Source organism: Doryrhamphus excisus, linkage group LG12 (genome assembly GCF_037039965.1).
Source record: "Doryrhamphus excisus strain RoL-2023G ecotype Guam linkage group LG12, RoL_Dexc_Guam_v1.1, whole genome shotgun sequence".
NCBI lineage: Eukaryota > Metazoa > Chordata > Actinopteri > Syngnathiformes > Syngnathidae > Doryrhamphus > Doryrhamphus excisus.
This window is the reverse complement of record NC_136368.1, coordinates 12549121-12690830: the sequence shown is the minus strand read 5'-3', so window position 1 is coordinate 12690830 and position 141710 is coordinate 12549121. Positions and strand designations below refer to the sequence as shown.

Sequence of the window (141710 nt, the reverse complement as noted above, 5' to 3'; positions counted from 1 at the left end):
CAGTATCCTGACGACACTCTCATTCCTAATTAGCCACAGTGCGCCCCGCTACGTCCTTAATTGTGGTCAACCAGCATCCATATGAAATGACATCACTTGTGTGTGTGTGTGTGTGTGTGCTAGTAAACAGGGGAGGGAAGGGGAAGTTAGTTGGAAAAACAAAAAAATAAAAATAAAAAGTTCTCGAAATCTGTGATTGGCTGGCGACCAGTCCAGGGTGTACTGCGCCTCTCGCCCGAAGACAGCTGGGATAGGCTCCATCACCCCCGCGACCCTTGTGAGGAAAAAGCGGTAGAAAATGAATGAATGAATGAATGAATGAAAGTTCTCGAATTGACATATTCAGGCCTCAGTGACACGTTCAACCCTGACCATGTGTTTCCTTAAATTCTTCTATGACGTAATTTGGCATTTTTAATCAGGCTGTTATCATTTGAATATTAACTAAGCTTTTATACAGGCAGATATTTAACCTAAAGTTACTCCCTTGGATATATCATTCATTCATTCATTTTCTACCGCTTTTCCTCATGAGGGTCGCGGGGGGTGCTGGAGCCTATCCCAGCTGTCTTTGGGCGAGAGGCGGGGTACACCCTGGACTGGTCGCCAGCCAATCACAGGGCACATATAGACAAACAACCATTCACACTCACATTCATACCTATGGACAATTTGGAGTCGCCAATTAACCTAGCATGTTTTTGGAATGTGGGAGGAAACCGGAGTACCCGGAGAAAACCCACACATGCACGGGGAGAACATGCAAACTCCACACAGAGATGGCCGAGGGTGGAATTGAACCCTGGTCTCCTAGCTGTGAGGTCTGCGCGCTAACCACTCGACGGTCGAGTATCATGATGGATAATTAGTATTTCCAGATGCAAAGCTACATATTATTGTTCACTCCACAGCCAGTAATGTAATTTTAATAAACTTTTGTACATTAATTGTATAGATAGATAGATTATTGGCTCTAGTCGGGATGGAAATATGTCTGCTAAGAGTCTTTCCACTGTGTCCTTCCTATGGGCCTTCATTGGTTTTCTGCTGAATCAAAGCACCTGTTTCTTAAAGTGCTCATGACACTAAAACATGTTAATGTAGTTATTTTCACCATTAAAGACAACATTAAAAGGTGTTGGAATCTGAAATGTTGAAATATTTACCTTTTTTTAAAACATTTTTTTGTCACTGAAACCAGTCTCCAGAAAGAGGGGGAAGTGATATACGGCCAAGAAACCCACCCAGAAATAGAGTACACCTATCAACAAAAAATTGGAATTGACCTGCAGTGTGAATATAACTTGAGTTACATCGTATTGTACCTCTGTCCCAAAGTTGGTACCTAAAATCGTGTGACACCAAGTTTATGCCACATGCCTCAAATCCTTGGTTCCTAACAGTCTGGCCATCTCTGTTTCCAATATAACTTCCTCCTCTATGAAGGTTTCATTAGAGAATTGCATCGTGGCTATTGAGAATGTTGACAATGGTCTAATGATTGTAATCACCCAAAAGATTACAGAACGCCTCCCCAACTTGGAGGCCAATTGCCGATCACCATGAAGACTTGGAGGAGCTTGTTGACATGACAGCAACTCTTGGTGGAATGCTTAATGAGATCCATGGAGGGTGGTCAAGTCTTATAAATGTCTACTCGAATACTTCATAATTTGTATCGTGGAGATGAAGGGTAACATCAGGTACCTGGATGTGGATCAATGTGATCTTCATTCATTGTCAGAATCTTGTTTGCTTTGACACAGCCTGCTAGTCTTTTTCATCTGGGACTAACTTCATGGATGCTGAGTTCAATGGAACATATATAACTCTTGGTGGCTATGTAGGAGTGGACAAATACGGATATCTTTATTTTGTTATCTTGTTGGCATTATATCTCCTCATCCTCTGTACTAATTTAACCATCATATATGTCATCTGTATTCACAGGAACCTTCATGAGCCTATGTACATTTTCATTGCAGCTTTGTCGGTCAACTCTATTTTGTTTAGCACTACTATCTACCCCAAACTTTTCATTGATGTCTTATCCCAAAGACAGATCATTTCTCATTCAGCTTGTATGTTTCAGAGTTTTATGTTTTATTCTTTAACTGGTTCAGACTTCCTCTTGCTGTCAGCCATGGCTTATGACAGGTATGTGTCTATCTGCAAACCTCTGCAATATCCAACTATCATGGGAAGAATAACTGTTACTGTTCTCTTGGCCTTGGCCTGGTTTATACCTGCACTTGAGGTTGCCGTAGCGATTGCGATTAATTCTAAACAGAAACTCTGTGACTTTACAACAGATGGAATTTTTTGCAACAATAAATTGTTTAAGCTTTACTGTGTACAATCAACAGTTCTTAATGTTTACGGTTTGATTTTCATTGTCAATGCCGCTGTTATTCCTGTGATTTTCATCCTTTTTACCTATATCAAGATATTTATCATAACTTATCACAGTTGTGTAGAAGTCAGGAAAAAGGCGACAGAGACATGTTTACCTCATCTGATGGTTTTAATCTTCTGCCTTTTTTTGTCTGTATTTGATGCCATTTCAGCTCGATTGGACTCAGATCTTCTAAAAAGTGTCAATTTAATCATGAGTTTACAAATAGTTGTGTACGGTCCTCTGTTCAATCCAATCCTCTATGGAGTGAAAATGAAAGAAATCTCAAAGCACATCAAGAGATTGTTGTGTCAGACCATGACCAAAAGCATATGATCACACCTGATAGCAGTGGAAAAAGTCCTTTCCATATGGGGAGCATATGGGGTTTAGAAGGTATACGTACATGGAAGAAAAAAAAGAATGCTGAAAACCACACTGTCTGATATAATTTATCATTTATTTTTAAAATCTACAATCTAACAAGGTTTCTGTGACTTTCACTCTTGTTTTCTATAATCAGTTAATTGTAATTTATGTTTGTAATTAAATATTTTTTACATTGACTTACAATAGTGTGGAATAGTGTTTGCCCCCTTCCTGATTTCCTGTTGTTTTTTTGCATGTTTGCCACACTTTAATGTTCCAGATCATTCAGCACATTTAAATATGAGTCAATGACAACACAACTGAATACAAACTGCAGTTTTTTAATGAAATATTTTATTATTGAGTGAGAAAAAACATCCAAACCGACATGGTTCCCTGTGAAAAAGCGATTGTGGATAATGTTTCTCTCAAAGACCCAAGGTCATCTTAGGTTATGTTTTAATAGAGGGGCAATTGCTTTTTCACCCTGGGCCATGTTGCTTTGAATTTTTTTAAAAGTTTCATTTAAAAACTGTTTTTCAATTGTGAACACATACACACATATGTCACTGCATGTCAATGCATGTCATTTTTTAAATATTTTATGTTATTAAATAACATATCTTGTTAAATTGTTCACAAATAAGTTTATTAATAAAAAAAATATTTTCTTGTCCTATGTTTTGTGTTTAGAAAACAGTTTGTTTTGTGTTCTATCCCATCCTATCCCAGCTGTCTTCCGGCGAGAGGTGGGGTACACCCTGGACTGGTCGCCAGCCAATCACAGGGCACATATAGACAAACAACCATTCACACTCACATTCATACCTATGGACTATTTGGAGTCACCAGCATGTTTTTGGAATGTGGGAGGAAACCGGAGTACCCAGTCGTACGTTTAAGGGTTCATTTCAAAATTCTTTTATTTGCTTTTAAATCTCTCAACAGTCTTGCCCACCGTACCTCTCTGAGCTTTGCCATTTTTACACTCCGTCCCGGTCTCAGGTCAGCTGATCAGCTGCTCCTGAGAGAGCCTAAAACAAAGCGGAAGCTCAGGGGTGATCGTGTCTTTGCTGTTGCAGCCCCCAAACTTTGGACTAATCTGCCTCAGCATATCGGACAGGCCTCCTATCTGTCTGTTTTAATCCCATTTTAAGACCCACCTCTTCTCCTTGGCTTTTAACAGTCAGTAGGAGGCTGACTTCTTGAATGAATGAAACCCATGTCTTCCGTGTGTGTGTGTGTGTGTGTGTGTGTGTATGTATGCGTGTCTGTTCTTCTCTCTGCTCTCTCTGTGACACATGCTGGATGAAAAGAGGGTTCATCGGTGATGAGTGGGCTCTCATCTTGTTCAGCCTCTTTGTGGAGGCTACTAGCTACTGTAGCTACTAGCTACTAGTGACCGTAGCTACTGTAGCTACTAGCCTAGCTGCAGTTAGCCAACTCTGTGACTCTGTATTTTATTTTTTCTTGTGAATTTGTTATTGTGTTTTAAATATGTTTGTTCTCGATTAATTGAAAAAAGTCAGTAAAATACTGAATTACTAAAATATTTGATAGCTTCAAATGAAAGGAAAGGTATACAAAACTGTGGTGAGACCAGCCATGTTGTTTGGCCTAGAGACAGTGCCACTGAAGACAAGACAGGAAGCAGAACTGGAGGTAGCAGAGATGAGGATGCTGAGGTTCTCATTGGGAGTGACCAGGATGGATAGGATCAGGAAGGAGTACATCAGAAGGACATTACATGTTAGATAAAGTCAGAGAGGCCAGACTGAGATGGTTGGGACATGTCCAGATGAGATATGATGAATACATTGGTAGAAGGATGCTGCGTTTAGAGCTGCCAGGTAGGAGGCGTAGAGGAAGACCAAAGAGGAGGTTTATGGATGTAGTGAAGGAGGACATGAGGGTAGTTGGTATGAGAGAGACAGATGGAGAACAGAGGGTTGGATGGAGGATATTGATTAGCTGTGGTGACCCCTGAAGGGAAAAGCCCAAAGAGAAAGAAGAAGCGCTATCAACATCAAAGGGGCTTCCTGAAGAGCCCTGATGTAAACAGTGTTAAGTGAACCCCGCCTCTCACCTGAAGACAGCTGGGATAGGCTCCAGCATACTGGCGACCTTCATGAGGATTAGCAGTAGAAAATGAATGAATGAGACCCCCACAATCTCAGCCAAGAAAAAACCTGTGTGTTCAAGTCCCTGTTGAAGGCCCAGGTACATTATATTATTATACGAATTATATTTTGGCGGCGGAATGGAGGCACACTAATAACACTCAAGAACACATCATGAACAACACGTGATGTGTGATTGGCTTAAGATGCTACACTCAATTCCAGCTCAGTGTGTAGTTCAAGGTACCCTGTGAAACATTTAGTTTAGTTTAGCTTGGTGTTAATCTTAATGACTCTCCATGCTAACTCCATTACGGACACAAAAGTACAAGTACATACATAGAAGTTGTCAATGATGATTTATCCACTGTAATGTTCATGGTTTTATTTGTTTCAAACATGCTTCACAAAGTTACATTCAAGTACATCCCGTGTTTACAGTCACATAATATAAAAAAAGAGCTTATTTATTTCTACCTTTTCTCCATATCTCAGCAAGTACTGATAGTGTGTTCTCTTCCTGTGTTTAAATATTAATAATGTAAGTAAAATAATAATGATAATTATAATGCATTACAGGAATAACAATCACATGGAAATAAGTACAAAGTTTCAATAAATATAGGAGTAAAAAGTCACACAAATACAGTATAGTGAATAAATCAATGCAGGGTATACAATAAGCAACAATTCATTTAAAAATAGAGACAAATTCAATGCAGGATCAATTATATCAGACAGTACGGTTCTCAGCATATTTATGTACAGATATGCTGATGTAAATGACTTTTCCCAAGGATTACATGGAGAAATAAAGACTTCACTGCTAACAAGAGTAATTATATGTTTTTGGTCATGAGATGACGAAACAATCCCTTGATGTGTTTTGAGATTCCTTTCATTTTCACTCCATATATGATTGGATTGAACAAAGGATTATACACAAATATCAGCAACGTCATTACTGAATGTACACTTTTTGGAATATTTGACTCCAATCGCACTGTAATGATATCAAATATACTGAAACAAGAGAAGCACATTAAAACCATCAGATGAGGTAAACATGTCTCTGCGGCTTTTTTCTTAATGTCTACACAACTGCGATAGGTTATTACAAATATTTTTATGTAGGTAAAAAGGATGAAAATCACAGGAATGACAATCAAATTTAGCATGATAAACAAACCATAAACATTAAGAACAGCTGATTGTACACAGTGAAGCTTAAGTATTCTATTATTACAAAACATTCCTCTTATTGTGTAGTCACAGAGTTTTTGTTGAGAATTAATTACAGCTGCCGCTCCAAGCTGGCTTGCAGGCATAAACCAGGCCAAGGCCAAGAGAACAGTAACAGTTATTCTTCCCATGATAGTTGGATATTGCAGAGGTTTGCAGATAGACACATACCTGTCATAAGCCATGGCTGACAGCAGTAAGAAGTCTGAAATACCCATAGAATAACCCATAAAATATTGAAACATACAAGCTGAATGAGAAATGATCTGTCTTTGGGATAAGACATCAATGAAAAGTTTGGGGTAGATAGTAGTGCTAAACAAAATAGAGTTGACCGACAAAGCTGCAATGAAAATGTACATAGGCTCATGAAGGTTCCTGTGAATACAGATGACATATATGATGGTTAAATTAGTACAGAGGATGAGGAGATATAATGCCAACAAGATAACAAAATAAAGATATCCGTATTTGTCCACTCCTACATAGCCACCAAGAGTTATATATGTTCTATTGAACTCAGCATCCATGAAGTTAGTCCCAGATGAAAAAGACTAGCAGACTGTGTCAAAGCATGAAATGAAGATCTCACAAACAGCTGATGTGACTCTTCGTCTCCACAATGCAAACATTAGAGACTGGTTCATCCTCCGTGGATCTTGTTGAGTGTTCCACCAAGAGTTGCCGTCATTGTCATATGAGCAGTCAATGCTGAGAAGAGTAAGTAGCCATCCACCTTATAAGGATGGCTCACAGGATGGAGACTGTCTGCAATTGGCCTCCAAGTTGAGGAGGCGTTCTGTCATCTTTAGGGTGGTTACAATCATCAGACCATCCATTCTCAATGTCCACTAATGTAATTCCCTGCTGACTGTCATTTTAAAGAGGATGTCACAAAAGCTCTTCTTACAAAAACTCATCTTGATTCATGTTGATGTCTTAGCCAATGACAGACTAATATCCAACATTCTAAAGCATTCTTTGTGCAGCCTTACATGCTATTGTCATTAATAGAACCGCCTTAAACTGGTTGAAATCCAGTTTGTCAGATTGCTTCCAGGTTGCAAATCATTTGGCTGTGCATATTGTCATTCATGTAGGTCATTGTATTCGCAGGGCTATGAATTGATTGCAACTGGACTGTTGATATAGTTCCCTTAGGGGCCATCCATAATTTTCAACATTTTCACGAGCGTACAAACCGTACGAGGGGGGGAGGGGTTAAGACATCAACGTACGCTTTTTTGAAAACCAGAAAATGTCGATGTCTGTATGTTCGAACCGCGGGACGCAGTCAAATTTTAGCTCAAATAGACTGGTCCCCTGTCGTCGCATGCTCGCACGAGAGCGTACCAGTCCACGCAATACTCCACGTAGCTCTGCATGCTTCGCATTCCAACACAACAATCAGACAATGGCAGACCCCGGTGATTCCGATTACCTATTTTCGTTCATCAAAAAGAGAATTACTGCCATACAACAATACATCAATGTTTACTGCTTTGTGCATTCGGAAAGAAAGCGGAAGGACGCTGTAGCGGCTGGCCAGGCGGCTTGGAAAGGTTCCAAATCGAAGGAATCGAGCAGGGCGGATTTGTTCCGAAGTGCCGTTGCGAAAATGGAGAAGATCAAAACTAAACCGACCATCCTGAATCTATTCGCCAGCTCTGTGTTTATTTTCTACATTTGGGCATGGACCTGGCTGTGATTGCCATTTTCTGAATGACTCTGTGGTGGTGAATTTGACTTTGTGGACAGTGCAGTAACAATCAATGTGATTTTCACTTCCTGACTTGACTATAGGTGTGATTGTTAAGCCTTTTCAAAACAGTTGTGGCATCTTTATTGCATACTTCGCATTGAGTTGAGTTCAAGGGTTGTGTCCATCATTTCAAAGAAGATTTTATCTCCTCAGGCTTTTGGAAACCAGGGGCAACTCTTCTGCTCCTTGAGTAATCATGTGTGTATACAAGAAGTATTCCCTTGATTAAAAAATCCTGTGGAAAACAGTTGTTGCATCAGGACGTTTCTACATGTATCATTTGATAGAAAGAACAATACAAAAAGACCAAATTTGTAATACCTTTGTATTTTCTTGAAAGAAAAATACAGTAAACCTCGGATATATCGGATTCAATTGTTCCACTGGTTTTGTCCGATATAAGCGAAATCCGTTATATGCGTATACCGGAAAATGTCCGCCACATTCATTACACGGACGCGCAATGCCATGGGGGAACTTTCTTTGATCCATGTTCACAGCCAAAGCTGAAGATTATAACATCTTTGTATGAATTACAGACATGTACATGAGTATGTACAACGAAATAAAAAAAAATCTCAAATCTGTAGAAATGCCTTCTTGTTGCTATTAGGGAGGTTTAGAAACCAAACGATAAACGTAAACGCAAACGATAATGACGTCACATGCTATTGACAAGTCGGCAAGTTCCCATACATTTCAATAGCATGTGACGTCATTATCGTTTGCACTTACTCTATAAACAACAAGAAGGCATTTCTACAGATTTGAGATTTTTTTTTTTTCGTTGTACATTCTCATGTACAGTGCATCCGGAAAGTATTCACAGCGCTTCACTTTTTCTACATTTTGTCATGTTACAGCCTCATTCCAAACTGTATTAAATTAATCTCTTACCTCAAAATTCTACACAAAATACTCCATTATGACAATGTGAAAAAAGGTTTTTTTGACATGTTTTGAATTTATTAAAAATAGAAAACAAAAAAATCACATTTACATAAGTATTCACAGCCTTTGCTTAATACTTTGCTTAATATGATCCACCTTTGGCAGCAATTACAGCCTCAAGTCTTTTTGAATATGATCCCACAAGTTTAGCACACCTATCTTTAGGCAGTTTTGCCCATTCTTCTTTGCAATAAGTCTCAAGCTCCATCAGGTTGGATGGGAGACGTCTGTGCACAGCCATTTTCAGATCTCTCCAGAGATGTTCGATCGGATTCAAGTCTGGACTCTGGCTGGGCCACTCCAGGACATTCACGGAGTGGTTCTGAAGCCAATCTTTTGAGATCTTGGCTGTGTGCTAATGTCTACTGTCTATATGGTCAAGGTACATGACCAGTCTACTGAGGTCAAGAGCGCTCTGGAGCAGGTTTTCATCCAGGATATCTCTACGTATATATTGCTGCATTCATTTTCCTTCTATCCTGACTAGTCTGCCAGTTCCTGCTGCTGAAAAACATCCCCACAGCATGATGCTGCCACCACCATGCTTCACTGTAGGGATGGTATTGGCCTGGTGATGAGCAGTGCCTGGTTTCCTCCAAACATGGCGCCTGGCATTCACACCAAAGAGTTCAATCTTTGTCTCATCAGACCAGAGAATTTTGTTTCTCATGGTCTGAGAGTCATTCAGGTGCTTTTTGGCAAATTCCAGACGGGCTGCCATGTTCCTTTTACTAAGGAGTGGCTTTCGTCTGGCCACTCTACCATACAGGCCTGATTGGTGGATTGCTGCAGAGATGGTTGTCCTTCTGGAAGGCTCTCCTCTCTCCACAGAGGAACGCTGGAGCTCTGACAGAGTGACCATCGGGGCCTTGGTCACCTCCCTGACTAAGGCCCTTCTTCCCCGATCGCTCAGTTAGAAGGCCGGCCAGCTCTAGGAAGAGTCCTGGTGGTTCCAAACGTCTTCCATTTACGAATAATGGAGGCCACTGTGCTCATTGGGACCTTCAAAGCAGCAGAAATTTTTCTGTATCCTTCCCCAGATTTGTGCCTCAAGACAATCCTGTCTCGCAGGTCTACAGACAGTTCTTTTGACTTCATGCTTGGTGTTTGTGCTCTGACATGCACAGTCAACTGTGGGACCTTATATAGACAGTTATTATATTTCCAAATCATGTCCAATCAACTGAATTTACTGCAGGTGGACTCCAGTTAAGCTGTAGAAAGATCTCAAGGATGATCAGTGGAAAAAAGATGCACCTGAGCTCAATTTTGAGCTTCATGGCAAAGGCTGTGAATACTTATGTAAAGGTGATTTTTTTGTTTTCTATTTTTAATAAATTCAAAACATCTCAAAAAAACCTTTTTTCACATTGTCATAATGGAGTATTTTGTGTAGAATTTTGAGGTAAGAGATGAATTTAATTCAGTTTGGAATGAGGCTGTAACATGACAAAATGTAGAAAAAGTGAAGCGCTGTGAATACTTTCCGGATGCACTGTACATGTCTGTAATTCATACAAAGATGTTATAATCTTCAGCTTTGGCTGTGAACATGGATCAAAGATGGATCAAAGGCCACGATGCGGCCATCCGATATACTATGCGAGGGAAATTGGAACGGGACTGGAGATTTTGTCCGAAATGGGCGAAATCCGTTATAAAAAATCCGATATATGCAATGAATTTTATTGGAAATGCATTACAGAAAAATCGGTTCTTTTTTATCTGTCCGTTGTGAGCGAATTTCCGATATATCCGAGTCCGATATATCCAAGGTTTACTGTACAAAAAAGAGGCATTTGATATACAATGTTGATGGGTAGTGACTGATTGACCAGAGTCCCAAAATACAGCCAGAAAACACTATTGGATTGGATATGTTCGAATTTCCTGGCTGTATTGGGTCAGTTGGTCATGGACCTATCAACATTTTTCATTTGGGATTGTACTCTTTTTTTGGGGGGGGGGGGTTGCTCAAAAGAGTACGGTTTGTACGCTCGTGAAAATGTTGAAAATTATGGATGGCCCCTTAGGAAGTATCATTAGAATGACGTATTGTCTGAAATACCTATGGAACCATGTTTTCCAAGAATGTGTAAGTCCCCAAATTCATGTGTCCACAAGCAGCCAGAATGATAAACAACAGTCAGCAAGAAATGATTTTGTTGCTCGGGAGACCAAAGGATCCCTTTGGAAGGCCACACTGTTCACAGTCGTGGTTTCGAGGTCCGTGGCATTAAATTGGTGTCATGTTGTAACGTCATGTCCCCGTGCATGGGAGTGAAGGTACTTTGGACAATGGTATGACTAACTAAATGAATGACGAGCCTCAGACAGAAGAACCCCTTGTGGATGAAGATGTCTCAATACAGATTGCTTTTTTATGGATTGGAGATCTGAGGTTTGAGGCTGTGTTTTTGCAGCAGGTCGGAAAGTAAACAAAGCCATATCAGTGGTGTGGAAGTACTTTAATCCATCCATTTTCTATACTGCTTATCATCATTAGGGTCGCAAGGGTGCTGGAGCCTATCCCAGCTGTCTTCGGGCGAGAGGCGGGGTACACCCTGGACTGGTCGCCAGCCAATCACAGGGCACATATAGACAAACAACCATTCACACTCACATTCATACCTATGGACAATTTGGAGTCGCTAATTAACCTAGCATGTTTTTGGAATGTGGGAGGAAACCGGAGTACCTGGAGGTACGTTTTTGGATTCATTTCAAAATTCTTTTATTTGCTTTCAAATCCCTCAGCGGTCTTGCCTGCCGTACATCTCTGAGCTTCACCATTTTTACACTCCGTCCCGGTCTCAGGTCAGCTGATCAGCTGCTCCTGAGAGAGCCTAAAACAAAGCGGAAGCTCAAGGGGGATGGTGCCTTTGCTGTTGCAGCCCCCAAACTTTGGAATAATCTGCCTCAGCATATCATATCTGTCAAGTCACAGATATTACAATAAAAACACAAAAGTACATGTCAGGATAGTTTATTGAGGTGCAGAAGATGTCAACAATCACAACATTTTACTTTCCATATCCATGCATCATTGGTAATATTAATGCTTTTATTTGTTTCAAACATAATTACGCTATTTATATTACACTATTACACATACCCAAACAGGAGAAGGAATAAACAATGCTTATTTAATGCTACTCCTTTTCTATATCCTAACAATTACTACTGATTTGTTAACTTCCTATGTGTGAATATATTTCTAACAGGGAAAGAATAGAGAATGTGTGACAACACATAGATGACTTATGCAGCGATGAAGGGAGAAAAGAGTATGAAAGTACATACATAAATATAATATGAACATTGGTAATACATTCAAAGAGAAGTATAAATAAATAGAAACATTGTATATTGTAAAAGTAAATGCAAGAAAACAAAGCAATAACGTATTAAATGAAAATCGCTGAATACAATTCTCAGTTTTCTTGTAAACATCATATGCTAATATATTACCTTTCCTAAAAATTACATGGAAAAAAAAAAGATCATATGCTTTTGGTCGAGAGATGACACAACAATCTCTTGATGTGTTTTGAGATTTCTTTCATTTTCACTCCATATATGATTGGATTGAACAGAGGACCGTACACAACGACTTGTAAACTCATGATTACATGTACACTTTTTGGAAGATCTGACTCCAATCGAGCTGAAATGACATCAAATACACACAAAAAAAACCAGCACATTAAAACCATCAGATGAGGTAAACATGTCTCTGTAGCTTTTTTCCTGACTTCAAAACAACTGTGATAAGTTATGATAAATATCTTTATATATGTGAAAATAATCAAAATCGCAGGAACAGCAACAACATTTAGCATGGAAATCAAACCATAAAGATTAAGAAATGTTGATTGTACACAGTAGAGCCTATAAACCTTATTGTTGCAAAAAAATCCATCTGTTGTAAAGTCACAGAGTTTTTGTTTAGAATTCACTACAATCGCTACGGCAACCTTGACTGCAGGTATTAACCAGGCCACAGTCAAGAGAACAGTAACAGTTATTCTTCCCATGATAGTTGAATATTGCAGAGGTTTGCAGATAGACACATACCTGTCATAAGCCATGGCTGACAGCAGTAAGATATCTGACGTGCTTAAAGAATAGAACATAAAATATTGAAACATACAAGCTGAATGAGAAATGATCTGTCTTTGGGATAAGACATCAATGAAAAGTTTGGGGTAGATAGTAGTGCTAAACAAAACAGAGTTGACCGACAAAGCTGCAATGAAAATGTACATAGGCTCATGAAGGTTCCTGTGAATACAGATGACATATATGATGGTTAAATTAGTACAGAGGATGAGGAGATATAATGCCAACAAGATAACAAAATAAAGATATCCGTATTTGTCCACTCCTACATAGCCACCAAGAGTTATATATGTTCTATTGAACTCAGCATCCATGAAGTTAGTCCCAGATGAAAAAGACTAGCAGACTGTGTCAAAGCGTCTTACAGTTCATCTCCACAATACACAGACTAAGATGTTGGATTAAGACCACGTTTTTGACAAAACCACACTCCGTGCATCTCATTAAGTACTCCACCAAGAATTGCTGTCATGTCAGCAAGCCTATTCGAGTCTTCATGGTGATGTGGATGGAACTTTCTATGAGCAGTCAATGCTGAGAAGAGAAAGTAGCCATCCACCTTATAAGGATGGCTCACAGGTTGAAGATTGCCTGCAATTGGCCTTCAAGTTGAGGAGGCGTTCTGTGATCTTTTGGGTGGTTACAATCATCAGACCATTATGCCAAAAGGGAGGTGGGTCATTGGTCATTAATACTACTACTACTCTGGCATACGTTCATATTTAGATGGCTACCCCAAAGATAGACAGTGAGCTTTGCTTAAGTTTGAATCCACTGAGGGATGACACCACTATTTTGCGTAATAAACTCCTGATCAGCTAGGAGACGAGGGTTCAATTCCACCCTTGGCCATCTCTGTGTGGAGTTTGCATGTTCTCCCCGTGCATGCGTGGGTTTTCTCTGGATACTCCAGTTTCCTCCCACATTCCAAAAACATGCTAGGTTAATTGGTGACTCCAAATTGTCCATAGGTATGAATGTGAGTGTGAATGGTTGTTTGTCTATATGTGCCTTGTGATTGGTTGGCGACCAGTCCAGGGTGTACCCCGCCTCTCGCCCGAAGACAGCTGGGATAGGCTCCAGCACCCCCCGTGACCCTCGTGAGGATAAGCGGTAGAAAATGAATGAATGAAACTCCTGATCAAAATCTTAAGACCAGTTGAGAAATTCCATGAGATTCATGGGATGAGATAAGCTGATGAGAATACATACTTCGTATCAAACGCCATAGCTGTTTGGGGATGGCGGAAAATTGTAATCTCATTAGTTGGCATCATACTTTCACCTGCCGTCAGGTTGAGATCCCATTATGTGTTTTTGATCTGACATCAGATGTGGTGGGACAACCAATGCAAAAATGTACATGCTTGTTCATATGGTTACATTACATAGTGTTTGCTGGGATTGTTTATTGCATTAAAATGTGTCTGACACTCTGAAAAGTCAGGAATTTACCACTGCGCAGGGTGCGCTTTTCCTGCACCAAGAATAGACCAGGTTGGAGCTGGCGGTGCGCTGTTTTGTCGCAGAATTTTTACTTTGCCACGCTGTAAATTGGGACACCTGCCGCTGGTGCTTCGCCATGCCCATTTCGGCACAGCCCAGTCTACCAAATTACCAAATTGGCTGCTGGAAGAAATTACCATTGAGGTGTGCCACGCTTCGCAACCCTGCGCCACTTTGCACTGCGCCATGAAAATAGAACCCACGGTTAGTGGAGTCACCGCAGGAGAGACAAAGATTTTTTTCATCTGATGCATTCCACAGATGTGAGATGACCTCCTCCGAGTTGCATAGGAACCTCAGCAGGAGACGAGAAGTGGAGAAGATATCATCCCAGGCTGTCTGGGCATGGAGGTCATTGGAGGTCACACATATAGGTTGCGGTCGCTGACATGATTTTCAATCTGAACTCCCAAAACAATGAGGTCATTGAGGTGATCAGGAGTCCCCAGTGGGATCACATGATTTTGAATCAAGAAAAATTGAGAGTCCAGTAAGACTATCAGCGGCAAGTGTTTTAAATGTTATGCCATAGTCAAAACACACATTAAATGGATTAATCACATGATAAACGAAAGAGCATTTGCTCTGTGCATTGGTTCAGCACCAAGAGTCTTCTTGTCAGTCATATCATCGTTTTGTCTCTTAGGAGCCAGCAGGTTTGGTGCATACTATCTTAATGATTTTATTTGTTTTAATCATGCTTGATTTGCTTTTTCCTACTGCTTTTTAGACACATGCAATTGTGAATTATACTATGTGTATTCCAATGTAACCTGTATATAAATTTAACCATTACCGTAAACCACAAGGTTAGATTACATGTTTATAGCTGCACAGTGAAACATGTCCAAAGAAGAGAAAGAGGAAACATAGCTTCTTTAATCCAACTCTTTCTCCATAACTCAGCAAGTGCTGGCTGTTCACTTCTAATCGTGACAGAAAATAATATGCAATGATGAAGGGTTATATTACATACCTACATATATAAAAATAGATTGATAATATATACATTATATTATTATTACACTACATATATTGAAATTAAGAATCACAAAGAAATTAAGAGATTATATGTCAATATACATACATCTAAAATAAAATACATATAACTCAATACAGGAGTAAAAAGTGACAGAAACACTGTATATTGCATAAATAAATGCAGAAAAAATGAAGCAAAAAAATCAAGATGAATGATGATGGTTCTCAGTTTTGTTCTTCCAAATATACGCTGTAAACACCATATACGAATGTCAAGAAAGAAATACTTCCATGCTATCAATGGATCATATGTTTTTGTTTACACAACAATCTCATGATGTGTTTCTTAATTTCTTTCATTTTCACCCCATATAGGATTGGATTGAAAAGAGGATTATAAACAACTATTTGTAAACTCATGATTAAATGTACACTTTTTGGAAGATCTGTCTCTGACCGAGCTGTAATGACATCATATACACCTAAACAAGAGAAGCAGATTAAAACCATCAGATGAGGTAAACATGTCTCTGCAGCTTTTTTCCTGACTTCTACACAACTGTGATAAGTTATGATAAATATCTTAATGTACGTGAAAATGATAAAAATCACAGGAACGGCAACAGCATTTAGCATGATAAACAAACCATAAAAATTAAGAAATGTTGATTGTACACAGTAAAGCTTCAACATTTTATTGTTGCAAAAGATTCCTCCTATTGTAAAGTCGCACACCTTTTGTTTAGAATTAATTACAATTGCTATTGTAAGCTCAAATGCAGGTATAAACCAGGCCAAGGCCAAGAGAACAGTAACAGTTATTCTTCCCATGATAGTTGGATATTGCAGAGGTTTGCAGATAGACACATACCTGTCATAAGCCATGGCTGACAGCAGTAAGAAATCTGACGTGCCTAAAGAATAGAACATAAAATATTGAAACATACAAGCTGAATGAGAAATGATCTGTCTTTGGGATAAGACATCAATGAAAATTTTGGGGTAGATAGCGGTGCTGAACAAAATAGAGTTGACCGACAAAGCTGCAATGAAAATGTACATAGGCTCATGAAGGTTCCTGTGAATACAGATGACATATATGATGGTTAAATTAGTACAGAGGATGAGAAGATATAATGCCAACAAGATAACAAAATAAAGATATCCGTATTTGTCCACTCCTACATAGCCACCAAGAGTTATATATGTTCTATTGAACTCAGCATCCATGAAGTTAGTCCCAGATGAAAACAGACTAACAGACTGTCAAAGCGTCTGACAATAAAGATCACATTGATTCATGTACAGATAGCTGATCTTATTCGTCAGCTCCACAAGGCACGTAGTGAAGTATTGGAGTAGACCTTTATAAGATTTGATCACCCTCCATGGATCTCATTACGTGCTCCGCCAAGAGTTGCTGTCATGTCAACAAGCTCCTCCAAGTCTTCATGGTGATGTGGATGGAACTTTCTGTTTAAGTGTATGAAGTCATTAATCTTATGAGGATGACTCGTGAGATAAAGACCTCAATTTGTAGCAAAATGCTGCAAAGTCATGATAAATGTTCTGTAGTGAATGCTATTTGCTAACATTAATAACATTAAGTGTCAAGCTCTTAAAGCCCAGGCTTGAGAGGCCCATCCATCATTTTCTATATATAGAGGTGGGATACACCCTTGTCAAAAAGACATATCCAAAATAAATACAAATTTAAAGTTTTATGATAGTTACTGGGTACTAGTTAACAAAGCTGCTTATTCAGTGAGTTTTAGCAGTACTACTTGTACCGTTTGGAAAGGTTACATGTTAGCTTTGAAACAGTGTACAGTTTGTTGCATTAATTTTTTGTTTGTCCAGTTATGCAGATGTATAGCATGTGTATATCCATGCAAACACCGATTAGCAGTGAATATAGCACCACAAACACATCCATGCTGCCCCCTGTACTGGGGGCTGGAGGTTTGAAAAGATTGGCCAGCATTGGTCAGCATGTTAATGGTTGCCATGTCAATAGTCATCATGTAAATCGTCATTGTGTCAAGGCTCAACATATCAATGAGCAACATGTCAGTGGTCGTCATGTTAATATTAACATGGTCAATGTGTGAAATCTCACTATATTGTATATTATATTGTACTTTTTCCACTTTTTTGACCTATAAATGTAGTGAGAATGTTGTATTCTCGTGTTAAATGATGCCAAAGTTTCAGATAATGAGGTTTGCACATTTGGGAGTGAACCCTGAACGAAGTTTGGGATGGGTCAAAACCCTCGGTTTCAAAAGACGTGGTAAAACTGCCCCTTTGTGATGTCACAGAGGGGCGGACATCCTTATATGGGCGTGTCTGAAAGCCGGGAAAGCCCCTCAACCGCCTCAGAGCTCTGCTCCTCTGTTTACTTGCTAGCAAAACCACATTAGTTTACAATTCCTAAAGAGGCCACCATCAGGCACAAGTGGTTGGAGTTCCTGATTCCCTACCAGCCAAAGAAATCAATTTTGATCTGTCAACGGCATTTCACATGGGCCAGTATGCAGCTGGACTGGCCGACAAACCTTCCAACGTTACTTGGTTGTGCGGACTGAGCAAGCAGTAAGTAACAATTTATCAGTGTCCTAACTGTGTTTATTTTGTGTAAGTCATGTAGCAAAAGCGCTAATACCCGTTCCCCAAAAAACCTAATGCTAAAATGCTAAAGCTACTTACCATTGAGAGACGTCTTGAAGTAACTTCTTTTCTTGAGGAACTTTGGACTGTCCAGTCTCTACTTCCAGATCGGATTCAGGATCCAACACATATGGCTTCATGTCAAAAGCCGACATTTTAAAAAGAAACATGGCGATTTATTCAACTCCTATGAAATTAGCGGCACAAACCGGAAGTGTTTCTACGCAGGAAAGAGCGTGACCAACCACAGCGGAGTGGGTGTGCCTGGAGGCGGGCCGTGGGTGAAATACATTAAAACAGACCGTTTTTGCAGGAACCAGGAAATCAAGTCAAGTCAAGTCAAGTTTATTTATATAGCCCTTAATCACAAAAGAGCCTCAAAGGGCTTAACAAGCAGGCAACAGTAGATGATAGACGATAGACGACAAACGACATCCCCTGATCTGAACCCCCATCAGGGCAAGGAAAAACTCAAAACCCATTAGGGAAAAAGAAACCTTGAGAAGGGGCCGCAGATGGGGGAATCCCTCTTCTAGGATGACCAAGCTGCAATGGATGTCGAGAGGTTAACGTGTGACAGTTAAATATAAACAGAGAGTATAATAGTCCAGGTCCAAGATGTAATGCCATTAGGACAGTTTGGCAGCCGCGGGTCTTGAGATGGTCACCATCCCTCTGCTGCAGCGCCTCCACAAGGTAGGCCACGTCAGATGTCCAGTTCCGTCAAGGCAACTTCCAAACAGCCTCGGGGGGGTATGGGAAAAAGCTGTATGGGAGAGAGAAGGAGCGGCAGTCAAAACAGGCAGGGAATATTTTTAACTAAACGCTAAAGTATAGAAATGAGTCTTAAGTCGGGACTTGAACATTTCTACTGAGGTAGCAGCTCTAATATTAACAGGTAGAGCATTCCACAACGTTGGGGCCCGAATGGAAAAGGCTCTAGAGCCCGCATACTTCTTTCTGGCTCTCGGGATAGTCAAAAGACCGGCGTGTTGTGAGCGTAGGTTTCTAGACGGAGCATAGGGTACAATTAGGTCAACCAGATAAAAAGGTGCCAACCCATGTAATATTTTGTAAACCAGAAGCAGTACCTTAAAGTCACATCTTAAATGAACTGGGAGCCAGTGCTGGTTGGCTAGTATTGGAGAAATATGGTCACACTTACGTGTCCTTGTAAGAAGTCACGCTGCAGCATTTTGTACTAACTGCAAGCTTTTGAGACTCGCCATTGGAAGACCAGAAAGCAGTACATTACAGTAGTCAAGGCGAGACGTGACAAATGCATGGACTAGGGTCTAGAAATGGATAGAATAGGTCGTATCTTCGCAATATTGCAAAGATGAAAAAATGCTGTTTTAGTAACATTCTTAATGTGTTTATGAAAGGATAGAGTCGGGTCCAATATCAAAATCAAAAGAAATACATTTGAATAGGTGCAGATTCTGGAAGAACTATAAAGCTTTCTCTGCTGGTTATCGTGTGTAGCTGCTCTATAGGAGTCTACAACTCAATAGAAGGGCCAAAAATGATCATAATAGGTCCCCTTTAACCAGCTAAGTCACACTGCATTTTTATTTACAATTTATTTATTATTTATTATTTATTATTTATTATTTATTATTTATTATTTATTATTTATTATTTATTATTTATTATTTATTATTTATTATTTATTATTTATTATTTATTATTTATTATTTATTATTTATTATTTATTATTTATTTACAAATACTGAACACTGTTTCTTTTGAGGGCTGCACGGCGGTTGAGTGGTTAGCGCACAGACCTCACAGCTAGGAGACCCGAGTTCGATTCCATCCTCCGGCGTCTCTGTGTGGAGTTTGCATGTTCTCCCCGTGCATGCGTGGGTTTTCTCCGGGTACTCCGGTTTCCTCCCACATTCCAAAAACATGCTAGGTTAATTGGCGACTCCAAATTGTCCATAGGTATGAATGTGAGTGTGAATGGTTGTTTGTCTATATGTGCCCTGTGATTGGCTGGCGACCAGTCCAGGGTGTACCCTGCCTCATGAATATAGTAATAATAAGTCTTACAGATCACTTACACACATACACAGTACACATACTGTATAGTGGGATAATAATGAATATACCAACTTCTGATCAATCCATGTCAATTTCAGACTTAAAATAATGTACAAATGTAAGCCCCACACATTTCCGGTTTAACGACGGCCACTTCCTGTTTATGTCCCCATCACAAGCAACTCTGGGTGATAATGCTGTGACACTTGAAGTAGTATTCCCAAGTTCTATGACTTTAGAGGGCACATTTTACCCGATAATATTGGCTACATTCTAAAAACTTGATGCTATTCCTCTTTGATTCTAAGGTTATCAAACTAACCTGAGAAGCTCCTGTAATGACTTGAGGTGTGAAATACACTCAATAATATCTACTAAAGTGCCGTTTATGATCATCTCAGGCAAAAGTTCAAAAGAACTTGACAAACACAAATATTTGATTTGATTTGATATGAAATGTATATCAAGCAGTGGGACATATTGTGGTTAATTAGGAGTGAACGAGTGATGTCAGGACACTGTAAGATGAGGGGAATAACAAGGTCAGCCTCACGGGATCACACTAGAAGAACTAATTATGAGCCAGTGGTCATAGTGAGGTGGCCTAATGGGATGTTGTTTCTGATAAACAAGAATATTCTCTTGGCGACACAATCCCGTTTGCTGTGGTCGCTGCTATTAAACACATGCAACAACGCAAGTGTGCTGTCAACACAACAAACTTCAAGTTCATTTCATTTCATGACCTTATATATGCCGTTTCATTCATGTATAAATATAAATATAAATATAAAACACATTTCATTCAACCAAAGTTTCTTCAGATTTTCCTGAAAGGGGAGCTTTAACTTCAAGGGGCAAGATATAACATTCTTAGAAAAAGCCAGTGTAGCACTGATTTTGCTAGTTTTGATCCTACTTTTTTGATAGTTACTTGTTGAGTATGAAGTGTCTATTATCTGTCAGGAATCTGTCCATTGTGTCCCAAATCTAAAAGAACCACTGCCTTCTTCTTAATGCATAGTATCAGAAATACAAAATGACAATGATAAGGCCTCACAGTGACAGGTTTAATTGGGGATTAATTTGAACGCCAATATAAATTAAATCATGAAGATTATATACATTATACACAAAATAATCATTCAAACTTACTTACTTGTTGATATGATGCAGACAGACCAATGAAAACTGATGCTCTGGGGGAGGAGGCTGCCAAATCTGAGAGTTTTGGCCAAGAAGAGATGAATGCAGATTTACCATGTACACAACCTTTAGATATGAAGTATTGTATTACTATTGTATACCTGCTATATTGCTCTACTGGGATTCAGTATCATTTTAAAAGCCGTCGGAAATGAGCAGGATAGGGTCCCTTAAACACATGCAACTCCAGTAATTGTATTACCTTATGTGTAATGGATCCTTATTTAAAAGGTGAAAATGTGTTTTGTGAATATGGAAAAAGCATTATTGTGTCCCCGGGGGTGAGGAAATGAGAGGGATAGCGTAATTGTGATTACAGATCATTCATTGCCTGTACAAGCAAAACATTTCGATCCTCTTTGCTGGCAGTAAGTCATGATTCATTCATTCATTTATTTTCTACCGCTTTTCCTCACAAGGGTCGCAGGGGGTGCTGGAGCCTATCCCAGCTGTCTTCGGGCGAGAGGCGGGGTACACCCTGGACTGGTCGTAAGTCATGATGCTCAAGCTAAATATTTCTCAACATATGCTGGACAAGGAAGACCCATAAGGGCAAAAAATATTCATCTTGATATATTGATTATTGCACCATCTAGTGGGCAACCTTTATAAATGCATCTGCAGCAAAATGAACTCTACCATATAAAAAGTCCACATCCAATATGTGTCAAACGCAATGTGGTGTGCAATTTTTTTTAAATAATTAGCTATGGTTAATAGTTACCCATAATAATGTCACTGGATTAGTAACAGAATTGCTCCTTTATAAATGCAATTACTTAACAGGGAAATGAATTCACTTTTTTTCCTTTTCTTAAACAAGATCCTTATGTAAACAAAACAATATGTAAACAAATCGACTGAAGTAACATCTAGTAAAACAATGTAATTCCAGTAATTCGATTACAAATTATTTTATACTGTGATCACATTAACAAATGCTAGGTCTTATACAGAAATATCACGTGACCGAGCGTTTTGGATTATTTCAAAACAGGGGCCGGGCAGTGGATAAGTGGTTAGCATCACTGTGTGGAGTTTGCATGTTCTCCCTGTCTGTGTGTGGGTTTTCGCTGCGGACTCCGGTTTCCTCCCACATTCCAAAAACATGCTAGGTTAATTAGCAACTCCAAATTGTCCATAGGTATGAATGTGAGTGTGAATGGTTGTTTGTCTATATGTGTCCTGTGATTGGCTGGCGACCAGTCCAGGGTGTACCCCGAGTCAGCTGGGCTAGGCTCCAGCGTACCCTTGCGAGGATAAACAGCATAGAAAATGTTGTTTTGTAGTTTATTTCAATGATCAATAAGGTTACTATGAATAACCAGCAAGTGACCTCAAGTTCAATCATTCAATGTTTTATTGAAATTGTGAGTAAACTTCATGTCAACACAAAGTCGACAGCAAAACAGAAGCGGAAGCGTGGCAGTCATCGACAGCCGCATTCATCCACCACCATGTCCTGGTAGTGACGCAGGACCACGTTGTCGTTGTTGTCGTAATATAACATAGAGACAGGTGAGAAGCGAATGGGGACACAGCATGGCTGCGGTGTACCATGTGGGTCTAGTGAGTGGACCAAGGTCTGCAGGATAGCGTGGTTGGTTCCGTTGAGGCTCTCGCTGAGTGGGAAGGGGCACTCTCCATGACAGTAGTTGGCCAAGTAGCCCTGAGGGGCAATGATCCAGTCCTGCCAGCCCACGTCCTTGAAGTCAATGTAAAGGCGGCGCGGTTTGCATACATTGCTAGGCGACACCAGGGTATGGGTGGCACTTCTTCGCTGCCGAGACCGGCACTGGTGCGGGTTGAGCGATACCGCCACCAGTGAGGCCCGGACAAGAGGTGTGGGCGAGGATGACTCCACCGGAGGAAGAGGCTTCTGCGGATCGGCCCTGAAAGGACGCAGCTCCAGCAGCAGACCATAGTTGCGGGCAGGGCGGCGCCACCAGTCCGCCAACGAGGTGACGTCCAAGGTGATGGAGACCGGTTCTGAAAGCAGCTGGACCGACTGAGACAGCAGCAGCCGACGGTTAGCCCGAGGATCAGCTCCTTTCAGCGTGGCCCTGACCACCTTGTAGAGAGCGGCACTGACTGTGGGAGGAGCTTGTAGCAGCGCTGCTGGACTGCCGGACCTCCAGAGGAAGTGCATGTGCAACCGGGCCAGAGACAACACCTCCACTGATTCCAGAATGGACATGTTGAAGAACAGACGCTGGTCCACACAGGCCTCACATGTTCCCCCTGTAGACACCAGCTTCCCTGTTGTTCACACACATATGAGATGGTTGTTTCCGGAAATTATTTTGGAATTTCATTCATTCATTTTCAACCGCTTATCCTCATGAGGGTCGCGGGGGTGCTGGAGCCTATCCCAGCTGTCTTCAGGCGAGAGGTAGGGTACACCCTGGACTGGTGGCCAGCCAATCACAGGGCACATATAGACAAACAACCATTCACACTCACATTCATACCTATGGACAATTTGGAGTCACCAATTAACCTAGCATGTTTTTGGAATGTGGGAGGAAACCAGAGTACCCGGAGAAAACCCACACATGCACGGGGAACATGCAAACTCCACACAGAGATGGCCAAGGTGGAATTGAACCCTGGTCTCCTAGCTGTGAGGTCTGCGCGCTGACCACTCGTCCGCCGTGCCGCCCTGATTTTGGAATTTCAATCATTCATTAATTTTCCACCACTTATCCTCACAAGGGTCGCGGGGGTGCTGGAGCCTATCCCAGCTGTCTTCAGGCGAGAGGCGGGGTACACCCTGGACTGGTGGCCAGCCAATCACAGGGCACATATAGACAAACAACCATTAACACTGGTGGATTTTGGAATTTGTTTACCTTAAATCTAATGGTTTTATGGGTTTTTTTTAGCAACAGTAAAACTTTATTTATAACTTGAACCATTCCACTGACTATACTAATACTGTATTTACTAGTTTCAATGATCAAGTGGGCTTACCTTGGTCTTGCACGTATCGGATGATGTTGCCGCGGACACCATACTCCGACACCGTGCATGGGTCGCTCTCATGGGCCTGGACGTGGTCCGACTTCCGGAACATCTTCCAAAGCGCGGGGGGAACGTGGCGCCGGGCACGAGGGCCGTCGGCGGTTAGGGGCCGCTCGGAGAGGCCCATGGCAGCGAGGAGGAGCCGCTCCTGACTATTTGTGTCCTCCACGCGTGGAAGAGCGCACACGCCGAGGACGGACGCCAGCAAGCCGAGGACACCAATCATGGTGACTCTGGCCCTTCACGACTTGACTAGACTCAGCTGTGCGAGTCTCGAGCCGTCACTGCTAGTAGTGGTGGGCGGATCGATCCAAATATCGATAGGAACACTACGATGCTTCGAATTAATACTAGAATGGGCTTCGGGGCAAAAAGGTGAAGATTTTCAATGAGAGCCAATGGTAGTTTTGCTTATGAGTTATTCTCAAACTATTATTACGTATGTTGTAAAACTGAACAATTGTATTGTTTAATTGATATCGATACATTGCTCACACGGATCATATTTTAAATTTAAATTTACATTTTTGTTCTAGGGTTTATTCTAATTATAATCATGATCTACAAATTAAAATCACTGATTAATGAGCTTTAAAATTTTGAACTAAAAAGTATCGGAATTGGCAAACATTATAGGATGGATACCAAAAATGCAGTATCACCTAACCATTGTTGGATTTAAGTGTCAGGGACCCCCAAGTGTGCATGATAAGATAATTTTTTTTCTCATTAAGATTATCTTATTTGCTTTAGAGCTTCTTAGATATCTTATCAAACACACAGAGAGATGTTCAAAGAAAAACGTTCTTTGAACATACCAAAGTGACTTGCATTGGATTGGTTTAATGTTTTTAATAAACACGTGACCCTCGCATTCAGCCCTATAATGGGGATAAGCGGCATAGAAAGTGGATGGATAGATGGACCCTCACATTCAGTATTCCTGTTGTATGTATCCCTGGATTATTGTATTAATATGGCTGTCAATCAAATGTGCATTATGCTCAGCAGTAAACGACTGCTTGGGGCACTTTGGCCACAAGGGGGGCCCCAAACACGGATAATGTGCTTCCAATAAATAAATGAATTGGAATGTTAGCCTAATAAATTCATTCATAAATTAAATCCTCTGAGGCCTGTACTGCAAAAATGTGCTTATGAGTGGCGGCTTAGGTGTTATTGCCACAACAATATAGCCACCCTCAAGTGACGTGATTCATTATGTCTTGACATTTTGAAATCTTACCCTCAGGTCACTGGTCTCACCTCTTTGTCAGATGTCAAGCGTTATCAATCTTTGCGCCAACGTGTCTTTCGTACGTTTTGCTGATGTGGGCAAAATGTAAACTTAATGTGTGCACTTGTGGACCCATGTCATGGGCATACATTAGTAGTTAATATTCCATACGTCACCCATGCAGGTCAAGATCCTACTCCTTCATGGCCACCACAACTACAGTAGTGAACAAAACAGCAAATTGATATTCCATATTGCATTTTATTCCTGATGCTCAGCTCAAAAAGTTAGCAAAGGTAGCGTACCCCCTCAGCTCAAAATGTATATCTCTTAGAGAATTTTATCAGGGAATGCTAGATTATCAGTGTGATCTCAAAGAAGTCATTCATTCATTTTTTACCGCTTTTTCCTCACGAGGGTCGCGGGGGGTGCTGGAGCCTATCCCAGCTGTCTTCGGGCGAGAGGCGGGGTACACCCTGGACTGGTGGCCAGCCAATCACAGGGCACATATAGACAAACAACCATTCACACTCACATTTTGGAGTGGCCAATTAACCTAGCATGTTTTTGGAAAGTGGGAGGAAACCGGAGTACCTGGAGAAAACCTACGAGAACATGCAAACTCCACACAGAGATGGCCGAGGGTGGAATTGAACCCTGGTCTCCGAGCTGTGAGGTCTGCGCGCTAACCACTCGCCCGCCGTGCCGCCCCTCAAAGAAGTCATTCCTGGCTAAATTATTCTTGCCCCCAGGACCCCTGGGTTCTCCATAAATGGTGATGCTATCTCTGAATGACTTACACTGTAACAGATCATAGCCATAGGATGGTGATCTGCCGGCGTTAAAAGAAAGCCCTATTTGTAGAACAGGTAAGCCTGGCTTTAAACTGAACAGACCTCACAAATCCACTAAACTCGCTTCGCAGTACACCTGTCAGGTGAACACTTTTGGCAACACATGCACAAGGGCTGTAACGCACAATGGGAGGGAGAGATGGAGTCAGATTCCAGATATATTTATATTTATATACATATATCCTTCCAATCAGCTATGTACAAAGTCTTCATTCATATTGAATCATGTGATTGGCTCTCTCTGATGGTGAGCAGCGTGTTCATGCTCTGGGGACAGAGGGGTTAATGGGGGTCCATAGTGCCAAGTCTTTGACATGGACCCACCTGGCTCAGCAGAGTCCACCAGGGTCTGGCTTCAGTCTTACTAGGGCGGTGTTAGGGTTGGGGTGGGAGGCAATGGGGTGAATGACCTCACGGGTCACGTGGCGTTGACTTCCATGATGTGGTCGTCAGTGGCGGGAAGCACCAGCACCTGACGGGCCAGGCTGTGGTTGAAGACCTGGCCGGGGCTGAAGGGCTCTAGCCGAGGCATGGCCACGCCCCTCTGCTGCTGATCGCAGGGTCCCCCTAGCGAATGCACGCTGCCCCGACTGCGCACGCTAGCAGTGTCCGCCTGCTCGTCCAGTGTCTTGTCCAGCAGGGACAGACTGTCATTTTCCACTAGGCTGTCTGAGGAAGCCACATCAAAGCACATGTGAGGAACATGCTACATGTGTGTATGTGTGTGTTTTCATACCAGGGTCAGGCTGGATGGCCACTGCAGCGTTATGAGGCAGGTATTTGAGCACTTTGATTTTGGGGAAAGGCAGATGTCCTGCAAACAGTGGCATCACTTCAATGTGGACCTTGTGGGCGGAGCTTGTGGCCACAGGCATTGCCACCATGCCCGAACTCTTGCCACACACAGCCCAGTTACTGCTGCTGTCTGCCACTGTACACACACGCGTACACACACACACACACACACACACACAAGACAGACAGATGAGTGGTTGTTAAGAAACCTAGCAAGTATGACGGAGCGACCAGCAGACAGAAGTTCCTCCTTAGAAGTAAGTGAAGTCTTACCTTCATACATCAGTTTGGTGGTTCTGAGGCCGTCAGCATCAGTCTTGTTCTCTTCAGACAGTTCGCCCTCTGCAGGCTCAGACAGTCGTGTAATACACACCTCTAGCCCACAGAGGGAGCCAGAGCGACAATGCCGCTCACCGGCAGGAGGCAGGATATCTGCTCTCACACTGTACAACGTCTGGAATGACAGAGCGAGGGGGGGAGGAGGTGCTTATGGGTGGAGGATAAGTGTCCCAAAAGTCATCCAAGTACTCTTATACTCACAGGGACTCGCTCCAGCAGGAAGTGGTAGTGGAAACGCTTGAAGGCGGAGGCGTCCTGACTGGGAGGAGAGAAGTTGGCGGAGAAGACACACTGGAGACACGAGGGGAGGTCGTTCTTCCACTTGACCTCCCACAAGCAGAACACACTGTGCTTGCTGCACAACAACTACAAAGACACACACACACATTGTAGAATGTCCAGATTTTCTTCACTTTTATTGTTCTTCTCACCTGGTTCATTGTAGTGTTGAGGGACAGCAGCTCCAGTGATGTGTGCTGTTTCTCTGCCAGCTTCACATCAGCCAGTGTGAAGTTAGAATCAGACACGTTTTGCACACACACTTGGATGTACTTCCTGTGTGTCGCATAGACAAAACACAGGTGGTGACATTGCAATCTTGTCGTCGACAAAAGAGGTCTTTTCAAAGTAATCACCTGTTACCGGCAGACAGCAGCGAGTGTTTGGTTTTGAAGGGGATGTAGAAGGTGAGTGCCAGCAGGGTGGAGTAGATGGACCACGGACAGTCGATGGACATCTGTCAATGTAATAGTCAGAAAAGTCAGGATATAACAAAAAAAGTTGTAATTTCACTAACAGTACGGTCATAATTTTAGAAAAATATTCTAAATATTTAAAAAATAATAAATATTTGCTGATATCGTCACAATATCCAATATCAATATTGGATCGGGACACCCAACTTAAAACCGAAGTACATACCAAACCGTGATTATACCGTAATGTTACATCCCGAACTTTTACAATACAGGCAAAAGCAGCGTACACATTGACCTCACCCTCTGGTCGACAGCAGTCATGGGCGTGTCTAGATGACTATAGCTGCGAGGCCGATGGCGGACCTCCCCGTTGGTCAGCCTCTCGTTGGGGGGCCGGTCCAGGCCTGTCGGGATGATGCACAGAACCTCCAGCTGGAATTCCATGGTGTGGTAGGGTGGGGTGGGGGGCAGGCTGATGCTGGTCACCTTGTCAGATGACTGGATGGAGAGCACGCCGTCAGCCACCACTGTGAATACAAGAAGCAAGCTATTGGTTTCTCGGCAAAGTCCTCATTTGGTGGTCGTTTTGTTGTTTTTTTTTTTAAAAACATGACAAAACAATTAGAACCAGGAAAAGGAAAAGGCCAAAGATTACAAACCGGACAAGTAGACTACAGGAGCTAGCATTAGGAGCTCAGTGCTAATGTCATGGACTAAGGAGCAGACACATACCAGCGGTGGTGTTGCTGATGCGGGCAGTGCAGCTGCTGGATGCTAGGATGGGCATAGTGTCACTGTTGCTAAGCTGCAGAGCGTCGCCCTTCTTCACCGCATAGTGACCCGTCAACAGTGTGAACTTGACCATCTGAGGCAGGCCGGCCAGCAGCGGTTCTGAAGTCACAAACAAGTGTTAGCCAGGAGTAACAAGAAAACAGAGCATATTTCCCAATGCGGAGTCTGACCTGAGAGTGGCTCCACAGTCAGTTGGGGCTCCTGAGAGTAGACGTCATACTGGATGGAGGGGTATATGTGAGGCAACACAAAGTGCACCTGACCCACCGTAGCACACAGCTGACGCAACGTGTACGAACCTGGCTGGTTGCTCTGATAACGGAAAGACACCAAAAGATCACACCGCACTCTTTCCTTCTGGAATTCTGTCACTACACAAGTTTAACTAAACTAGCATTGTCTTTCAGCTGAAGCCAGCTGGTGTGAATTTTAGGGAACGTGACGTTACCGGTGCGGTGAGGATGATGCTGTTGTCACCAGGTACCAGCGTGATGTCGTGTACCCGTAGCATTTGCGCGCCTTCCTGCAAGGTGACGGGAGGCGGACTGACACAATTGGGTGTGTCCTGAGGGGAGTTGCTGTCATGGCGACGGATAATGAGGTGAGCGTTTTTACACACCACTCCTGCTGAGGTGAGGGAATTGTCTGAAGGGCTGCGGTCATGGATCTCATCCATTTCCAAAGGGGGGCTGACAGTCAGGGAGGAGGGGCGCCCTGTCAAGGAACCCCCCTGTTCTAAGTCTATTGTCCCATTGCTGGTCTGTCTCTGACTTCCCTTTGGTCTCCCCTGAGAGCCTCCATGTTCCAGGTCAAAGTGAATGCTAATGGCTAGTTCCTCTACGTTCACAGACATAGGCATTAAACATCGCAGCGTGAGCTCCACCTGCAGGAGAGCACCTGAATGCACAGAGGCACTGGCCGGGTGGAACTGTAGCCGTGTGAGCTGCGCAAAGACACCCATGCTCAGAGTCACCTTGGCAGAAGCTGCGGGACCTGAGAAGAACAAAGCAAGTCAACGAGGAGACACAAAAGTGGCCACCAAAGAGTTCTTAATAAAAGAGACCACAACTCACTCTGATTTCCAGGTTTGCCAACGAAGGTCAGGACATCCTGACAGAATCGGCTCCTCTCTTCTTTGGTGAGGTTGGCGTCGCCGGCCAACAAGGCGCTGGTCTGAAGGGAGCTGTGCACGACCACTTCTTAAGGAAAGCAAAGTCTACATACACAGGATGTTGGACCACACCTACCAGGTCCTATGTTTTTTTTTTTTTTAAATAAAGATTGTGACTCGTAGATGTGTGATCTCTATTTTTGTTTTAAAAAGTTTACCTAAGGAACTGCACCACAAACAAACATTGCCATTTTAACAATTCACTACACTTTTGTTGGCTTGACGACACATTTAGTTTGACTAGAGCTGTCCTATTTAGTCTCACTGGTGTGTGTCCCACCAACTGATGAACCCGGCTTGGAAGAGAGGCAAAACATATTCTAAGACTACCTGAACAGCCCAGTTGCGATCAACTCAATACTCTGAGAATTCTATTACCTGGATAATATATAAAATATTCACTGGCAGTTACATTTGAGTTATTTGTTTGAGAAATTAAACCTGAAAGTAAGTAGAGAAGTTAGTAAGACAAGCATAGTTTATGTTGTGTTCTCTCAAAGGCCAGTGGCCTCTCTTTCTTCTTAATCTCCTACACGGAATCATTTGGTTGAGAAAATACTGACTCCTGTCCTTTGTACTCCTGTACAAAGTCCTTGAAATTGCTATAAATGCGCTAAGAAGAGCGGATGCGTGGATGAAGCTCTTAATGCTCTGAAGTCGATTCGGAAATCAAAATATTGATACTTCAGATGTATGATTCTGTCCTTTGTTTTTTCCTACACTGTAGGCTTGGCTATATTGTAATCACCTATTACATTATACTTTGGGGTTTAAAATGAATCAACAAATTACTATGATGTCCTATATTCTTTATGATCTGAATTTAAATACTGTACACTACGTTTTAAAATGTATCAAACACATTAGGCGAGTTTGCACACAACATCAAATGGGTATCTCAGATTCCAGCCTGAATGTTACCCAGTATCAGATTAGAATTCAAGTCACTGGTATCCCAGGACACTAGAGCACTCCTGTAAGCACACAGAAATGTGCTTTTGCGCATGTAGTATGTTACTTTGCAGACACTTTGCTTACCATACCCTACAGTGTGAACGTGGCCTTAGTTTTAGCAGATACTAAACATAAACTGCGATTTAAGCTGTACGCGGACTACTCTGAAGTATAACCAAGTTTATTTCTATCGTATTGTGCTTCGTATTTTGTGCTATCGTAAACTTTTGTGAGATACTGTAATTGGGAGAGACATGAAGCCACAGAACGGAGTCGCCAGAATAGGATACTCAACAGTTCTTCCCAGTAGCTTCTGGCATTCAGCAACCTGTTTCCTGGTGTGTGTGACCGGGAAGCTCCAGCCCTCAGACACATAGGACTTGAGCGCTTCCTGTAAGAAGATTTCTGCTCGCTCAGGGTCTTCCTTCCTCCTGGTAACAACACACAAAGCACACATGAGCACAGAGAAGTGTGCAGTGCAGCTCGACCAGCAGATTAACTGTTCCTCACATGTAAAATTCTGCCAGGCTTTTTCCTACCAGTCGGGCTGACCGGAGCCGACCGATGCCCCGGTACATTTCCATGGCAGCATGGGACAGTTCCTGATTAGACAGAAGGGAAATGGCAGTTTAGAGGAGAAAGGGTAACCTCACGCTAATTATATAATATACGTATGAAGGCGCCCACTTACAAGATAATGTCGTTCAAAAGCTTCCACAGATGATAAGGCTTCTTTCAGCTTCTTGTAGGGGCTCTGCAGACTGTTCACTGCAAGGCAACAAGCCCTCGTTCACCAGATACATTTTAACTTTCACACTTTCATCAGAGTGGAGACGAACCAGTCTCAGGCCGCTCATCTCCCAGTCCGGCCAGCAGGTCCACAGTCCTGTTCAAGTCTTCTGAGGTTGGACCTGTGCAGGACACCAGCCCACAGAGCTCGCCCAGAGACTTGAGCTGCACAGACAGGACACACCTTCATCCATCCAGCCATCCATTCATGCAAAACAGTGGTGTGGGACTCAAACACAAGTGCGTTACCTTGTCGGTGGCGTAGGCCCACAGCCCCACAGTGTGTGAGCTGTTGGCGGCTAACTGAGCCTGGTCGCAGCAGCTCTCGATCCTGTGCAGAACCTCCAAGCAGCTGAGGAAAACCCAGCAGTCCAATGCCCCCTCCAACACAGACACCTAGACCACCACAAAGACCTGTTAGTTCTTTACCCCTCGAGATGTGGGCTTCAGCTAATTTCTTCAATTTATATCCCTCCTCAATCCTTGATACTCTCACTCATCTTTAGTCTCACACCATTAAATTATTGAGGCTCATACGGCATAGCTCAGGACTCAGAGCTAAAATCTAGAATATATAAAAACTGGCGTAAACAGCACAGTCTCTAGCAGGAGGAGCTAAGATACAAGCAGAGGATGCAAGATGATTCGAATGGAAATGATATGGGATCAGACAGCAGTCATGACAGCTCCTGAATGGACAACCTCGAGCAGGCGCAGCTCCTGGATGCAATTGTGTAGCAGTTCAAGCGCCCTCTGGGTCACCTCCCAGGGCCTCTGGAGGAAGATCAGCAGGGTGCACTGGCGAGAGAAAAGGTAGCTCCTCAGATCCAACAGGCTTGCCTCGCCACGTTGGATCCCATCCCTCTTCTCCATGTCAATCGGCCGCCGTAGCAGCAGACCGCTCCAGCTCCGCACCGGGGCACAAAATGAGCCCAGCCATTTGGCAGTGTCTGAAATATGACCCAAATAATAATAAAAAAATAATACATGGATTGCATGGTTGTAGATGACCACAACCTGGCTTTAAGCTTGTCGTGAGTGCACCGATAGCTTCTGATTGGCTCAGAGTGGTAACGTAGCACCGCTGGTGTGGGGAACTCAAGAGAAGCCCAAAGTATGGCATTGTTTAACTCGAGAATACAACATTGTAACTATATTTATAGGTCAGAAAAGTGGACAAAGCATAATAGGTCCCCTTTAAAACTGCCAAGCAGACAAGTTTTCCAAGACAAGTTTCACAATTTCACAGTTGTTGGAATTCATGTTTCCTTCTATTAACTGCAGCTCCTAGGAGTACCAGGAGCACTCATGCAGCATGCAGCACCATCATGCTTGACCGTAGGGGAGACAAAGTGATCTTCTTATTCACTTGTGTTTCCAGCTGTTTAGACAATAGTTACTGTGTGCCGACTCAATGGACAGTATATCTATAGCGTTATACAAATAGTACACTGACTACTGTAAAGCACATCCTAGTTTCATCTTTACAGTATTGACCCGGTGGAAGATATACTATAATAAAAACTGTTAGTGTAATAGTGTGCACGTACCTCCAGCTCCAAAATTAAGGACATACTGCGTGAAAAGAGCATCCAGTTCATCGTACTGCACTAAGGCATCTTCAAACTGCTGCAGCATCTCAAACACAAAGGCAAGTTCTTCCTACAATTTGAACAAACACACAGACACAAAAATCTCAGAATCAGGAATTATAGAGCACTGGAATTCAAGTCTTACATGATTAACAAAGTGTTTGTCACCTGGACCATGAAGTATTCACAGAAGCTCCAGCCAGGCTGGGTACGCTTCTCTCTGAGGGTACGCATGTCATCTTCGAAGCGTCCCAGGTTCTTGGTGAAGGACATGAGGAGAAGGGTTCTCAGCTTGAGCAACAAAGAATTCCAGGACTCCTGAGATCGGGATGAATCCTTCAGAGGGTCTGACAGTACCACGCACCTGCAACAAGGTTCAACAGTCAAGGTTTCGAGAGGAGTCCAGGTTGTAACAACCACATGACCGAGGTGTCTTTCACCTGTCGTTCTGCTTGTTGCAAAAATCACTACGTATCTTGTCCACGATGGAGGACCGGGGCAGGATGTTAGTCTTGTTCTTCTTTCTGGTGTCACTGGTATCCACCACGATGATGACCCAGTCGGCCGAGCTGTGTGTGCGCAGACTGTTCTGCCAGCGCATCATGTCCTCCTTCACCGTGCTCTTGTACGCTTCCGTATCCTGAAGACGTACAGTAACCATTAAAATTGGGAAAAAAAAACGGAGCTCTCAAGGATTAACTCTACAGTTCAGGTTTGCTTTTTTTTGGCTTTCAGAGCAGTAAAGATGGCTAATGCGAAAACGATATATGACATTGTATTGTATACATTCTCAGGCACATAAATCCTAGTACAACCACTTCTGAACAAGTTACATAGGCCCTAAGAAAAATCAACTTGCTCAAATATATATATTTTTTAAATAGTAGTTCAGAGAACAGAACAAAAGAAGACTCACTTCCAAATTTGTATTCTATCGCAAGTTGTTTATACCGCTTATTACTACTTGACAATTTCATTTTTTGAGGGCACCACAGCAGGGGGCTGATGGCGGCAAAGAGGACCCCAACCAGCATCCCAGAATAGTACATGTATTTGCAGAGCAACAGCACTCACACAGCAGTCGGTCCAATAGATGTGGAGAAATGGGAAGGTGAGGAGTGCCTTGTTGCCGTCCTTGGGGAGGAGCTCCTCTTTAAACTGGACAAAGTTAGCCTCAAGGTGGATCATTTTTGGAGCTCGGCCATATGTCCTGTAGGGAACAGCAAGCTAGTATGTGACATGTTCTTGTTGACTCTACAATAAAGGATTATCTTATCTTGCCACTCAGTGGTTTGGTCAATTGAAACTCACCTCCTCCACTCCATGGGCTCCCTGGGGAGCTGCTGAGCCAAGGAGGTATAGAGAGACGTGAACAAGCCCTGGTCTCCGGCACCTGGGAGGAAGAGAACATTCACAAAGTTACTGGACTGACAACAAATTCAGTGATGAAACGACATGGTCCCAAACTGCCGTGGTTCAAACAGAAGTGAAAGGTTAACAAAAGGCAAAAATGGAAGAATGCTTCCTCTGTTAATTCTACATGTTCTGAGCCAGAGTCACTTTGCAGCAAGCCTTATAGGATATGAACAACCACAGCGACCAGATAGAGATAGAAATGGCATGCTGTCATGTGAATAAGATACAATACTTTCTTTGTTTAATACAGGAACAACTTATAAACCTGTTCTATAGGTGTCCTTAAAATACAACTGTTGTAACCTAGCACGGTCAAGAAAATACAATTTAAATTAACTTGATCTTCTTAGGAGAGTGAGGCAGTACCTTAATAGAATACACTTATTTTATAACAGCAACTGTTGATTTGCCTTAAGACTGTAAAAACAGAACTCTAAAGACGACTCTCTGTGACTCTAAAGACGGGGGAGAAAAAACTTTGGCTTGTTGTGCTGCCTCGTGCATTAACTCAGGACAGTGTCAACAGGCAGGCAAGAGAAGAAGGAAGTACCAAGAAGTCAGCAGATTAAATCAGTTCTCATCTGAGAACATGGGGCAAGGAGTTAAGGAAACAAATTGATCTATGTTACCACACCTTTATTGCAAACTCATATTTAAAATGTAAAAAAATATCATATCGCAACACTGAGAACTTTAGCAATTTGTGCTCAAACTCTTGAAGAACACACGCTGTGTGGGAGTTGGCGATGGTTGCTGCCATTGAGCAAGGCACAGAACTGCTGGGGAGTGCAATACCGTTTTGTGTAACATTTCTCCAGTATGTGAAAATCTCTGAGATAAAATACAACGAAATGGTTATATTTTGCAAAGGATATTACACACGTGACGAGAATACATACAAGTCTGAAAGAGTATTTGACTTCAAGTCCAAGACAGGACAATAAGGTGTGTTGTCTGTCAGTAGTGTCCACGGTTAGCAGGCCTGCTCACCTGTGCAGCTGACAGCTAGGTTAGCTGGCACACACACTGTGGCACATACCACTTCGCACAAACAATGGTCTTGGTCGCAGCCGAGTCGTTGTTCGAACCCAAACAAGAGCAAACGAGCGGAGCGGACTACATGCAAAGTGACTCTAGAGAGGTATGGTTTGTATTGCGCCGCGGCGGAAGCTAACGCGAGCTAACGAAGCCAGCTAGCAGGCTAGCTGTCAAGAGCAGCAAAATGACTGTTCTCTAAATTAGTGTTCTCTAAATGTGCACTCACATGTCACAATCGGCTTATTTTCCATAGTATAAATGATGGGCTTCTCTTCTTGACTCTCCATTAGCGGTGGCACTCCATGGAAATGACTCACAGGCACAGCTTTATTATTAGTAGTAGTAAGTGCTTATGTCTGCAATGGTGGGACGGGGGGAGGGGGGGGGGTCTGTGGCCACACTGCACTTCCGGGTTATGCGTCAGCTGATGCCATTAAAGGGCCAGTTCGCATTTTTTGGGAATGAGTTCGAAATGACAAGTCCGGGTTGGTGATACTGGATATTTTGGTATGTATCCGATACAATGTAAATACACTGACATTATTGCTAACACTTATATACTGATATACTGACCAATGTTATAAAATACCAAATGTTGTTTGAAATTTTCATTTGAATCACGATTTTAAACCTCACGAAAAGGGCATAAAGAAACACCAATACTTTTTCTAAATATAACAAAACAAGACGATGTAAGAATATCAACGAAATAAGTTGTTCCGCTTTATTACATACAATTGTTTGAGTATACAGTCAAAATCAAATGTGATGAAAGGATTTTTTTTACAGAAAGTGAGAATTTGGCATCCATCCAACCACGAGAAGCATGGTACATATAGACAACCATTCACCTTGTTTTTGGAATGTGGGAGGAAACCGGAGTACCCCGGAGAACACAGAGATTCCCTAGCGGGGAGTCGAACCCAAGTCTGCGCGCTAACCACTCCTACACCGTTCAGCCAGAATTTGGTGTAAAACAACAAATTGGAAGCCTGTATCCAGTCTTTGCTTATAGTGGGTGTAAGAAAAAAACTTTTGACTGATTGATTTATTAATTGAGTGTCTTATACAACCCAAGTTCAATTCAAACCTCGGCCATCTGTGTGTGGAGTTTGCATGTTCTCCCATGCGTGGGTTTTCTCCGGGTACTCAGTTTTCCTCCCACATTCCAAAAACATGCTAGGTTAATTGGCAACTCCATTATGATATGTTCATATGGTATGAATGTGATTGTGAATGGTTGTTTGTCTATATGTGCCCTGTGATTGGCTGGCGACCAGTCCAAGGTGTAGCCCGCCTCTCGCCTGAAGACAGCTGGGATAGGCTCCAGCACTCCCGCGACCCTTGTGAAGATAAGCGGTAGAAAATGAATGAATGAATGAATGAGTGTCTTACACTCAAATAACTGTGACCCGATCTCGGATAAGCGGAAGAGAGGGGATGGATGGGTGCATGGACGAAAACAGGGAAGTTTGAAAACCAAGGTTGAGTATATTTTATTCAGTTGAAACAAAACTGATTTTGATATCCTTCACCAGCATCCTGCTCACTCACTCACACCTGCAAATTTCCCCAGCGAGGGACGAATAAAGGCATATCTTATCTTATCTTCCTTCCAACATCCTTTCCATGTCTTTCTTTCTACTGTCCTCTCCCTCTTCCTGTTTGCAGAACTCAGCCTCCATGCTTTTTGGCCTCCTCTCGATCGCACACAACATTTTCACTGACCCCCAAACCTCGCCGTTGTCCCCCTCCATTGGCCATCCTCACCCTCTGCTGACCGATTGTGGCGAGCAGCCACCTCCCACTCCAGCTGCATCACACGAGCCTCCATCTTGCGGTTGCTCGACTCCGCCTCCGCCATAAGGCGAGCCAGTTTGGTTTGCATGGCGTCCAGGATGCTCTCCAGACAGCTGATCTTCACTTCCACTTTCTCTACAGTGCACTCCTCTTGCCCCCCACCCACATCCAGCATGCCCATTTTGGTGAGGATCTGTCGGCCCTTCTCTTCCAGGTGGCGCTTGGCTACTGGATACTCGGAAAGCACGTCTGTCAGGTCCTCTTTGGACAAGCTGAACAGGTCAGAGTAGCCGATACTTCGGATGTTAGCGGTGCGGCGATTGCCCGACTTGTTACCTAAAGCATTGGCATTTTCATAAAATGCAAACATTATTAATGCTTGATGAACTGAAATACCAAAGACAGAAATGAATAGAATATTCAACAATATCTCAGAATGTTGCGAGAAACGCGGCATAATATTCCTTTGACATACCTCTAATGTTGAGAATGCTAATTTCACCAAAGAAATTGCTTTCACTCAGCACAGCAAACTCAGTAACGCCATCGTCTGCAACTACTGCCAGTTTGCCTTCTTTAATGATGTACATTTCATGGCCCACATCTCCCTTCCTGCAAACATACTCTCCTGGACTGAACACCTGCAAGACACACAACACGAAGACCAGCATGACTCTAAAGTTTACCAACATGAAACAAGTATTGCTACCTTAAACCTGACAGGAACAAATGTCTATGTGAATGAGCATCTGACTTCAGCAAGCAAATTAAAATTCATGGCCTTAATTTAAATGGAGAAATGTAAGAAACCAAACTATTTGTCAATAAAGACATCAAGGAACTGAGCAAATATTAAAGATCACATCATCTCGAACCCAAAGGAAAATGAAAAGCACAACACACAAAGAATGCAGACACTTGACCTGGGGTGTCAGCTTCAGTACCAGTTCCTCCAGCAGGCTCTTTTCACAGCTCTGGAAGATAGTGACTTTGGAGAGAGTGGGCAGGTGAACGCTCACAGCAATCTCCGTCCTCAGATGGACCGGCAGCTGCTGCAGGATTTCATTCTCACGCATGATCTTCTTGTTGATGTGCAGGTGTTGATACCAATTGTCGATACGCTGCCTCAGCTCCTTGTTGATGTAATGGCTGCGCAAATAGCCTTTTACCTGCAATGGGGAAAGGCAACTTATATTCCAAACTTTTAATTCCAAGACTGAAGAGCAGCAATGCAAGCAGTCTTACCAGCTCGTGATTGGGGAAAAACACATTATCGCGGTCTCTCAGACTGGTGATGACATTGCCGACATTGCCAACTATTGACGCAAACACCAGCACGGCAATGAGCAGGTCGGCTATCATGAACAAAAATGCCTCTTCCCGACTCGGTAGTGGAGTGTCGCCGACTGTGGTGAAGATCTGAGCCGAGAACCAGAAACAGTAGAAGTACTGACGCCGCGTGGAGGCAAACACCGGATTGGTGATGTTGGGGTAAACCCAGCCGTCACTCCCAAAACCAATGTAGTTGGACAGTGCAAAGTAGAGACAGGCATTCCAGTGAATCAGGACAAAGATGTAGATCATGAGTTTGGAGATGCGGAAGGTGTTGGGATAAGACGTCCTTGTCTCCATGCGGTCGAGTGCCTCATTGAGTCGCGGTGTCCGAAGAAGACGGTTTATTCTCACCATGGGCGTTTCGATGCCAAAAACCAAGTAGAACAAGTCAGTGGGCAGCAGGGACACCAGATCCCTTAAAAAACGTTTTGACTGAAGGTAGCGCTTCTTGAGCTGATTTAGGTCTTTGATTATGATGCCCTGGTCCAGGTATCCTGTAGAGGTTAGAGGTTAGTCTGTTGAATCGTTATGAATTTGGCCTACATTCTATTGTCTTATTGCTATAATGCTGATGTTGCAAGCTACGATCTGCAAAGACAAAACAAGCAAACAAAACAAAACAATATACATCAAGCTGCAACAGGCTGTAACACATTGTCATTGTCATTGTCATGTAGCATCCCAACATCGGCACACAGAGTCTGATGAAGGACTTCAATGGGCCAACGGCAGTGCTCAGTTCCAGCACCATTTCTTAAACTCACACCCATTTCTCCATTTCTCATCACACAAGGAACAACCACACTTCCTTATTATCCACCATCCACACTCAGAAGTTGTATTCACAAACACTGTAATTATGAACGTCAACACAAAACTGGGATAAGGGATTAAGCCGGGATATCTAGGTTAACCTGGCTCAATTTACCCACAATCTTGTTGCACAAAAGCTGGAGATATTCGAAAGTAAAATATGTTCGCCATAAGTTACCATGGTGACTTATTCCTTGGCGTTAGACTGCTCCAGACGAAACTAAGGTCCAGGATCTATGTATGTTATGTCATCCAATAATGAATCCCCTGAGCCACTATACATTGTTATCACATTCAGTCATTATTTACATTTATCATCATTCATTTCAATCATTATTATACAGTCTGATGGAGTTACATTTATAGAATTTCACTCACATCTGTAGTCAGAATCGTAAGTAGCCAACAGTACAACTGTACTCATTTTAGAGTATTGATACAATTTTACTAAAAATATATATATGTGATGTTACACATATCAGTATCAGTTGATGAAATTGAGAGTTGGACAAGATCGTCAAATCAGTTATCGGCAAAAAAGCCAATATCAGAAATCCTTATTTTTAAAGACCTTTATCTTTATCTTTTAAGTCTGAATACATGCAGAATCAAAATGTGACCATGCAGAATACACATTCTGACCTGGAATTACTATAAATTTCATTAACCAATTAAATATAGACAACATTTAAAGTTAATTTAGATTTTTAAAAAAAACTTATGTTTCTTAAGTGTGCAGGAGAAGGGTACATTGCTTCAGGTCAAATGTCTGAAGGGCTATGCGGCCATAAAAAGTTTGGGAACCACTGATTTAGCTTATTAGCTGTCTTCTTCAAAAAGAGAGATGATGGATGTTATTGGAGCTGGAACTAATCCATGTTACAACAGGCACATTCATTGCAAATGTTGATCTAAAGACACTTTTGAACAAGTCATCTAAAAGCTGAGCGATCATAGCCTTTTCAGTCCTTGTCACCACGTCAAGGTTAAATTTTAAATTTTAAAGGAGCAGAAAGGAGGTGCTTGTACAGCATACTCAGGTGCATTGACACAAAGGCATCAACCAGGAATCTTTTCACTGGTAATTATTATATTCTTACCCGTACGGATGGCGATAAGCATGTCTGCGGTGTACAGCAGGTCGGACACGTAGTCAAGGGTGAGCCACACGGGCAGGTAGCTGAGGGCGATGGACGTGAAACAAGTTCTGTGAAAGCAATATCATATGTAGCACACACTAGTGTTGTCATTGTCTCACTGAATGACTTTTATGTGAGAGTGGCTACCGCACCTTAAAACGATGATCACCCAGTTGTAGACAATGGGCAAAATCATCAGCTGAAGCCAAACGTAATAAAAGTGCTCCGCCGGGTCCACAACCCAGCCTCTCCAGCTGCAGAGAAAAGCAGGAGGTTTAAGAAAATGTATATGATAATGTATATGATCACTTATTTTGAACATGCATACAAGTAAGTCATTTGTATAGCACTTTTCTCAGACAATATGTTGCAAAGCGCTTCACAACATAAAAACATAATGTACGTATATATACAAAATATAGTCAACAAGTCGGCGTCAGTGTAAGTTAAAATGCTTGTCTAAACAAATAGGTCTTTAGAGCCTTTTTAAAGGCATCTACTGAGTCCAAAGAACGCAGGTCGAGAGGAAGTTAATTCCAAAACCAGGGCACAGCTTTTATATTGGAATACATCACATATTACGGTTAACAATTCTTCATGTCCAAAAAGGAGTAGCAAGACGTGGTAAAACCAGAGAACAAGGCGTGCTGTGGGTGGAATAAATCAAAATAGACTGTTTTGGCGGGAAGCACAAATACAGGAAATACAGCTGGAATAGGTGTAGATTCTGGAAGAACTAGAAAGCTTTGTGTGCTGGTTAGCTGTGTATCTGCTCTATAGGAGTACACAACTAAAAAGGGGCTGAAAAATGAGCATAATAGGTCACCTTTAATATTTCTTTGGATAGACTGTATTACACACTCAAATTGTCTTTTTCCATCTCAAACAAATAGGCTAAACCACTCAGATGAACAAATACCAAGGTAAGTGTGCAACCACAGCACATTCATTTATCTACTGGCACAGAAAGCAAGATGAACAAAACCGAAACACGGTCGCTGTTGGCCAATGGACATATCAAACATCAAAAAACAGCACATAAAATAGGAACACCGTGGCTAGAAAAACTTGCTAAAATTTTGTTTGCAGCCCAATTTATTGGATTAAAATCAGTATATAAAAGTAAGTTGGCATAACAGACTTACTTAAATGCCATTTTGATTCTTGACTCCTTGACTTGACATGGGCTCTTCTTTAACCTTTTCAACATACGCCCACAATTTGGATGATTTTTGTTAGTAGTCATTATGAGCCAATAATCAGTCGATGTTTACAGTTGTCCAAACACAGCTCCTTTGGATTGCGCAACAGAAGCGGCTGATTTTATTAATGCATAGTCTTCTGTTTAAACACACCCACACCCAGCCAATCACAGGGCACATGTTGACAAACAACCATTCACACTCACGTTCAAACCTTTGGACAATTTGGAGTCACCAATTAACCTAGCATGTTTTTGGAATGTGGGAGGAAACTGGAGTACCCGGAGAAAACCCACGCATGCACAGGGAAAACATGTAAACTCCGCACAGAGATGGCCGAGGGTGGGATTGAACCCTAGTCTCGTTAGCTGTGAGGTCTGCACGCTAACCACTCGACCGCCGTGCAGCCCCCATCATTTTCAATTCTTTATTAAAAAAAATTATGCTGATTTTGTATCAAAATAGGTAATTTCTAACAAAAACAAAGATATTCTAAATAAAAATGCATCTTCAGTAGCAGACGTGGACACCCTATATAGTAAGAGTGATACAATCTTGATCACATGACATTTCCATTGATTCAACAGCGAGGTTGATTGTCGAATCAGACTCCTCCAAATCGAACACCCCATTACAGACATGAACTTTTGCAACATTTACAACAAATAAAACATTGCACAAAATATACTCAAATATTTACAACATTATTCATCTCAATATATACACCTCCCTTGTAAAACAGGGATGCACGTATGTAAGTGTGATGTGTGTATATATATATATATATATCCAAATTTAACAATGCATATTGCAGCTGATTGGTAGGGGGTCAAGCGGGGGAGGTGAATTTGATTTCTCTGTTCTGCTTTTCATTCGTTCAAAGAACTTCTGTTCTTCTTCTTTGCCTGCCACCTCTTGCCCTTATTCTTCTTTTTCTTTTTCTTCTTCAGGTCATTCATGTCGCTCTCCTCTCTGCGCTCCACCTCCCTCTGGCTAGACTCAACAACCGCACCTTCTGTGGCGTCCATCATCGGCTCCTCCTGAGGCTGCTCCGTCTTTTCTGAGTGCTCTGTTTCACAGGGAGTGTCGGGTTGTCGACCCTGGAACAAACACGTTGTATATTTCTGAGTATTAGTGCCAAAAATCTATTCGCTGGACTTGTGGTGGTTCTCTGACCTGCAGCTGGTCTGTCTCACAGATGAAGAGCTGGGTATCCTCTTCAGTGTGGCTGGTTCTCTCATTCCACTGCCTCTCCAGAAGAAGCTCCATCTCCATCTCATCCAGCCTCTTCCTCCAGCTCTCCTGGGAGTCGGTCATCTGCCGACGGAGGTTCAGCTCCAAGGCATCATACCTGCTCCTCCACTGCTCCTCACTCTCCTTCAGCTGCATCTCTCTCACAGTCAACTGGTACAAGGTGTCCACGTAGGCTCGGGTGCGAGCACGGCGCCTCCAAAGGACTTTGGCCAGAATTTCATCTCTGCTGTTGAGCTCCGAGACATGACTGATCTCCAGGAGGACAATTTGCTGCTTCAGGGCATGGTTTTCCTCCTGCAGGGACTTGATCTCACTGGTGGCACGCAGCAACACATCCCCCAGGTCACGCTTCTGCTCAGAGTCATCGGGGAGCTGCCAGACATTCGGCAATAGTGCAGAGCTGATCTCGTCATCCAAGTCGGCCATGAGCGATGCGTGACTCGGACTCAACATGTGTGATGGATGACGCTAATATGTTGCACCCTTGGTCTTTCAGTGAGGCAGGATTTTTGTGTCATTGAGATCTTAGGCTCATGTGTCACAAAGCCTCTACACATCATCTGAGGTGACATAATTGTGAAAGAAAGGAAGTCATCACCATCGTCCTCATTGTCATCATTACTGACAGACTCCCAAAAAACAAATCCAAAGAATCTGCTCCAGAGGAGAGAGTTTGTCCTTGTCACCTCCAGCTGCATGAGAAACTGATCTAGTTCTATCTCACTGGCAGTGTAGTTCGCCAGGGAGGGAGCATCCCAGGGCACTCACATGTTTTCTACTGCAGCTGTTTCAATACGACAACAGTACTGGATGTAGAAGGTGTGATATAGCTGATGTGGAATGCGGCGTGGACTCACATTGATCGATGCATGGAAACAGGGTTAATGGGGAATGGGCCCACAAAACAGGGAGCAAGCTTCTTGGACTCCACCCTTGAAAGAAGGTTCTCAGTGGACACCAGACCTTCTGGCCAACAGCATGGCTTGGGCGGGTGTTCTCTTAGGTTGTGCTTCTGCCTTGTAAATGTCCAACTGACGCTGAAGGTGGCTGCAGGCCCACCTTCAGATTGTTTTGTAATGTCCCACCAAGACCAAAACAGAAGAATTCTTCAGGATTTTTTGGTCGACAGCAAAATTCATCACAGCATGTCTTGAAGCAGCAAAAAAGCCCCGGATCATCACATTACCTCCACCAAATTTTCTTTTTCTGAAATGTGACATTACTTTTACACCGGATGTAATCGGTGTTCCAAAGAGTTCAACTTTTCCCTCTTCAGACCAGAGTATTTTCCACATCATCATGATGTCTTAATCTCAGTTGTTTCCATGGGGGGTGGGCAGCAATCACTTTTTCACGCATGGCCATGTAGTTTGGATTTTATTTTTTGCTTAATTTTTTTTTATTGAAAAACTGCATTTTGTAATCAGTTGGGTTGTCACTGACTAATATTTAAATTTTGTTGATGATCTGAAACATATTTTGCTATTGCTTTTTCCACTTTTCTGACCTATAAATGTAGTTAGAATGATGTATTCTCGGGTTAAACTATGCCAAAGTTTCAGAAAATAAGGTTTGCACATTTGGAAGTGAGCCCTGAAAGAAGTTTGGGATGGCTCATCCCCTCTCAACTCTCCCCTAAGTTCGGCTCCTCTGTTTACTTTCTAGAAAAGCTGCATTTGTTTACAATTCCTATAACGATGGCACCATCAGGCATAAGTGGTTGGAGTTTCTGATTCCCTACCAGCAAAAGAAAAGCATTTTAATCTGTCAATGGCATTTCACACTGGACTGTTTTGTGAACATGGGCCAGTGCAGCTGGTCTAGCCGACAACCTTGCTGAAGCCTGATGCTTTTCCAACATTACTTGGTTGTGTGGCCTGAGCAAGCAGTAAGTAACAGTTAATCAGTGTCCTAACTGTTTATTTTGTGTAAGTCATGGAGCAAAAGCGCCTGTCTGTGTAGCTTTATAGCATACAAGAAGCAGAGTTGATCATAGTCTTTTCCACCTCGAAGTAGTGGCTTTACCTGAGTTTTTTACACACTGGTACTCCCGCAAAACACATCACAAGTTACAGATGCTGTAGAAAATGCTAAAGCTACTTACCATTGAGAGATTCTTGAAGTAATCTCTTTTAAAAGTTTGTTGATAAATATTTTTCTCCTGTGTTTTATTGGGACTTGAATCATGATCAACAAATTCAGTAAGTCATTCATTTTCTACCGCTTTTTCCTCACGAGGGTCGTGGGGGGTGCTGGAGCCTATCCCAGCTGTCTCCGGGCGAGAGGCAGGGTACACCCTGGACTGGTCGGCACCCAATCACAAGGCACATATAGACAAACAACCATTCACACTCACATTCATACCTATGGTATGCAAGATGCGTATGGACAATTTGGAGTCGCCAATTAACCTAGCATGTTTTTGGAATGTGGGAGGAAACCGGAGTAGCCGGAGAAAACCCACGCATGCACAGGGAGAACACGCAAACTCCACACAGAGATGGCCGACGGTGGAACCCTTGAACCCTGGTCTCCTAGCTGTGAGGTCTGCGCGCTAACCGCCGTGCCGCGATCAACAAATTAAAAGCAAAATTATATCAATCAAGGATCTTGAAAATTTCAAGTAAAAAGTATTCAGTACTGCATTGACAAAACCTGGGTGGATCAATACCAACATTTGCAGTATTGTCCACCCCAAACTTATTGGAGAAAATAGATGGCAGACAATGCACCAAGTGGTCCGACCTTCAACTTTAGCTATTCACTTATATGTCCTTTAAAATGTGTTGGACTCTAATTCTATGCAACAGCCATGCCTAAAAGTTTGACCTACATGTCTCACATGAAAATACCATCAATACAATTTGAAAGATTGTTCTTAACTCTGTTTGAAAATACCATCAATACAATTTGAAAGATTGTTCTTAACTCTGTTTGGGATGCACCATCCAAGCTGCAGTTGTCTTCTTTGTTTTTGTTGCTGCCGCCATCTTCTCCCTCATCCGCCACTTTGCACCTTTGAGGCCATCTGATCCACCTGTGCCATCCGGAATTTGAATCACTGACACTAGACCTTTCATTCATTGTTCAAAGTCCAGTTCTTTCAAATTCAAGTCGTTTTGAAGGACTTTATGAACATGCGATCAGATATCTGGTGATTGTGCTCTGCCTGTTAATGTTGGTCACCACGGACGACGACCACAATATACACACACATCACGTCCGGGATTTTCTTCATTCCCTCTGGAAATTCTCCTGGGAGGTCTTCTGCTCATCTGCCAGGCAGCTTGCTCCCACATAGAGTCTGTACATAATATGCTCTTAAACAGTTTTACATTAAAAATGTAACATGCAATGAATGTAACATTGAACTGGGGAGAAGGAAGAACTTTGAAAATGTTGGTGCTCTTATGGTCAAGGAAGTAAAGACACAATTGTGAAATGCACTTTAATTCCTCTGTGGCACTTTAGCTACAGCTGGTTTATATTTCTCTGTCTGTTTTATTAATAATGTAATAATTAATGTATATAATTCATTATTATACTATTATACCTCTTTCGATTCCCATGTATTATTAATCTTAATTCATTGCTTTCTGTTATTTATAATTTTCTTTTTTCCCTAACTAATGTCCCTGATTTTTAAATACAAACATTTTCAAGCTGAGTGAGTGGGTTACAATGTGCACGAGCAGCGCGTAGCCGCGTGGGCGGAGTCATAGCAAAGATGGCGGTGTGTCAGGGACGATCTTTGGGCCAAACATCGTTCAGGATGTTGAAATGTCACTAACAAGATGCGCTGCCGCCCAGAACACGAAGTGTTAGGCGTTTTTAATTCCACAGTGTCGTGGCCAGACGGGTGTCAGTCGGCCGTGTGCAGCGCTGATATTGATTGTCGAAGTCATTAGCGGAGAGCCGTTAGCAGTTAGCTAACCTGCAAGCTAGCAGCTAAATCAGCAAGTCAAGACTCTTGACACCAAAACAAGGTGAGTGGCCTCCATCTTTTACCTGACGAGATGAAAGTAACACGCTTGAAAAGTGTCCAGAATGACGAACGAGAAATAAATCTGACTGCTCCATTTATCCTTTCGAGATGCGCTAAATTACAGTTTGCTTTGATGGGTGACACCTGGATGCTCATTGGTCTTCTGAGCATCTCTCATAGATAATAATGGCTGCAACCAGGATACACTGATATTTTGGTCAAATGATGATTTTTAAATATAAGTAGTAGTATTGAGATGTTGTGATTGTCATTGCACATTGCAAACAGGGCTTGATTTGTTATGTTGGTTGATCAAGTGGTTGTTTATCTACTATATACTAACTATATATATGCTATATCTACTACATAAATGTTGTCACCGTGTCTCAAGTGGAATATTTCCTTCTGGACACTTTAATAAGTATAATGTGCACACTGTGTATTTAGTTTGTGAGAGCCTGTCCAAATCGATTACGCTACTGTAATTGCTGTCAATATTGCCATCAATATCACAATATTTACCGGCTTCTTCTCTCCTTTTCCTTTCTCATTCACACAAAATTTCTTGTTTTATTTACTGTTGAGGTTTTATTCTATTTTGTGTCCTGCATAGATTTACTGTACACTGAGACAGCTGGAGCGGTGCGTAATTGTGCAACTTTGAGGGAACATTGTGCACAACCCTATCAGTGTATACACTTTTGAACTCAAATGATAAAATGTAAATAGAGACGTGCGAGGAGCGTGGCTTCTGAATATCAACACAAACATGGTTGAGATTGGACCTCTGCAGGATGAGCAGATGAGAAATTGTAAACACAACCATGTAGAGAGAGAAATGATAAGCTGTTTTGTAAATAAGATAATGTTTAGTTAAGAAGAACAATGTATCTCCCTGTTTTATAGGAAAGTTGTCAAAGTACATCTACTGTGATATGCTGCTGTAGAGAAAATAAGATTAAAATAAAATTAAGTTGACCTAATTTGGGAGTCAAGTAAAGGGGAGTGACATGGAGGAGATATGCTTTGACAGGAACTTAACGTCCTTCATGACCTGAAATATCAGTCATCTTTCCTGTCTGTGTGCGCGTTTGTCTTGTTATCTGTGTGCGGCACAGTGACACAGTCCTTGAAATGTCACCTTTTATTCTGGGGAAAACTACTTGGCAGTGGTGGTTCAACCCAAAGGTGCAAAGGTGATTCTCAGCTCATAGCTCCGCCCACCTATGCACACCTGTACTAGCAGTTGTAGGAGTTTACTTATTCTCAGTTTCACGCTGGACCTTTGGACTTGAACCATCTTGGTCTTCTTGAAAAGAACTTACTTCTTTACAGCCCACAACCTCCCTGCTTGGGAATGTTGCTGGACTTTGAGCATCTAATCCGCTTCTCGGCAACACGAAAGAGAGATTTCATTTAAAAGCTAAACAGTCCAACATGCAGGAAAGGTTTTTGGCTTGGTTCATTGCTCGATCGATTGATTGATTGATAGGTGAGTAGAGCTGATCTGTTAGACGTGTATTCATCTGTTTTTGCAGCATGTGTGTGTCATGTGCATACGAAGACTTCACCATTTTGTCTGAAACACCTTGAATAACAGGACATTATCACAAGTCCAGATCATGTGACCTAAGTCATGCAGCTGCAACTAACAAAAAAGTAGTTTAAAAGTTAACCAAGTTAAACTTCAACACAGACCTGGTAGACTTTGTAAACCTTTCTCGGACTGCTTCAAGGTCATGTAGTTCCAGGTTCTAAGAGGCAAGATTGCCCTTGAGCGAATACATAAAAGCAAAGGTGATTAGTCATATGTGGTCTTTGCTGAGTGACTATGCATCTTAGTAGTTATCACTAGATGGTTGCCATGGAAACAGGATCATTAATTTTGGGGGGCTGTGCAGGTTAGCTTGTTTGTAGGCTTGTCGTCGTATCAAAAGCAAGGGTATTTAACATTGGAATTGGAATGTCAAGTGCTGTTTTTAATTAAACATCATAAATTAAACAAACAGAAAAAAAGAAAATAAAATGTCAGAATGTCAAAATTTGCAGTTACATAAAACTTCATAATCAAAAACATAAAAAAAGAAAAAAGAAAAAAAAACAATCTCCCTCACTCCAATAAAAAGCACACACAACCATAAATACAGTAACTAAAATGGAGTATAAAGTCTCTGTAAACAAAATTGCACTTGAAAAAATAATGAACATTGGGTATTATTCCTTAAAAGGAAAGCTTAACAACACTCAGTGGTTTTGTGTGCATGACACAGGCGGGATGAGTATATTTTCACCATGTTGTATTTTACTGCTTTAATATTAGGAACGTTTTACATGATTGGAAAAAAATACAAGAGGCCACAAAAATGAATGTGGCTCGTCTTAAGTCGTGAACACACATTCTCCACACATGGAACACACTTCCCTGATCGTCCTTCAAAATAAGATAAGACATTTTAAAAGCAGAAAGATTCTATTCAATTCTATAGTTAATGTTTGTTGATGGAAATATTCATCTTACCTTTAAAAATAAGCCTATGCACACATTGCTACTAAATCTTCAACAAACTGAAATGCCTGTGCTTGTGATTAAGGAAGATGTAAATGGAAATGTTTTTGGTGGATGTCACACCCACAACCTATGAATCATTTCTGTCCCCTGGAGGGAGCATGACATAAAATAACTGAGAACCACTCTGCTAATCCAATGAATGAGCATATCCGTGTTCTTCTCACAGCTAAGAGTAAGAGTCCAGGCCAGCTATGGAGTGGTCTTGGCTTCAGACCGGATGACAGGGTCACCTCGGAGGACTGGGTTGTAGCACTTCCTGAACGAGAACACTGACCGACAACCACAACGACAGCCCCTCCCCACTTCTCATCCGCATCATCCTCCTCTCTTAGAGAGACGCAGAGACGCAGCTCCTCTTATTGTTTCTTGCAACCTTTAACCTGCCTCTGCCACTGTGTCTGACATGAGCTGGCTGAGCAGGTTGAACCCACGGACTCCTAGCAGTCGGCCGGGTTGGGGCACTGCCCCGTCGGCCCCCTGCACAGCCGACCCAGAGACATGTCTGATGGTGTTCGAGAACCACTGGAGACAGGTGAGCACTTTGAATACTAAAATTTCAAGTAGTTGTCTTTTGTTAGTCATTTTTTAACAAGCTTATCTGCACCCAGAAAAAAATCACACAAGGCATCTGTGCTTATTGAGCACCCATTTAAGGCCGCCAAAACTCAAGGAAGTAATACTTTATCTACCACAACACATCATCGCTGTAGTCATGCTGATTCATCACTTTGGTTGTGTACTTGTGTGTCCACTTTAGGCTTTATTCCGGAGTGTTAGCTACTATGACACATGTATCTTAAAGGGGACCTATTGTGCTTTTTTCCCCTTTCTGTCCTATAAATGTAGTTAGAATGTTGCATTCTCATGTTAAATGATGCCAAGGTTTCAGATAATGAGGTTTGTGCATTTGTAAGTGAGCCCTGAAAGAAGTGTGGGATGGCTCAAAAAGATCGGTTTGACAAGGCGTGGTAAAACCATTCCTCTATGATGTCACAGAGGGGTGGGCTTCCTTATGGTTCATAGTTAGGAAGTACTTTGGGCGTGTGAGCAATCACAGCAGAATGGGCATGCCTGAAGGCTAGCCATGGGTGGAATAAATTAAGAGAGACCGTTTTGGCAGTAAGCACAAATCAAAAGAAATACAGCTACAATAGCTGCAAATTTTGCAAAATCTAAAAAGTTTTCTATGCGGGTTATTGTGTGTAGCTGCTCTATGAGACCACAACTCAATACAAAGGGTGGAAAAATGAGCATAATAGGTCCCCTTTAAATGTCCAACCTTTTGACTGCATGTTACAGGTGTCACGTGTGCTGGAGCAGACCGAGTCATCATCGTCTACTGACGACTTGATTGCAGTCAGGAACCACACGGACCAGATGCTTTGTCTGCTGGCTGAGGAGCGGCCTTGCGAGGTGTCGGAGGGCAGCGCCAACAAGCGAGTCGCGGGCCCCATACTGAACTTGGTGGTCAGCCAGGACATTTTAGAGTGTGTGGTCAGGTGGCATTTTCGCCGTGGCCTGGACCCAGACAGCCAAGGGGCACTGCTTAAGCTGTTTGAGATGCTCATAGGCCAATCCAAGCAGCCTTTGCTGCAGCATGCGGCCATCTTGCACCCCCTGCTCAGGCTGCTGGGAGCCTGCGCCGACCCAGAACTTGGTTGTCCTGCTGCCTTGGAAAACAGTCTGGTTCTGCTTCTCAATCAGGTAGTGAATTGTGTGTTTTTGCTGTCTTTTATCAAGTCTAATAGTCACAAACTTATAATCATAACGACCTTCCCAAATGTCAGATCTGCGTGTCCATGGCCCGGCAGCCTGTGCTTCTGGAGATGTTGTTCCAGGTGACACCTATCCAGCAAGGATCCACCAACCTGCTGATCTTCTCGCTCCTCGTGCCCTTCATCCACCGCGATGGCGCCATCGGACAACAGGCCAGAGACGCACTGTTGCTGGTCATGGCCACTTCAGCCAGCAATGACAATGTGGCCCGTTACATCGCGGAGAACTCCTACTTCTGCCCGGTGTGTATGTGTTAGTGCAGTCATGCATGTGTGCAATGACAATAATACTCGTTTTGAGTGCAAAACCAAGCTGTGCAAAAAATAAAAATTAAACAGATGGCATAGCATCCATTATACACAGTGTATGTTATACTACTAGTTATGCTACCATTAGGGATACAATAAAAAGAGACAATTACCAACAAAACAAACAACCGAAATCAAGGTAACACAATAAAAACTTGTGACACCACTAGTCATTTAGTCACGCAATAATAAATTAACAAAAAATACTTTTCTGTTATGGAGTTCATGGCGTGATCGGTGCAAACAAACTAGTAACTTTTCCTACACAAAATAGCGGATTCAACTACGATATAAGATTTCTCCCAGCCCTAAACTAATAATGATTTGCTTTGTCATCTATAACACAAAAGCTAGTTTAGCATACATTGACCTCCATTGGATTGGTTTTAGCATCTTTAATGTATCAAAATGGCTTCCGCATGTTTTATTTGTTCTGTATAACGCTCTTGGAGAAAAAAAAAAGTTTTCATACCCTTGCACTCAGATACTCTCGCGTCGACCAAGGGTGACTATTCTGAATCCTGGCACTAACTTTGAAGTCTCCGGCCATTCTCAGGTGCTGGCAACCGGCTTGAGTGCCCTCTACTCGTCGCTTCCCCGAAAGATTGAGGTGCGAGGGGACGACTGGCACGCCTTGCGGCGTGAGGACTGGATGAGTGTCTCCTCCCTCGTTCTCTTTATGAATTCGCTGGAGTTCTGCAATGCCGTGGTGCAGGTCGCTCATCACCTAGTGCGGTCCCAGCTCCTGGACTACCTACACAACGGCTTCCTGGTTCCTGTCATGGGCCCTGCCCTGCACAAGGTGCATAGAATAAAGCACATATTTACTTAGTTACAGTATGTTAACAGTGTTGTACAAAATTGTTTTATTTTTGTTGTGTGTGTATGTTGTAGTCATCAGTGGACGAGATGATAGCCAGCACCGCCTACTTGGACCTCTTCCTGCGCAGTGTGAGCGAGACGGCCCTCCTCAAAACCTTCCTGCGATTCATCCTGCTGCATCGCCTGGACAACGACTCCATCCTTGACACATTGCTCACGCGCATCAGCAGCAATTCAAGGGTCAGTTGGTCTGTCTGTGTTGTCCTTTACAGGATGTCCAATTTGGTTGAATTGAAGTGCTTACTGCCGAGGAGTGGATTGTGTGACCTGTCGTTTTACGTGAATGTAGTCAATCGGAGATCAGGGTTCAAATCGCTGTTGGACATCTCTGTGTGGAGTTTTCATGTTCTCCCTGTGCATGTGTCGGTTTTCTCTGGGTACTGCGGCTTCCTCAACCCTAAATTGTTCATATGTATGAATGTAAGTGTCAATAGTTGTCAATAGGATGATTGCCCTGCGATTCGCTTGTGACCAGGCCATAGTGTACTCTGCCATGTCTCTCACTCAAAGTCAGCTGGGATAGGCTCCAGCATACTCCTACGACATAGGAGTGGCATAGATAATGAATGAATGAATGAATGAAGAATTATTTGCTTGCTAACCTATAACACAAAGCTAAGGTGTGGATGTTTTGTTCAGACATCTTAATATTCAGTTTGATGATGTTCTCTTACAGTAGACGAAATGAACAACGCCATGACCTTAAAACCAAAGTACTGTACTTACCAAACTGTGTACTGTTACCCTAGTAACGGCCAAATGAAAAGAAAAAAACAAGTTAAAAAAATCCTCAATTTGCATCTTTATGTGGATCTGCACCAAAAGCAAAGTTTTGTCAAGCAATTGTTTGATCGTTTTTGCTAATTAACCAAAAAAATTATCTTACCTCTGGTGGACTAAATTGAACATTTGTTGTATTGTAGCTCTGCATGGTGTCTCTGAGCCTCTTCAGAACTCTTCTGGCTTTCAACTGCGAAGACATCATGCTGCAGCTCGTCCTCAGGTATGTCATTGCATAGCAATAATGCATCGCAACCAGCATCTCCTCCACACGGGGCAGACTGTCCTGTCGCATCATCAATCAAACGACAGTATTAATTGTGACTGTTGGCCGCCCGCCCAGGTACCTGCTCCCCTGCGGCCATGTCATGCTGAGTCAGCGGCGTGCTATCAGGGAGACTGACATGTATGGGAAGTGCGCGGACAAGTTCCTGTCACTGATCCCGGAATGCTGCCGTCTGAGCACTGCACTTTCTACTGAACGGGATGAAGACGCTGCATTTCGAGGCAAAGGTACTAAGTGAGACCTCATCACCAATGTTCCCGCTAATTTTTCAAATGTCTGAGCATACACTCAAACGACCTCAGCATCGACCTCTGTGAGCGCCATCAGACATGTACACTGTAGTATCACACCTGTCCAAAACCTGAGAACTTGAGGTAGTCCAAGTTCCATTCAGTGGTATTTTGTATATGAGTGAGTTCAAAAGGTCAGCAAGGCATATTTTACAATGTAGCTTTTTCTCTTGTCCACCTTTTGCAGTCTATTCTGGCACTATTGGAAATTTATTTGAAAGTGATGCTACATTTGCTGTATTTCTTTATGTTTATAAAAAAAAATACATAAACCAAAAAATACACCACCGTCTAGTCCCTTCAGCATCACTCGGCATAACCCTTCCAAAACAGCGGCATAGACTACACAATGCACTGTTAATTAATTGATTTGCTATTTAAGTAAAGAACGTACCAACAGGACCTGTCATTGGTTGGACAGTGTTCATCATTGTGTTGTTACCTCCTGTTGTTGCCTGCCACTCAGAGTTGCGTTGCAAAATTGTCCGAACAAATTGTGTTTATTTTATTTACAGTTCAGATTGGATTGTATTTTGTTGCGCTGCAAGGATTTGCTGTGCACTGAAACACAAAATCAGTGTGTGATTGCGCACGTGTGCAGCTTAGAGGGAAAGTTGCAGTCATAATCAGCAAGCATCATGTGACTTTGACTTCAAGTGGACTTGTGGTCCTTTCTGTTTGCAGTGCTCAACAATGCAGGGCCAGAGTCACCAGCCACACCCAGACCTGTTACGCCATCGCGCTTGGCTTTCTTCATCCGTCAACAAAGTAGTGGAGGCGGGTCAGGAGGCGGTCCTCCTACATCCCCCAGCATTGAGCCGCCACAGCCTGGTACTCCCATCTCTTATGCCTCGGACTGCCCGGTCTACCCCCAGCAGCACGAGAGTCTGGAGTGGGAATCAGGTTACCTGGACTATCTGAAAGATGCCCGAAGAGGCATTGAACTTTGCTCTTGGGCTTGTCGGGCATGGTCTGCGCCATACGATGGTGAAAACCCTTGCCCGAGCACAGCACCTCCACCCCCGCCCCCTCCCACCTCCAACCCCTCCATGGCCATGTTCCCTGAGCAGCACTTCTCTTTCCAGCCAGGAGGAGGCAGCAATATGCCACAGGGCCAGCAGAGGGAAGCCATGGTGGCTGCGGCCAGGTCCGAGTGGAGCAGCTCAGAGCGGGACAGCGGCGAGTGGGACGTTACCATTGGCCAAAACAACTGCATCAGCCTCACGCCGCGTTCCAAGAAGCGCAGCCTACAGCGAGAAGAGCTCCTCCCAAAACCTGTCCCCCCTCTCGTGTCATCCTCTTCACCTGTCCCTTTAGCCGGTTCTCAACCTGCCCCCACACCAGCCCCTCACAATCCTGCAACCGTCACCTTAGGTTACCTTGCCATCTATAATGGGACGGCAGGGATGGGGGAAGGGTGTGTGAGCCATGAGGTGAAGAAGGTGAAGAGAGACTTGGGCGATGAGCAGGTTTTGGATGAGAACGCAAATCAAAATGGTTCTGTCATCACATGCCCCTCCCACGGCTGCCCTGTTCAGCAGTCCTTATTTGACAACAGTGATGCCACCTGTGGTGCCAAATCTGCCTCCGCCCCACATCTGTCAGACACAGATGATGCCTCCAACCTGCACCGGACACACTCATCCGAGAGTGGGCCCACAGTGCAGAGTCTCATCGAGGAACTTCTTGAACAGTCTCCCGAAGAGACGCACGCTCTTGGGGGATCTAACGGTGAAGGCATCAACATCGAGGCTTTCTCACAGGAGCTGAGAGAGATGGAGGACTGTGTGACCGTTTGCAGTGCCGCAGCCTGCCAGCAGGGGGAGAACAACCCCACGTCCCTTAGTGATGAGCAACAAGAGGAAGAGCTGGAAGCAAAAATGGCAGCTGATGAAACCGGTGCTGCTGTAACTGCCCTCTGCAGTCCAGCCAGACCACTCAATGGGGCGTCATGTCAGCCATACACAGGTAAGAACCTCATGGTGACCCTGACTGATGTTTTTTTTACAGAACATGCAAACATCCATCTGTGGGGTCTCTGCAGGGCCGTTCATGGTGGTTCTGCTCACCAAGCTGGAGAACATGCTCCAGAACTCTCTGTATGTCAACATCCTGCTGACAGGCATGGTGGCCCAGCTGGCATGCTACCCGCAACCACTCCTACGCTCCTTCCTGCTCAACACCAACATGGTTTTCCAGCCCAGTGTCAAGTCTCTCATCCAGGTATATGACACCCTTTCCATATCAGCATCGCCGTCACCCTTAGCCCCACACACTAACACTTTCTCATGACTCAACAGGTTTTGGGTTCTGTGAAGAATCGCATCGAGGCCTTTGCTGCCTCCCATGAGGACTTCCCTTCCATGCTGAGGAAAGCCCAACTGTACCTGGTGGCCCGTGGAAAAGTGGACTGGAGCGAGCCCCCTGGTGCCGTCCCTGTCCTGCGGCGCTCAGATTCACTAGGTGAGAGGGGGAGTCAAGGTTTAAAAAAAAAACAAAAAACTATGATACTTGCTCACTTCCTGACTCATGGCATTCTTTCATTCCAGTTAAGAGTCGAAAATCATCTCTTAGTGACCTGATCCTTCGGCACACCAATAGCCCCACCCGAACTCGAAGTGCTGCCCAGATGGCGCTGGCACACGTACGGGTTGGGGGCCAGACGCTGCACAGTGCTCTGTTCCGTGGTAGCGGCGGTGGAGGAGGAGGCGGCAGCGGAGCCTCCAATCTGGAAAAGCAAGCTGAGGCGCTGCGTGTGAAGAACGCAGTCTACTGCGCTGTCGTCTTCTGCGAGTTCCTCAAGGAGCTGGCCGCTCTTGCTCAAGAGCATGCCGTTGCACTCCCCTTTGTTGGTACAGATGCTGAGGAATAAGCACTGCCTACTCGCCATCTTTCCACATCGGCCACTGGATTGTCAACAGTCATTAACCATGGCCACGCTCTCATACCAAAAGGGATGTCTAAAAGACATTGTGCATATCATGTGTTATATTATTTACACTATCAGTCAAACTTCTGTGTTTGTCTGCCTACAAAGTAATAGCGCACTCAGTTGGTGCTAGTCAAGGTCTTTTCAAAGGGTGATAAATTGGATTTAACTGTGTTTAATGTGTCCGAAACATATCTTTAACCTTTTTTTAAAGATTTCCTGTGTTCCATAAGCTCTGCATTTTGAGCACCTCATCTGTACGTCTTTTAGCTCTGACATTGCATTCACTGTCATTTTCTGCCCAGTTTACAATGCTCTGCATTGCCAGTTAGGGCCAGTTAGAGGTTGCATCGTCGTCTTGGGTTTGTCTGGTGCCATAGCTTCCTTGTTCTAGCAGTTCGGTGCAAACTACGAGCTACTCACTTTAAAAACTTGCCCACAGCGAACCCGATGATGACCCTCCTGCTGAGAGAAAAAGTCTACACAGCTAGTTCAGGTTCAGGGGGGAAATAAAAGGGAAAAGAGAGACTTTATTTGAAGACTTTATATCTTAGAACACAATGTTTGTTACGGGCATTTTAACCTCCCAAGATGATGTCTTCCTGGAGTCAAACCATTTCATATTAGTGAATCAGGGAGATCCACATGCCACATTTATTAATATTAGAACTGTACGTGCTAGGAAAGATTCTATGGACCGATTTTAGTTCCTCTGGCAGCCACTTTATGGTGTTAGTACAGTAAAGCTGTGACATAAAGGGATAGTTCAGATTTTTTGACATGATTTTTATGTATGACATGCACATCAGCGGTGACTTACACCCCACATTGTCCTTTGTATGGATTTTGATACGAACATAGTTCCGGTTAGATGGTGGGGCTCAGGGCGATTGAGGTCTGATTTTGTTTTCCCGTGTGATGCAAATGTATTAGTCTTTTCAACGCATATTGTTTTGGGATACCAAACTCTTTTCTTAAGTGGACCCACCAACAAATCAGAACTATGTTTGTCATCCCCAAAATCCGACCAGAACTCGACTCACGGGACAAAATGGTGGGTAAGTCATCGTTGATGCACTACACTGCTGATGGGAATGTCATACAAGAAATCGGACCTATCCCTTTAAAGCAGGGATGTCCAAAGTGTGACCTGGGGGCAATCAGCAGCACTTAGCTTGTTTGGTAATTGGCCCACTGCACATTCTAGCAAGAAACCTAAAAAAGAAGGACATGTAGGGCATACTCAATCGTCATCTATAGTACAAAGCATGCAGGCTGTTTTTTTTTCTGAAAATATATACTCACAAAACATAAGCAGTATTTAGCTTCCGGGTGAAATACACTGTAACCTTTTACAGGTGAACTTTTAAATGCATCTCCATTGGTTCAATGTTTCGGTACTTTTTGCACAACTTTTACCAATTCTATTTGAACCAGTGCATTTATTTACAGATTGGAGGTTTTGCAAAAAGTACTGAAGCTTTGAACAGTTGGATGTGTATTTAAACATTTACATTCTCAAATGAAGATCACCTCTAAATGTTCTGGTTTATTTTAGAATCATCCTGAATTTTCACCTGTAAGCCAGATCCCTAACTTTTATTGAGCAGTGTATAACGTCTTTGCATGTCTCCAGATTTGTTTTTGTTTTGTTTTTTGCCCCCAGTTACTTTAATTTTTCTTTGTGCGGCCCTCAGTGGAAAAAGTTTTGACACCTCTGATTTCAAGGGAAAAAAATACAGTGATGCCAAACAAACATGTCTCACTACTTATTTGCCAAGTATAGATATTATTTGCTGAGCTATTGTTTTTTCTTGTAAAACTGTTATTGTACCATGTTTGAGTTTTCACAACACAAGGCGTGCACATTTTTTTTGTTTTTGTTTACCTGTGAAACTCGAACTATGCAAAACCTGCCGGCATTGCCCCCTACTGGAGGTGAAGCACAAAAACTGATGTAAAATGTAAATACTGTTTTAAAAAAAAAAGCGTGTAGTGGCTACACAGTGCAGATGTATGTGGAAGGCAACGGCATCAGGACTCAAAACATTCTGACGGAATGTTACGGATATTTTTCTATAATCACATTGTGTGTGTGTTGGCGGGGCTGGGGAAATGCAAGAAAAAAAACTGTCACAAGAACACTAAAGGGAATGTTTTTATTAATTTATAAAGTCACTGTCAGCAGCACAGCCTTTGTTCTGGTGTCTCTTGTGTGTGACTGTAAAGTGAAACTGTCAGCTGCAGGTTCAAAATGCAAGACTTGACTTCTTTTTTTAAGATCTGCTTAGGTTGTAAACCCAGTCAGGAGAACATGGAGGAAAGTACTGGAGTCAGCTTACCAGTCTCCTAGCAACAGGCGATGGCAAGAGGAGGAAAGGGAAACTGACCAAGGTAAGACACTTTTAAAGTCCTTCTTTTGAATGACTATAGACTATAGATTGTTTTTTATGTTAATTATATCTATAACATGAAGATGGGGGCATTTTGCGGCACATTTCAATATCTTGACCTGGAACAGATAAAATAACACCAGCTAAATGGGTGTGATCATGTTTGTGAGTTCTACAAAGAGAGTGCTTAATGTATGTATATTATGTGTGCATGTATTTATATACAGTATATAATAAACACATATACTATACAGTATATGTGTATGTGAATGTGTTTATATTTTACCCATATACAGTATATCTGTGTGTGTTAACAAGTGTTTAGTTTAATAAATGCAGAATGATGACAGATATATAGATACTTAAATTCATTAATAAAATTAAAACAAATTATATATTTTAAAGAAGAAAATGTATAAAATTTAGATTTGTATTCATATTTTTAATATAATTGTATACATGTACATATACTGTGTGTAAACATACACATACCATACCAACTCAAAAGAAACAAGGACTGTACATCAAAATAAGTGCAATGTATCATTGTGTCTTAAGTTTATGTTTTGTTTTTTGTTAGTATATTTAGGTTTTATTGAATACAGTTTCAAATAAAAAATGTCAGGCTCTCTTATGTTAGCTCAGTGTGAGAAATATTTGTTTCCCGTCTTATTTTTACACGCGTGGCTTCATGCAACTTTGAACAGTGTGTAGGAATAAAGGTGAGCTTTTATTTGCGTCAACACAGTAAATGATTTTTTGTTGTTGTTGTTGCTGCCTACACTCTGCCCGCGGCTCTTATATGCAAATGAATTTGCTGCAGAAAACTTGAAACCGCAACAGTATCACTCTGCAACTGCAGCTTGGTAGCTTAGCAACCATGTGGCTAACAAACCTAAATAAATAATGGCCTACTGGTCAATGCTGTTAGACACGTCAGATTTGTATTAATAAACACATACAAACAAACTAGTGCATCGTTATCTCTGCCAAGTGCTATGTTCATGTTGCTTGTTAGTTCATATTAGCTCATATTTTGGTGACAGTATGGGTAAAAGTGTGGCTACAAAAATGTATAGTTTATTTTTTACATTTTAAGTCTCTTGGAACTTCCTCAATACTAGAATCCAAGAGCCACCCCAGAAAATCATCTTGTGAAGAATGAAGTCTTCAGTTGTACAGCATGTATTCATCTTCCCGTCCACCATCTTTGTTGTTTTCAGAAAGTCACTGTAAAGATAAGAGCCGTCATGATTCCAGGAAGTCCTTTGCCCAGCAACCCCACCTCTCCTGTTGCAGCCCAGAGCCCCGTCCACCAGTCCCCGACTTGCTGGGTGACACAAGCGCAATATGATCTTGCCCAGGCCGAGGTGGAGCTCCATCGTCTGCAGGAGCGCCACGCCACGGAGACAGACTCTGTGAAGCGAGGGGTAGAGCGTGCCATCCTGGGAGCTCGCAGAGAGGAGCGTCGCCTGCTTGAGCGGGTGGAGCAAGACCACCGTGACACTCAGCAGCACCTGGAGCAGGTACAGAGGGAGAACGTAGCCGCAGCCAGGGTCAGCCAATCCCTGCTGGACCAAAGGCTCAGAAAATTGGTTCTCCTTCAGCAGCAAATTCAGGAAGCATCTCCAGACCAGAATCTCTTGGTGAAGGAGGTTGCAGAATTCCTCCAACCCTGGGAAGTCTCTGTCTCCCTGAAGAAAGTGGCCTTCAAGCCCAGCTCCCAACCAAATGCTGTCACCTTTGGAGACATCCGAGTGCAGGATCAGAATATTTCTCTACATGCTGGCGCTTGTGGTCCACATGGGCAACTGTGTGCTCTCCATTGTCAGGAGATGCGTTTTGCAGAGACTAGTCAGCAAGTTCTCAGAGAAAATAGATGCCCACAGAGACAGGGATGGGTCTCCACAACAGACAGGGCGGTCAAAAAGATGAGCCTGTCTTACTCGTGTGACACAGAAACAAAAGAGGAGTCAATGACTTCCTTGAAGAATAAATGGCCTCCGAAGTTGGGGTCTTCATCACAATTGAAATCCCCCGAAGACCAGCAGATGGAATCATCATGTGGGGAAAATTTTCCAACTGTCCTCAAGCCTGATAGCAGGCAACATGATTGGTCAATAAGCAGCAATGATGAAGTTTGCACTCCCAGGAACAAGAGGACACCACCTGCTGTCTCCTTGTCCTCCCCCGAGGGGAGTCGGCGACATGTTGGTTCTCAACACGCTGTAACTTTAGATAGTCAGGGGGCAGCCAATGGAAAGCCCAATCAAGGCAGTGGACTTCTGAGAGCTGGAAAGAAATCTCGGAGGAGCCAGAGGGAGTCCACAGCCAGCCGCAGCTGCCTGGACCTCACCTCTCAAGGACGTCCACACTCATGCCTCAGCCAGTCGTCGGACGACCACTCCCTCGGGACACTCTGCGATTCTGGCCGAGCGCCTTCACCAGCAGACAGCCTGGACTCCAGCTACACCTTTGTGGTCAGCCCTTCTCGTGACTACAGTGTGAACAGAAGCTCGTTAAGCAATAACGGGCGCCTGTCCAAGTCTGCGGTGGACTTGACCCACAGGACACACCCACTGATCAGCACTGGGCCGAATGACTGTTGTACAGTCAATTGCAGCAACTTTAGTTCATCTTTGCCGTCTGACAGGGGGCAGGTGGTCTCATATCAGGTCCCAACCAGTGACTCAACTCAGCCGCTTGTCGCCAGGTCTCTGTCTCTGTCTGTCTTAGATGTTTCCTCACACGAGCCCAAGAGAGGCCAAGGTCTAGCTCTGGTGGGAGTGAAGGAGGAAGGAGAGACTTCTTGGTTCCTACTAAGGGAAGGCCATTCAATCCACCAGTTTGGGAAGCAAGGGTCGGGTCGGGCAGACCTCACCCTACCGAGTGGTATCTACTGCACACCACATGGGCAGCTCTTCATCGTGGATTGTGGGAATGCTCGTATTCAGGTTTGTGGAATGTGGTAAGCCAGGCACAGGAACCTCTAAAGTCCACCATGATGGTGAATGTCCCATTTGAAATAAAGATGATAATCAGTGTTTGTCATACTAAAACAGGGGTCTCAAACTCAATTTACTTGGAGGCCACTGGAGCTCGGGTCTGGGTGAGACTGGGCTGCATCAGGTTTTCCAAAAAAAAAAAAAAAAAATTAAAAAACTTCGCTTTGGTTCCAATTTTCTACAAGAAAAACTCTGATAAAACATTCCACTGTTCTCAAATATCTTACTTTTTGTTTTTCTACACAAAATAAGATGAAAAATAAATAAACAAATCAAGAATAAAGAAAATCAATCAATCAGTAATAAATAAATAAATATAATAATAATAATAAAACGGCAAATAATAGTTGGTGGGTAGACAAATTTTTTTTTTCAGATTAAAATTAACAAAGCATTATTAGAGCCCTGTAGACATGACAAAACACGACTATAGTCACATTTATACTTTTTTTATTTACAACATATTGAGCAACTGCAGGGTCTTGAGACACATGCTAACTCGCAAACTGGAGAGCTTGCGACCTAAACGGTAGCCTTCAAGTTATTTCCTTTAAACTTAAATAGCCAAAAACTTACCACTTCCACACGGACAGGGAGGATAACTATTAACAGTTATTTAACCTTTAACATGAACATTAATCAAACGTAATAATTTTTTTCTGGGTACATGATACCATACAGCATCCATATCAAACTTGCGCGGGTCGCACCAACATTAAACTTTCATATCAAGGCGGGGGCCTCAAACTAGTGTCCAGCAGGCCACATTTGGCCCGCGGGCCGCATGTTTGAGACCCCTGTACTAAAGCGCGCGACTGACACCAGTCCATGATTGCGAAAACACAGAAGGCAGACTTAAGCGTTTGATGCTTGCAGAACTGACGTCTCACATGGAATGCGTGGATGTTTTGAAAAATGAAGTTTTGTGCAAGTTAAAATTTATAAAAAAAAATATGAAATGTTGCACTTTAGAGGTTTCTGTCTATTTGTGATCAACCAAAGTGGCAGTTATGTGTGCTGAAACTAACTCAAAACTCTTGTCCCAGGTCACAGACCCTCGGGGGAATGTCCTCCAGCAAATCAGATCCCCCAACTCTGAGGGCTTGGCCAGGCGATGCAGAAACTTCTTTGACATAGCAGTGAACGGCAAGGGCCTGATCGCACTGAGCTGTGCGGCGGAACGATCTCTACTGGTGTTCAGCCGGCATGGCCGACTCCTCCAGACCTTCGGGGGGTCAGGTGTGGGCTCTGCAAAAGAGGAACTAGAAGCTCCCAGGGGCGTGACGGTGACACAGTTGGACGAGTTCTTGGTGGCTGATATCCGTAAAGGTACCCTCATCGCTTTAAAGCTGGACCATAAGACCGGTTCTCGTTTAGAGCGCACCGTCGTGACCGGATTCCATCGGCCTTACTGGGTGGCAGCTTGCGTGAGCTCAGGGATGGTCGCTGTGTCTGAGCGAGGCACGGAAACAGGCTTTGTGCCCTGCATCAAAGTCCTGGAGCCAGGTTGGAGCACAGTACGAGTTCTGGGGGTGTGCTCGGCCATGGGACCTGTGCTTCGCTCCCCCTGGGGAGTCTGTATCGACTCTATGGGCAACATCTTGGTGGCCGACTGGGGGGAAACCCACAGGGTCTTGGTGTACTCAGCATACGGTACGGGGTGGACTTTAGTGACCCAGGGCTTAAGTAGTCCACGTGGGTTGACCCTGCTGCCAGAGGGCCATCTTGCTGTGTGTGACAGCATGAACCACTGCGTGAAGGTCTACCAATACATAGGAAACCAACACTAAAAAAATATCTAAGAGCCAAAGCGTCTGCTATGACTGATTGATGCGATTTAACCACTGAAATATACATTTCATACATTTACATTTAATCCCACCAGTTTTGTTTGTTATTGATTTAAATTGATCGAAATAATATTTTACTTTAGACCGGTGTGTTTCTTAGCTTCTGTGCATATAAGACAGTAAGCTTACATCGGGGTGTACATAAGGTCCACATATGGAAGGATTAAAAAGGATGGGGCGATGCTCAAACCAATCCAATGTCTTTCAATATATGAAAGTTGGACTTTATTGAAAGTCTAATCAGGTCCATTTGGTCTAACATTCATATATTATAAATGTATTTGGGATTGGTCACTCTGATGAAGACTGCTAGGAAGCATTCAAAACTGTCAGGTATTGAAAATAACTGTCTTGGTCTGTTAAAAAGAATTGTTTGGAATATATGTTTAAGGGTAATTTAATTAATATTATTTTTTACAATATTCCGAGGGCCAATTAAAAAAAAAATCGAGCTGCAGGATGAAAATGGCCCCCAGGCAGCACTTTGGACACCCCTCCCATACATGTAGCTGATTACAAATATAAATAATGACTTTATCACATGCATTAAAAAACCCAACCCCATTTATTAAGTGTATGAGCATTCCTGCTGTGGTTTGAATTAAAACGTTATAAAAATCCAGGCAGTTTGCCAGGGTTTTCTTTGTTAAGTTCAGGTTTGCATGTAGTTTGGGGTTTTTTGCCTGTTGACTCCATGGAGGCGAGTGCTGGGTGTTCCATCTCTGCCGGTCCTCCATGGTGTGTGGGGGCCTTGCCTCCTCCAGCCCTGGGTACACCCGGCGGGCTCCTGCCTGCTTGCCCTTGTTGAATGTGGTCTCTCGCCGGTCTAGGGGGGTGGCTATCCTACAGCCTGGTAGCGCCCTGTTTCTGGTCAGGGTTGCCTCTTAGCTGCTCCTTGCTGGTCTCTCCGGGGGAGCGGGGCTATGTGGTAGTGCGGGGCATCAGCCTGGCTGTGTGGGGTGCAACTGACTGAGTGGTGGAGGGCAGTCCCTCTGCTTTCATACATTCTCAGTGTCAATTCCACGTGTATACATGCACCACTACACAGATAGCTGTACATGTGTACATATAGTACACACTCACAGTACATAATGACTTCCTCACATAACTCACTGACTTATCCATGGTGTTATCATGTTGTTGGTTTTATTACAGTGACGGTGACGTCGGTAATAAGATCATAGTTATTACAATTATGTGTATTAGAGATACTGTCATTAAATTAATATTAATATTTTCATTACTACCCTTCCCACTGATAAAACAGTCACATAGACATTTGCTGATGAAGTGCTCCAGGCACGCCCACACTCTGTTGTGGTTGGTCACACTCCCAAGTGTTCAGGAGGACTTCCGGATACCTGCCGAACCCAAGTTTTATAGGACTTATAATAAATGGCAATTTATGTTTTTATAATGTTTATAATAATATACAGCCCTATGTTTTGGATCCGGAAGTAGAGACTGGACAGTCAAAAGTTATTTCAAAACGTCTCCAAATAGTAAGTAGCTTTAACAGTTTAGCGTTAGGTTTGGTGAGCTTGTAATTTACACCTCTCTCCCTACATGCACATTCTATAATGCTACACAGGCAACCACTTTTGTTCCATGACAATTTTAAAATAAACACAGGACACTGATTAATTTTTACTTACTACTTGCTCTTCTGACTCTTCAACACAACAAAGTAACGTTGGATATGCACCAGGTTTCAGCAACAGTTTGTCGGCTTGTCCATTTGCATACTGGCCCATGTTCACAAAAAGTCCAGTGTGAAATACCGTTGACTGATTGATTAAAATAATCATCTTTTGCTGGTAGGGAATCAGGAACCACTTCAGCCTGATGTTTGCCTTGTTAGGAATTAGTTTTCTAAATTAGCTTTACCTTACATCTGATTCCTGGTAGACATTTGGTGTTAAACACAGGAATGGAACATTCTAACTACATTTATAGGACAGAAAAGTTGAAAAAGCATAATGGGTTCCCTTTTCAATTACCACATTCATATCATGATTATTGGTGTTTCCAATCATGAAATAATGTGCTTTACATGTTCACATACGGGCTACACAGCGGTCGAGTGGTTAGCGCACAGGCCACACAGCTAGGAGACCCGAGTTCGATTCCACCCTCGGCCATCTCTGTGTGGAGTTTGCATGTTCTCATGCGTGGGTTTTCTCCGGGTACTCCGGTTTCCTCCCACATTCCAAAAACATGCTCGGTTAATTGGTGACTCCAAATTGGTATGAAAAAGGTATGAATGTGAGTGTGAATGGTTGTTTGTCTATATGTGCTCTGTGATTGGCTGGCGACCAGTCCAGGGTGTACCCCGCCTCTCAAACTGCCCGAAGACAGTTGGGTAGGCTCCAACACCCACCGCGACCCTCGTGAGGATGAGCGGTAGAAAATGAATGAATGAATGAATGTTCACATAAAGTTTGGTTGTTCAAAATGTTTCTGGCTTAGAATTGTTCCAGGAATGATTTCTGCGCGGTTTAGGTCAGATAAATGGAGGCAATTTTGCTCATTTTGCTTTTGAGTAAATGTTGCGGTGTTCAAAGTGTGCCTGATGACAGTGATCTGGTTGCTAGGCGACCCACATGTGATGAATGCTGCTTCCTGTTTCCTGAAAACTATCCTGTTTCTTCATTGTTCTCCAGTACGCTTCATGTTTCCTCAGCAGATGTTTCCTTCTCACATTTTTTATATTTAGTGTCTTTTTAAAATCGTACCTATTTCTTTACGTCTTTACATGTCTTGCCATTACGCCATCATAGTGTTTAAATTTTAACTTTTTCATTTTGTCACCTCCCATCCCAAGGCTTTTTAAAGATTTTTATCTTTAAGGGTTTCTTCTTCATGTTTTTCATGCTTTTTTCTTAACACCCTTTAGGTATATTTTTATCTCTCTGGTGTAGAGGTTTGTCTTTGTTCACTGGTGAGTTGGTGCTTTAATTTGTAATGATAATGAGTTGTTTCTATGACAACATTCCCACCTGATGTGGGCGCTGTTTGACAGTGGAGGAGTAATGCAAAAACAAAGACAAGAAGCAGCGTTTTAAATAAAGGTTGCATACTCACAGGCAACAACTACACATCTGAACACCTCTTCACAAATATTTACTGTAAAACACGAACGTCCAAAGTGCAGCATATCTTATTTTTATTGGCTTTGGGCATACTGTAAAAAAATACATTAGTTATTAATGAGATATAATATTTGCTTCATCACCTATAACACAGAGTTAAGAAGTTTTTTGGGATAGCTTGGCATTCAGTATATTGACACACAATGAGTGTGCATCATCTCATTTTACAAAGTGTTTTATTGGCTTGTAATTTGCTGCGGTGCATAGTTTCTTATGTAGCCAAACAAGATGGTGAAAATATTAACAGTGTGATCCAGTAAACAAAAAGGCAACAATATCCTTATAAAGCAGTAATATGTGTTCACTGACCCGTACAGTAACTGACATATGAGTATTAAAATAGCTAACAGCATTATTCAACAGTTACTGGCTCAGTCTCAAATCCATTCAAATAAATTAGAATAACAAAAAAACAAGACAAAACAGAACTACAAGCCTGACGACAAAGGAAGGCCTCAGTGTGTGTGGGTATGTGAGCTCTGCTCAACAAACATTTTTTTTTCCCAAATCATAATAAAATAAGTAATATTGTTTCACCACTCAAAAGCCTTTACGTGAATTATTATAATATCTTGACTGGTCGTGTAGTTAATTTTTCTGTGTTTGTATTATTTAGCACAACCCTGTCTTGGGGGCGCTCACGGGGGTTTCTCTCTTGTAAAAGGCTGCGCTGGTGGGACCCTCAAACTGCAGCTTAATGGCCTGTTTGAGGTTCAGCTGGGGGTCTGAAGTTTTCATTGTGAGCATGTCCCCTGGCGAGGCACGAGAGGGCGACACTGGGCTGAAGCTAAAGTGAGCAGGTGACAGAGTGTTGCGTTTGGGTGGAGGATCCCAAGCCTCTTTGTGATGAGGGTACTGGATCTTGGCTGGGAATCCAGCGGGGGCACCATTTACAGTTTTAGCACCAGTCATTTGGCTTAGGTTCTGCTGGTTCATTCTGTCCTGATAGTCCAGTCCATATGATGAGACCTTTGGAGGACACTCACAGTTGTGGACCATGGCGGTCACGGTGCAGAGGGTCGGTGGGGGGCTGCTTTTGGGAGGCCTCCGGTTGCTGCCCGCGCCTGAGCCCCCAGGTGGGGGGAGTGTAGAGGGTCGGCTGCGGCTGCGGGGCAATGAATGCTGCTGGATTTGTTGGATAAAGCTGAGACTGTCGGCCGGGACTGTTTGCGTGGTGGCCATCGAGCATCCGGTTGAGGACGTCTGTGAGCTGTGAGTGGAGTGGAATCGCTCTGCTGTGGAACCTAGAGAAGACGGCGAGGAGGATGAGGAGTTCACAGCTTGAGCTCCATTACGGCCTGAAATGTTTGAGTAGGATGTCTTGTTGACCTTGGCGTTAGAGACGATGCAGGTTCTGGGCAGCACACCTGGACATGGTTTGGCTCCAAAGCGCTCTAAGAGGCAGACCACATGCGCATGTCCACGCTTCCTTGCCACTTTCATGGCAGTGCGACCATATTGGTCTACATGGTTGGGGTTCGCACCTCGCTCCAGGAGCATTGAGACGACATTAGTGTGTCCTTCCTGGGCTGCGATGCTCAGAGCTGTCGCTCCCTGGCGGCAAGCGAGATCTATGTTGATGCTACTTGCTCCAAGAAGATGGCGCCCAATATCCAGGCGTCCTGTCCAGGCCACAGAATGCAATGGCGGCCTCCCCTCTGCATCTTGTGCGTTGGGGTTGGCCCCGTGCTTCAGGAGCAAGTCCACCATGTCCACACTTCCCTGCCAGGAGGCCACGTGCATGGCTGTCCGGCCCTCTGAGTCCCGAGATTCCATAGGCACTCCCCCTTTCTCGATGAGTCGAGTAGCCATGTCAAGCCGACCTTCCAAAACCAGGAGGTACAGTAGAGGTCGTCCTTCTGCATCACGGACATCAGTGTCAGCTCCTCGCCGCATTAGCAGCTCAGCCACCTCAGAGTGACCCTCCAGGAGGGCGGCGCTCAAAGCAGAATGTCCATCGTAGGCCCTGTGGTCGATGGGCGAGCGTCTGTCCAGCAACAATCTCACCGTACTCAGGTGTCCTTCCTGAGCCGCCAGGATAAGCGGCGTGCGGCCTTCGATGTCCATCTCGCCAACTCGTGCCATGCTGCCTTGCTGAGTTAGCGCAGCACATACCGCTCGATGGCCTTCACAGGCTGCGGCGTGGAGTGGCGTCCAGCCCAAGTCATCCTTGTGGTTTTCATCGAGGCCTCGGTCGAGGAGGGCTCGTACAACTTCTGTGTTTCCCTGCGCCGCTGCCAGGCTGAGGGCCGTTCTGCCTTCATAATCTATGGCATCCACGGCTGCACCCCAAAATAGGAGCCGAGAAACCGTCTTCATGTGGCCCATCGCTGCAGCTGCCAGCAGTGGGGTCACGGCCGCTGCCACAGGGGCAGCACCATCAGGACCCGCGGTCTCATCCACGTCTGCTCCAGTGTCCAGCAGGAGCTCGACTATGTCCTCATGGCCCTCATAGGCCGCGAGGAGCAGTGGAGTCATTCCATCGTGATCTCTGTGTCCGGGTTCGGCTCCACGTTCCAGTAAGAGACTTGCTACCTGGCAGTAACCTTTGACCCCTGCTGCTGTCGGGACACAGAGGGCAGCGACTGACAGAGCGGTGCGCCCGTCTCCGTCAGGCAAGTTGACTTCTGCGTTGTGGTCCAGCAACACCTCCACCGCCTCATGGTGTCCCATGTAGGCAGCGGCAATCAGGGGAGTTCGACCTTTGCAGTCAGCCTTGTCCACCTGTGCCCCGTAGTCTAGCAGGGTGAGAACTGTCTCTTCATGCCCCCCCCAGGCTGCAGCCCTGAGGGCGGTGCGGCCTTCTGCATCACAGCCGTCCACTTCCGCGCCCGCATCGAGCAGAAGCCTGATGGCTTCACTGTGTCCCCCCCAGGCCGCAGACCGCAGCGCTGTCCAGCCGTCATTGTCCACGTGCTCCATCATTCTCACAGCAGTGGCAGGATCCTGGACTCGTGCCCAATCCAGCAGTACATGTAGTACGCTAATGTGACCCTGCCTGGAGGCCAACGTCAGCGCTGTTTGACCGTGGTGGTCGCTGATGAGAGGATCAGCTCCACGCATCAGCAGAAATTGGACTACATTTGTGGAACCCTCGAGGGCCGCGGTGGCAAGCAAGGTCTGTCCGTCTGTAGAACTGAGCCGGTTCGCGGACAACCCACAGTTATTCACAAGTTCTTGCTGCATATTGTTTGTTTCTTCACGCGCACAATGCGGTCCCGGACTAGAATCCGCATTAGGTAGATCGGCTCCTGACACCAGTCCACTCCTCTTCAGAAGTTGAAAGACTCTTTGCTGCGTCACAACTGGTGCTTGAGTTAATGACATGGCGAGGGTGCTGCTGCTGTTCAAAGCCGGCACGCCAGCCCAGATCATCCAAAGTGCCAGAAGGGAGGGGTCCTCCTGATGGTGACCGGAGCAAATTAAATGCGCCCCGAGCTGGACGGTTTCCTCCAAGTCCAGCAGGGGTGCCCGAAGCGTCAGAACCATGGCGAGCATGCTGTGACCCTCAGCTCGGCTACAAAGGTACTTTTGAGTGCAGTACTTGACATCCGTCAGCCACTCGGCAAAGCTGCCATGAAAAAGTAATTTGCTGCCCTCCGGACCGTCAATGAGGAGAGGGGAGAGCGTTCCGAGTTTGTTCTGGAACTCCTGGACACTGAGCAAGTTGTCGTGGGTCCACAGTGCCGTGAACAGCTGCTGAGGCGTGAGAGGTGTGGGGGCGGCCAGGATGACATTTAGGAGGGGCTTCACATAGCCAAAAAGCCCCCGGGGGAAGAGTCTTTGGCACAGCCACAGGTAGAGGCCGTTCAGAGTTCCTGGAATGTCCCGGATCTCGCGGAGACCTATGACGGCTGCAGCCACGCCATCGAGTACCCGCTCCAGGAACAGGAAGCAGCCGCTGCTTTTGATGTGAAGCAGATTCAACATGTCCGCCGTGTCCGGGGTCAGCTGACGGCGGAGTGCCCCTTCATTGTCCAAGCGACACAAGATGTATTGCTGCACGTCGTGGACTGGGTCGGGCCTCCGTAGATCATCCAGGCACAGTTTACGAAAACCTGCCAGACAAAAATAGACAACCCATATCAAACCCTGACACATTTTTTCACAAGAAGCAAGAACAACCGAGTCTTATTACTTGAAAACATCTTGCACATGGTCTTGTTGTGGCGGCGCACTGAGCAGACTAAGAGAAGCCAGCTGGGCAGGAGGTGCTGATGGGCCGCCAGCAGCTCTGCGATGGACCGGCTCCTCCCGCCTGCTCGGCTTCCCTGGTAGCCCACATCCATGGAGTCCACCAGCACCATAAGGGTCTGGGCGGGCGGGGGGAGGGCCAGCAGGGGGTCCAGGACTGCTCTGTAGAAACACAACCAGAGTAGGTGAGCAAAATATATAAACCTAAAGGCAAACCTGACAGGTGCTACAGAACAAAGTATTGGGACATCTCCTGGAAGTGAAGTGTGAAAGAAAGTGTGAAGTGTGAAGAAAAGTGAAGTAAGCTTTTCTCTTCTGGGAAGAGTTTAGAACAGGGGTCTCAAACACGTGGCCCGCAGGACACTAGTTTGAGGCCCCTGCCTTGATATGAAAGTTTAATGTTAGTGCGGCCCACGCAAGTTTGATATGGATGCTGTATGGTATCATGTACCCAGAAAAAATTATTACGTTTGATTAATGTTCATGTTAAAGGTTAAATAACTGTTACTAGTTATCCTCCCTATCCATGTGGAAGTGGTAAGTTTTTGGCTATTTAAGTTTAAAGGAAATAACTTGAAGGCTAGCGTTTAGGTCGCTAGCTCTCTAGTTTGCGAGTTAGAATGTGTCTCAAGACCCTGCAGTTGCGCAATATGTTGTAAATAAAAAGAATATAAATGTGACTATAGTCGTGTTTTGTCATGTCTACAGGGCTCTAATAATGCTTTGTTAATTTTAATCTGAAAAAAATAATTTGTCTACCCAGCAACTATATGTGGTTTCTTAAGTTTTTATTATTTGTCGTTTTATTATTATTATTTTATTTATTTATTTATTACTGATTGATTGATTTTCTTTATTCTTGATTTGTTTATTTATTTTTCATCTTATTTTGTGTAGAAAAATAAAAAGTAAGATATTTGAGAACAGTGGAATGTTTTATCAGAGCTTTTCTTGTAGAAAATTGGAACCAAAGTGAGTTTTTTTTTTTTTTTTGGAAAACCTGATGCAGCCCAGTCTCACCCAGACCCGAGCTCCAGTGGTTCCCAAGTAAATTGAGTTTGAGACCTCTGGTTTAGAACCTGTCCATTTGTGTCACCGATGTGGGAGTGGTTCTGATTTTTGCCCCAAATCCATCCAACCATGCCTTTTTGGAACTTGCTTTGTGTACTGAGAACCGAATGGTCTTCCCCAAAAATGGAAGTATATACAACTGTACAAAAAGCTAATATTAAGAATGAAGATTCAGGGAGACCTAAGGTCCAACCTGTCATTGATTCATTTGTTGATTAAGAAATGGGTCCCAATATTTCTGTCCACTTTGTGTTGGAAAGACACACACACACACACCTTTACAACAGTGACTCAACCTACTGGATCTCCTGATATGTAATGCCCCGCCCTCGTCTCACACACATTCTAACTTTCTTTTTCACTTAAAGAGTGGTACATGTCAGCAGCAGTATGTGCGTGTGTGTATACTGTATGTATAATACATTGTATAATACGTACATATATTGTATAGCTATATATCATATAGCAGATGAACACACTGATAGATGAGAAGTGAAATTAAGTTTATAGGATTTATAGAAAGTGTGCAATAATAATTTAAACAAAAGTAGGCAGGTGCATAAATTTGGACATTGGTTGTTTTTTGATTTTTTTTGTTGGTAGATTTTATAAGCTTTGCTTCTTCCTGCTCCTTTTCAGACATGTGTAGTAATGAGGTGTTGTGTGTGTATGTATGTATATGTATGTATATGTACATATGTACATATATATATATATATATATATATATATATATATATATATATATATATAATAAAATATATAAAATATATATATATATATATATAAAATAAAAATAGATATTGTAAATGTATTGTATTGTAAGTGTATATGTGAGAAACAATAATGTAACAGTATGCATGTCTGAAATAAATTAAGAAAGAAGAAGATTTGAATACTTTTAACAATAATTACTGGAACACAAAATTAATTTGGTAAGCTCATTGACCCTTGACCTGCATACACAAGTTAAGCCAATCGTGAGAAAGGGTATTTAAGGTGGCCAATTGGAAGTTGTCTTTGAAGAAGTCTTCTCTGAAGAAAAAACAACTATCAAATGACCTGAAAGCAAAGATTGTTCACCATCATGGTCTAGGGTATACAAAGGATACAAAAAGCTATCTCAGAGATTTCAGCTGTCAGATTCCACTCTGAGGAACATACGTAGTGAGGAAATGGAGGACCACAGGCACAGTTCTAGTTAAGGCCTGGAAAGGCAGGCCAAGAAAAAGATAAGCAGAGGCGAAGGATGGTGAGAATAGTCAAAGTCAACCCACAGAGCAGCTCCAAAAACCTACAACAAGATCTTGATGCAGATTGTGTCAGTGTGCATCATTTACTTTTCACAAGGAGATGCTGTATGGGAATATGGATACTTCCAACAACATAATGATCAGAAACACTGCTCAAATTCTACTAAGACATTCATGTAGAGGAACTGGGAAGGCCAAACCATGGAATTGCCATCTCAGTTCCCTGAACTGAATTTTATTGAAAATCTCTGGTGTGATATAAAGCGGGCTGTCCATCAAACCTGACTCAACTGGAGATGTTTTGTAAAAAGGAATGGTCTAAAAACCTTCAACCAGAATCCAAACCTTCATTGTAAGACCAAAGAGGAGGTTTACGGATATAGTGAAGGAGGACATGAGGGTAGTTGGTATGAGAGACACAGATACAGAAGACAGGGTTGGATGGAGGAGATTGATTTGCTGTGGTGACCTCTGAAGGGAAAATCCCAAAGAGAAAGAAGAAGAAAGTGTATATATGTGTGTGTGTGTGTTTGATTTTCATTTCCAGACTAAACCAGTTGAAATGGATGTTGGCAGCCCCATTAAACTCATTCATTCTAAAAAAAAACATGAATGCACACAAATACAGAGGCAATTTGTTCCGTGATGTGTGCTATTCCTTTGCTTGCTTTCTGTGTCTGGACCAGAACGGACATCAGTTTGATAACAGGCGGAGACAAAATAATTTTTTTGTAAATTCTATGACATTCTGAAAATTATACAAATTATAATAAACACGGAGTTTACAATTATTGTAAGTGTGCGTATGTTTCTGGGACACTGTGTATACACAGTATAGGTAGAATGTTTGTATTGGATCTGGTTAAGATGGTATATCTAATGGCGTGTCCAAAGAGTGTTTTGGCTTGTGTTAGAGAGAGAGACAGAGAGAGAGAGCACATCCATATAGAGGATCTTTTTTTTGCAGTAGTTTCTTGCAGTGCTCCTGTTATATACGTATCTTTGACTTTTTGGCGTTATGCTTTTAAAAATGAAAAGCTCTCCTGTCATGTAGAGAATCTTCGACTTGCGTTTTGGCAGTAATTTGTTAAAAACAACAGAGTGGTCCTGTCCTATAGGTATGTGTACGTGCATGTGTGTTGCTAGGTCAAGAGGTCACATGGTCGGCAACCTTAGGCCTCCTCAGGCTCTTGTGGAAGTCAACAACATGAAGGTGTGATGATGCACGCGCGCACACATACACATACACACACACATATGTCACCTGACTGCAAGTCATGCAACCAGATGTACCAAACTGAAAGCAAGTAATGAGCTTTCCTGACTACGCCTGAACGCAGCGAGATGGTGTCCATAATCAAGTGGCTAATAAGCCAGCTAGATCAGATGCGTTGTTAGTATACGATGATGTCATCACACCAACCTCTTAAAGGTGTCATCAGGGGCTTTCTGGCAGCTGAGGGGGTCCAGCGAGGACGCCGCAAGTGGCTCTTCCAGATGGCTGCAGTATTCCGGCGGGAGCAGTGATGATGCCCTCAGCTGGTCCACCAGGCCGAGCACAAAGCGCCACACCGTCGTGCTCCCCTGTGCCTCCCGCTGGCAAAAGTGCCAGGCTAGGCATCGTGACGCCAGCCCGGCCACATGTCCAGCTTCAGAGGCGGGCCACACCGCCTCGGTGCACAGGGCGGTCTTGCCGGCTCCGGGACCCCCCATCACCAGCAATCCCGGAGGCTGACCCGGCACAGAGCGGGCATCCAGGCAGCGCCGCAGCTTGTCCACGGCCCATTCCCGGCAGTAAAAGCGGCGGCCCCGTAGCAGGCTGGAGCTACTCATTGACCTTTTAGCTCAGGGCCTGTGGCCACAAGTCCCATGATCCTCTGGCCTGCAGCTTCCTGCTTGCGTCAGCTGATTCACACCTCGGAGACTCCACAGGATGTCGGCGCTTGATGCTCCATGCAGTGGGGTCATGGACAAAAGTCTGCGGGAGAGGGGGAGGGGCAAGTGAAGACAGGAAGTGGCCTCACGTTAGTTTCTGTTGAAGACCTTCACCGTCGACCTCAAACCGCAACTTTAAGTGCTGCTTCAGCGCCAACACACTGCAGCTCCACCCCCCTACACGCCTCCCTCCACTCTGGTTTTTCTGGTTTCCTCTGCTGGCTCCACCCCCCCCAACTACACTTGTCAGGACATGTTGCCAAGAGGCTCTGTATGTCCACGATGTCGGGTGGTGCTTCCCTCGGGGTGAAGGGTCACCTACAGGGCACATACTAACACTCAAAACTCTACAAAGCAGTACATTGTGTGACATTGCATGCCTCCTTGAAGACAGCAAAGCCTGGTGGGAGCCCCCACAGTGTCACCTCAATGAAAGTGAAGATGCTGCACCTCTTCATGGAATGTCAGAGAGCCCTGTGACTAAGTGTCTAGTGGCTTGCAGGCTAATGAGTGCACACACACACACACAAGATGATGATGATGTGTGTGTGTGTGTGTGGCTTTGCTGGAGGATGGGGAAAAGTGACACAAGGGGGACAAGTTGTTGACATTCTTGTCATTTCTGATGTTGACGTCTTGTCGGATCACGTTTAACAGCTCACAGCTTCACTTTTCAGCAAGATGCTCATCAGGTCACTTCCCACATGCTGACATCATGTGACCTGCTCACCTGCCTCACTATGTGGCAGTATCTGTGTCAGCCTTATATAGCTATACGGCGGCCTGTCTCACTATATACAGACCTGATCAAAATCTTAAGACCGGTTGAAAAATTGCTAGAATATGCATTTTGCACATTTGGACCTTAGTGAGGTTTTAAGTAGAGCTACAATATGCAAAAACAAGAAGGGGGGTGTGAGACAAAATAACATTTGGAACTTCTAACAGTTTTTGACCTGATGAAAGGTTTAAGACTACAGGCTATAAAGGCCAAAATCTGCTAAAAATTGTAATTTTCTCACCTGATAAACAGCCTATTTCAGTTAATTGTTCCGTATAGTAGCCAGCCTTGTGATCAGGGCAGCTAATGTAGTGCTAATTCTCAACTGACGTGCTAGCTAGTGTTGTCACGTGTTGTAGCTATTACTGCCTGTGAAACACAACCCAAACAAAACACAATATTATGTCAATGTTGTTATTAGGGTTGGGTGCTAATTTTCATGCACTGGTATACCAGTTTAAATTCTTCCAATGATAAGAAAATGACTTAAACCGGTGTAAATGATCATTTAAAATGTAAAAGAGTTGATGAACTAAACATGTTGACATGGGGATAAACAAAATGGCCCCGCAGTCTTCATCACGACCTGTGCTATATCAAGGTGTGCATATTTACTAGTTTTAGCAGTAATTAGGGTGAAAATTAACACATGAACGTGTCTGTTTGTGATTAGGATGGTATAATGTTGTTTTGCATGCAGTTGCATACTAACTCCACATCCTGAAAGCTGGAAATAGCTTTTTAACGTATTTCTTTAATTATTTACATTTAGATATTCTCCCAAGAAAGACACAAGCATGACTACTTTTAAATATTAATCGTTCGGCTTTATTAAACTGTAGGCTTGGCAAAAATGAGCACTGTAGTTAATAATAATAATCATAACATTCATGCCGGTCTCACTATTTGGCAGCACCTGCTTCACTCGTGACACCGCTCACTAAAGTCTCCACGGAGAGATGCATTTTATCACTACCGTAAAAAGTCAAATTCATGACTGTAATTTTTTAAAATTATTTTTTACCTGAGTGGCGGTCCTCTTAATCATCTGCGCGTGTCCTAAGCATCCTCATCAACACAGGAGCGAAATGAGGCACAGAAGCAAAAGAGTCCACACTCGCCTAGTATGAAATACGAGTGTGATCACGTGACTTTACAAATATTTCCCCTGTCCATAAAATATGTAAATGAGTATTTAGTCAGTACTTCCCCATGCTGTGACTTTTCATTGTTTTATGTCAATGTTGTTGTTGTTTTACAGTAAACCCTTCTTGGCTGTCTGACGATCAGACATCACAGAACTGTAACGTCCTTTGAGGACGTGTCTTTTCTGGACGAAACCAGAACGACTTTGGCGTCACCTGGTGGTCAAACTGAGTCAGTGACGACACCGTCCCCAAAGGTGAACTTCGACCCTAGCATGTTATTGCAGCTTCCTGTGGAAGGAGAGCGCTCTCTTTTGTCTTGCAGGAAAAATGCTGTAGGTCCAACATACTGTATAGTACTGTATAGTACTGCTACTGATACCGTTAGTTATCCGCTAATGTTAGTAATACCGCTGTTAGGTATGTATTAGATATTACAATTAGGTACAGCGTCAGACTTTTAATTGCTCAAAATGTTACAGATTGAGTAGTTTCAACATCACTGTATTACAAATGTTGTAAATCATTGATATTATTTATCATTGTTTTATATCATTAATACGATTATTAATTTGTATCATTATTACTCCTAGTATTATTTTTATTATTACCATTACAGTATTATTTTTATTATTACAACCACATTTTGTTTTTATCAACATGATTAGTGATGTTATTATTGTGATTATTTGTACTATTACTATTTATCATTATTTTTATTGTTATTTTTACCAGCATTCATAATTTTAGAATTATTTTATTGTTACTTTTAATTATTTTTACTATAATTATCAGTTTTTTTATTATTGTTAATTATTATTATTATTGGTACTATTCCTACTACTAATATTTGAGTCACTTTTATTATTACTATTATTTGCTATCATTATCATCACCATTATTATTATTACCAGTGTTGTTTTTATCATTACAAATTTTATTTTTATCTACCTTTACTCTCATATTTGATCATTCATTATGTTATGTTTACTCATCCAACATGGAGTGTGTTTGCATTTGATGATGAAAGGCAGTGAGAGCATTAACAGTAGTTGTGGCAATCAGGCAAACAACCCCGTGACCTTTGTGTCTTTGTTCAAAGTTGAGGCTCACGTCAACTCAAACGACCTGCAAAGGCACCACAGACAAGTCGCTGTGGTGAGTTCAAGGGCCAGACGCTATGTGCAGATGACAATATGACCATTTCTTTTTCATATTTATAGTTCATGCAGAGGAATCATGAGTGTAAATCTCCTTCAGGGGCCTTTGCTGTTTTAAAAGTGTTAAAAACTAAAACTACCAGTCAAAACTAGTGTTTTGACTGGTAGCTGTGGTAACATATTTATTATCTATTGCATTTTTATATTTTATGTATGTACATCAGCAGCAGACTTCCTTGTAATAATTATTAGCAATGATAAAAAGTATAAAACACATGTTTTCTATTTTTGCTGACCAATGGGGCACAAATATTGGAGCCCTGTCAATTCTACCTGGCAACAAGTGTCCCACGGGTCGAATACTATGTGACATAATGAAGAAGAAAAATTCAAGCGTTTCTGTTCATTACGCATTTTTTACACATTTTGATAAAAATGAAGCAATTTAATATTATTGTTAGTCATCATAATAATTTTCCATACAAAATGCATTCATGTCCAGGAGGCAATTCCACCTGAGAGCTTGTTCACGTGGCATCTTTGCCCCCAGAAGCCCCCCTGGTAAAGTCAGCTAGCTCAACTGGTGGTAAATGTTGACTGTCCCCTGAACTGATGCACCATTTAGGACATGTGAAGCATCCAATAATAGTTGGAGGTTAATGTCCACGGTGCAGACATTATACAACATTGTCATGCAGTGTGTGTATTTGTTTTGACCACGCTAGCGCTTTGGGTTAGTGACCTCTCACTGTAGACTTTGGAATTACAGGTTGTCCCTAAAGTCTGGAAAGAGCCCAAAATTTACACATGCAATTTTACTAGCAATATATAAGAAATAGCTTTATTATATATATATGTACAAATATGTAATAAATATATAATTTTGTTTCATATTTATGATATCAATAAATATTTTCTTTAATTTTGTATATAAATTGAAATATATTTTTAATATAATCACTTCCAAAATTGGTTTAGGTATGCTTGATTCGAGTGTTTCCAGGAGGCTATTAGGAACTCCAAGTGGTGAAGATGGCTTCACCAAGGGCATCGACTGTCTGGAACTGGTGGCTATTTTTATAAACTTCCTTTGCCATCCATGCCCAAATCTTCTCTATGGGATTTAATTCAGGGGAACATGCGGGATGGTCCAAAAGGTGCACAAATTCTAAGAACTTCAGTGTGTGTGCGTGGGAGTGTATGTATTGATTGTTCCAGTTCCGTGAGTCCACATCAGTCCAAGATGGCGAACCCTAACATAAACACCATTAAGCATGTCTGGCTCCACCCTCTGCTGGTGTACGTGTGTCCTCGCCGCCTTATAAACGATGGATGTGCCCACCTTTGGTCACCTTTGATCCGATCCTGCTCACCATGAAGCTGCTCGCTAACTTCCTGTGTGTGTGTCTGGCGTTAGCGCTGGCACATGCCGACCAGTAAGTCCGTCTTTTCTGCTGTCATTTCTAGAAAGGCTAACTACCTGATCTCAAACCCTGTTATTAAAATATTTTTTTTTCTTCTACAGTCATGAAGATCATTCAGGTGAGAGTGATTCCTCATGTTCTTCATCATTCTATTGTGTTGTACTCATGGCAGCCATGTTGTTGTGTAGACCTTCCAGACCGATGCCACGGCCTGGAGATGGATGCTGCAGCGGTGAATGAGGACGGCGTACCCTACTTTTTCAAAGGTGAACAGCAGTGGTTGGAACAATGCCACCATCACGTCAAAATAGAATCTGAAATCTATCAAAAACATACAGGAAGCAGTGCAGCCAAGAGACAAGCTAAAAAAAAAGAATATAAAAGATAAAAGACATGCTACTTCTTTCCAGGTCACTTCTTGTTCAAGGGATTCGATGGCAAGGCAGAGATGTCCAACGAGACCTTCCCAGAGTTGGACGATGATCACCACGTGGGACATGTGGACGCCGCTTTCCGCATGCACTATGAGGACAGCCCCACTGATCACGACCGCATGTTCTTCTTCTTGGTAGTGTCTCCTTCCTCATGTTCATTCCTTTGTCATGCTTAAAAACGTTTGGTGCAGTTAGAGTGCAGGTGTCCTCTGCTGGACAAATGGTGGACTGCAGGCTTTAAAACATTTTTCTTGTGGTCTTTCCATCCAGGACAACAAAGTGTTCAGCTACCACGAGCACAAGCTGGAGGACGGATATCCCAAGGACATCTCCGAAGTGTTCCCAGGAATCCCTGACCACCTGGAAGCTTCCGTCCAGTGCCCAAAGCCAGAGTGCGAAGAAGACTCTGTCATCTTCTTTAAGGGTATGTTTTCATTTGTCCAAACAGCCTTATAAAAGGTCTCAAAAAGATGCCTTGTGCTTAGCATCTTATGTCCAAAAAGAGCTAGAAAGAGCTTCCAATCTTTTTTCCCACAGGACACGACATCTACCACTACCATGTAAAGAGCAAGGCTGTAGATAAGAAAGAGTTCAAGACCATGCCCAACTGCACTTCTGCTTTCCGCTATATGGGACACTACTACTGCTTCCATGGACACATGTTCTCCAAGTTTGACCAAAAGACCGGCGAGATCCAGGGCAAATACCCGAAGGAGGCAAGTGAATTCTTCGCTAAGTGCCCTAAGTATGGTAAGTAAGAAATAAAAAGACAAATGCATCAGTCTGACAGTAGCAGACTTCAGTCTCTGGTCTCCTGTTAAAGACATATTTAATTAGCATAACGCTGCTGTGGGCCGCAGGTGACGACAGCGATAACGTGGAGAGAGAACGCTGCAGTCGTGTCCACCTGGACGCCATTACTTCTGATGACGACGGGGACTTTTACGCCTTCAGAGGTGAGATCAGGAAGTACTTGAGGTCCATGCGATTAGCCTTAGAGATCCACTTGAGTTGTCTCATATTGCAATGGATGACAATGGAAGAGCCATTTTGATACCCGAAATGGTCTTGTCTCTTTGAAACTGGTCCTCCATGAAACCTGGGTTCCTCGAAACTCTCAAGCAGCATTGTGGCTAAGCCAGTGTTTCTTTGTTAGGTAATTATTTCCTGCACAAATACGCGGGAAATCACACGCTGACAGCCGATACGATAGAACACGCCTTCAAGGAAGTTCACAACGATGTGGATGCCGTTTTCTCCTACCACAATCACCTCTACATGATAAAGGTCAGCCATGACCTGTCCATTAGCTGCTCCACTATCTGTTTTTGTCCATGACATTATTCTCCTTGCAGGGTGAGCAAGTGTTTGCTTACAAAGTCAGCGATCCACACACCCTCATGGAGGGTTTCCCCAAACCCATAAAGGAGGAGCTGGGCCTGGATGGTCCCATTGACGCCGCCTTTGTCTGTGAGGACCATCACATTGCTCACCTCATCAAAGGTAAGGTTCACTCCACCTGATCCATCCGTTCTTCCAGGCCTGATACTGGTCTTGTATAGTCTTGTTCTGTTACTTGTTTCGTCTCCTGGTCTAGTACAGATCTGAATCTAGACTCCTACAGAACAATTAGTGGTTTCTAACAGGGATCCAGTCAAGTGTTCAGTGTCAAAGTTCTTCCTGAACCTGGTCCACAAGGTTCCGGTCTTGCCTTGCAGGTCAACACATCTATGACGTAGAGCTGGACGCTACTCCTCGTGTTGCTACCAACGAGCGACCGCTTTCGTTATTCAAGAAGGTGGAAGGCGCCATGTGCGGCCCCAAAGGCGTCAACGTCATCGTTGGGAACCACTTCTACCACTTTGACAGCATCATGCTGTTTGTGGCAGCCAAGTCCCTGCCAGACCAGCACACCGTGTCCATAGAGATGTTTGAATGTGACCACTGAGACCCCTGGCGGGAATGCCAACTCATAATGTGAGACGGCCCAGACCACCAGGAACCAGCTTTGGACTGACAAACATGTACCTCAAAGTCTTTGGTGTCTGGAAATTGTCAACTAGTACAAGTATTAGTAACAACAAGCCAACTAGTGTCTGACTTTGTACTCTTTGCTTTGTCAATAAAGATGAACAAGGACACGCTGACTTCTCCTTTTCATCTATCATCAAGTCATTCATTCACAGCCAATCACAGGGCACACATAGACAAACAACCCTTCACACTCACATTCATACCTATGGACAATTTGGAGTCACCAATTAACCTAGCATGTTTTTGGAAAACCAACACACGCACACATATTTTATTCATTCATTCATTTTCTACCGCTTTTTCCTCACGAGGGTCGCGGGAGGTGTTGGAGCCTATCCCAGCTGTCTTTGGACTGGTCGCCAGCCAATCACGGGGCACATATAGACAAACAACCATTCACACTCACATTCATACCTATGGACAATTTGGAGTCGCCAATTAACCTAGCATGTTTTTGGAATGTGGGAGGAAACCGGGAGAACATGCAAGGGGGTGGAATTGAAGTCAAGTCATTTATCTATAATCTATATTTATACATTTATCTACAGTGGTGTGCAAATGTCGTCAATGACCACAAATGAACACAAAATGCAGTGATGGAAAGAAACTTTGTATTCTTAAAAACCACACTGAGAACTATTATCCATAAATGGCAAAAACATGGAACACACAAAATTACCCCAACAGTGCAGCAATGACTCATCCAAGAGGTCCCAAAAGACCCCACAACAACATCCAAAGAACTGCAGGCCTTACTAAGCTTGGTTAATGTCAGTGTTCATGACTCCACCATAAGAAAGACACTGGGCAAAAACGAGTTCCAAGACCAAAACCACAACAAATCCATATCCAATCCCAAAACTGCACACAAAAGGGATTTTTTATCAAAATCTATTATATCGTCTATATCCATATCATCATCATTAGCATCTCGTCACTTTATCGGTGTGCATTCTAAATGCCAATGCCCATACCTTAACCCGCCCGTCAGAATGGGCCACTCGATTGCCAACTCAGGTACATTTTACTGATGCCATTTTGAATGTACAGACATACCATGACAAAATTGTGGGACCTGTCGTGAGCTGTCCTTGTAATTCCATGTTACACATATTTCAAACGTATATATTACAAATGTACTGAAAGGCATCTTCAAGTAAACAAGTATAATGTGATGTCATTGTCGGGTCGAGTGTCCTGGTTTTTGGTAATCAAAATATGCTGATAGGGCGGCAAGGCGTTCGAGTGGTTAGTGCGCAGACCTCACAGCTAGGAGACCAGGGTTCAATTCCACCCTCAACCATCTCTGTGTGGAGTTTGCATGTTCTCCCCGTGCATGCGTGGGTTTTCCTCCCACATTCCAAAAACATGCTAGGTTAATTGGTGACTCCAAATTGTCCATAGGTATGAATGTGAGTGTGAATGGTTGTTTGTCTATATGTGCCCTGTGATTGGCTGGCGACCAGTCCAGGGTGTACCCCGCCTCTCGCCCAAAGACAGCTGGGATAGGCTCCAGCACCCCCGCGACCCTCGTGAGGAAAAGCGGTAGAAAATGAATGAATGAATATGCTGATACTACACTAACACAGATTTAAACCGATTTATGAACAATATTTGAGATAGGCCTTTTGTGTACATCAAAAAAGTTTCATATTTTTGAGTTCACCTCAAAAAGGGCGCAAAAACAATGTTGCGTGTTGCGTAAATAAAGATGTAGTAACATCGACGTCTATGTCTCTCTTGCTAGCTTGCTAGCTAGCTTTGTCTGCTAAACATTAACCTTCTACCGGGACTCCGCCAGAGGGCGCCACAGCTCCACTCTGCGGTGTTTTGCATGGCCGTGACGTTACCGCGTCCAAGCCGCTGACGCTGCAATTCAGCTAAAACTAAAGATGAAAAGAAACACAACTGGTTTGCATGCCTTCATGCCTCTTTTCGTGCGCCATGATGACACCAAGTTGCGCTTCAACACCTCTCTGGTGACAACATGCTCATCAAACACACACACACACACACAAGGGTTGTGATGCTGCTTAATTAAGTGGAAGAGGTACTTGACAGACATCTGCTCTCAGCCTGTCTTTCAGGCTTGCATGACCTCGAGTGTGTGTGTGTGTGTGTGTGCGTGTGTGTGCAGGTATGGACATTGGCCAAGAACGTGGCTCTGGTGACCAGATGGTAGCGGCCCGCAGCCCCTCTGGACTGGTGACCGCCAAAAACACTCCCTCAGATGTGACCTCAGCGACCCATCAAACTGACAGCACACAGGCGTACACACACAGGCGAACAATGGACGGAGATGAAAGAGACTTTTAGGACTGAGTGGAGCATCGGTAATAGAGACAATCTTTGACATCGCTTCCAACTGCATTCATATACACACATTTGGGTTCACTTCCTATGTGGACGGGACCGAGATCATGACCAGGAAGAAGGCTAGAACCAGGACTAGACCAGGTGTTTTCCAACATGGAAGATGGACGAGTGCCCTTTTTCCTTGTTTACTTCAACTTTTCCTTGACGCTCTATCAGTCTCTTGGCAAAGTGCCTGCCCCCCTCCACCTCCCAGCGTCTAGTGGGCCACGGCGGAGCTGTCAGTTGCGGGTCGGACCTGCCAAGCCGCTCGTCCCAGCTCGGAGTGAGCGCTCAGTGTCGGGATGCGGATCCACATGACCTCCTGCCGATGGGCCACCGACCCCGCCCCCGACAGATTGAAGCTCCAGCTGCTCCGCTATGCCCCCATACTGCGTGCACACGTGCCACATGAACGTATACTGCATATCATATACAGGTACAGTGGGGATAACACTAAGTATCTGATCCCCTGCTGATTTTGTAAGTTTTCCCTCTTACAAAGATATGAACAGTCCAGAACGTTGATGGTAGGATTTTATAACAAATAGAATATTAAAAATTACATAAAATATGTATGCCTGTAGCTAGGAGACCAGGGTTCAGTTCCACCCTCGGCCATCTCTGTGTGGAGTTTGCATGTTCTCCCCATGCATGCGTGGGTTTTCTCCGGGTACTCCGGTTTCCTCCCACATTCCAAAAACATGCTAGGTTAATTGATGACTCCAAATTGTCCATAGGTATGAATGTGAGTGTGAATGGTTGTTTGTCTATATGTGCCCTGTGATTGGCTGGCGACCAGTCCTGGGTGTACCCCGCCTCTTGCCCGAAGACAGCTGGGATAGGCTCCAGCATACCCGCGACACTCATGAGGATAAATGACAGAGAAAATGGATGGATAGCCATCACAGAGGTCCGACGTTCCTTGTAGCTGGTCAGCAGAGTTAAATCTCATGAGGGATTTTGGTCAGACAAACAAAGCAGAATGTTTGTGCCTCCATGTTTGATTCTCCCAATTCTCCCAAGTGTCAAACTTCAGACGCCCTAAGTCAGTCATTTGTTCGCCTTGGTGCAGGTGCTTTTCTTACTCAGTCATGTGATCTTCTCCTCTCATAATTAGCTACACTTACACGCTTACTTTATCTTTTACCTCCCACCACCCCCACCCCCTGGGGCCTCTGACACTGTTTTGGGGCCTCAGTACTGGAGGTCTCTGGAGGTTGGGGAGGGGGCTCTCCATGTGGCTTCCAGTAGTTGAGCAGGCTGTTCTCCAGTTGTGATGGCCAATGCTGCCTTATGATGACAATTAGTGGCTGTTAGGGCGCACACATGAGCAGTGTGTGTGTGTGGGGGGGGGGGGGGGGGGTGAGGGAGTCACCATTGGGGAGTGGATGCTTCAGGGTGAGGCAAGAGCATAGGAGGAGGGGAGGGGCAGGTGGTGCCACATAGAAGGACACAATTAACAAACAGAAGAAAAATACCTGCTAATGAGGACAGCCCAGCTCCAGGGGCCTAAGGTGTGTGTGTGTTGGGGGGGGACTTAGACTCTGTGACAAGAGCACATATGTGACCCTCACTAAGGTCAAGAGTCATGCCACCTCACTCAGGTGAACACAACCTTCACACTGGTGCAATAATACATGCCAGAGGTGGGAGTAAGTCAGTGTAAGTAAGTCTCAAGTCTCTAAAGTCTTAGGCTTGAAATTTGTGAGTCCTTAACACGACGCGTCATAAGCACTGTTTAGTTTAGCGTCTCCCGAATAAAATGCTATCTTAACAATGTAACAATTTATCATTCATTCATTCATTCATTTTCTACCGCTTTTTCCTCATGAGGGTTGCGGGGGTGCTGGAGCCTATCCCAACTGTCTTCGGGCAGTTTGAGAGGTGGGGTACACCCTGGACTGGTCGCCAGCCATTCACAGGGCACATATAGACAAACAACCATTCACACTCACATTCATACCTATGGACAATTTGGAGTCACCAATTAACCTAGCATGTTTTTGGAATGTGGGAGGAAACCGGAGTACCCGAAGAAAACACCCGCATGCGCGGGGAGAACATGCAAACTCCACACAGAGATGGCCGAGGGTGGAATTGAACCCTGGTCTCCTAGCTGTGAGGTCTGCGCGCTAACCACTTGACCGCCGTGCCGCATTGTGGCACTGTCAAAAATATTGTCTGCTATAATTGTGCTGATGTAAACATGATATTCCATAGTGGAATATCATGAGCATGAATATTTATTATTACATCTTATATATAGCCTAATATAGCCTGTTATTATTATAACAGTATTTATTATTATTCTATGACATTAGAATAGAATAGAATCATAAAGCCTCAAAATACTATTAAAAAAGAGTATATTTTCTATATAAGTGTACATAAATACAAAGCAGCTGACTGGCTGAAGCAACAACAACCAACAAAGACCCCCCCACCTCCCCCGACCCCCCAACACACACACAGTGACGCCATGCATGTACAAGTCTTTCTTTGTTGTGTTGTAACTCGTCTTGTCGCAGCTGGACGTGCTGACTGGCACCAGTTTGGTTGGGTGGATGGGAGGCGGGGGCTGCATGATGCAACCTACATGACATCACACGTAATGGGTGTACGAGAACTTCCTGCGGTTGTTCATCTCGTCCTTGTCAAACAAAAAAGCAAAACACACGGGCATAGTTTCTTGTGTGACTTGAAGTGGCTAACTAACTAAATAACAAGAATTCGGAAGTAAATAAAGTAAAAAAAACTAATAAAGTAGTAGAAAGAACTGGAAGTAAGCAGCAAAATGTACCATGTGGCGTTATAAGATAGAACCACAATGCTAAGCAATTAGCCACCCTGTGGCCTGATGGGAGTGGGCGTGGCCTGTCATCAGGGACGGACCTAGAGCCATGATCACTAATTTCCCTCAGGAGGACACGCACTCACACACGACGACACACTGGTGTTGTCACTGTGTCGTTTAATGAGGCGGCAGCGCTCCCACTGGTTCATTTAGCGGCGGCCATGACGCTTTCCCTCACACTGACATTTATACACAATTAGCACCTTCACTGTGTGTGTCTGTGTGTGTGTGTGTGTGTGATGAGGTCAAATTGTGCTACCAAATTGTGGTCAAATTGTGTTAGCATCATGATAATGGAAGGTGTTGTTTTAGCTCTGTTATCATATTGTTGCATTAGATTAGGGGTCGGGAACCTTTTTGGCTAAGAGAACCATGAAAGGCTATTTTTTCCAAAGGTTTTTTTTTCATCGATTACATTACATTACTCTGTCCATGTGTGTTGAAATGTACGGTACTCCTTATCTCTCATTTTGCCATTTTCTTTTGCAAAAGCAATAGTTAGGTGCAAAGTTCTCCTCTTGACCACTCAATGACAAGGTAAGCTAACACGTTAGCCAATGGTAATCCTGTATTGGCGTCTGATGGAAAACTGTGAAAGTGGTATTAGAATGATAAAATACGGTATGACGACTCAGCAAGTAAAAACACAGAGTGGTACCACAAGATTTGAGTGCCTTATGCTAGGAGTCCACGCGTAGTGGCTCGCTGTGGCGCCGCATTGATGTTCACTCGGCATGTTGCCATGTTGCTGTTATTCAGCATATATTTTTTATACTCTACACGCCAATCACATAATCTTTGGCGTGAACTGGCACCAACTGGCGCCGGCCCAGTGGACTCCTAGCATCATTGGCGCAACTTGGCTCGCGCCATTACGTTCCAGTAGATTCCAATAGGTGGATTGTTTGCGCCATTACATTCCAGTTGATTAGGTGGAATAGGTGGAATAGGTGGGTTGTTTGTGACATTTGATTCCACATGGTGGACACACGACAAAGATTTTAAACATTTTGAAATTTACCTAAATTTTTGCCGCCGTTACGAGCCACAATGAGCCAGTTGGGAGGCAGTTTGAGCACTGCACGCCACTAGGCACCATATTGGTGACACTATGCGCCACAGCAAATTGCATTGCCGCGAACCGTCACCAACTGGGGCCGGCCCAGTGGACTCCTAGCATCATTGGCACAACTTGGCTCGCGCCATTACATTTCAGTGGATTCCAATAGGCTGATTGTTTGTGCTATTACATTCCAGTTGATTCCAATAGGCGGGTTGTTTGTGACATTTAATTCCACTTGGTGGACACGTCGCGCCAGTTACTTGATGCAAGTGGCGCAACGATGATTTTAAACATTTTGAAATTTTCTTGCCGCCAAACTAAATTTTTGCCGCCGTTACGAGCCACAATGAGCCAGTTGGGAGGCAGTTTGAGCACTGCACGCTACTAGGCACCTTATTGGTGACACTAGGCGCCACAGCAAATTGCATTGCCGTGAACCGTCACCAACTGGGGCCGGCCCAGTGGACTCCTAGAATCATTGCACAACTTGGCTCGCGCCATTACATTCCAGGTGATTCCAATAGGCGGGTTGTTTGTGACATTTAATTCCACATGGTGGACACGTCGCGCCAGTTACTTGATGCAAGTGGCGCGACGATGATTTTAAACATTTTGAAATTTTCTTGCCGCCAAACTAAATTTTTGCCGCCGTTACGAGCCACAATGAGCCAGTTGGGAGGCAGTTTGAGCACTGCACGCTACTAGGCACCTTATTGGTGACACTAGGCGCCACAGCAAATTGCATTGCCGTGAACCGTCACCAACTGGGGCCGGCCCAGTGGACTCCTAGAATCATTGCACAACCTGGCTCGCGCCATTACATTCCAGTGGATTCCAATAGGCGGATTGTTTGCACCATTACATTCCAGGTGATTCCAATAGGCGGGTTGTTTGTGACATTTAATTCCACATGGTGGACACGTCGCGCCAGTTACTTGATGCAAGTGGCGCGACGAAGATTTTAAACATTTTGAAATTTTCTTGCCGCCAAACAAAATTTTTGCCACCATTACGGGCCACCATGAGCCAATTGGGAGGCAGTTTGAGCGCTGCACGCCACTAGGCACCTTATTGGTGCCACAGCAAATTGCATTGCTGTGAACCGGCACCAACTGGGGGCGGCCCAGTGGACTCTTAGCATTACAGCTCATAATATATGTATGTTATAACAGCCAGCATCAACACTTTTAACGTTGACCCAGGTGTTGTTTCCTGACATTTTGTGTCCTGCTAGACCCCAATGAACCTGTCGGAGGTTCGACCTTAAAGGCGCAGCAAAAGCCATCTGATAAAACCTTAACCCCAACCTTAACCCCTGACTTTTTCTGGTGTATTTAGTCATTTACTGACTTAAGTTAATGTCCTCGTTCATGTTGGCATCCAGCAGTTGTGCAGACACTAACAGACTCTAACATGTTGGCTGTGTGATTCATGAGGGCTCGCCTCTGCTTCACGTGCACACTGACACATTGAAGCCAGCAGAGAATGCACGCCTTCAGCCTGGCCGGCGAGCACGAGCCATCTGTTGTACGCTGAATGTGACGCCGCCGGCGCCTAGCATGCACGTCTCTGTCCAGTGTGAGGACAGCCAGCAGACAGAAGTCAAGTGAGCAAAGCAGCATTCAGACAGCCTGTGTTCACTGTAAAAAAAAAAGAGTGTTTGTAACAGGACGGACAACAAGCTGAAACACTATGAACATTTTTTATTCACTTATTCTAAGCCTTAACAACCCTAAACCGAGCTCAACCCAACACTCGAACCAAAGTCCGTACAGTAACCCCAACCTGAACCCGTCTTGACTAGAATTGAGCTGGAGCCTAACACTCTTAAAAATGCTAGGTTATTTTTTTGACCCAACCGCTGGGTTGAGCCTGTTGGGTCATTTAATTGGGTAATTTTTTATTGAATTGGTATTCTGAGAACCCAATTCGCTGGGTTATCTCTGTTATATGCTGCTGCGTTGTGATTTCCATTATTTTGTGCTGGGTTATTTTGGACAACCCAAAGTGTTGGGTAGAATTTTGGACACGCGTAACATAGCCCGGCCCACAAACTTACTTCGTTCGGACCGCACATTTCATCTGAGGAGACGAATTTCAGCATGGAGCAAATTTTGTTACATTCCCACTATTGTTTTTCCGTATAATTGACTTTATATTATTAAATACAGCGTCATAAAGTTGTTAAAATGTAAGTTTGTGAAAGCACTGTTGAGTACTAGCTTCAGGAATGGATCGGTAACCTTAGCAAACTTCCATTCCCTCCAAAAGTGGCAAGCGAACACATTCGCTGGCGAGCTATGTAGGAACCAAACTATGTTGTTGAAGTTACAAGAGACAAGTGACGTTATGAGGACAACGTCAGTTATCTTATCAATTTGCCATTTTATGTGATATCAAGTTATAGAATCTTGTGAATTAATACGAGCGTGCTGGTTTTTTTAAGCAAGACCGCTGCATGCTAGCGGGCTTCCGTTAGCCACCGATAGTCCACTGTATACACATATACTGTATGTTGTGAGTTGTTATATAGCAAATATAACAAATATATATACATATATATATATATATATGGTATATTGGCAACCCAACTTGCTGGGTTGAAATAACCCAGCCGTGTAGTAAATATGAACCCAGCGTTGGGTCATATGAACAACCCAATGTACAACCCAATTGTTGGGTTAAGAGAACCAACCCAACTTGTTGGGTTAAAATAACCCAACGCGAGGTTGGTCCTATATTTAACCAGCGTTGGGTTGGGAAACAACCCAGATTGGGTTGTTTTTAACCCAGCATTTTTAAGAGTGTATACCTAGCATTCACAATTAGAAGTTCGAAACTAACATGTTTCGGGACCCACACAAACAGAAAATGTTTCCTCCCCCACAATGCCACGCAGGCAGGTGACAAGGAGTGTACAGATGGACGCATTATCATAATCTTCCTCATGATTAAACATGGCGGTGCTAAATCTGAGCATTAGAATGCCGTCAGGGACAAGGCTAAGTGTTGGCGTGTTGCACAGTGTGAGGCACAAAGCGCCAGCCCGCACATCGACAAGCCTCCCGGCCCGCCGACACCGGCCCAGTAAACACACGTCTGTTTGGCCCAGCGGGGGACGACAAACACCTGCCGAGCTGGACCAGTGCGAGAGCACTTTGACTTTTTTGACCGCTGAGCGGACAAGACAAGGAAGACTGGAAAGGCCGCGGCCAAATTTAGACACGAGAGGAAGGAGCATGGTGGAGTCACCTTCACTTTGTTTCTTTATATTACAAACAACCTAGGTGCAACCTATGGCTCTCGGGCCATCAATGGCTCATCGCAACTACTGATGTCACCCTCCCTGGAAATTAATATAAGGCAGTTTGGAACAGTGTGGTCACTTCATTTTTTCTTGCTGTAATTGATAAATGATCGCCATTTTGTGGTTGATTATCATCTATTATTCGTATTGTACCTATTTCTTCCCCAAATTAAACAAATAAAAAAATAACAATTTCTAAATGCACTAAAACATTACAACTAATGCAGTATAAGCAATTAAGACCACAAAGTATTCTACATTGATAAGTAATTGAACAACCAGATTTTACTGCACATTTAAATGATCCCACAATAGAGACAATACTAATAACATAATAATCATAATAACACGGGTTACTGTTGCAGCCATAACCCACAATAAGCTAAACACCGGTCATCACTTCCTGTCCACTATTGATTCTGTGCCCCTACCAGGTAAACTGTCTTAAATGGCTTATTTTCCCTAATTATATCTACTATATTGGGTAATACGAATGTAAAGGTGACTAGGTGGGTGTGATTTTATGTCTAGATGGCTCTAATAATGTTAAAAACAGTTTTTTGTATACCATAACGATGAAAATATTTCATTTAGAAAGACAGAATTCTACTTTATGGAAATTCACTTATTGCGGTCGAGTCTGGAAACAACTAACCGCAATAAACGAGATTACTACAGACTGAAAACACGTGGGTTTGTCATCAAAATAATATGAATATGACACCCAAAGGCAAGATTTCAGCTTTTATTTCCAGCTGTCTACAATACAGCTGGATTGGTTGAACATCTTAGAAGATTGCACCTTGTTTGAACACACTCATTTTTCATTAGGTTCGATTAGATTCGATTTATTGTTCCCTAGATCTCCGGGTACTCCGCTTTCCTCCCACATTCCAAAAACATGCATGGTAGGTTAATAATTGGTGACTCCAAATTGTCCATAAGTATGAATGTGAGTGTGAATGGTTGTTTGTCTATATGTGCCCTGTGATTGGCTGGCGACCAGTCCAGGGTGTACCCCGCCTCTCGCCGAATGAAATGAATGAATGAAAGAATGAAAATGAGACAAGTGTCTAAGTTGATGACATAAACATTGAAGAAAAGAAAGAAAGACCCTAAAACAACCTGCAGAGGGCAAGAGTGAAGGTATCACTAGAAGACCCATGAGCCAGAAGAATAGCAAGGCTAGGCTGGAATTTGCCAAAAAGTACAGAGACAAATGGACAAATTAATTTTTGTGAGATTAATTTCTCACAATGAGTTTTTTCATCCAGAGACAGTTCTCTGGTTTTCATGTTGTTCATTCATTCATTCATTTTCTACCGCTTTTTCCTCACGAGGGTCGCGGGGGTGCTGGAGCCTATCCCAGCTGTCTTCGGGCGAGAGGCAGGGCACACCCTGGACTGGTCGCCAGCCAATCACAGGGCACATATAGACAAACAACCATTCACACTCACATTCATACCTATGGACAATTTGGAGTCGCCAATTGAACCCTGGTCTCCTAGCTGTGAGGTCTGCGCGCTAACCACTAGACCGCCGTGCCGCCCGTTTTCATATTGTTTTCACCTCTAAATGCCGTCTAAACAACAAAACACACTTTAGCTCAAATGAAAAATGAGTGTGCTATCTTGTTAGATTCTGTATGCCTCTAGTCCAGATGCAAATACTGGACATGGAAATAGAGCTGGGAGAAAGTCAATGTTTTTGTCAGTCTCGAGTAAGTCTCAAGTCTTTAATCCGAGATCTCGACTCCAGTCTCAAGTAAAAACGTCTAAAGTCAAGACAAGACAGGTCAAGTCAAATCCCAAGTCATAGGCTTGACATTTTAAAGTCCATACAAGTTGTAAGAACTGTTGATTATTCATTCATTTTCTATACCGAGGGTCGCAGGCATGCTGGAGCCTATCCCAGCTGTCTTCGGGGTACACTCTGGACTGGTTACCAGCTAATCACAGGGCACATATAGACAAACAACCATTCACTTTCATTCTCGAATAAGCACACAAACTTATGCTTTCACTCTCTTTCTGTTTCACAAAGGTCGTCTGGCGGTGACACCTGGAGGTCGTACGGGTCACGTGCGCCCACAGCGGAGTGCACGGAGACCGGGCAGTGGTCCAGTGAGAGGGGCCCCACTCTGGAAGCTGTCAACGCCGGCCCACTTTGACAGCATGCTAATGTATGCTAATGAGGAGGGGCGGCCATGACACCTGCACACGGGAGAACTCGCGTGCACGCACCTTGTGTGCACATCACGCATGTGTTTTCCAAAAAGGCACTGGATGACATCACAGTGAACCCACCAGTCCGAAGACCACATCACACTTTGGTACTGGACGGGTCCACTCCATGGAGCCGTGAGATCAAAATGCAGAACGACACACACACACACAAACACACACACACAGTGTCCTTGGTTAGAGACTCAGACTTTCTGCTGGTCAGCATATAGAAGACAGAAGTGTGTGTGTGTGTGTGTGTGTGTGAACAGACTGAAGTGTGGTGGCTCTGGTCCAGACCTTGTATTCATGTAAACTGACTGCACACGGACACATGAACAAACACAAGCTATCAAAAAAACACTAAAATATACAACACACACTCACACCTAGAAGTTCCACTTTGCCCTTGACCGTCTGTGTGTGTGTGTGTGTGCTTGCGTGTGCTTGTGTGTGTGTCAGCAGATGGATAGCTCCCAGAGGAAAGTGTGTTATTCAACATATCTTTAAAAGGATAAATAAAAACGCTATTAAAGCTCCAACACTTTTGTTTTGGAATCTTCTCCTTTAACATCAAAATAAATAGGATGCTTTGCCACTATAGAGATGGTGTCATGTGATGCTTGATGGCATCGGAGTGGCTACAGGGTTACATGGCACGTGTGTGTTTGTGCATGATTGACACGTCTGTGTCAGCGGTCTTCAACGGAACGACCGATGTTTGAACTTTGACCTCACACACCAAGTGGCGAGACAGTGTCATTGTGGCAACAAGCAAACCCCACCCACCAAAAGATGAATGAAGATGATGAAGTTTCCTGCATCGCCTATTATTTCAATACATATATCTATATATCACATAATATACACTACACAGTATCTAATCAATTTCATTTACCACATAATGTACATTCATCCACTTTCTATGCTGCTTATCCTCATGAGGGCATGCTGGAGCCTATCCCAGCTGTCTTTGTGCGAGAGGTGGGGTACCGATGGACTGGTCGCCAGCCGATCACAGGGCACAAATTAAGAATAAAGACAATAAATCAATCAGTAATAAATAAGTAAAATAATAATAAAACAGCAAATAAGAAAAACGTAAGAAACCACATACAGTTGGTAGAGAAATTATTTTTTTCAGATTAAAATGTACAGTATTAACAGTTATTTAACCTTTAACATGAACATTAATGAAACGTAATAATTTTACCCAATTAGCAAGTTAGCATCATACTCAGTTCCATCTTGGAGCAGCGTCGTAACTTTAACAACATGTTTGATGAGATGCTTTATCTTGACGTGTATTTTCCGTTTTATTCCAAATCATTTCCTGCATTTATTTGTACCCAGCGTCATTAGCCTTTAGCTTCATTGCTAATCCAAAGCAAAACAGGGCGGGGTAACAGGGTAGGGTAACAGTATGGGCGGGGCAAAATCATGTTAATTGTGTCCGGTGTGCACACAGCTTCAAGCTGTCATTTCAACATTAAACTTTAGTATCAAGGTGGGGTCTCAAACTAGCGTCTTGTGGGCCGCATTTGGCCTGCAGGCCGCAAGTTTGAGACCCCTGATGTAAACTATTCATTTAAATGCGTTTAATAAGTGTGTCAGGCATATATCGGGCTTCAACCTGGTTTGTGTTGTGAGTGAACAATGGCAGGAGGCTTTTGGGGGGGTATTTGAGTGAAAAATATCTTAATGGGCATCTCAGTTATTTGGATTTTTTTTTGCCACTCACTGGTAAGTCTGTAACGAAAAGCAGGGATCTCCTGTAAGATAAAAATACATGTACAGTATGGCAATAAAGGAGGTACAAAAAAAGAGCAAAAAGGAAGAAAAGCGATGGTATGCACTCATGCGGCACTGATGTAGAAAAAGTAAAGCGTCTGTGGGAGCACAATGGAGGTGCCCACTCCCCTCCCACTGGACTCCCCACATCGAGGGCGGTGTCCGACAAGGCGGCTGCCAAACAACTCAATTAAGCAGAAAAGGAGGCAAGGACGAGGAGGCCAAAACAGAGGAGGTGCAGAAAGGAGGCCAAGAAGGAGGAGACGCAGAGCTGGTGGCTGTCAGCCCTCAAACCCCCTTCTCCCCCCAAACACAATGCGCTGAGAAAAAAAAATTCCAAGTGTGACTTGTTAACTGGAATTCCTGCTTCCAAGACTGGCCCGGGTTGAAAGTTCAAACCGAGGGCCGAGGGTTCATTACCGCGACAACGCACTTTTCAACATTTGATCGATGACAAAATTAAATTAAATGTTGATGACAAAACAATGTTAGGGAAACGCTAACAATCAAGTATTTTGCAAAAATGAATATATAATATGCTGTGTGTGAATAAGTATTGTGCTCATTAAAAATATACTGCTACCAATGTTGGCTAACAAACATTAACAATTAAGTATTGTGCTAATGAGCGTATAACGCTAAGCTAACAATGTCGGTGAATGTGGAAATAAGATTGATGGGAACAATAAAAATCACGCTAACATGTAGCAACAATATCATCAACAACAATAGCAGCAGCAACAACAAGAAAAACAGCAACAACAGGTCTCAATGAGGGCCGAGGGTCCATTACTACGACACCACACTGTTCACCGATAGCTTAATGGCATGCTTGCTAATTATCCTAATTAATCACAATGAATGAATTAAATAATTAGTTTGCAAACATGTAAGGGGAAATGCTAACAACCAAGTGTTGCACTAATGAATGTATCATGCTAACATGGCTGGTGAATGTGCTAATAAAGGCCATAGAACCATGCTAACTGGGTGCTAACAGGGTGCTAACAGGGTGCTAACAGGGGGCTAACAAACATTAGCATCAATATGATTTCTCTCTTTGTGTTTAAATATCAAATCAAAATCTTCTGGATTCTTTGTGGAAAGTTCCAGAACCAACAGGTCCAATCATTCTACGATTGTTTTCACGTGTGGGTGGGGCATGGGGGGGGTGTCATCAAATGAAACATTTACAAATGCTTGGAGACAAAGTGTGGCCACACCCCCTTCACAGTGCTAATGAGGTGGACCTTGATTGGGGGTGGGGGGGGGGCGGGCTAAATCTGTCATGAGAAAGACTCTGTGGGCCGGACTGGGTGGGAGAGAACATGATGCTTAATGTTGGTCTGTGACGGGGGTGGTGGGAGTGGGGTTTTTGCTCGAGAGTTTGAGGGTTGGACAGTGGAGGAAGGATGGGGGTGGGGGGGAGTGGGGGGTACTGAGGGTGTTAGAGAGTAAATGGGGCCCTCGACACCCCCCCACCCTACTCCATTGTAGGCCACAAATTTATGGCTCATGACTTCCTAGCATGCAAGGACTCCCACGTAGACCACCTGAATGTACACTGACGGCACCTGAGAGAACCCCCCCCATGAACTCCATCTAGCAGCAGGAAAAACAAGAATAGAAAGATACATTTTTTTTTAATAACTACATAACTTTATTTAATGTTATACCTTCTTCTTGACTGACATGTTAGTCACTCTTTAGTCACACTTGTTGTTCCACTTTACGCTTTAATTACACTTTAGTCACACTTATACACACTCATAATGGTAATTACACTTTACACTAATTACACTTTAATTATACTTTAGTTACACTTTATCTAATGGAGAAAAGACATGTTGAAAGTGAAACAAGAAAAAAAATCAGCTGCTCTGTTCAAGGCAAGTGTGTGTGTGTGTGTGTGTGTGTGTATGCGTGTGTGTGTGAAGGAGTGTGTGAAAGGAGATGAGTTAAAGTGCAAAGACAAAGCGTCCGCAGACCCCTGCAACGCTGCAACAATGAGGCCAGCAGGCAGGAGAAAGCGAGAAGCCCTTGGAGGGGCACTCAAGACTGGGGGGGGGGGGCGTTAAAGGTAGCAGAGTGTCTAAAGTAAGGTAGCTAATCCATGTAGCGACAAAAAGCAGCTTTATGCAAATGAGCCAGGACAATTTCACCATTTCTCTTTGATCCATCAATAAGCTCCGCCCCCTCCTCCTCCTCACGCCTTATTTGACGTAATCTCTCTTAATGGCGTCCAGTGTGTCCTTTATGGGCGCTCATGCTAACAGCGTCACTCCTTTCACGTGTGTAATCCTCCCAAAGCACTCGGCATGGTCCATCCACCTTGAGGACCCGCCCACAATGGCCGCCTCTCATCTTGGCGGTGAGCTCGCCATTCAGCGCCACATTTTCTGTCCGTTTGAACACATTGTGTGGCGTGTGCAACGAGGAGCTGCCAATCACACGGAGAAAGAGCAAGAATAAAAAGGCAGAATTACACCAAGGCTGTTTTTGATCTTTTGCTGGTTTGGAGGGGAGGACTTCAGGATCACTACAGCGTCTCAAAGATGACGAGGATGCCCGTCGGTGACCTCATGAAAAAGTTTGTAACTTGGCGTTTAAGGTTTGTTAAAGAGCACTTTGTTAGCATCAACTAGCGTTAGCAGCTATGTCAACTTTATTTCAATAGATAAAAAAAAGAATAAAAAAGTAAGTCACTTTGGGAATCTCGGAGGGGAAGCGGGGGGGCTGAACCTAGGGAGTCTGCACACGCTGCACGGGCACAGAGGCACCCCTGAAGGCACCCCTGATGCCCACCGCACAGGGGGCGGCGGCGCTTCCATGGGGGACAGAAGGGGACACTTCAGGGCAGCGGGGGAGGAGGAGGAGGCGAAGGACTCCCGCGCGAGGAGGAGCTGACCGGATCCAGAGACAAGGGGCCAGCCCCCCGTCAGCAGCAGCCGAGGGCCCAATCCTGGTCCTGCACCCGCACTCAGCTCACCCAGCAGTCGCCTCATCTCGTGCAGAGACGACCCCAACAGTAGGATGTAATTCCGGGCCAGAACCAGTGTGGAGATTTTAGAGAGCCTGCGTCCTGGAGGGGCGCCCGGCTGATGGGGGGGTGCGCATGAACCTGAGGAGGGAGAGGCGGCGTAAGGTACCATCACCTCCCTCAGGGCGTCCATGGCCACGTTCAAGTCCTGCATTCTTTTCCTCTCCCGGCTGTTGATCTTCCGCCTCAGCTCCTGCTGCTCCTCTGGGCACAGCTCCTTTGGGGGAACTTTGGAGGAGCGCGACCCCCCCTGGATGCTCAGGCGGGAGGCCAAAGCAGGGGGGCAGCGGGCCAAGTCCTGGACGGACGGAAGGGGCTCCTGGGAGGTTCTGAGCATCTGGTTGGACAGCATGTTCATCTTGGTTTTGGAAGAGATCTCTTCAGAGGAGATAAAGAAAGTGTTCCAATAAGGAAGTATTCCTTCGTCCCCTGCTGTTGCTCCTCTTCCTCCTCCTCCTCCTCTCTCACTGAGAGTGATGTCAAACATGCTGGAAAGTGAGCTAAATGACAGACCCCTCCGCGACACCCCCACCTTAATCAGCTCCTCCCAAAGAAAAAGTCTCTGACATCCTCCACAGCATCCTCTCTTCAAACACAACGACACCACCACCGCAATGACAACCACAACCACCACAACAACAGCAACACAATCACACAATCACAATCACACCAGCACCATTTTCGTCCTGATAAACCTTTACATCAGGGGTCTCAAACTCAACTTACCTGGGGGCCACTGGAGCTAGGGTCTGGGCAAGGCTGGGCTGCATCAGGTTTCCCCCCCCCCCAAAAAAACGAATTATTAAAAACAGAAAAATTCTGATTTTCTACAATAAAAGCTCTGATAAAACATTCCACTGTTCTCAAATATTTTAATTTAGATTTTTCTGAACAAAATAAGATGAAAAATAAATAAACAAATCAAGAATAAAGAAAATCAATCAATCAGTAATAAATAAATATAAAAATAATAAAAAAAACGGCAAATATTAAAAACTTAAGAAACCACATATAGTTGGTGGGTAGACAAATTATTTTTTTCAGATTAAAATGAACAAAGCATTATTAGAGCCCTGTAGACATGACAAAACACGACTATAGTCACATTTATACTCTTTATTTACAACATATTGCGCAACTGCAGGGTCTTGAGACACATGCTAACTCGCAAACTCGAGAGCTAGCGACCTAAACGGTAACCTTCAAGTTATTTCCTTTAAACTTAAATAGCCAAAAACGTACCACTTCCACACGGATAGGGAGGATAACTATTAACAGTTATTTAACCTTTAACATGAACATTAATCAAACGTAATAATTTTTTCTGGGTACATGATACCATACAGCATCCATATCAAACTTGCGCGGGCCGCACTAACATTAAACTTTCATATCAAGGCGGGGGCCTCAAACTAGTGTCCTGTGGGCCACATTTGGCCCGCGTGCTAGCTCTCTATTACAAAAGTTAGCGGCACTGGTCGCCAGCCAATTACGGCACTAACAGTTGTGAGCGACTCATTGTTTTGGCACGCGGTGAAAGCACCAAAAACTTCCAAAGACATCCTGGCTGCTCACTTCACAGCAGCCAGGCTAACCACACTGGGGTTGCAAACAGGAGGGGTCCAGGAGGTTTGTGGTACAATGAGCTAATTGAGTCAGGTGAAACTGACGAAGGGCGGTCCCAAACAGAAGGAGAGTTGTTTAAAACAGAAGGACGACAACACAGGAAGTCTCATGTCCCTGAATGGACGACAGGAAGGGGAAAGTCTTGCAGGACGACCTCCCCCGACACCTGCAGCATGTGTGTACGTGTGTGTATGTGTGTGTGTGTGTGTGTGTGTGTCAACAATGAAAGTGAGCAGTGAAGCAAACGAGGCGGGATGCTGTCGTACTTAGTTTGGGATCCGGATGAGGAAAAAAAAAGGACACCTGCTGAGGAGGTTGTGATGGTGGGGGCATTGGAGGGAAAGAAAAGAGTCCACATAAAGAAGCTGGTGTCTCCCAACAAACCCCCCCACACCCCCATCACCGCTCACAAGTAGACGAGCTGGATGCGGGAAGCACATCCGCCTCCCAGCTTCCAGGCTCCTTTTCATGGACCACAAGAGTCGAGTCCAGGATGAAGACTGGACTCTTTATGGTGGGAGGAGGATACGGGGGCGCGCCATCTGTGCACCTGGATGCTAAATGACTCGCCTGTCTCTGCTTTCCTGTCATAGAGAGAAGACAGGAAGACAAGCGGGCCAAACAGCCGGGTCAGGCTGTTTTGTATTGCCGTGGCAACGGCAAAAAACAATTCTTAGGTTTGTTTGTCTTTGAAGACGTCAAACAACACGTCCCTTCATTGAAGACGACCTTGGATGAGATGATGTGAGTAGTGCTCCACCGTGGGACACTTGTGGGGGATCTCGTAGGGATCGTGGGGCGCTGAAGAACAACTTTCAACAAGTGGTCCTGGGCACCCCCCCCCTCCCTCCCAGCGATGTCAATGCTATGAAGACTCTTTGATGTTTAATCTCATCCTGACTCTGTCCTCCTCCAGTCATGAATATCCAAAGGTCTGGGATTATCCGTCCTTTTCAGAACGTTGCAGCTTTGTTCTCTCTCTTCAGTGCACTGGCCACCACTCCCACCAGGATGCTCCACAACACTGTGATCCTCATCAAGGAGTTCATCTGCTGACACTGGCTTCACACCTCCTGCACGCACACAAACACTCTGTTGGCACCACCGCAATGTTCTAGAAGCAGCTGACACTACGATACGCTACATCGCTTCAAACATATAGCACTTGGACCTTAGCATTTAGCGTTTAGCTCTGCACTTACACTTTTGAGTGCACTCAAAGAAGCACAGCAGAATATATAGTGCACTATTGTACCAACTTCATTCATTCATTCATTTTCTACCGCGGGGGGCTGGAGCCTATCCCAGCTGTCTTCGGACGAGAGGCAAGGTACACCCTGGACTGGTCGCCAGCCAATCACAGAGCACATATAGACAAACAACCATTCACACTCACATTCATACCTATGGACAATTTGGAGTCACCAATTAACCTAGCATGTTTTTGGAATGTGGGAGGAAACCGGAGTACCCGGAGAAAACCCACGCATGCACGGGGAGAACATGCAAACTCCACACAGAGATGGCCGAGGGTGGAATTGAACTCGGGCCTCCTAGCTGTGAGGCTTGCGCGCTAACCGCGTCGTGCCACCCTGGTACTGACTTATCACCCTAAATAGCCCCCATCTTCGCTATGTAGCACAAGAAGGGGGACTATCCAACCTTCACAAAAATTTTAAACAAGATTAGAAGGCAAATTGGATAAATGTGAACCATTAAGTACACAGTGTGCACTTTATCATTTAGCATTAGCTCGGCCTCTCATCCCATTCCATTATGCAGCCAAGATGACAACTCTTGTAGGTTGTATCGCATCACTGCACACACCATTTTGACCATGTTGAGTGCAGCATCCTTAAACGTGAACATACATGCACTCAAAAGACTCAAACCGTATGCTTCCGTCAGCACGCCGTGTACTCTGTGCACTTAGTTCCTGCCTGCATGAATTTTAAGTGTCCTAAATACAGTACAGTGTTGAATAATATTGTACACTCGGTGCCACATGACTTGAGTGAGTTAACGGGACACTTTGGAGTGTTGCTGGTTAGAGGTGGTGTCAGGACTCCCCAGGGATCTTCACTCCAGTCTTTTTTTGTCTTTTGTTTGTTCTTCTGTCCCATCACGCACGTTTTTAATCCCTTGTGCCAACACCACCTGTCCACCACTGACCATGTCCGCTTGCAACGCTAACACATGTGTTCTCCAAAAGTGGATACAATAAATGTTTGTATCAAAGTAAAAAGAACAAAAGAATGCAAGAATAATGACCATAAAGTCATTTGACCTGTGACCTTTTCACTTGATGAGTAAAAAGGTCATATGACTAAAGCGAGTGTCCATCAGAACTTTGACAAATTCTGAATGGCACAGAAGGGCCTACATGAATTCTGAAGAATTGGGGGAAAACTAATAATAATCATCATTATCATCATCATAACATCATAGCAACTATAGTAATAATTACCAAACACAATTGTGTACATTTTTCGTCATCAATTGAAATGATATATTTGAAATAATAATAGTAATAATCAACATTAAACTTAAAATGCAATTGTCTTTTTTCTGCCATCAGTAAAACAATCAATTTCAATTACATATTTCATTCATACTAATAATATTTCACTTATCATTCGTTATTCTCTCATTTGTACATTTAGTATAGAACAAATTGGAACATTTGTTTTCAAACACTCCTTTTTCTCAACAACTATTATAGAAGTATTTTTATCATCATTTTTATTATCATTATTAATTATTTATTTTATAGGGACAGTGCAAATTAACAAACACTACTGCCAATATAATCTAATAAAAATATATAATGTTATTGCTATGTTAATAATAGCTGTTCAGAAGAAAAGAGGCATTACAGAAGAACAATTTGCAGTTTTCACAACTTATATTTGATAATAATAAGAATAAAATTAACAATAACACTCAAAATTCGATCATTCTAATTAACTTTGAAATGACTGGAAAACATGATGATTATCAACATAATTCTAATTATGACCGGTGTTGTTCAGGAAGAGATTTTGCTGAAGCCTATAGGCCTAATATTCAAAAGTCATTTCAGTGTGCTTGTTCTTTTGCAGATTCAAACACAAAACTTCACTTATTACCTTATTATATATTAGTATTATGTATTATGATGATTGTATTATTGCACTACAAATTTGACGTGATCTATTCCATATTTATTTATTCTTTTTTCTTAGATTTTCTTAGATGAATAATGTACCTCTCTATCTATAAAGCTGACCTGGGTCCATAGTGGTCTCAAAGGGGTCCTTCCATACTGAAAGATGAAGAAATTCACATGAAAATAGATAGAAAATTGTTTTCATTAGGGAATACTTGAATGTATGTGCAGTGAACTTTGTTATTGTATATCATTTTGAAAGTAAATATCATTTTATATTGAAAGAGATTAATTTTTAATTCAAATAAAACATGCTGTGTGAAGATGACAAAATAAGGATATATTGTTTAATTATAAGCACATAATTCAAATGTTATTATATACATTTCAGCGTTGATATTTGAAAAATTGAATGTGACAGAGTCTTTAATAGTGCCATAATAATGAACTGGTTAAATTGGTACATTTTGTCAAATCCATTTCGTTTGTGATTTAAAACCTGAAAAATCTCTTTTTAAATCAATCATTCAGGTTGCCAGGAAATGTCTAATTTATAATCTATATTTAGAATAGCATGGTAAGGCCAAACATTATTATTTAGTGCAGATCGGGATAAGTATTTTAGAACACATAGAAGACATGGAAATTGTAATAATCATCTTCAAATAAAAACGGAGACTATTTCTATTTGTAATGAAGTTTATTTTACATTTGAAAGGCAACAAGTCAATAATAAATATCCATTCAGTCATTCATTACAAAAATAAAGAGAGACAGAGTACGTGCATGTGAGAGACATAAACAAAGTGTGCGTGTACATGTACATGAATGTAAACGTCTAAAAAAATGTACATTTATTTACATTTTTTTCCTGTGGAATAAGTTAACTTTCCCGCCAGTTGTGGTGCACATTCCCGCCACACACAAGTTCCCGGGAAATGGCCAACAAGTTCGAAGTCAAAGTCCCGGCGTTGGCGGTCGTCACTTGGAGTCCCCCGCCAGGCGAGGCACCGTGCACATGCTACACGGGCACGGCATCCCGGCCGCGACCCCCCAGTGCTGGAAAGCCGGGGCAGCGGACGGCGGTGCTTTTAGGAGTCCATGGGGGGCCCGGACGGTACCTGCCGCGGCGGCGGTGGGAGGAGGAGGCGGCGGCGGAGGTGGCGGGAGCAGCGAATGGTGGTGCACGGGGGCGTGTGCGGCCACCGGCCCCGCGTGGGTCATAGTCCCGCAGGCAGCGGCGTGGAAGCCGGCGTGTGCGTGCGCGCCCCCACCGTATACGTCACTGAGAAGGCGCTTCATCTCCTCCAGGGAGCTGCTGAGCATCAGGATGTAGTTCCTGGCCAGCAGCAGGGTGGCAATTTTAGACAGTTTGCGCACGGAGGGCCCGTGCGCGTACGGCATGACCTCGCGCAGACCGTCCATGGCCACGTTCAGGTCGTGCATGCGCTTGCGCTCGCGGCTGTTGATCTTCAGGCGGATGGACTGAAGCTCGTTTTCGGATAGAAGCTTGCGCTCCTTTTTGGAGGCCGCGCGCAAGGCCAGAGCTTCCTCGTCGGACAGGCCGCGCAGGAGGTGTGCGCTTCCCCCGTGGTGATGGTGGTGGTGGTGATGGGACGGAGAATCGCCCTGCGTGGACGACACGGCTCCCGGGAAGCCGTGCACGGACGTGCGAAGCGTGGAAGTGAAGAGGTCGTCCGCCTCGGGGGAGGACGGCCTGCTGGATACTCGGCTGGCGTCCGACTCCATCGCGCATGCGCACCTGCACCTGCACCTGTTGAACGCAAAAAAACACTCAGTCAACACACGCACATGAATTGATGTGATCTCAATAAGCCCTTTTTTATTTTCATGACGTCATGATAACAAGCTCAGTACTTTGTTGTACTCTGTAGGGACCAAAACACTTTTTACATAACATTATCGTCATCATTAACATTACCATCACTATTATTATCATAATTATAACAACATTAAAAAGCGTCTGGATACATAGTATCCAAAAATATACACAACAGAAAAATGTTAAACTAATAATTAATTAATAAATACAACAAATAATCATGTTTTTCAGAAAAAAATATATAATAAAAAATATATTTATATAGTGCAAATACAAAATCGTATTAAAGTGTACGTTTTATTTAAAAAAAGAAACATCACAACTAAAGTGAAACACTACAAATACTACACGCACCTTGTACTTACAAAATATGCGAATATGGTTAAAGCCACATTACAACAAAAGAAGTAAAAGATGAAGCAATGATGATAAGTATGAAAAACTCACCGTTAGTTCTCCACAAAGTGCACGACCACAAATCCACTCGTGGGCTATAGTTGGACGGCTGCACAGTGAGGCGCTTGCTTGTGCTGCTGCAGCCTTTTATACACACGCACGCCGCGCACGCCGAGGGCCGGCTCTCTTGGACAACAACAACACTGTGTGTGTGTGTGTTGGGGTGTGTGCGTGAGAGTGTGCACCACCAATCAGTTGCTTTTAGGGAGGGAGGGAGGGGGGCAGCATCTGATTAAGTGAAATGACACACACACACAATAAATTGTATTGCCTTCAAAGTGGCCTTTAATTAAATACTGTGTTTAATTACACATTACACATAATACTGACATAATGAGAGGCAACTCATTTGAGCTTTTTCTGAAATAATAAACATCATTTGATTATAATTATGACTAATGCATGAAAGACTGCCTGAACTGATCGCCTATTGATCAAGAAGTCAATCTGCATCTTTTTCACGCCTCTTCTTAACTGATGAGCATCATGTTTAACCAGTATCTAATGAACAATCACATCCAAGGAAAAAGGGCGGCAATATGTTAAGTCCCCCGCATACTGCAGCCCCTCCCGCACTTAATGCGCTCTTTTCAGTTTGCGCCTGCTGTCTGCATGCTGTCTGCATGCTCTAGTAATGCTACAGTAATGCTCCACTGCAGTAACGGTTGTGGCACTGAGCTAATTGGCCGTGCAGCCTAATGACTTGTTAGCACATATTAAAAACATTTCATCAAATACCTTTGTGACCCCCCCACCCCAAGAATGATGTTGTATGATTCCATTTGACAAAAAATCATATACAGATCATCCAGCCCCTGGAACTGTTAAAACAGCATTGAATTGGACCTTACGTGATCTGCATAATTAAGCAAACCCTCTGGTATAAACAATTCATCTGATATTTAAAATTCCTAACCATTCTTAATAAGGGTGCCAGATTCAATAACAACCGTCAAGAAAGCGTAACACAGTAAAAACTCATCTTTTTAACTACAACAAAGCATGCTGGGAAGTGTGTAATCCTTTTTGTGTTGATAGTGGAGCTTTTGCCTGGACATTGAGATAATGATGAGGAGGTGGTCGATCAACAATCACTTTAATGAAATGGACAACTACCCCCAAACAACCCTAGTTTTATGTCTGCAGACTATCAGGAAGTAGAAATTTCAAGCAGGGATGAACAGACACAAAAAAAATGCACATTTCCCCACGCCGATATAAAAAAATGTCCATCCATAAAAACACATTCACTAGCGTTATTGGTTTTTAATAACTGAAAAACATACATGTTCTTTACTAGGGACGTTCCGATCAGGGTTTTATGCTGCCGATACTAAACCTGGTAATCCATGAGTGAAATAATCCGATACGATACCAATACAGTGCATGCATGCCGTGTAAATGTTTAAAAGTACTACTAGCTATATTAGGGGTCACGATTGGCATTTTAATGCAAATATTGGCCGATATCAATACAATGCTTTTTTTCCACTGATATCGGCCGATACCGAGGTGGCTGATCGATCGGAGCACCCCTAATATATGTATATGTATACAACTATAAAATACAGTGTATGTGTATATATATATATATATATTTACAATTTACATGATGCACTGTGGCTGCACGGCCCTCCGTGTGGTTAGCGCACAAGCCTCACAGCTAGGAGACCAAAGTTCAATTCCACCCTCGGCCATCTCTGTGTGGAGTTTGCATGTTCTCCCCGTGCATGCGTGTGTTTTCTCCGGGTACTCCGGTTTCCTCCCACATTCCAAAAACATGCTAGGTTAATTGGCGACTCCAAATGGTCCATAGGTATGAATGTGAGTGTGAATAGTTGTTTGTCTATATGTGCCCTGTGATTGGCTGTCGACCAGTCCAGGGTGTACCCCGCCTCTCGCCCAAAGACAGCTGGAATAGGCTCCAGCACCCCTCTTGAGGATAAGCGGTAGAAAATGAATGAATGATGCACGGGCTGCATGGTGGAGAGTGGTTAGCGTGCAAGCCACACAGCTAGGAGACCAGAGTTCAATTCCACTCTGTCTCCAGCTGTATACATGAGTCCCTCTCCCAAAAAGAGACATTTTGTGTTGCTTTATCAACCATTATCACCATTTCTTCTTCATAGTCTGCCAAAAAATCATCATCAGAAAAACTGTCCTCACTGTTATCATTGTTTGTTTCTGAGCTCATCGTGTCTGCTGTGTCAATGTGAATTGAGTCGTTCCTCATATGATGATAGAGCTCTAAATAGGGTGACTTTGAAATTAAACTGCTCAGGTTCTCAACATTTGACATGTGTTCCCCAGATAATGTCTAAAACCCTTCTCTCGGAAATGCAATCTGATGGTTCTTGGACTGCACTCGGCACCAGCAACAGCCTTAATTTGGGTTGAGGATCCTCATGTGCCTTGACGGACAGCCAACCGTATCCTGCAGATCAGGGTACCACTTGACTTTTTTGTTCCAAAAGCCTCAGGATCTTTGAAGAAGTTTCAAATGACTGTCTTACTGTGTCTATCCTAAGCATTAACGGCGCGCTGAGAGAGGCCTTCCTTATGCAGCTCAACAATTGGAGCGCATTCAAAGAAATGAAAGATTTCATGACAGTGTGAATACCTGACAGAAAATTACATTAATCAGGATTAAAAAAAAAAAAAAAGAAAATTAGGATTTTGGCTTTCAGGGGCTATGGTCTTAAATTTCTGAGCCCGTTCGTGCAAAATGTAAATTCTTGCAATTTTTCCCATGGTTTTAATTTTTTGATTAGGCGTGTACACAATGTGTAATATACAGTTTGCCTTTTTTCCTACGCGTCCAGAGCTTTAAGACACTCTGTCTTGTTTATCCTTAGAGCTTTAATTAGTGATGACTGTCAGGAACCATGCACCTGCCGAAAACAAGCTGCTCCCTTTTTTTTTATACAGCAGAATCTTCTGAGGGTTCTTCTTAAGAGGCAAAGACTAACATAGCTGTTGAACTTGTTCCAAGTCTGTTTAGGTCCAAAGCGGCATGTTCAGAAACAAAGTAACAGTGTTACACTGTGGAATGATCGAATCCCAGTATTAGACAAAGTTTGGGTTCTCAGCGCCTGTGTCTGTGGGCCTGGGTGGCGGCGGGCCCAGCGTTGTGCTGAATACCAATGGTTGAGGAGGAGCATATGTGGGCCATACTTAATCCTGCTAATCTGCCTGCACAAGTAAAAAGAAAGGGAACAAAAAGGCGAAAAGAGGAGGGTGGAAGAACACGAGAGAAGCTTTCTCTTTTCACACATGAATGACGTCCTGGCTCTCGCCTCCGACCCATTCTGAGGGAATCTTGGACGCAAATGAAGCAAAATTCAGGCTTTTGTTGGTTGAAATAGCGAGGAAGGTCAGGCGCCACCCGGCTGCAGTCGCTGCTGCTACTGCTGCTAGCGTGTTGGTGTTTGTCACCTCACAAGATTCACACGGAGATTGGTGAGCAGCGCAGTTCGCTGTGCAGAAGGCGGGAAGATCCCGATAAGTGTCTCGGCTGCCTGAACAAGTCCCATAAAAAGACTTCAGTCAGTGTGAATTACAGTAGGAACACAATCTGCCTCCTGTTGCCAACATCGGGTATTAATCAAGTCTCATCCCAGAAGTTCCAGCCCTCCGGTTCATGCTGCCTTAATCCAAAAACCTAATGTCTTAGTTTACATTGACATTGCACATGTATTTTCAAAACAACTTTGTTTGATGTCCTCTTGCAGGCGTATGCTAGGTGTATACTAGTCGGCACTGTAACACCGATAAGGTCTTGCAACTGTGTCTCAATTTATGCACAAGTGTTTTTTCCGTCGCCGTTTTAGTCAAAAAATGCTTATTGTTCTTGCAACATTTTAGTCATTTCTATATGTGATAATTTTAGTAAAGATGGCCCTTGATCTTGTCACTGAAGTACAAGCAAAATTGTGGAATCATCTGTCCATACAATTACAACCGTATACAACATACTATGCTGTGAGACAAGGAGTGGACAGGACAAGGGGAACGACTTTACTATGAAATTTATCATAAGCCAATTGTTGACTAACATGGTATGTGCCGTATATGATATGTTAAAGGGGACCTATTATGCTTTTTCCACTTTTGTGACATATAAATGTAGTTAGAATGTTGTATTCTCGTTATAAACGATGCCAAAGTTTCAGATAATAAAGTTTGCACCTTTGGAAATGAGCTGTGAAAGAAGTTTGGGATGGTTCTGAAAGCTCGGTTTCAGAGTTTTTTCCAGCAGTGGCTCCCTGTGACATCACAAGGAGCCGGGCTTCTTAATATGGGCATGCGCTGCAGACCAGATACACGATAGGACTGCCCTCCCCACAGTTCTGCTTCACTCTGTTTCAGGTTGTTAGCTACGTATGGCTCCCAGGAAATCTTTCTACAAGGCAAGCTTAATGGAGTCCACAACTCAGTGCTTCTCAATTATTTTGCGTCATGAACCCCCAAGGTACAGAAATCTTTCTGAAATACTAGTGAAATATTTATTCATTGATCTGTACAGACTGAACTTGAAACTGAAACTAGGAAAATACAACAAAATGGAGAGTATATAAATGTATTCAAGAGTCAAATTGTATGTTGAGTACTATAAATGTGTACATATTGGCAGGTCTTCATACAAAGCTAAGTGGGGATTTCTCCCCCAGCAAAGATGGCCAGATGTGGCTTGCCCACCTCTACTGTAACCACTTAGACCGCTGGTCTGTGTTTAATAACTGAGGTAAATGGTCTTTCACTTGTATAGCACTTAACCATTTCCAAGGCACTCCAAGCGCTTTGCCAGTATTAGCACATTCACCTACTGATGACACAGCATGAGGAGCAACTGGGGGTTCAATATCTTTACGAGGATACTTTGACATGATCACTGGAGGACCGAGGATCAAATCGGCAACTTTCAGGTGAAATTTTAATTTAACATTTACAATTTAACATTACAGTGCATTTCGTACATCAATCAAAATATAACTTTCCATTATTTACATTTGTATTCAACTATCTGATCAGCCCAAAAGGAGTAGGCTGAAGCAAAAGCTTATAAATGCCTACCCCTTTTTGCAAGATATAATCATGTTCATGCCACAGTCTTGTTTTCCCCTGTTATTATCATTGTAATATTATTATTGTTATTATCATTATTGTTATAACCATTATTATTGTGTTATTATCATCTCCATTATTATAATCATCATTAATATTACCATTTTCATCATTATAGTTGTAACAATTTTTGGATTTTGTTTTTTAGCTCTTTAATTTTACAGACTTCATTGCTTCTTGTATAGTGCTGTATCATTCCATCTGTTATTTTCTGAAATCCGCAGTATTTATGCTTTTATTGTCAATTTATTAGCCCACTTTTCCCCCCCTAAGTGTAACATTTACATATCATTTTCTGGATTGCATGTGTCTAATCTTGTGCATTAAAAAACAAGAACTTGTTTTATAATGTTAAGTTTTTAGACGTGTTTTTAGTTTGTGCGTGTCTAGTCTTGGGCGTTAAAAAACAAGAACTTGAGACTGTGTCTGAACAGGTGACCAACCCAGGTTGAGGTTCAGGCGGTATGCTGCCTCTGAGGTAGACTGAGAGCCGTAATACAGGCAGGACAGAACATGAGTGTTTAATATCTTATATTCTCCAGCTCTTTTGTGTTGAAAGCAATTGCCGCTGTAAGTATTCTACACGCCACACCTGACATCTAATTCTTTGATTGCCGAATGCTGAGTATATTCCGCCTGACAGGCAAAGGCAGATACATGCAGCATCCTTTGTTGTGGCTCTAATGCATCAATTTGGCGGGATCTCTGTGTGAAAGAGGTTCAAATGCGTTGTCAGTGAGCATCATGTCTTTGGCGTCAGTGAAGGTGTCAACGTAGTTAAAATGATACGTTAGGACCACTGGCGGTCACAAGCGTCTTTCACGCCGTGGCGTTAAGTTGGCCCGGGCTTTATCTCCACAACAGCTATTAGGAGCTAATTAAGTGGGAAGACTGGCGAGCCTCCCATGGCTACTATAACACAAGTCCAAATGGAAAGCTTACAAGCTCTTTAGACGCCGTGACAAATTGAATGGAACTCGCCGGGCTCGGCCCATTATTCCAGCCGCCCCATCTGGCTGCGAGGAGATAAAGAGGATTTGCTGTAGTTTGTAAGGTGTGTGTGTGTCTGACGGATAAGGAGGGGATGGGGGGGGGGGGTTTCAGAGACTTGGAGGGGGACTTTGTTCCTCTTTGGTCCTCGCCTCAATTCAACAGGCAGCCTGAGATTTGCTTTCGCCAAATGTTACAAATGTTTCGACAACCTGGTCTCTGATCCTCGGGGGTCACAGGGGAGGGCGCCCGTTGGGGGCAAGGGAGGGGGTGGGCATTAACAAAGCAGCATGAGGATGAATGTATTCACGCTAGTATTCAGCCGCCAGGGCCCCCGCTTGCCGGTCTTAACCTCCGTGCACCGCAGCCCGACCCGACCCAGCTGCCGGCCTACGTGGACGTGTCCCGCTAGCGAGACTGATGGAGACGTGTGTAAACGCGCTAATCCTGTTTCACACTTTCACTGAGTGCAGATCCCGGCGAAGCTTTTTGTCGCACGAGGATCAACACTGATCCATTCACTTCATGTATTCTACGCACACGACCACTTTTATTGATTTAGTCATCATCCAGTGTACTCCATAGACCTCCAGCAAGGTGCTGTGACAATAAGATCAGAATACATTAAGTACAAAAAACGTGGCAATGAAAGTTTAAAGATCAATCAATGAAATCAATGGGAAAAACAACCAAGGCAACCGACATTAAAGGGGCTTTATACAACATTGTCAACTTTTCACACTTATGTATAGTTTTGAAATGTACTCTTTTTCTACATGAATCAGAAGTTTAATATCATGGTGTGTTTTTAAGTTATCCCTGGTTTCAGTTTTATGTTGCTCCTAAATCTGGTCGAGGGTGGAGTACCAGAACTTCCACCCTCAACCCCTAATCAATCCCAACAGGATAGCCGAGTCTGCAAAATCCAAGCATGTCAGCCGAGAGGAGAAGAACACAACTTGACATTTTTTGAATATTTATTACAATAAGCATAATATAGTAGCCCACTGGGATTCAATATCATAAAGGATCCTGAAGTGAGCAGGACAGGATCCACTTAATAATGTTCATGAGGTGGTGCTTTGTTGCTTGAAATTGACCCTAATGGGGATAAGCGGCATAGAAAACAGATTGATGCTTGAAACACTGCCCCCACGGTTTCCATTGGTACTGCAACTTTTATGTTCAAAAGTATTATCCATCCATCTATAACGCTTATCCTCTCTAGGGTCGCGGGTCTACGGGCGAGAGGTGGGGTACACCCTGGACAGCCAATCACTGGACAGACAATTTTGGAGTCACCAATTAGCTAACATACATGTTTTTGGAATATGGGTGGAAGCCGCAGTACCCGGGGAAAACCGTGGAGAACATGCAATCATATGAGAGGGGAATCGAACTCCGCTCTCCTAGCCGTTTGGCTGTTTTGCTCTAACCACTCCACCACTGTACAGCCCTCAAAGGTATTGTTTCGAAAGTTTTAAATGATTACAATATAATGAAAGTAGAGCACACAACTCAAAATATACATTGGAGGTCAAATGTAAAATGTGTTTTAATTATTTTATTACAAAGAAAAATTATTATAAAATTCTTTAATTATTATATATTTATTTTATTGTATTGTAGTGGTATACAATCACTTTAAGCATGATTTTTATAATGATTAGTTACTAAAATATACTTTTCTTGTACCAAAAAAAGACAAATTAATGATGACAAAATAATATGGCAAAGAGAATGAAGGTTTAGTTACAGCTTAGTGAATGTTTAAGATGCTGAGGTTAAGCTTCCCAGAAGAAGGGGACAAGACGGGACAAATAAAAGTGATTTAAAAAGGACAATAGGAGACAAGAAGGCTGAGTTGAATCCTGGAGGACCTCCTCACAAATCTACTTTCTGTGGAGGACGAACATGTTGACTTGAAGTGGACAAAAAGAAGGACAAGAAAGCGTATCTGTGTCGGGCGGGACGCAGCCTACTGACTGATGGCGCTACAGTACGGAGGCCCCCGCATGACAATGGTGTGAGCGGGCTCTAATGACGGGGATGTGCCGGCCTTAACGGGATCTTTTCTCATGGAGATGCTCACAAGCGGGAGACAATGGGCTGGTATCACAATGGACGACACAAGCAGCGCCAGCCGGCCCACTTGTGCTGCAATTAGCGTCATATGGCCGTGCATTACATTCCTTTACTGTTGCTGGATGCAGCCCCCCCCCTCCCGGCCGTCTCATCGCACTCATGCCTAACAAGGGGGCGGACTACTTTCCTCGTTCTAACCAGCTGTCACCCCCTCCAACACACAAAAATCTTTTCACGTGTTCTTAACCATTGCTGATGTTTCACCTCAAGTAGTCACATGACCTATATCTCACTGTATGTACTGTATGTACACGCTGATCATGTGACCACGGCTGAAAATGGCTTGTCATTGCTGTGAAGACGACAATCCAACATATTATCTGAATATTTCAACAGACATGACTCCTGATATTTTGTTGTTTTATAATCCATAATGACTTGCAGAAGTAATTCCACTTCTCCTAAGCGATGGATTTATGCACATTCGTTCTTTCTTCTTCTACGGTTTGGTGTGTCGCATGGTTCCGTCTGCGTACCTGTTCACCGTGCTACATATAGTTGTGAATTTTGTGTAGTGTAGTACTTTCCCAAATCCATTTCTGTCCAGTGTTTCTTATACATGTATTTATTTGTAGCAGCCTGCCACAAGTAAATCAATGTATGGGAAGATACTGATACTGCAAAGACTGTACAGTCTAAAAGGTTGCTAAATGCTGTATACATTTCAGCATACAATATAAATAACAACATAATAGTAATGACTAGCTTTAAAATGATTAGAGAAGTACATGTTTGCCAGGCGAGTAGTTCTTCAACGGATAATTTCTTTTTATGTGATGCTAAAACCGAGCTTTTATGATCACCACAGTTTGACCCTGGAACAGATTAATTGTATGGATTTACACCGGAAAGAAATAGCTTTAAAAGTGGTTGGATGTCAACCTGCATGTTCCCCTTTGAAGGTTCCATTGTAGCTGGATTGTTTCTACAAGAGGGTGAAAGGTCATAAAAGTATTACCAGAAGAAGATCATAGCACTTACTAAATCAATCAGATGGAATGAAGTCATCGTGGCCTATACCGCTGACAGCCACTAGGAGACACGTTGTTATGGTGTGTGGGGCTTACTGTGATATGCTGTGATGTGGTAGTTATGTCATTCATTTGTTGTATATACTATACTATACACATAGAGGTTACAGTATGCATAGTATCAGTATGCAGTATAATATATAGTATAGTCATATACTGTATATAAGTGGGGCTCTGGGGGGGTGTCAGAGGGAGGGGGCGGGGTCTGGTTTGTCATCATGAATGGACTCAGGGTGGTTCACATCATGCGGCCATTGATGGCGGCCCCTCCCCTGTTGTAAAACAAGCTCCCGTGGGCCCGCCTGAACACAGGGGGCTTTGTGTCCCCCCCCAACAGGAAACATACCACCCAAAGTGCTGCAACCCCCAGTCTCTTCCTCGCCTTCACCTCCAGTGAAAGCTGACATGGGAGGCGGGTCCAGCAACAGGTGGGGTTAATGAGACTAGGGTTGGGGAGGGCACGGTGTAAAGGGGGCGTTCCTGCCGGTTTCCGTAATATGGAAGCCTAATGGGAAGATTGATGGACGCAGACAACCACACAAAAAAAGGGGTGTGGATCAAATGTAGAGTGGGGGGGCTTGAATGGCTTCCCCAACACGAGAGTCACATTTTAGCGCCTCCTGGGAGGCAGGAGTAGGCGGGACCGCTCCCCTAATTAGCAGGGAGGTCTGGCCTACAAGACCACAGAGAAAAGAGAGAGGATGCATGGGGGGGTGTACAGGTCAGTGCTGACCACACAGGAGGGGGGCCGCCCTTGCCACTGTAAAAAAAAAAAAAAAAAAAGTAACTTTCTCGCCATTTCTCTGCTCTTGTTGTTAGGCGGACTATTGCACTTGAGTCTGGTGGGGCACAGGGGGGTCATCCTAGGTTGAAGACCCCAGTCATGGACACACACATGTCAGCACACATTGAAGTCACATGACAAGTCATTTTTTGCTTTCTTTGCTAATTAAGAAGTACGGTGCACTTCCTCATCAGAAAGTTAATTATTTTATATTAAATTTGATTTTTATCAACGAAAAATATTAAACAATGACACACCTGTTATATCCTAATATGTGTATATAATCAATATATATCACATTAGAGCAAATATTATATATATATATTCATGACTCATTAACATTTCAATTTGTGTTCAACTTTATCGACTTTGTACACATTAACAATGGCACACAAACACAGACTGTTGACATGTTAGCGCATCGTGTTTAGCATGCAGGCGCTAACAAGGCGACCCTGCCAGTGTCAGCTCCTATAATGAGCTGCTCCTGGTCCTGAGGGGCAGGTTCACTGGTCCTAATGGCCCCCCAGGCTGTAATAAGTCCTAATTATCACTGTGTGTTTAAAAAGGTTAACATCACACATAGCCAGCCTGGCCCCGCCCACACAGTCACAACACCAGGAAGTGCTGTGTGTATGTGTGTGTGCGTGTCAACCCAAACAAAAAGCGCGGCTAACCTGGCTGATTCGCCAACAACCACAGAAATACTTTGCTTATGCTAACATAAAACCACGCTACCGTTCAAGCAGCATGCTCATGCTATGCTAGCTTCTTGTGTAGTTGACGTCTGGAACGCGGCCCGTCGCCTTTGCTTGCACTTTGACCCCCAACATCAACCTCTAATTGACCCCGTGAAGACCCCTGACTGACCTGCATCACAATAGCAACCCCCTCTTTGCCGCCACATTGTTTCTTTTTCGGGGGACCTCATCTTCATCCTCGGTCTGCGATGGCGAACATGAGTGCTCTCCTCACCTGGCACACGAAAGTCCCATGACACCATTGCTATGAGTGTCTACTTAAAAACAGAGTCAATGTTGTAGTTGAACACACCACAATGATGCGTGCGCTGACATTTAGCTAGTATTAGCATTACCAACCTCTATGGGCATTACAAACCACCAAGTGAAAGTAGTATAGAAGCTATAAAAAGCTGTATTTTAACAATGAAAAGATCTGACAGTGAGCATGCCCGTTCTGTAGGAGATGCATTCTTTTCATATAATATCGGGTGTATTTTAATTCTTATACATGTCCATTAAAAGCATGTACATTAGCATTTTACTAAACTGAATCTGAGGGTCTGGAAGGTATTGCTAGAAATAGCATACCAATCTCATTTTGCACAGCACCACAAACCAACAACGTTAGCTTAAACATGACCAAGCTCGGATACGAATATTAGCATCTATTTGAGCATTAGCTTCTTCAGGCTCTTAGGCTAAGCTGCTTGCTAGTTAAAAACATTGCCCAACTTCAGCCAAGTTGGCTGTGATTGGGTAAGCACTATCATTACCACACACCTAGCAAAAGGGTTTGTTTATGCTAAGCTAGCAACTAGTAAAAAGACAATACTACCAGTCCAAGCAATAGAAGCTTAGTCTGGCAGACACCAAGCTAGCAATAGTAGTACAGAGCACCTAGTAAAGGACAGAATAGTTAAAAAAAAAGCACTAATATAGACAATATACAACCACCACTGGCATGACAAATTCCCTCCAATTCTGGATTGCAAATCAAATTAGCCCGTTAGCATAGACTAACTCTCCTGCCCCCTGCTGGTATGGAGGTGTCACAATAGCCGGCATGCTAGCAAGAACATTTTTTTTCCACACTCATTAATATTAGCAAGCTAACATGTTGCTAAAGATGGGGACATACTGTTCCTGGAGGTGAGACAGCTTTTGTTGTCCAATGTAGGTTAAACCCTTCCCCCAGCAGACAGAAGCATGATGAGCTAAACGCTGGAAGGAGACGGCCACATTGAAACGCTAGTAGTTTACGTAGAAACGTGTCAACGTTCAGGAAGAAGAAGAAGAAGAAGCAGGCCATCGTCATTAACCAGCTATGCTAAATGGGGATTAGCATATTCATGAGGGCGGCCATCTTTAGGACAGTCTGTTTGCTTGTTTGTCCACGTCCACACACACACACACATACACTGATACACACGCCCCCGTTTTCACACTTGAGAGAGCAGGACTAAACAGTTACAAAGTGATTAGCATGTCGCTGATAATGTCCTTATTATTGTCCTACACAATAAACATCATGTCCACACCCCCCACCCCCAAGCCACCAGACGTTAACATTGACACCATTCTCGTCTTCAACGTCCTCATTTAGCTAAAGACACGGGCCATGGGGACTTTTTGTTTAGTACATACAGACAGCTACTTCGTGGGGACAGTCAGGGGATATTAAAGTATATGGGGACAGTACATGGGGACGCTGTGTGAAAGAAGTGTTTTGACAGATGCAGGGCAGTTATGGGTCATTGGTTAGGACAGATAAGGACATTTATTTGACTGTTTGAGGACCTTTGAAAGGGACAGTATAAGGTATAGTCGTGTGGGGACAGTGTGTCCATAAAAGAACATTTAATGAGTGACGCGTGAAGTTGCTGATGGAGGACAAGAAGTGACGAGTGAGGACACGGTTGTCATGACAACCAGGTCAGTTAGTTTAGAAGTGTTGTTGTCTTCATTACGCTGGCCGTCCACTTAATGATGGCGTCTCCCCAAAAGGCCACGTTTGAAGGGTGGTTAGCCTCGTTAGCCCCGTTAGCATTGTTAGCCACGTCCATGTGACTTCCTGTGTCCTGTCACTCACGGCTCTTTAACGAGCTCTTTAATTGAGCTGTCTAGCGGGCCACCTGGCGGCCTCATTAGCATGCTAATGCCGCGCCATTGTATTGGCCTGACAGCCAGGGCGGGTGGCGGTGGTGGGGGCGTCTATGACGAGGGGTTTGTAAGTGGAAACAAGGGGAGTCAGTGTGTCTGAGAGGACGACAAGGACGCAAAGACATCATTCATAAATGTCTGCGACCATTCTGATCAAGAGCATAGATCACTGCGTTTGCATATTCATGATTGCAACACATTTAGAAATAATGTCTGTCTTTTCCACTCATTACTTTCTTCAGATTTCTGATTGGCTAACAAAATTCGACAGGTATAGTGTCACCTGCTGGCCTGACACACCATGTCTGTCACATGATGATGATGTAATTTATAATGGAGTGACATGTGACCAGGGGAAGAAAAATACAAAAACAAAAAAAAATTAATATTTGTCCATTGGACTGTATTTTCTGTATGATTCCATTGTTTAATGGTCTTCTACCTCCAAATCACTCAAAGCCCTTTGACACATTTACCTCCTAATGCTGGGGGGTTCAGTATCTTCCTCAAGGATACTTTGACAGGATCACAGGAGGACGAAAGATTCAACCCACAACCTACAGGTTGGGAGATGACTATTCTTCTACCTGAGCCATGCCACCCCATAAAATATTTATAATAATATGTGCTGAAGTAAAAATCACTAGATTTGCAGATTTCTTGATCAAATACACGGACCAAACCTGAGGTGAGGCCACAGTGAGCCAATAATATAATGTTACAGTAACATTAATTATAGACTATAACTTTCTACAGCTGACTCCGAGTGGTTAGTGCACAGCTAGGAGACCCAAGAGGGAGTTCAATTCCACCGTCGGGCATTTTTGTGTGGAGTGCGTATGGAAGCTTTTTTGATGAGACCCCTGACTTTGTGCAGATCTTCTTTCAGTGCAGTAAGAAATGCTCAACTCAAAGTATATGTACTTCTTTGCCGGGCTGATAGGTGACTTCAAGACGGACTCTTTGGAACCTTAGCAGCATCTTCTGAAGCCTTAAGGGAGCTTGGTAATAATGTTTTTTTCATTTCATTCATTCATTCATTTTCTACCGCTTTTTCCTCACGAGGGTCGCGGGGGTGCTGGAGCCTATCCCAGCTGTCTTCGGGCGAGAGGCGGGGCACACCCCGGACCGTTCGCCAGCCAATCACAGGGCACATACAGTGAAGAAAATAAGTATTTGAACACCCTGCTATTTTGCTATTTCTCCCACTTAGAAATCATGGAGGGGTCTGAAATTTTCATCGTAGGTGCATGTCCACTGTGAGAGAGATAAACTAAAAAGAAAAATCCAGAAATCACAATGCATGATTTTTTAACAATTTATTTGTGTGATACAGCTGCAAATAAGTATTTGAACACCTGTGTATCATCTAGAATTCTGACCCTGAAAGACCTGTTAGTCTGCCCATTAGAAGTCCACCTGCACTCCATGTATCATCCTGAATCAGATGCACCTGTTTGAGGTCGTTAGCTGCATAAAGACACCTGTCCACCCCATACAATCAGTAAGACTTTAACTTGTAACATGGCGAAGACCAAAGAGCTGTCCAAAGACACCAGAGACAAAATTGTACACCTCCACAAGGCTGGAAAGGGCTACGGAGCAATTACCAAGCAGCTTGGTGAAAAAAGGTCCACTGTTGGAGCTATCATTAGAAAATGGAAGAAGCTAAACATGACGGTCAATCTCAATCGGAGTGGAGCCCCATGCAAGATATCACCTCGTGGGGTCTCAATGATTCTAAGAAAGGTGAGGAATCAGCCCAGAACTACACGACAGGACTTGGTCAATGACCTGAAAAGAGCTGGGACCACCGTTTCCAAGGTTACTGTAGGTAATACACTAAGACGTCATGATGTGAAATCATGCATGGCACGAAAGGTTCCCCTGCTTAAACCAGCACATGTCAAGGCCCGTCTTAAGTTTGCATATGACCATTTGGATGATACAGAGGAGTCATGGGAGAAAGTTTTATGGTCAGATGAGACCAAAATAGAACTTTTTGGTCATAATTCCAATAAGCGTGTTTGGAGGAAGAAGAATGAAGAGTACAATCCGAAGAACACCATCCCTACTGTGAAGCATGGGGGTGGTAGCATCATGCTTTGGGGGTGTTTTTCTGCACATGGGACAGGACGAGTGCACTGCATTAAAGAGAGGATGACTGGGGCCGTGTATTGTGAGATTTTGGGGAACAACCTCCTTCCCTCTGTCAGAGCATTGAAGATGGGTCGTGGCTGGGTCTTCCAACACGACAACGACCCGAAGCACACAGCCAGGAAAACCAAGGAGTGGCTCCGTAAGAAGCATATCAAGGTTCTAGCATGGCCCAGCCAGTCTCCAGACCTGAACCCAATCGAAAATCTTTGGAGGGAGCTCAAACTCCGTGTTTCTCAGCGACAGCCCAGAAACCTGACTGATCTAGAGAAGATCTGTGTGGAGGAGTGGGCCAAGATCCCTCCTGCAGTGTGTGCAAACCTGGTGAAAAACTACAGGAAACGTTTGACCTCTGTAATAGCAAACAAAGGCTACTGTACCAAATATTAACATTCATTTTCTCAGGTGTTCAAATACTTATTAGCAGCTGTATCACACAAATAAATTGTTAAAAAATCATGCATTGTGATTTCTGGATTTTTCTTTTTAGTTTATCTCTCTCACAGTGGACATGCACCTACGATGAAAATTTCAGACCCCTCCATGATTTCTAAGTGGGAGAAATAGCAAAATAGCAGGGTGTTCAAATACTTATTTTCTTCACTGTATAGACAAACAACCATTCACACTCACATTCATACCTATGGACAATTTGGAGTCGCCAATTAACCTAGCATGTTTTTGGAATGTGGGAGGAAACCGCAAACTCCACACAGGCCGAGGGTGGAATTGAACCCTGGTCTCCTAGCTGTGAGGTCTGCGCGCTAACCACTTTCATAAATCTAATTTCTCCCAGGTGTAAACAGTAGCTCTTTTTCAATTTGCATACACCTGCTTTAGCAGTCCGTGACCTTGAACTGTAAGCTACTGGTTGTCCATCCTGCTATGCCTTTGGAGTTGGTATATTGTGACAGGTTGGTTCACATCATAAAATTTCAGAGTTAGAGCATAGCTGACCAGCTGTTTAAGGTGCTCCGAAATCCTTTTGTGTTTCTTTCCATTGCTACTCCATTTCACCTTCAAGCAGCTTCCTTAAAGGAGCACTGATGTCTGACAGGTTTGGGATGAACTTCGCAAGATCGTGGTTCTTCCTTCTGAACCTCTGCAACTCCTCTTTTCCGGGGGTATGCTGGAGACATCCATGTTGTCCATTATTGATTATCATCATGTAGTCACATGATGATTTCACTTCATGATGGACGCCACCATACATAACACGCCTGGTAGCCCTAGTCCAGGAGTGCTCACACTTTTTCAGCATACGAGCTACTTTTGAAATGACCGAGTCAAAATGATCTACCCACTACAAAAATGCAAAACATCTATTTATTTTCAAATGTATTGAGGATTATTTGTACGTACAATGTATGTTGATGTACCTTACATAACCAAATGAGCCAATATTGCAAAACACACATAATTAACTATTAACATTTTTTGTAATTACCTGAGTTTACTTTGAAGACTTGCACTGAATTGAATCAGCCAGGGATGCATAGTCCGGACAGTAGCTGCTGATAGCCAGTCTCAAGCACACTTCCAAATGTTCATCAGTCATGGTGGAACGGTATTTGGACTTAATGATCTTCATGTAAGAAAAAAAGTCCACCTCCCATTCCGTATGGAAGTGATATGTTTTTGCCTTTTTACTTGGTCCAGCTCCTTCACTCATTTTAGTGACCAAAAACTTTAGCGAGGGCTTAAAATCTGACACAATTCGCCGACTAGCTTAGCACTTTGCATCGTTGTTTACGCATGAGCGGTGACCTAAAGGGCAACATTCAGTTGTCATGTGACTGGTTGTCCTGTATGTCAATCAAGTAACGGGGATGGATGATAGGCTGACATCGTAAGTTCTGCTGCACTTAGAGACGTTGTTTGATTTGATTGGTCACCCGAAGGGCAACATTCAGTTGTCATCTGAATGGCTGCCCTGTATATCAATCAAGTGACGGCATTGATGCTAGGATGATATTTTTTTAATGTCACGCCGCGATCGACCAGCGATCGACCAGTACCACCTCCACGATCAACCGGTAGATCGCGATCGACTTAATGAGCACCCCTGCCCTAGTCCTTGATGACATGATTGTAGTCCTGCAGACTTGTTGTCTTGATGACATCATCATAGATAGATTGATTGTCGCTCAGTTCTGCTTCACACCTCCACACATCTTTTTTTTCCTCCACACAGCTCTTGACTTGATGCAGTCCCCCCCCAACAAAAGTCTTAATCCTCTCATCAGCATGCCATCAGAACAACATGGAGGGAGTGTAGGGGTCCTCAATGGCGGGGTTGCTAAGGTACCCACTCCATCAGATGGGACACTTGAAGTTGTGGTGGTCCCGGTCCGTTCGTTGTTGACCAGGTAGGCGTGGACGTGACCCCCCCCCACCCCCCGCCACCCAGAAACGACCTCCCTTCCTGCAGTGGCGTTACAACTAGTTACAAGATTTGAGCAAAGAATAAAAAATGTTTAAATTCCATGTCAGGATAAAGCCCCCCCAGGCCCGACGTGTCAGGTTCAAGTCTCTCAGACAAAAGGGAGGGGTCACTTGAGGGTCCAGACCCGGCTGATTGAGGGGAGTCTCTTGGCACACAAACAATTAGCACTCGTGGCTTAGCGCGGCCCCCAAATCTTCACATTTGTCCTGACAAAGTGACTGGACCCCCGACATGGACCCTTCACTTCCCCCCACTCATGGGAACACAACCTGTAGATTGACAAAGACTCTAACCTCTAGTTCAAAACAGTCAGCCATGTGACCTTTTTAAGGGTCGGTGACCACCCTGTTACCTCATTTCATCATTTTACTGTAAGCACAATGTTGCTAATCTATCAGAAACACATTTTTACACTTTCAATTTACACAGTTTTCATTTAAATCTTGATCCAATCCAGTGTTTTTTCATTTATTATGTCAACACTTTTTTTTAGCAACTCCACTCACTAGACACTTCATTAGGTACGCCTGCTGCTGCTACTAATTCCACAAGCTAACAGTCAACTGGCTGTAACATTTGGAACAAAACGCCTAGCTGTGTCCTGTGTAAGAAGAATTCGGTGCAGCAGATAATATTAGCAGATAATATAATACTTTTCATTCATTCAACAGTGAGTATTGTACTCTTATACAATTCTTTTTAACAGACCAAAGTAGTACTTTTTCATACCTGACAGTTTCGACTGCTTGCTAGGAGGCTTCATCAGAGTGGTCACGTGATGTTCATGTCACGTGTCATGCCAGCTGATTTATGTGGATGTTTCCGGTGTCTTCCTGTCTATGAAGGCAGGGCGACATTACCATCCACCGTCCGGCTTCTTTCCGACTTTGGTCTGTTTTGTATGTAGATTTGTTTAATGTTAGACCAAATGAGCCTCATTAGACTTCTAAGTATGATATTCTTGTACTTTATTTCACTGACTGCCGTTTATAACGTTAGCTACACGAAGGGTCACTTCACATCAGTATCAACTGTAAACCTTCTTTTCTATTTATCACAAAACTAATTATTCTTCAATTACGCTTTTATTTACCTGGAATTGTGTGTTTTATTAAATACTAAAGCTCTATAAAAATAAAAATAATAATGTATAATAAGATTGAGTTGTGAGGTATTCATTTTAGAATATGATTATGATTGTAATATGTAGTCCACCTTGTCTTGGTGTACCTAATGATGTGTCCTGGTGAGTGGAGGTTGTCCTAGACTGCCATCTAGTGGATAGAAAGAACTTCGCCCCTAGGTAAATCCAGATACAGTAATACTGAAAATTTTAAAAAGTTGTTTTTTGGGGGGGGAAATTACCCGATTTAGACGTTATGTTTATGTTTATTATTTTTTGTTACGTTTAAATGTTGCTCCGTTTTCGGTTCTGATATTAGGTGCATGTATGTTATGTTGTTTGTGTACATTAAAAATAATAGTTGATAAAAGTTATGGGATTAATCGTGACTAATGCAGTTTATGTAATGAAGTCGTGATAAATCCAGCTGTGACGTAGGATGATTAAAAAGACAATATCGGCTAATGTAGAAATGTGACCGAACAGGAAAGTACTACAAAGATGGCCGTGCAGTGTCGTTACCATGAATGTACTATTAAAATTTTGAGACGGTTTGTTTTTCGTGTTTATTGCAATAAAAAGTGTTTCTTAATAAAAAAAAAAGTATTGTCAGAAGTGGGATTCGAACCCACGCCTCCATTCGGAGACCAGAAGTCCCATCAGAGGAAGGTTTGTCACCTTGAGTCTGGCGCCTTAGACCGCTCGGCCATCCTGACAACTGACGAAATAGCGAAATATTTGCCTTTTTCACCTCAGCATTCAAATTCTTTAAAACTTGCATGTCATTACTTTCAACTTCAAAGTATTAAGTTCTTTTATGTTTGCAAAAAGTGTGACGACGACGAGACAAGACTTTTAGCCGTCAACGGTGACAGTCAGAGCAACAAAAGTTAGACGAATGTTTCTTTAAAAGACAATAGTGTTTTTACCTCTTCTAATTTTCGATGTGCAACTGTTTTTAGCACCTATACCTATAATCGATTTACAACAGAAATAAATCGGACAAATACATTTATAAAAAATACGAGGTCACGTAAAATACTGCAAAAATGTACGATGTGAAGGCAAATACTGTATATACAAAGTATTTTTCACCATGTAGTCCTCGGTGGGAAAAGTGTAGACACACCTAAGTTCTACATACCTTCCATGTGTCATCTTTGGCGTAGAGCCGATCTCAGGATAATGTATGGCGGCTAAGAATATATTGCCGGCAGGCGGCGCTGTTTTATTTGTGGTCTTGTACAACAAATATTGAGACCGTTACAAAACATGAACAAAGTTCATTAATAAAGACACCAGATGCATAGGTATTTCCTAGGATTCTGAAGCCTCTTAAAAAATGCTTATTTATTTTTATGATGTCGCAATAATGTCATGAATATTAATGTCAAGGGAGAAGCTCAAGCAAGCAAAGTCAACACATTCAACATTTGAGGAAGTCTGCTTAAAAAAAGTCAAATAAATTAAAACAAACGCATTTATAAAAAAACACCAGGCCAGCGGAGGTCAAAGTTCAACTCAGTCCTAGAGTAGGTTTGATCACAATGATTGGCTCATCAAATGTCACCCCAACCCCTTCCAAGCACACTGCTTCATCTATGAATAAGAGTTGACATGACAGCAACAAGGGGGAGAGGCACACAGGCAGGAAATGTGGTCAAGCCCCGGCCCCTCATCAAAACAAGGAGCATGCTGGGAAAGAGGGTCTCGTTTAATGGAAGCAAAGAAAAGCGGCTGTTCGTATCAGTTAGCTGCCTCAGCCAACCAGCTACAACCAGTCAGTACTCCCGCTCCGATGCCTCATCCTGTGGCCTTGCTTCCTCTTCTTCTTCTTCTTCTTCCTCCTCGTCATTGTCATCGTCATCTGGCTCCTCCTTCTCGCTGAGCTCTTCCCCGATGACATCCAACCCGTGAAGCCCCTCCCCTCGCTCGTCAACCTCTGCCTCTTGCAGCTGCAGCCGCCGCTCTTCAACCAGCAAGAGGCGCTCTCTGATGCCTTCAGCTGCGGCCGCTGTGTCAACCGGACTCCCAAAACACTGCTCGCTCCTGACGTTGCACACAGGGAAGTACACTTAGTGTGCTTGTGTGTGTGTGTGTGTGTGTGTTAATGTGTATGTGTAAGTGACAGCCGTGTACATACCCATCTGGGAAGATTACAGGCATGCTCAGTCTGTCCAACAGAGTTTTCCCTGAAGTGTCGACGTCATCCAGAGACTCCGCCTCCACATGCTGCTCCTGTAACACCTGAAACACCCACATGAATTAGCATCGGGATTTCTATGTGCTTGCTATGGAAGCAGTTCAATTTCAAAAGCTCGCACCCGCTCGGCAGCGTTGTGGAAATCAAGCGCGAGTTCCAAGCGATGCTGCCGCTCATCAGCACTGACGCTGAACTGCTTCCACACGCGGTTGAGTCTGGGTAAGGTGTCGCCGGACGAGCGTGTGGTGCAGCGCAGCGACTGACACAACACCACTGTCGCCTGAAGCAGCTGGCGGCCATAGTCGTATGTGCTCTGGTGGAGACGAGAGGAAAAAGTAAAGCATGTCAATATCACCACTTTTTGGCTTTTGCGGCCTTCATCTTTTAACCTGGATGTCAGTCAAGGATCTCAAAAGGTCTTATAAGTGCTCTGAGGAGCAATGGTCAAGGACCTATGGAGTGAGTCCTGAGAAATAGAGGAGCGAGGATTAGGGAAGGGATAGTTTGGATTTTTTTTTGACGTGAAGATGTATGACACCCCCATAAACAGTTCGCCAACAGCGACTCACTCCCCACTTCATGTCCTGTGCTGAGTTCTGGTCGGATTTTAGTGCTGAGGAAAGTAATTCCAGCTAGTTGCTGGGGACAGTGAAGTAAAGAGTTTGGCTTCTCAAAAGCATAATACGTTTGCATTACAAAAATGACTACTAGAAAAAAAATCAGACCTCACAAAACAAAATGTGTTATTTTCTCTGCTATCGTATCACTTCGCACTCCCGCCTGTCCATTGTTGTTTGTGTGCGTTTCATCACGGTTGAACATGAAATTGTTGTTTAGCCACATTTTCTGTCTGTTTTTTAAAAAAAAAATTGTAATCGAGGTATTCAAATTATCCGAATAATCGTTGCAGCCCTATCCTCTTGTTAAGTATTTATTTTAATAAAACAACTTGATACACATCTTTTGTCTAAACTCACTTTGTGGAAAAAAATATTGGGGTATAGTATATCGTACATTGATATTCAACCAAACAAACATATCCGGATATGAGTTTTTGGTCCATATGGGCCAGCCCTTGCTGAGACCACAGTGACAGGTGTGTGTTAGCCTTGAGGGCCAATGACCAAAAGATCTTGGATAGAGGAGAACAAGAACAAGGAGTGAGGACTGAAAAATAAGGAAGTAGGATTAAAGGTAGAGGTGGAGCAAAGGTTGAGGAGTAAGGGTTGAGGAGCATGGACTGGGGTTAAGGTGCTCAGATTTAGTGAGGATCAAAAGACCTAGGACAGAAGAGCACAACAAGGAGCAAAGACTAAGAAAGCAGGCGGAATAAGGAACGAGGAGCAAAGAGTAAGGCTTGAGGTTGAAGGTTGGAGGGCAAGCTGGGACAGAATGAGGCTTGAGGGCCAATCACCAAAAAGCTGAGGACCAAAGGACTAATCATGAAGACTAAGGATGGCGAAATGACGACAAAGGAAATAACGTTGTGGTTTCTCGCTCCTTTCTACAATCACAGGTGGGAGGAACTAACATGTAGATGGACCATGTGACACTGTTGTATGTTGCTTTGTCTCACCTGAGCGACGTCCACAAACTTTCTGTGTTTGTCCAACATGGACTTAGTCTCTTGGGAGTCATCGCCAAGTCTCACATGCGTCTTCAGCAGAGCGTCCAGCAGCTCGCCAAGCCACTCCACTGCCTGTTCTCACACACATACACACACAAATATTTTATTTATTTTTATATAAATATATACGTATATTGAAGGGAGCACAGTGAAGCACAGCACCTGCAGAGCATCTTCTTCACATTTGAACAGCTGGACCATCTGAAGCATCTTCAGCCTCCTCACATCCACCATGTCCTCACACCTGACACACACACAGAAAAATGACACTCAGACCACATTATTAGGAACCAGGGCAACAAAGAGGACGAGCGTGACCTCTGTTTACGTAGTTGCATCTCCTCCATGACAGCGTGAATCTGCTGTACATTCTCCTGTTGCTCTCCTGCTGGACTTTCGCCCTCCTCCAGCGGCCATGAGGTTTGGCTGCACATCTGCTCCATCAAGAGTTCCCCTTTCTGACGTAGTGATGTAAGCCCCGCCTCTGCAGGAAAAGCAGAGGTCACAACAAGAAGCAGCAGCATAGATTTGTGTCTTTAGAGAAAAAAAAAAACTAACCCACGCTCTGAAGCTTCTCCTCCAGCAGTTTGAGGTTTTGCTGAATGGCCGAGCCGTCCGCCAGCGCCACGTCTGCACAGAGCATGCCCAGTAAACCGTCCAGCTGCTGGGACAGCTGCGATACCACAAACACACATACACACCAATTTGAACTGTTTTGTCAGTGAACCATGTCGGTGTAAGATGAAGATACAGAAGAAGTATTCAAATTGAGATACAGCCAATTAATCAAGGCCAAGTTTAGAAGGTTTCAAGCTAAGCTAGGTCACCTCCTGTGCGGCGCCATGGAAGCTATGCGCTGCCTGCAGGACATTCTGTCGGCTCTCCAATTGCGCCGCCTGCTGGTAGCAGACGTCGCTCAGCTGCTGCTGCAGCGCCTTCAGCTCGGCCACTTCCTCTTCCTCGACGCCGCTTTGCAAGGCAGCAATCTGCTGGTTCAGTTCCACGTAGACGGCAAACCACTCCTGCGTGTGCATGTGAGGATATGAGATGATGGCACAGCCCTGTCAGTGTGTTTGTGTGTGTGTGTGTGTGCTGTGGGACGTACACTGTGCTGGCTCTCGATCTCTTCATGTTTTTGTTGCAGGGCCTGCGCTGCTCGTATGGAGTCTCCAATGGCCTGGTGTGTCTTAAGCAGCTCAGAGCCCGGACCCTGCAACCACGTGACCACCTGGTGGGACACACAGTACGCTATGGAACCATGATGGAGGTGGCAACATTTCACTTCCAGATATCATGTTTGTGATTGTATTTGGCAGGTCAGCAGTGTCTTACACACAAGTACACACAGTGTGTTATCGAGAACTAGGCCACCAGCAGGCCCCTGCTCCAAATCCTCCAGGCTAGCTACTGACATGCTGAGGATACCATGGCAACCCCAGGCTAGTCTCCAAGATTCTCTCTGCACCAACACTGTGTGTGTGTGTGTGAGCGTACAACACCCCGGACAGGAAGTGGCCGTGTCACCTGCATGACTTTGGCGTGGATGTCTTCCAGCTGTGAACGCTTGCTGCGTTGGCGACACACCTCCTGGTAGCGGGTGTACTGCTCCCTGAGTGAGTCCAACAGCTTCATGACCTGAGGCTGGGCCAAAAGCTCCTCCTCCATTGGCCGCCATGTCGGACCTGGAGGTCAGACAAGGCAGTCAGATTTGGGGCTACACAAAATCATTGAGGACACGTGAAGCTTTGGAGCGTCTCATGTGGAAGCAGGCCAACAGCTGGCAGAGACTCTTGACAGCCCATCTGGACCAGGACCAACACAGCTCAGTCAAGCTGATTGGTGTATGTTGGAAAAATGCTGCAGGGATTTGATCCTATTTCACAGCAGCTTACTTTGGACACAAGCATCCAATGTGGACATCCTTCAGAATCAGTTTCATGCAACCAATCATTCCTTAAACTGTTTACATGCTTGAAATACATACTAATAATCAGCACCTTTGCTAAAAAGGGGGCTAGCATTAGCATATTAGTACTAGGCTCCCTCACCTCCTTGTCCTTGTCCTCCTGCTCCACCTCCTCCTCCCTCTGAACCGTTGAAACGTCTCTGCTGCAGCTCTGACAAAAGCTCATGACCTACACACACACAGAAACAGATGGACAAAAAGAGAGAAGAAAGTGTGTTTGACCGAGAGCAAGGAAGAGGATGGTACCATAAACAAAGACTCCTTTTAACACACACACACACACAAACACTCACATGACCAATAGGGTGAAAGGACACGTTTTAATTTTGTGGACCAGCTGAAATGTCCTTACAAAGATAAATGTCACAACAAAAAGGTGAAATGTCAAGGTTGGTGTCACACAGAAGCACACACTTCTTCCATCTTTGTATCCTTAAATTTAAGAAAATAATGATGTTATTTACCAGTCTGGAGGACAGTCTCTGGGTCAAAAGACGGAAGTAGGATACTGTCAGCTGACCTGCACACACACACACACACACACAAGCACTGACACACAAACTACAAGGTACTAGAAGAAGGGTCCTAATAGGAGGGTCGTTCCTAAACTAACACAAAGTAAAATATGCAGTAAAGTATGTCATGTACTGTCATATCACGGACATTAAGGGTGTGAATTCAGCACTGAGGACGATTCGATACACATCTCGATGCACTACCAGCGATACGATACTTTAACGATACGATCCACCCTCTTAACAATGTGATATGATGTGATAATCATTTAGTTCAAATCAATGCAATCTGATATATGGTGCAATTTCTTGCAATATGCAATTCAACATATGCAAATAAACAAAGGGGGAAAAATGGAATTCAGTATGGTCCTACAAAAAGGATTTGGCTTTAATCCTTTTAGGCACTTGGCAGTAAATTCAACAAAAGTGCTGTTTGTCTTTTTTTTTTTACTATGCACTTGATCATTCATTTTGCCATCTTAAAACAGCAACGACTTTTCCGCACACTTTCACATCGGCTATGCAATTACAATAGCGGTGGTTCAGTGGTGGAGTAAAACAATTAAACAATAATTACTGCTGTAAAAAATACAGTATGCAGCAACAGCAAAGTAAAAGTGACACTTTCAACAGTGCAATTAATGTTTGTTTATATATTCCTGTATGCAAAATACACTAATAGTATGAATGCACTAGGAGGTAGGCTAATACAGTAGTGAGGAGCAGAAAGTGGAAAACAACTTATACCCTTTTAAAATTGTTTTTAAAAGTTGCTCTGCTGTTCTAATGTCAGCTGCTGTGGTGAACACTCAGGGGGGGGACACACTTGTTGCAGGGGAAGATCCACTTGTTCTGACCCGATTTGCTTGGTTCTTTCCCGGTGTCCGACTAGGAACTAGACAGGGAGGTGGCGGTAGACTTGTCAGTGTTGTGGTGTCCCCTTTTTAAGGGGGTTTGCATGTTTGTCGTGCTGCCATTGTACGGCTTCTTAACGCGGCATTCTTTGCAAATGGATGTTTTGTCGAGCTTTCTGTCGTTCTTGTCGCAAATCCGTAGTGTTTCCAAACATACCAACGTTGCGGTTGGGTTGAATATAGAAACTTCCTCGCTGCTCCTTGTGTGCGAATGTCCATGCTGTTTTACTAGCAGTTGTATGTGCCTCACGGCTTCTGTCCATTTTCAATACAAAAGGCGAAATAATGATGGTGCATTCAATGCACCTGGGGAACAACATATGGGGTGAATATTACTAAAACTGTGCTTGCATCAGATTTTATCGATACCCACAAACACATAGAGACAAATCTTGATTTTACCCGTCAATTGCACCCATACTCAGTGAATGACCAGATGCACTCGCATCACGCACAGGCGAATTGATGCATCGATTATTTTCCACACCCTTAATGGACATGCGTAGGACAACACAGAAGACAGTAAAACACATACTTGTCCTTGTCGGCGCTCTTGTCACCTTCATTAATAATTGACAACTCATCCAGCAGTGATGTCGACTCCTTGGTGAACTTCTCAAATACCTGACACACACACACACACACACACACGCAGAGGACGTTCATTGGCCATGGCAAGATGCATATATTATTACATTGAATTTAAAAAGCAACATTTAGTGACCAGTCTCTTGCTGAGCCAGTCACTGTGGTCGTAGTCCAAACTTCCTCCAAAGTCGTCCGTCAGCTGAGAGGGTTCAATGTAGCGCGTCAGCTTATTGGCCGAGACCAGGATCACCTGGTAGAAAGCAGGACAAGAAGACACACCTTGACTGTGCAACATTCCGAGATGATCCAGCTCGCTCCGGTTACCATAGAAACGGTTGAGGAGCCAACACACGAAGAGAAGTGGGTCACCATGATGACTGGTGTGTGTTGGTGTCGTGGAGGAGGATGACCCACAATCTCACACACACATCATTTCATCCTAATAATGGACATGTCAGGCGGTGTCCCAAATTGAATACTTCCATCAAAACACTTCAATAAGTGTACATTGTACATACACTGTGTACTTAGTTACTGAGTGTGAACATTTTGACAATATAGTGCTGTCTTAAATCTATTACTGGAAATAATGATCGCAATATTCACCAACTTCATCTTTTTACAACCAACCTCCCTTTCCGCTATGTAGCCAAAGTGGCGCATGCACTCGCCATTTTGCCCATTTTGAGTGTAAAATCCAGGTACTGACAGTTCACCACATTTTGAAGTTACGCCCTCATCCACTCAAACGACCAAGTGTAACTACAAACATGAGCCAACTGAGACGAGTAGAGTAACATTCAGCTCCTCCCGACCCACCAAAACATAGTAATACCTGACCTGACATAACACTGCTACTCTGATGACAATCATCATGGGGGGAGCGGGGAGAACAACTGCTAACTTACCTCAAAGCCCAGACGGTCTTTCTCCTTCCAGAAGCAAAAGTGCGTCACTTTCTTGTCCCAGAATTCATCAGGCTTCACCACGCACACCAGCGACACCTCAGCGGGGATGACATTCTACAAAGGTGGCCGTGCATTGTTGGCATGTTCGTTAGTTAGTTAGTGTTAGTGTGTGTGTGTGTGGGGGGGGGGGGTTGCATACCTGCAGCATGAGCACCACTGTCTTGACCGTGTTCCACTGCGACCTGCGGCCGTCCACAATGACGGTGAAACCACGTGCCTTACACTTGTCACTGACAAGACACACAATAAGCAAGATTTGTTTTCCACTTTCATGACTGAAATGTTACGTAAACATTAAGTGTTTAAGAGTGTCCTGATACAACTTTTTGGCTTACGATCTGATTCGATCTAGGATACGCTAGCACAATCTATTGTTGTGATCACGTGGGTTCTGCATGATGAAAAGTGCTGGTGCGGAGTCTGGACAATATCGGATCGGGACGCCCCGAACAGTTTACAGTCACACATTGGTGAAAATTTTTTTCCAAAATTTTGCCCTGGTTCTTGTACACCGGTTATCGTACAATAATGCGTGTAACAAACTTTTGTGTCATTTTGTGGAATTGAGTGCACACAGAAAGAAGTAGGGCTGATTATTTTAATAATCGATTAATCTGTTGGCGGGCGGCACGGCGGGCGAGTGGTTAGCGCGCAGACCTCACAGCTAGGAGACCAGGGTTCAATTCCACCCTCGGCCATCTCTGTGTGGAGTTTGCATGTTCTCCCTGTGCATGCGTGGGTTTTCTCCGGGTACTCCGGTTTCCTCCCACATTCCAAAAACATGCTAGGTTAATTGGCCACTCCAAATTGTCCATAGGTATGAATGTGAGTGTGAATGGTTGTTTGTCTATATGTGCCCTGTGATTGGCTGGTGACCAGTCCAGGGTGTACCCCGCCTCTCGCCCGAAGACAGCTGGGATAGGCTTCAGCACCCCCCGCGACCCTCGTGAGGAAAAAGCGGTAGAAAATGAATGAATGATTAATCTGTTAATTATTTTTTCGATTAGTGTCATTTAAATGTCCGCCTCTTTACAGCAATCCCTTTAAGAATGCATGAATGGACTTTCCTCCCCCCTCCAAAGTCACAGCAAAGGGCGTAAGGAAGAGGAATTTTACTGACACTGAAGTTGAAGTATAAACAATCAACTGACAAAATATCACAAACAGTCACTGGCAGTCACTGTGTGTATCGCCAATAAATAAATAAAAAATGACAAATAAGACTAAGAAGTGACAAATAAATAAACTTGAAGAGTAGGCCTTGCATTTGGCATTGGCACGTCTGTTCTGGGGGGAGGGGCGATGCCTTGTTTGATGGTCAAGTTGTAAAGCTCACACAGCAAGATGATATGATCTACGCTGGACAGGCACAGCCGTAGCGATCTGTAGTTTCAACATGGTAAGCATTATATAGTCGCACAATGAGGAAACATCCCATCATCAGTCAGTATGAAAAAAACATGTCCAAGTCACAGTGATCCTTTAAGCCCGATGTACAGTTTGTGTGTGTGTGTGTGTGTGTGTGTGTACCTCGGGATGCTGAGCAGATAGTCCAGTGAGTCGCTCAGCTCCTCCATGCTGGTCTGATCAGAGCCAAGAGGGATGGTCAGAATCAGACCACTGCGCCGGTCTTTGCCACCTGAAATACATTTTGAGTTAAATAGTCTCAAAATGTGCTCTTGCTGTCGGAAAAAGTGTGTGCGTGTACCTGACAAGAAGGCCAGCTTCTTCTTGAGAACGGGCAGGATGCTGCTGGCTTCCATGCTAACCTGCTGAGACATCTGTCCACACACGTTAGTGGACCAGAAGTTGACTGGAGAAGGTCCACGCGACCAACACAACCTCAGAATGTCGTTCACCGTAGTTTAAGGCTTAGTTATCAGATCAACCATGTGTCTTCGGTAGGACTCGGTTTTGCTCGGCTCGGCCCAAAGACAATGACCTACATTCACGAGCAGCTGAATCCTCCGTCTCCGTATCGATCACTCGGCGATCAATCAGTAATGACTATCGAGCTAAGTATTGTCTTTACGTACCTTTCAGTCAGATATTTGGCATTCTGTGGGCTTCGGTTCGTCTCCCAGAAGTTTCCTCTTGATCCAACGGTTTCCCTCCAGATGTTGAATGTTTTTTTCTCGTCCAGCAAGGTAAAGATTAGCGACTCTGCTCTGCTAGCTGAGAAGCAGAAACCGGAGGCGCTGCAGCTGGCTGCTTGGTGCATGCGCAAGTGCTATGAAGGACGGCGACTTCCGTTTGAGTGCTCTTCAAAATTAAAGGTTAATCTACGATTTCAAGTCAATTTTCAATTATTTGACTGTTTATTTATCCATATATACTATATACATTATTTGTTTTAATCAGATGCTGAAACAGTCCTCTTCTTCGGTGTCTTCAACTTTTTCATATTTTGTTAAACATTCACATATCCATATTTTCTGAACTAGCACATACAGTACATTACTTCCGCATGAAAGTCAAAACGAGCAGACGTATACTTCAAATTATTTTATTTTGAAGGTGTCTACTTTAAACTGTATACTGTACTGACGTATGGGTCAAGGACAGAGAGACCACGCCCTTTCCAATTCAAAACCCTGAGAAACACTTACAATGTTTCTTTTACTGAAACACAAATGGAATATTAACTAACTTTGAATTTCATAGTACAGCAAGACAAACGGTACAGAAAGTGGATAGATGGATGACATTCTCTTTTTAGCGTCTTCTGAGGATTTCAGTCCACTCCCAACGTATATACATTCACAATTTTAAATAAATTACACAATGTTTGTGTTTATTTAAAAAATCTGGAAAGTTCAGCATGTCGGTGAATATATAAAATCAGGCTTTGTAGCTCATCGTCGCCATCTAGTGGACAACATGAGACAGCAGCGCCAATTCAGCAGACGTGATCAAAATCACTTGCTGGTATCATATCATGTTTTGCACCACAAGGCGTGCATGGACATCTGAGAGGATGATCACACAGATCATATTTAGCTGCTAGGTGCTAACAGCAGATTTTAGGCTCACGTGCAGTACCACTCACCTCTGCATGGGCGCCATCTGTTGGATCGTGTCTGGAAGCGGCCTGCTGAAGGTCTCGGGCAGGAAGACACACAGAAGAACGCTGATGGCTGACAGAGAACCAACAATGATCCACGGCAGGTACTGACAGAACACAGCTGTAAGACAAACATACCATGTGAGAAGTTTCGGTGGAAGATCCCATGCGTGTGACTTACCCAGCTGCAGCAGGTAAGGTGACACACAGGAACCCATTCTGGAGAAGGCGCCACAGGACGACATGGCCGTGTTCCGGATCACTGTGGGGTATAGCTCACCACTGTAAGTGTACAAGACACTGATGCCTGCCAGGACGCCAAATTTACCAACCAGAACCAGGATCAAGGTTACCTTTGGATGACCTGTAGGACAAAGATATAATGATCATTCATTCATTCATTTATTTTCTACCACTTTTTCCTCACGAGGGTCGTGGGGGGTGCTGGAGCCTATCCCAGCTGTCTTCGGGCAAGAGGCGGGGTACACCCTGGATTGGTCGCCAGCCAATCACAGGGAACATATAGACAAACAACCATTCACACTCACATTCATACCTATGGACAATTTGGAGTCGCCAATTAACCTAGCATGTTTTTTGGAATGTGAGAGGAAACCGGAGAACCAAGAGAAAACCCACGCATGCACGGGAAGAATATGCAAACTCAACACAGAGATGACCGAGGGTGGAATTGAACCCTGGTCTGTGAGGTCTGCGCGCTAACCACTCGACTGCCGTGCCGCCCACATAATGATCAAATCTCTCAAATGGAATACTTTCATCAGCACATTGAGATAGGTATACTGTGCACACTGCACACTTTGTTCCCTATTAAGTGTCCATCACTGCGCACTCACAGTTTTTAAGTACTGACAGTGCACAGCAGTTATTCATTCATTCATTCATTTTCTACCGCTTTTCCTCACGAGGGTTGCGGGGGGTGCTGGAGCCTACCCCAGCTGTCTTCGGTCTGGTCGCTTCAGTTTTTAAGTACTGACAGTGCACAGCAGTTATGCACTCAAAATAATTGTAAGTATGTAAATGTGCAAACTGAGACAGTGGCTCCAAACACACTCACTGTTCATGGTTATCTGGATGAGCAGCAGCGCTAGCGCCCCCAGCAAGGAGAAACCAGTGAAGGACAGGCGGCGATAAAGACAACGCACCGCTAGCCAGCTAGCAGCGTACGCTGGCAGCTCCACCACAGACACCAGGAAGTAGTTGAGGAAGGGGTTGCCATACAGACCAGACATGTTGAAAGACATGCCAAAATAGCAGATGTTGAGGGAGAACCTGACAAAAGACAAGAACGTTACTTGTGGAGGTCAGTGCACAGACGGACACCATCAGAACACACCAGATCAACCACAGGATCAGTGTGACGTGGCGAACTTTCTGCATCCTCAGCAGGTCCAAAAACCCCCCAGGCAGGGACTTGTGTCTTGCTGGGTTTTCCACCTACAGAAACTGCCCACAGTGACCACCCGAGACAGCTATTAGGACCTGGACCACAAGGTGTCCTCACCTTGGCAGGGAAGATGATTTGCGGAGCTTCCACACGGTTCTCCAGCGCCGCCAACCTCAGCAGAAATTCAGCTTCTCGCTGATGTCCACGACACGCCAGCCAGCGAGGAGACTCAGGCAGAAACCTACACAAGATCTTCTCAGTGGATCATGTCCAAAGTGTGGATGTACTTGTGGATTTATTGGACCTAATGTGGAAGTTCTAAGGAGAGCTCCTCACCACCACAGTGGCACACAGGCCAGACCGGGCAAGGCCAGGATCAGCGCCAGGAGACGCCAGGTTTGGACCAGGTAAGCCGTTCCAGTTAGCAGCAACATGCCCAACGCGCAAGAGAAGGGCATAGCCAGACTGGAGAACAGAACTCTGGTTGGACCCATAAGGATCTCTGACCCTGCGCACAAACAAGCAGAACATGTGGCCATTCTAGAGCCTTCTCAGAACAGCAAGCAAAAAGACAGACCAAGCACAAAGATGGCGACGTAGCAGCTAATTTGTCCCAAGCCCAGCATGAAGAAGAGGACGGTGAAGACCTCCCAGGAGGGCGCCAGAGCCAAAGTGCCGCTAAAGATGCTGAGCAGGGCGATGGAACCCAGTAGAACTGGCTTCCTGCCCAGTCTGAAAAAGCAAAACACGTTTTGTCATGTGACCCGAGGCACAGGTGGAGATATCAGGCTAACATCTCAGCTTCAACGAAACATTGTTAGAAGAGCATGTACCTGTCAGAGATCTGACCCGAGATGAAGCATCCACACAGTCCACCCAAGAAGTAGGCAACAGAGGTCAAAGGTCCTTTCCACTGGTCCTCACAAACCAGACTAAACTGAGGAAGGAACCATGTGATCTTGTGACCAAAATAAGGAAGAAGAGCAGCAACAGTACCTCAGTGACAACAGTGGACTCGTAGTGCTCCTTGCTGAAGGTCCAACCGTCCTTACAGACTTCCTGCTTCAAGCCCGACAGCAGGACGTCTAATTCTGGTCCTGGGCGTAGTCCCAGCGCACTCTGGTTTTGGATGAAGGCCAGCTCAAAGCGGTGACAACTGCTCCGCTTCAAGTGTCCTTCAACCAGCTGAGTAAGAACATCGAGTTAATGTCTGACCAGCATCACGCAAAACTGTTTCTAACCAAACTCCGCGTTTTTCTCACGAGGGTTGCGGGGGTGCTGGAGCCTATCCCAGCTGTCTTCGGGCGAGAGGCGGGGTACACCCTGGACTGGTCGCCAGCCAATCACAGGGCACATATAGACAAACAACCATTCACACTCAGGGGAGTGCGGAGAATCGAGCCTGCAACCTTCAGGTTGAGCTGTGGCCCCCACCCTCCAATATATCAGGGCCCGCAAAAGTATCGAGTTTGTGTTTATTCATCCTGCAGTCAATTGATTTATTGATTAACGTGACAGGCAAACGTCACAATGAACCAGCAGATGACCAGGGTTCAATTCCACCCTCGGTCACCAGCCAATCACAAGGCACATAACAACCATTCACACTCACATTCATACCTATGGACGATTTGGAGTCGCCAATTATCCTAGCATGTTTTTGGAATGTGGGAGGAAACCGGAGTACCCGGAGAAAATCCACGCATGCACCGGGAGAACATGCAAACTCCACACAGAGATGCCTAATGGGAGAATCGAACCTGTGTCTCCTAGCTGTGGATCATAACCATACAACGGGAAATGTAGCTGACTGTCACATATGAAAGGATATGTACTCCGGTTTCCTCCCACATTCCAAAAACATGCTAGGTTAATTGGTGACTCCAAATTGTCCATAGGTATGAATGTGAGTGTGAATGGTTGTTTGTCTATATGTGCCCTGTGATTGGCTGGCGACCAGTCCAGCCTCTCGCCCAAAGACAACTAGGATAGGCTCCAGCACCCCCGCGACCCTCGTGAGGAAAAAGCGGTAGAAAATGAATGAATGAATGAATTCTATGTAAATAAACATATTATGCACAACACAATCCTGTAATACCCATAAATGGCCACTAGAGATGTTCCCAGAAAAGGTTATGATCTGTTTACACTTGTATGACACTTGCATGTCTAGAACAGGTTATTTCTATTCCCATTAAAAAGGTGCAAATAACATTTCTTAAATAAATGACTTGTGAAATATGTGAAATCTAGCAAAAATGTCTAAATCATACTGCTTCTGACCTCCATTGGGATGCTGATTTGGATCCAGTCCTGGGTCAGGTTGGCGTGGGCGGGGATGCTGCAAGTGTGCACGGGCGTGGCCAATAGGAAGAGGGGTGACATAAGGTTGTACCCCGTGGGAATGACGGCAAGACACAGCAGGGAGAAGATGCGCCTCTGGTAGGGACCCCAAGTCTTCAGGAAGGACACCAGGTTCTCGTAGTTCTGCATCATGGACCCCCTTGTTTTTTTTAATTTAGGTTTAATATTACTCTACCTGTAAAAAGGTACCTCCTTTTCAATGACTGGTTGTTGGGATCAGCAGTTTCAATGAAATATCATATAGTAGATCAGGGGTCGGGAACCTTTTTGGCTAAGAGAGCCATGAAGGCCAGATATTTTAAAATGTGTATCTGTGAGAGCCATATACATTTTTTTAAACATTGAATGCAATAAAATGTGTGCATTTTTATGTAAGACCAACAGTTTTAGATAATGGGCTCTAATTACGTAGACCAGGCACACTACCCCACGCCA

At 43.7% G+C, this 141710-nt stretch overlaps 15 protein-coding genes and 1 non-coding gene across 17 annotated transcripts; 4 read left to right on the top strand and 12 right to left on the bottom strand.

Moving 5' to 3' along the window:
- Positions 1-1798: 1798 nt before the first annotated feature.
- On the top strand, positions 1799-2731 carry LOC131135971 (olfactory receptor 11A1-like). Its single transcript, XM_058082408.2, has one exon. The coding sequence runs from the start codon at positions 1799-1801 to the stop codon at positions 2729-2731; it is 933 nt and encodes a 310-aa protein (XP_057938391.2).
- Positions 2732-5723: 2992 nt separating this feature from the next.
- LOC144901563 (olfactory receptor 6N2-like) lies at positions 5724-6846 on the bottom strand. The gene has a single exon (XM_078795408.1). It carries the CDS (start codon positions 6654-6656, stop codon positions 5724-5726), a length of 933 nt encoding a protein of 310 aa, XP_078651534.1. The 5' UTR covers positions 6657-6846.
- A 5496-nt stretch (positions 6847-12342) lies between these two features.
- LOC131135970 (olfactory receptor 11A1-like) lies at positions 12343-13275 on the bottom strand. Its single transcript, XM_058082407.2, has one exon. The coding sequence runs from the start codon at positions 13273-13275 to the stop codon at positions 12343-12345; it is 933 nt and encodes a 310-aa protein (XP_057938390.2).
- A 2470-nt stretch (positions 13276-15745) lies between these two features.
- On the bottom strand, positions 15746-16678 carry LOC131135969 (olfactory receptor 10J4-like). The gene has a single exon (XM_078795407.1). It carries the CDS (start codon positions 16676-16678, stop codon positions 15746-15748), a length of 933 nt encoding a protein of 310 aa, XP_078651533.1.
- A 6034-nt stretch (positions 16679-22712) lies between these two features.
- On the bottom strand, positions 22713-24710 carry gdf3 (growth differentiation factor 3). Its single transcript, XM_058081754.2, has 2 exons — positions 24344-24710; positions 22713-23629 (listed from the first exon to the last, which is right to left on the bottom strand). The coding sequence occupies exons 1-2, from the start codon at positions 24618-24620 to the stop codon at positions 22800-22802; spliced, it is 1107 nt and encodes a 368-aa protein (XP_057937737.2). The 5' UTR covers positions 24621-24710; the 3' UTR covers positions 22713-22799.
- A 1166-nt stretch (positions 24711-25876) lies between these two features.
- trappc10 (trafficking protein particle complex subunit 10) lies at positions 25877-36448 on the bottom strand. The gene is made up of 23 exons (XM_058082308.2): positions 36296-36448; positions 34927-35008; positions 34690-34825; positions 34056-34255; positions 33784-33979; positions 33574-33685; positions 32726-32973; positions 32273-32419; positions 32074-32188; positions 31926-32002; positions 31745-31836; positions 31525-31665; positions 30183-30292; positions 29558-30102; positions 29280-29421; positions 29050-29208; positions 28618-28844; positions 28255-28355; positions 28051-28174; positions 27821-27985; positions 27554-27734; positions 27222-27416; positions 25877-27154 (listed from the first exon to the last, which is right to left on the bottom strand). Exons 1-23 carry the CDS (start codon positions 36354-36356, stop codon positions 26904-26906), a joined length of 3807 nt encoding a protein of 1268 aa, XP_057938291.2. The 5' UTR covers positions 36357-36448; the 3' UTR covers positions 25877-26903.
- Positions 36449-37789: 1341 nt separating this feature from the next.
- cnga4 (cyclic nucleotide gated channel subunit alpha 4) lies at positions 37790-43878 on the bottom strand. The gene is made up of 8 exons (XM_078795406.1): positions 43535-43878; positions 43278-43458; positions 41309-41402; positions 41118-41224; positions 39115-39698; positions 38793-39038; positions 38345-38510; positions 37790-38205 (listed from the first exon to the last, which is right to left on the bottom strand). The coding sequence occupies exons 1-8, from the start codon at positions 43745-43747 to the stop codon at positions 37790-37792; spliced, it is 2007 nt and encodes a 668-aa protein (XP_078651532.1). The 5' UTR covers positions 43748-43878.
- A 3448-nt stretch (positions 43879-47326) lies between these two features.
- fhip1b (FHF complex subunit HOOK interacting protein 1B) lies at positions 47327-59607 on the top strand. The gene is made up of 12 exons (XM_058082309.2): positions 47327-47598; positions 50333-50698; positions 51466-51870; positions 51954-52184; positions 52807-53052; positions 53145-53312; positions 54056-54135; positions 54256-54425; positions 55173-56456; positions 56533-56711; positions 56789-56951; positions 57038-59607. Exons 2-12 carry the CDS (start codon positions 50570-50572, stop codon positions 57358-57360), a joined length of 3378 nt encoding a protein of 1125 aa, XP_057938292.2. The 5' UTR covers positions 47327-47598; positions 50333-50569; the 3' UTR covers positions 57361-59607.
- On the top strand, positions 59322-64605 carry LOC144901562 (E3 ubiquitin-protein ligase TRIM32). Its single transcript, XM_078795405.1, has 4 exons — positions 59322-59355; positions 59722-59811; positions 62547-62764; positions 63862-64605. The coding sequence occupies exons 1-4, from the start codon at positions 59322-59324 to the stop codon at positions 64603-64605; spliced, it is 1086 nt and encodes a 361-aa protein (XP_078651531.1).
- A 3191-nt stretch (positions 64606-67796) lies between these two features.
- On the bottom strand, positions 67797-78170 carry ankrd50l (ankyrin repeat domain 50-like). 2 transcript variants are annotated; one of them, XM_058082584.2, is made up of 4 exons: positions 78075-78170; positions 75758-76312; positions 71956-72173; positions 67797-71875 (listed from the first exon to the last, which is right to left on the bottom strand). In XM_058082584.2, the coding sequence occupies exons 2-4, from the start codon at positions 76165-76167 to the stop codon at positions 68430-68432; spliced, it is 4074 nt and encodes a 1357-aa protein (XP_057938567.2). In that variant the 5' UTR covers positions 76168-76312; positions 78075-78170; the 3' UTR covers positions 67797-68429. The 2 variants fall into 2 exon arrangements, with proteins under 2 accessions (XP_057938567.2, XP_057938568.2); XM_058082585.2 differs by lacking the exon at positions 78075-78170 and having other exon boundaries at positions 75758-76403.
- Positions 78171-80642: 2472 nt separating this feature from the next.
- hpxa (hemopexin a) lies at positions 80643-83352 on the top strand. Its single transcript, XM_058082586.2, has 10 exons — positions 80643-80791; positions 80881-80897; positions 80968-81045; positions 81190-81347; positions 81484-81637; positions 81751-81963; positions 82074-82169; positions 82370-82500; positions 82569-82716; positions 82932-83352. The coding sequence occupies exons 1-10, from the start codon at positions 80688-80690 to the stop codon at positions 83159-83161; spliced, it is 1329 nt and encodes a 442-aa protein (XP_057938569.2). The 5' UTR covers positions 80643-80687; the 3' UTR covers positions 83162-83352.
- Positions 83353-98522: 15170 nt separating this feature from the next.
- olig1 (oligodendrocyte transcription factor 1) lies at positions 98523-100337 on the bottom strand. Its single transcript, XM_058082294.2, has one exon. The coding sequence runs from the start codon at positions 100235-100237 to the stop codon at positions 99542-99544; it is 696 nt and encodes a 231-aa protein (XP_057938277.2). The 5' UTR covers positions 100238-100337; the 3' UTR covers positions 98523-99541.
- Positions 100338-105374: 5037 nt separating this feature from the next.
- olig2 (oligodendrocyte lineage transcription factor 2) lies at positions 105375-107071 on the bottom strand. Its single transcript, XM_078795154.1, has 2 exons — positions 106944-107071; positions 105375-106427 (listed from the first exon to the last, which is right to left on the bottom strand). Exon 2 carries the CDS (start codon positions 106400-106402, stop codon positions 105635-105637), a length of 768 nt encoding a protein of 255 aa, XP_078651280.1. The 5' UTR covers positions 106403-106427; positions 106944-107071; the 3' UTR covers positions 105375-105634.
- A 19191-nt stretch (positions 107072-126262) lies between these two features.
- On the bottom strand, positions 126263-126371 carry trnal-caa (transfer RNA leucine (anticodon CAA)). Its single transcript has 2 exons — positions 126334-126371; positions 126263-126308 (listed from the first exon to the last, which is right to left on the bottom strand). It is a non-coding gene; the product is annotated as a tRNA-Leu (tRNA).
- A 595-nt stretch (positions 126372-126966) lies between these two features.
- Positions 126967-136683, bottom strand: sestd1 (SEC14 and spectrin domains 1). The gene is made up of 19 exons (XM_058082846.2): positions 136476-136683; positions 136148-136220; positions 135970-136078; positions 134579-134669; positions 134380-134493; positions 133608-133721; positions 133419-133507; positions 131916-131971; positions 131534-131620; positions 131010-131167; positions 130591-130713; positions 130313-130507; positions 130044-130158; positions 129804-129969; positions 129648-129729; positions 129435-129557; positions 127980-128171; positions 127799-127902; positions 126967-127704 (listed from the first exon to the last, which is right to left on the bottom strand). Exons 2-19 carry the CDS (start codon positions 136218-136220, stop codon positions 127437-127439), a joined length of 2259 nt encoding a protein of 752 aa, XP_057938829.2. The 5' UTR covers positions 136476-136683; the 3' UTR covers positions 126967-127436.
- An 801-nt stretch (positions 136684-137484) lies between these two features.
- Positions 137485-141463, bottom strand: LOC131135607 (organic cation/carnitine transporter 2-like). The gene is made up of 10 exons (XM_078795402.1): positions 141195-141463; positions 139908-140096; positions 139745-139848; positions 139489-139643; positions 139248-139419; positions 139029-139152; positions 138861-138961; positions 138582-138796; positions 137685-137867; positions 137485-137624 (listed from the first exon to the last, which is right to left on the bottom strand). The coding sequence occupies exons 1-10, from the start codon at positions 141405-141407 to the stop codon at positions 137485-137487; spliced, it is 1596 nt and encodes a 531-aa protein (XP_078651528.1). The 5' UTR covers positions 141408-141463.
- Positions 141464-141710: the final 247 nt, after the last annotated feature.

Coding starts and splice junctions, on each gene's coding strand:
- cnga4 (XM_078795406.1), bottom strand. CDS start 43,747: ATGCAGCTGAAGGAGAGTGAGGAGCAGTGGAGGAGCAGGTATGATGCC. Junction 41,403..43,277: donor AAAGAAAAAGAAGAATAAGG/GCAAGAGGTGGC, acceptor GCAGCTGGAGAG/GCTGGGTTGTGGACCCGGCG. Junction 38,206..38,344: donor TAGCATTCTCAACATTAGAG/GTATGTCAAAGG, acceptor CCAATGCTTTAG/GTAACAAGTCGGGCAATCGC.
- LOC144901563 (XM_078795408.1), bottom strand. CDS start 6,656: ATGGATGCTGAGTTCAATAGAACATATATAACTCTTGGTGGCTATGTA.
- LOC131135607 (XM_078795402.1), bottom strand. CDS start 141,407: ATGATGCAGAACTACGAGAACCTGGTGTCCTTCCTGAAGACTTGGGGT. Junction 140,097..141,194: donor AAATCAGCATCCCAATGGAG/GTCAGAAGCAGT, acceptor GTTCTTACTCAG/CTGGTTGAAGGACACTTGAA. Junction 138,797..138,860: donor CTGATCCTGTGGTTGATCTG/GTGTGTTCTGAT, acceptor GTCTTTTGTCAG/GTTCTCCCTCAACATCTGCT.
- hpxa (XM_058082586.2), top strand. CDS start 80,688: ATGTGCCCACCTTTGGTCACCTTTGATCCGATCCTGCTCACCATGAAG. Junction 81,046..81,189: donor CGTACCCTACTTTTTCAAAG/GTGAACAGCAGT, acceptor ACTTCTTTCCAG/GTCACTTCTTGTTCAAGGGA. Junction 81,348..81,483: donor ACCGCATGTTCTTCTTCTTG/GTAGTGTCTCCT, acceptor CTTTCCATCCAG/GACAACAAAGTGTTCAGCTA.
- trappc10 (XM_058082308.2), bottom strand. CDS start 36,356: ATGGAGAGTCAAGAAGAGAAGCCCATCATTTATACTATGGAAAATAAG. Junction 32,189..32,272: donor GGGCCTACGCCACCGACAAG/GTAACGCACTTG, acceptor CTGTCTGTGCAG/CTCAAGTCTCTGGGCGAGCT. Junction 29,209..29,279: donor GACTGTGGAGCCACTCTCAG/GTCAGACTCCGC, acceptor TTGTGACTTCAG/AACCGCTGCTGGCCGGCCTG.
- gdf3 (XM_058081754.2), bottom strand. CDS start 24,620: ATGATTGGTGTCCTCGGCTTGCTGGCGTCCGTCCTCGGCGTGTGCGCT. Junction 23,630..24,343: donor CCGATACGTGCAAGACCAAG/GTAAGCCCACTT, acceptor TGTGAACAACAG/GGAAGCTGGTGTCTACAGGG.
- LOC131135969 (XM_078795407.1), bottom strand. CDS start 16,678: ATGGATGCTGAGTTCAATAGAACATATATAACTCTTGGTGGCTATGTA.
- olig1 (XM_058082294.2), bottom strand. CDS start 100,237: ATGAACATGCTGTCCAACCAGATGCTCAGAACCTCCCAGGAGCCCCTT.
- ankrd50l (XM_058082584.2), bottom strand. CDS start 76,167: ATGAGTAGCTCCAGCCTGCTACGGGGCCGCCGCTTTTACTGCCGGGAA. Junction 72,174..75,757: donor CCTGATGACACCTTTAAGAG/GTTGGTGTGATG, acceptor GTGTTTCTACAG/AGCAGTCCTGGACCCCCTGC. Junction 71,876..71,955: donor CATGTGCAAGATGTTTTCAA/GTAATAAGACTC, acceptor TTTGTCTGGCAG/GTTTTCGTAAACTGTGCCTG.
- LOC131135971 (XM_058082408.2), top strand. CDS start 1,799: ATGGATGCTGAGTTCAATGGAACATATATAACTCTTGGTGGCTATGTA.
- sestd1 (XM_058082846.2), bottom strand. CDS start 136,220: ATGTCTCAGCAGGTTAGCATGGAAGCCAGCAGCATCCTGCCCGTTCTC. Junction 133,722..134,379: donor AAGACCGTCTGGGCTTTGAG/GTAAGTTAGCAG, acceptor GCTTTCTACCAG/GTGATCCTGGTCTCGGCCAA. Junction 131,621..131,915: donor AGAGACTGTCCTCCAGACTG/GTAAATAACATC, acceptor GTGTGTGTGTAG/GTCATGAGCTTTTGTCAGAG.
- LOC144901562 (XM_078795405.1), top strand. CDS start 59,322: ATGCAAAACCTGCCGGCATTGCCCCCTACTGGAG. Junction 59,356..59,721: donor GGCATTGCCCCCTACTGGAG/GTGAAGCACAAA, acceptor TTGTAAACCCAG/TCAGGAGAACATGGAGGAAA. Junction 62,765..63,861: donor GTGGGAATGCTCGTATTCAG/GTTTGTGGAATG, acceptor CTCTTGTCCCAG/GTCACAGACCCTCGGGGGAA.
- LOC131135970 (XM_058082407.2), bottom strand. CDS start 13,275: ATGGATGCTGAGTTCAATAGAACATATATAACTCTTGGTGGCTATGTA.
- olig2 (XM_078795154.1), bottom strand. CDS start 106,402: ATGGAGTCGGACGCCAGCCGAGTATCCAGCAGGCCGTCCTCCCCCGAG.
- fhip1b (XM_058082309.2), top strand. CDS start 50,570: ATGAGCTGGCTGAGCAGGTTGAACCCACGGACTCCTAGCAGTCGGCCG. Junction 50,699..51,465: donor TCGAGAACCACTGGAGACAG/GTGAGCACTTTG, acceptor TGCATGTTACAG/GTGTCACGTGTGCTGGAGCA. Junction 54,426..55,172: donor CGCTGCATTTCGAGGCAAAG/GTACTAAGTGAG, acceptor TTCTGTTTGCAG/TGCTCAACAATGCAGGGCCA.